We start from the raw sequence: 138,087 nt of genomic DNA on the forward strand, positions 1-138,087 counted from the left end.
ATATTTATAACCTTTATATTCAGGTTACAATAGGAAAAGTTATAGAAGTCAAAACTAGATTTATGGTTTGTGCTGTAATCCATTTTTATTGTGAAAATATATAAAATTCATGAATTCTTTAACTATGTTTTGGAATTCACTTATTGTTCCTGTCAGTGGGAGTCATAAACAAGACATCACTTTCACAGGTGTGGAAATTTCAGTCTATACGCTCCAATTGGTTGTGACATGATTTCATATCTTACTGGAGGTGCCGTTTTCTGTATTGCTACATTGAAAACTCCCAGAGGCTCCGACGGCTCATCCAGAATCAGCAGGTCTTTATTGCGCTTTGTTTGAGCAAATCAAAAGTTCAGTCACTGTATCGCCGTGGCTCCTCCAGAGGTTTAATGTTATTTCTTCTTCCTGTACGAATATTACATGCATCGCCTCACAGCCTGAGATGCGTTTGTCTCTGTGTAGCTCTACTGTAGACGGTTATTCTTTTCTGAGATTTATAACCAGATGATATCAAGGGTCCACAGAGGGCTCTTACTTATGACCGATATGTTGCTAGACTATATATATTGCACTGTGACTCACTTTGGGAGGCCTGCAGTGATGATTTGGGTCAAATTTTCACCACCTAAATGATGAGCTCACTGAAGATCATCGAATCAGATCAGCTGGTGTTATTATGGACATTTTTTCACTGTGACAGAAGTGATTGCAGACAGCAGAAGATCACTTGAACCAAAACTGGTCCGTTTTGAATTTAAGTGTTTTTTATTATTTCAAATGATATTTTGCGCGTTTTCAACATTTTGAATGAATAGAAGAAACAGCAAAAGAAAGATCAACTTCTCACAGAAGCATACAAATAAAAACACTCATAATGTTTTTCACTGATTCTTCTGGAGGTGAAACGTTGACTTGATTTGCTATCTTTGAACAACCCTGAGGAAGTAATTCCTGCTGTGAAAAAAGCTCTTTTCAAGAAAATTTTATTCTGTAGAATTAAAACTAAAAAGGTGCGAAAACAATGTGATCTAGGCCTAATGGTGTGTAAATAGCCCTTAGTAAATGTTTAATGAACAGACTTGGTCACAGAGAGGAATGCTAATCACCTGTAGCATTCAATCTGCATGTATGCTAATCAATGTATTGACATTATTAACTATTTTACCTGTATTAATGCATGTGAAAGGAAAAAAAAAAAGTTTTTGGCTGCATCAATACATTTGTAATTGTTAATTATGAGTATTTAAATTCTATTATTTATTATATTTATTTTCAGTGTCTTCACATTTTGGTCTTCTATCCCACAGGATTCCACCCAACGTGCGGGACATTGTGTACTGCACAGGTGTTTCTCTGATGGATGAGGACGTGTGGGAGTTTATCTGGATGAAGTTTCACTCCTCTACAGCCATCTCTGAGAAGAAGGTTCTTCTGGAGGCTTTGACCTGCAGTGACAACATCTTCCTGCTCAACAGGTCAGTCAGTATTCTTAAACTTCATTAAGAACGAAGCAAAGAAATTCAAATAAAAAGCTACTGTATGACACATTGATCAATCAGTCTTAGCTGAAATTTTTGGCTTCTTTTTAGCTTGGAATCTCAGTACCGTCCACCAACCTCTTCATTCACTTTTTCATGATTTTGAGGGTTTTTTGCCATTTTATTGATAGCAGGAAGTGTCTGGAGGTCTCTGTATGGCACATCTGACTATAACTCACTAGTTAGTTTGCAGTCTACTGTACATCATGAATCCCATTCAATCCATTTCTCCACATCATGTCAATCACACAAGCAGAGCTGCACTCACTCCTCTGATGGGGCAGTAAAGACAATGGCTGCCGTAGGAGCTTTTCCCACAAGTCTCCATGGTGTCTTAAATCCTCTCCCAACTCAATAGCAGGATGAGAACGGTGACGGATTACACCCCGTCCAGAGTAGACGAGGATCTTAGAGCCCACACATATTCTGAAGTAGATTCACTGCCGGTTCGACATCTCCATTTATTCTGTTGCATTTGGTTGTTGTTTTATGGATGCACTGAGAGAAAGAAACATTCCCATATAAAGAGACCCAGCATGACCCCTCTCTGCAGTGAGTGTTCAGCACTCAACAGGCTGATTCCTGTGGGACGGCTTCAGTGTGAGTCTGTTGAGAGGGATGTGGTTTGCCTCACTAGAGGAAGAAGATAAATAGCACCACACTTAGTAAGCACACATCTCAGTGCTCTACATCCATGCATTTTCATCTTCTTGTTTAGATACTATTCATCACATTACAGTCAACAAGGAACATTTTTGTTTTTTCTATAAATAAAAAAATTCACAAAATCAATGAGCTTTTTTTCTCACTCTCAGTGATCCATGGCTCGGCTGTCATACATGCCCCTAGTATGTATGCTGTCATACATACTAGGGGCAATCGTGGTCTAATGGTTAGAGAGTTAGACTCGTAACCCAAAGGTTTGCGGGTTTGAGTCTCAGATCTGGCAGGGATTGTCGGTGGGGGGAGTGAATGTGGGCTCTCATCACCCTCAATACCACTACTGAGGTGCCCTTGAGCATGGCACCGAACCCCCACTGCTCCGGGTGTGTGTTCACTGTATTTATCCCATCCAAAGTGCGCACACACACAGCAGAGCACAAATTCACGCCATTTTCACTTTCACTTACACACAATACAGACACAACATCTAAAAGTCATGCAGCTGAATCATGAATACAATATCATCTTCACCTCCATAATTCCCTACAGAACAAAATCTTGGAAGGTCATCCTGCTTCTGATGGTGGCTTGTTAAATAGCACTGTATGTGTTTCTGGACATTTTGAACATTCCCTTCAACCAATCAGATTGCAGAGTTATTTGCTTTCTTAGTGACTGAAGCAGATCAATTATTGCCATTAACTGGATCAAGCTTTTATGGTGTTTAATAAGTTGGAATAACAGCCAGTGAGCTGCTAGAACATCTTGGCTGGTAGTTCTAAAACACATCTTGGAATCATTACCAGTGGGTTTCCATCCAAAGTTGCGAATTTTTAACTTGTGTGCAAAATTGTAATATCGCATAAACATTTGTGAATAAGCAATGTTTCCATCCAACAAGTAAAAGAGGAACAAAATCGTCACTTCCTGATAAACAGGCACTAAATATCACTAAGAAAAGAAGGAAAAGCCAATCATTTTCTTATATAATAAATTACTTGCGTCTCAGAGCGAGCAGACAAAACAAAATAAATGCGGTCATTGCTTTCAGAGATGGATACCTGCTGTTTGGGAACGCAGTTTTGTAAGAGAGTTCTGGGAGGCAATTATACAGATATACTTTGACGATAGACTTTGCTCAGGCATTTCAAAATTACCATAACAACATGTCAGATGCTGTGCAACGAGATCAGTCCTTTATGTCGTCCCATCGCGCAACGTCACATGACTTTTTGACGCGCATGCAGGAATTTGTTTCGTAAATCTGTTTCCATCTCCCATTATTCGCATTAACTCTTTTTCACACAAGTCAAAAACCACCTCAAGCAAGCGTAAAAACGTTTTTGCAACTTAAGGGAATTTGTTTTCGAAATTTGTCGTTTCTGATGCGATCCTTCAAAATGTGCATAAAAACAGGGTGATGGAAACCTAGCTATTGACTACCTTTACTTTTTTGAGAAATATGCAAAGAAAAGGCCAATAAAGCTTTCTCCCAACAACACAACACTGAATATTAGTAAATGATATGGCGTGCAGTAGTGATGTGGTGGTGTTGAAAGTGTCAGACATCACTGTTAGAAAAACACAGGCGCTAACAATACTCACATGCTAATTAGAAACTGGCACCTAGTGCTACAATGCATAGCATTAGCGTGATGTGATAGCCACATCGATGTGTTAAGAAACTGTAACTGAATTTATATCAGCTCAAAGAAAAAAAGAAAAAAAAAACTGCAGCTGTTGACTGTCCTCTGAGAGTTTTTAACACTGTTGAATGAATTCCCATGAAATGATTTTTTTAGTCATCTCTGTTCAATGTGTATGTAGCACCTTATGAATCATTGCTGCCTAGGGGGATTTGGTGTTGCTTTATATACTTCAAATATCCCTCATTCATTATGAGATTTGTTTTTGTGTCAGATAATGAAGATCTAATTATGAATCTGGCTTCTGAAATAAATGATGTCTGTTCAGGAAGTTTCATATACCTTCCTCTTTCAATCTCATATCTGTGGCATGTTGTTCATAACACCCCATAATTATCTCTCGATGTGTGTATAAATGAACAGGAACCCGCTCCTTACCAGCCCTAATATGCCCAATTGGATTTGTATTGGCATATCAATGCCTTTATTCCTGTCTACATGAACAGTGTGACTTCAGAAAGATCAGGCACTGTTCAACAGCACCATCGTGATTCAAAGGAGCAAATGTCTGAGTACTTTCCTCAAATAAGGTCTCAAAGGAGTGATTCTTTAAACCCTGATTAAATCTAATCCAGTCTAAATTACACAGTTAATAATGATTCTCCTTTGAAAAGCCATTTAAGTATAAAACTACACAATCCATCAGGTATCTGCCTGTATTTGAAGTGATGCTGATGTTGATTCATTCAGAGCCCCCCAGGAACCCAAAGACTGGGAAAATTTGAAATTTTTCATGACTGCAACATTCAGGTGTCTACCTTTGCTCTAGTGTCTGACGTAAAAGAGTGGAGAAGACCTATAGAAGCAGTTCATTGATTTCAGCCACACTTGAATTTCACACAGCATGCACAAGCAAAGTCCCCCATCCCAGATGAGCTGTGCGTGCGTGTGTGTGTGTGTGTGTGTGTGTGTGTGTGTGTGTGTGTGTGTGTGTGTGTGTGTTTGTGATATTTAATCTACCTCAGAGAAAACTGCCCTGTGTTTGGAGTGAAGTATGGGGTGTATGGAGTCTGTGTTTAGTATTGATTTCTATGGCATGAAATGAATTGCATGTCCCTCCTCCATGTATTTACTTCTTTCGTTGATGTATGTTGTGATCAAATGGGCCGAAAATAATGCCTCTCCACTACTGGAATGTGTGTGTGTGTGTGTGTGTGTGTGTGTGCGTGTGTGTTTTAGCTCTTCTGCTCTGACTGCTAACCTACAGATGTTCCTGCAGCCTTAGAGACTGAAATCTCAGTAAAAGGAGAAAAAAAAAATCACCACTGTAATAATTTTCTGTTCATTCATCACACTGGAAATGTAATTTCAGGTGCTTTGCCTTGTAGGACACATTATTCCATGCTGCTCTGACTTTATACCATGTTGCGGTCAATGTAGTAGTTAGCCTTCACATATAGAAAATATACATACTGTGCACACTGTACATTCTATATACTGAAGACAATAGTATGCTAGTATGCTAATCTGAACATGCTAAAGTTTATGGTGGCATTATCAGTCACAAACAAAACAAAATGGCAAGCTATGCTGACAACATCTGACATTTTCACACTGTCACAATTATACCTGCTAGAAATCACTTAGATAAATCAGAAATCTGAATTTTTATGTGTGAACTTTTAAAAAAAGGATTTGAGAATGAGCTCAGCAAAAGAACTCCTCTGAAAACTTGTTCGCACTTGTCCTTAGAGGAAGCTGGAGATGTCACGTTTGCGAGCTGTGAAGCTGCTGTCCGCACACAGATGTGAGTTTTGTCACAATGGCAAAAATCTCCAGGGTGTTAGTCAAAAAAAAGGTGCTACAAGTGACTCAGTGACGCATGAAGTCAAAAGCCCAGAAGAGCGGTTGAACTAAAATAAGAGACCAAAGAACAGAGTGGCAATTACCCCACATGTTTTTGCAAATTGAATCTTGTGCACCATGGCGGCGTCTTTATGTGAAACATCTAATTTTCTATTTCTTCCTTTTTCATCTACTTGACATTTCGCACCAATTTGAAGCGAATGGGTCTATCTGCATTTGATTTGGGCTTTTTAGGTTAATTACTTTTTGAAGATGCTGACTCATAGTCTTGAAAACATATTTGAATAATTGTTTCGCAAGGCCTGTCAGTGGCTGTCTTTGCTGAAAACGGCGAAGAATAATGTGTTTTGTATTTCTGATTTACTGAAGCTTAAAACTAGCATAGGATGACAAACTAACAAAACCTATTTATTTCTGATGTCCACAGGCTCCTGAATCTGTCCCTCACCTCTGACCTGGTGCCGGATCAGGACGTGATTGATGTCATCATACATGTGGGCCGCAATCCGCTTGGAAGACATTTAGCGTGGAGATATTTCCGCGAGAAGTGGGACATATTGAATTCCAGGTGAATGTGGCTTTATTCATCTCTGTTTATCAGTGATTTTAACCTCTCTCTCAGTCCCTGATATGAATTTCACATTCGCACTCTCATAAGATATTTATTGGTGAATGCTATTTTATGTCTTCCCAGCAGGCACCAGACGTCCATGTAACGTCAGGTTGACGTTGGACATGACGTCGGACAGACATTGCATTTTGCTTGAAAATGAAAATCGGGTTTGAAAATCAATTTGACGTTTACTTAATGTTGGATTTTGGTTGCACAACCTAAAAACAACAAAATCTCAACGTCAGCTGACGTCGGTATTGGACATCAATTTAACATTGACATTAGACATTGAATTTACGTTGAATTCTGGTGACCCAATGTCGCAACCGAAATTTAACCAAATATCAATGACGTTGTGTGCCTGTTGTGTGCCTGCTGGGTTGTTTGTGTTTGGAGGACCGATAGCATTGTGGGAAATATCTGTTGGTGTTTGTTTGCTTCTGGGCTCATTAGAGCAGTGCTCCAGTGTTTTTAATAACAGTGTCTCTCATTGGCAGGTATGGAGAGGCCTTATTTATGAACTCAAAATTAATCAGCGGCGTGACAGAGTTTCTCAACACTGAGGCCGAGTTGAATGAGGTGAGGCTGAACTTTTACATCATCCTGAGGCTTGTACACCTCTAATCAAACTAAAACTTATTGACGAATCTTGACAAAACATTAATACTTAGAAACAAGCTTTGGTCAGCAAGTTATTGAGATGGAGAAAATGAGCAAAAGTAAACTCTGAAGACTGCAAAAATGTGCTCTTGGACTCATTTCTCTGGGTTATTTCCTCATTGTAGCTGCTTAACCTTATTACAGGAAATGGAACGTATATTCACTTATTCAAATTCATTCAGCTTCAGTCCCAGAGGACACAGACTGCTGATGCTTCTCACTGCAGCGCAGCACTTTCTCATCCAGCTGACTTTGCCTTCCACAATTTAACATTCATACAGAGATAATACGAACCCCCTCAGTGTTTTCTTAAACAGAGCATTAGCATACTGTCATTGACAATCAGCTGCTACCAGAGCACTTCATCCACAGATTCATGAACAATCAGCGCTATGTTTAACGCTGTTGGTTTGAAACGAGCGTTTTATTTTCTTTGAAAAGTTTCTATGAATAAACAGCAATTTTGTAATAGTTCAGGAGCAAAAGAGCAGCTTTAATCCTGAATCCCTGAGCATGTTCATTAGTTCTCATGACCTCAGGAATTGGGAATTGTCTTCGTAACATGTTATTTGGTAAATTGAGATTTTAGATTAGATTTGTATGCCCTTAATTGATATTAGAGTCTAGCTGTTTTGTTTTTTGACAGGCAGTGTCGTTTGCTCTCAGAAAAACAAAAACACAGATAATTCTGTTTACTTCCAATGATTCCCACACCTCATTATCAAAAACATCATTGTTATCTGCTAAATTACATGTCAGGCATTTTCATGTAAATGCATTGTATATTCTGATGCTGTGTCACTGATGAAGGTGCCACTTACACGCATAAACACACAAACTCTCTACATCTGATATATCAGTCACAAAACAATGACAGTGTTAATGATAATGTTAATCATTTCTGTCATTTATCTTTTCCTCAGCTGAAAGAGTTCATCCTGACCAGCGGGGGAGAGTCAGCACCTGCATTCGCTCGAGCCGTTGAGATCGTTCAAGCTAATGTAAAATGGCACGTCCTGTTCCAGCAACAGTTCTACCGGTGGCTGCAGAAAGCTCTTGATGGTTAGCCTCTATTAGCATGGAAATCCTATTAGACATTTCCAGGCCAGAGGCGTGAGGACACTTACGTGAAATTAAAAATAAAACATTTACGGACTCTGAGAAATTGGAGCAAAATTGAACTTCTGCTTCTCTGCTGTTTATGAAACAACCAAGCACTGACAGACCAAGATGAATTCGCAGAGAACAGCGCCGCCCTCTTGGCCAGCCCAGTCACTGCACAAAAGACAATTTAAGGTGGAGGAAAAGGACAACTTGTAGAAAATTCATTGAAGAAATTGCATCACTCAATATAGTAACTGATGGAATGAAATTTGCACTTTTGATTTAACAAGAACCAATTAAGTTTCATTTTACACTAGAGCATACATGTGGATTGGCTTGATTGGACTGCTAAATCATTTTTAACGTGATTTGATCCTCTTTTTATCCAAATTTTATTCATATGAAATATAAATTATTTTTAAAACATAATCTTGACAAGTAGTTTTTGAAAATGCCCGTCTTTCCCTGATTCAGTCAAATTTAGGAGCTGTTCATGTAATTTTATTAACTACAAAAGAGAGAAAATGTCTATGAAGGGACTTTGTCTACACTCTGCATTCCCTCCCCAAAGACTGCTGCTGTTCTGAAATGGAACAGAAACGCTTTTCAAAGTTTAAATTTCAGTGATAAGCTGCTCTTTGCTTTCCTTGCACAATCACACCATTTTATTGATTTATATTTTGTACGATATCAAATGAGGCCATATCTACCTTCATCAATCAGTTAAATAAAGGTAACTGCAGGTCATGAGAGGATCAAGAACAGGCCATTGTCATTTGTCTGTTATCATGGACAAACACATGCAGGCTTGTCTGATTATGGGTCGATATTTATTAAGGAATTCTTAAAGGTGCCTATCTCTGTTGTCTTGGGTCAGTAGTGTATTGAAGATGGAGATTCTATAATATTGACACATGATAATTATATAACTTGAAGGTTATGCATATACATGTATGCTGGTTTATGTGTATATATTTATACAACGTTAAATAACATGGGTCAATGATGTGGCTTTTTTGTGTTTGTTTCAAGTTTTTTGGGAATTAAAGGGATAGTTCATCCAAAAATGAAAATTCTGTCATCATTTACTCACCCTTATGTTGTCCCATGCGCCTTTTATCTTTGGAATTAAAAAGAGATTTTTATTTTTATTTTTTAAATATATTTTCTTATGATTTTTGTCTTATAAAGAGGCACGATTGCTTTATGATAAACAGATTAATTTAAGTTTTTATTCCCATTTAACCATTGACCAACACAAATAAAGCTCATTAGTATGGTTGAAGCTCAACTGTGTGCTTGACGTGCAAGAACAAACCTCAGTGAATTTCATCCATCAAGAAAGCAAATGATGAAATATTTTTATTTTTTATTTTTTGGATGAACTATCACTTTAAGTTATTTAAAAGTACTGTATATTGATGCAGTTTACACAGACAATGGCCTAAATGCTGAACTTCTGTGATGAAAGTGTGCAAATTCGGAATTAAAATGAATTTTGAAATTTTTTGTGAATATTAAAATAAAACCTGTCAAGGTGGTGTAACCATTAAAAGATGTATTTTATTTTTAAATATTTTACATGATTATGTATAATTATTTCTTTTTAATTATATAGTATAATTATTTATTCTTAGTTTTTTAAAGAAGCCAATATTAATATTTGAAAATGTTTGTTCAAATTCAAATCACTGTGGTATAACCAGCATAGAGCATTTTAGTCAAATTTGACCTTTTTATGATGTGACAAAGGTTGTCAGATGTCAAATGGTATAACCTGAAATTATTTGGAATTAATGATGATGTCCATATTTCATTTATTTACTTATTTTGATAACATTATATATATATATATATATATATATATATATATATATATTTTTTTTTTTTTTATTACCTGGTGGTTGCACCACTTTACATTTTTATTAAATATATGTTAACATAGACCCTTATAATCGATCCATATTTTTTTTTTTCTACTCTTGTGCAGATACATACTTATTACAAAGTAGTGTTCACCGTTTACATTTTTTAGATATGTTGACCTTCATCTTCTCAAGTTAATTTGTGTCTGTTTATTTGTTTTGTATACGTTGCAGGCATACAATGTAAAAATGAAGAGCTTAAAATATACGAGTTATCAGTGCCTTTTCTACCTCACTATCCTTTTCCAATTAGAAAGACTGGCAGTGCCTTAAATAAACCTGTCGTAAAAATTCCCATGATTTGGTGTCTGATTTTTCAAACAAGTCAGACGTAGCAGGTTTGAAATGTTTCAAGCTTACATAAAAGCAGCTGGAGCCACAGGTGTCGACACAGTAAGATGAAGTGTTCAGTGTTATGCAGACTCTGCTCTGACGGTTACTACAAAAGTCACTACAAAAAGTATAACGAGTGACAGAAAAAAGGTTGACACAGTAAACCAAATAAAATGGTTCTATTGTGCACTGTGGATGTCAAAATAATTCTGCAAATGTCTATTCTTTCTCAGGATGAGGAGTCCACCTTATCAGTCAGTTTTGTAGAGCATTCAGAGAACAACATAAGAACATTATTGCACCTAAAAAGATCTATCCAACTTGAAATCATTCATGGCAGATCTAAAATGAAAATCCATACTTATGGTCTAAAAAAAAAAAAAAACCCAGACAAATCTGAAATTAAGTTTTTGTTTCAAGCAATATGGAGTGTATAGTGGTTCTGTCTGAAAGGAAAATCTACCAGTCATTGGCTGATTGAATCAGTCCTTCACAGTGTCTGCAAAGCTGGACGGCGACAAGAATTGCTTGAAAACATGAGTACCTTTGTACTCTTTCTACCTTTCCATCATGCTGCTGAAGTACTGATAAGTCCTGTCTGTCCTCCTTCATTCATCTTTGCCTCCAGGCCACATGCTCACGTTTCCATCTTGTGGCTGCTGTCCGTGGTTCTGAATGACCTCCTTTACTGGACTGATAAATAACAGCGAACACCATTCTTGCCTTAACACACCCAGTGGCTCTCAAAACAGTCATAATATGCACCTAAGACTAGCATAACCATAATCTGTAAATAAAGCATTTTTTTTAAACAATTTTTATAATGTTGCAGTCAAAAATAGCTTCATTAGCAGCTCACAGCTGAAAATAATCTTGTGCCCCACAACAACAAAGTTTTAATTTATCAGTTGTCCGGTGTGGTTTTCCACAAAATAGTGTGAAACAAGCCTGTACATACATACATACATACATACATACAGACAGACAGACAGACGCTTACAATTATTATGCCAGTATGTATAATAAAATGGAAATTTGGACCATAGACCTTATTTAGTAGCTTGTATAAATACAATACTGTACTTGTAGACCTATAGCTATATACAGGTGCTAAAGAAAGGCACTAAAATGAACACTGAAGCCAGAAGAGCAGCCCAGCAGCATTACTGTGACTGGAGAATTTGTTCTGATCCATAAGGCAACATCAAGAACCATGACAAAAATTCCAGAACATCCCTTCAAGGCAATTTTTACGCCATATAAACCTCATCCTTACGCTTTCAAAGGGTTGTGAAATGATGTATTTCTTTTAAGGATTACTAAAGTTTGGCGGCGGCTCAAAGATAAAATTGAAACAGGGAACTGGAGAAATCACAAAAATACATACAGTGGGTGCGGAAAGTATTCAGACCCCCTTAAATTTTTCACTCTTTGTTATATTGCAGCCATTTGCTAAAATCATTTGTTCATTTTTTTTTTCCTCATTAATGTACACACAGCACCCCATATTGACAGAAAAACACAGAATTGTTGACATTTTTGCAGATTTATTAAAAAAGAAAAACTGAAATATTCAAAGTATTCAGACCCTTTGCTCAGTATTTAATAGAAGCACCATTTTGATCTAATACAGCCATGAGTCTTTTTGGGAAAGATGCAACAAGTTTTTCACTCCTGGATTTGGGGATCCTCTGCCATTCCTCCTTGCAGATCCTCTTCAGTTCTGTCAGGTTGGATGGTAAACGTTGGTGGACAGCCATTTTTAGGTCTCTCCAGAGATGCTCAATTGGGTTTAAGTCAGGGCTCTGGCTGGGCCATTCAAGAACAGTCACGGAGTTGTTTTGAAGCCACTCCTTCGTTATTTTAGCTGTGTGCTTAGGGTCATTGTCTTGTTGGAAGGTAAACCTTCGGCCCAGTCTGAGGTCCTGAGCACTCTGGAGAAGGTTTTCGTCCAGGATATCCCTGTACTTGGCCGCATTCTTCTTTCCCTCGATTGCAACCAGTCGTCCTGCAGCTGAAAAACACCCCCACAGCATGATGCTGCCACCACCATGCTTCACTGTTGGGACTGTATTGGACAGGTGATGAGCAGTGCCTGGTTTTCTCCACACATACCGTTTAGAATTAAGGCCAAAAAGTTCTATCTTGGTCTCATCAGACCAGAGAATCTTATTTCTCACCATCTTGGAGTCCTCCATGCGGGCTTTCATGTGTCTTGCACTGAGGAGAGGCTTCCGTCGGGCCACTCTGCCATAAAGCCCCGACTGGTGGAGGGCTGCAGTGATGGTTGACTTTCTACAACTTTCTCCCATCTCCCGACTGCATCTCTGGAGCTCAGCCACAGTGATCTTTGGGTTCTTCTTTACCTCTCTCACCAAGGCTCTTCTCCCCCGATAGCTCAGTTTGGCCGGACAGGCCAGCTCTAGGAAGGGTTCTGGTCGTCCCAGACGTCTTCCATTTAAGGATTATGGAGGCCACTGTGCTCTTAGGAACCTTTTTGTAACCTTGGCCAGATCTGTGCCTTGCCACGATTCTGTCTCTGAGCTCTTCAGGCAGTTCCTTTGACCTCATGATTCTCATTTGCTCTGACATGCACTGTAAGCAGTAAGGTCTTATATAGACAGGTGTGTGGCTTTCCTAATCAAGTCCAATCAGTATAATTAAACACAGCTGGACTCAAATGAAGGTGTAGAACCATCTCAAGGATGATCAGAAGAAATGGACAGCACCTGAGTTAAATATATGAGTGTCACAGCAAAGGGTCTGAATACTTAGGACCATGTGATATTTCAGTTTTTCTTTTTTAATAAATCTGCAAAAATGTCAAATATTCTGTGTTTTTCTGTCAATATGGGGTGCTGTGTGTACATTAATGAGGAAAAAAAATGAACAAATTATTTTAGCAAATGGCTGCAATATAACAAAGAGTGAAAAATTTAAGGGGGTCTGAATACTTTCCGTACCCACTGTAGTTTCATCCCTCACTATTACCAGAATACTTCAGCAGGTGTCAGTACTATGCCTTCTCGCAGTCCTGGAGTGGTTCCTTGGCAGAGAGTGGAAAACGGATGCGAGCTGCGCGACGTGACGAGTTACCGATGTAAACGCTTTGCGATACTTCTAAGAAGAAAGACAAAGTTTGGAACATTGCCTTTTACATAGACTATATAATTGTATCATTGAAGGTATCATTTCTGATTGTGTTATATTCCCACTATCTTTACTATCTCAAATGGAACATGTGACTGGAGGCCATTTATTATTTTTCTTTCTTTCTTTCTTTTCTGGATATGAAGGCAAAGTCAACAAAATGAAAACACATTAGTCATTCTTTATCAGCAAAGTAAAGATGTTTTCCCAGGCATTTGGTTCGCTCTGGGCTCTAATGTGGCATCACTGCCAAGTACACTAATATTGTCCCTCCAATCTTCCATTTTGGAAAAGTGCTGCAAGACACTGACAACAGATCAAAACAACAATACATGCCAAATGCTGATGGGATAGAGAGAAAGAGGGTGAAATTGAGAAAACCATTCATTCCACTATCATTTTATCATCTCAACATGAATTATTGATGCTCAGTGTTTTAGTCAGAATGGCCACCATTATAATCATGTATCAGCTCACATTCAAAAATATGAGAAATGAAATTAGAAATTGAATAATTTTTTTTTCTTCTTCTGTTGTTCACTATTTTGTGAAAAAGTGGTGCTTCTGTAGCAAAAGAACAGAGAGTTCACAGAAAGCCAGTTTCATCTTACCTTTTCAAAAAGATGGAAACGTTTGCATAAATTTGCAGTTTTGTTCTTCTCGCTCACACGGCCACACATACTTAGTATACATGCAAATCTCTTGCGTTTTCACAATATCAAACAATAGCTTTGCTAATGATCAATCAAAGTAAATCTATTGTGTATCACTCAACCGTTATGTTGATTACAAAGGAGGACTGCAATGTATTTGGGGAAAAGAGTCCTTTTACATCAAATCTTAATGAATTCAAAGCATTTGACAAGTTTGGAAGAGGAAATGGCTTTGATGTTTCAGTTTAATGAATCAAAGGGAAAAATAAAGAAACAGTGGGTTGACTGAACATCTTAGGGGAAAAGCAACGTTCAATCTGTCATTGTGTACCCTGAGCTCTGATATTGCGTGTTAAACTCACAGCGGACATCTCATCTGAACAAATCTCAGCAGAAACTGTGTTCACAGGGCAAGAATATTCTTTTCCACCCACATTTCTGTTGTTTAATTTTGTTCTGGAGAATGTTGCTTCAGAGTGAGTGTACTGAGGTAAAGGTAAAATTAATTTAAGTTAGATTAAATGACATTTCTAAAATTGTATAAATGTACATTTTAAAATTGAATGCAATTACAATTAATACATTTAAAAATTAATTAAGTCATTCAAATTATTTATTTATATCAATTCACAAAATTTGGTAACACTTTAGAATAGGGAACGCATATTCACTATTAACTACGACTTTTCCCTGAATAAATTCCTAATTTGCTGCTTATTAATAGTTAGTAAGGTTGTTACTAACTATTAAGTTGTTAAGTTTAGGTATTGGGTAGGATTAGGGATGTAGAATAAGGTCACATAGAATAAGGCATTAATATGTGCTTAATTTGTACTAATATATGGCTAATATTCTAGTAATATGCATGCTAAGCAACTAGTTAAGAGACCCTAAAATAAAGTGTTACCAAAAATTCTATAATCATCTACTCACCCCTCACCCTCCAAACCCAAATCACTTAGTTTCTTCTTGTGGAACACAAAAGGAGATGTTTTGAAGAAAGCTCATGCTACTCTAAGGACAAAAAAAAAAAAAAGAGTGAACTATTAGGTTGTGTGTTTGGAAGTCAATACAATACACCATATTATTGAAGAAAGATAGGTTAAGATAGTATTTCACACAGATTTTAGAGGTTTATTCAAACAAAAGACACGAGAGACATGAATATGTATCTATAAATCATTATTACATATTTAAAACTTGAATGATCCCATTTTAATAACTACTTGCCGAAATAACCGCCCAGAAGTTCTGCCCTTTACTTAAAACGTGTCTGAAATGGAGACAAATCTAATCTCCATAACAACATAGTGACCTTACTGCGAGTTTGTCTTTCAAAAGCTCCATTACTCTTATCAATGCTCCATTCAGTGTTTTCATTTCCTATTATGATTTTAAAATATTTGCTGAGGAGGATTTAATTACGCCTCACTGAACAGTATCTGAACGCTTTGATTTGATAAATCACACCACAATTTCTCACAGAGAGATGTTTTACTAGATATTTAACTTTTTTAACTCCAGTCAGTAACTGTGAAAAGATAAGTAAAGGGTTTGATATGGTAAGGTGAGACACAAAATACTTGATGTGATCACACTCATTTCTCTTCTTGGTAAACAACCCAGTGCTCCTGTGTGAATTTCCTGTGAGAGCAGCCCTCCTTTTGAAGATGCGAGCGGATATTGGATTAACAATGTAATCAATATCTAATTACCTTTATCAGAAGGCCTGGGGTTTTGATAGTTGGTTCAGTGGGGGCAAGATACACTATTTAACATTTAACAGTTAGAACATCACCTGCTGTTCTTGCTTCCTTCTCATTAGCACTGTTTTCACACTTAGTGAGCTCTCTTGTTGCTTACTGTCTAAATGGGTAGCTGCCATCTAAACCAACATCCTAAATGATTCTTAACTTAAATGACAGTGACTCTACATAGTAGCCACATGTAGACCACCCCACCATCAAATAAAAATGATACTGACATACAGACTTAATCATAGAACCTTGGTGGGTAGTATTGAATTTAAAATGTAAAGATTTTGAATTTGTATTTAAAAACATAAGTTTAGATTTCTCTCCATTTAAGACAAGTTTTGCATCCCGTGATATATTTATTAATATATAAAATTAAAAAGTGGCCCAGGGACTGATCCCTGTGGTACACCTTTAATTACATGAATAAAATTACTTTTAAGGCTGCAGTAATGGTGCTATTAAAAACTGGACTAAAAATCAGATAAAATATATTTTGTGGAAAGAAACTGTTTCAGTTGTTTACAAGACATTTTAGAACCTTGGCTAAAATAGATGAATTGTAGATTCCAGCCTACCTTTGGGAAAAAGTACACTTCAACTCAGGGTTTCTCAACTCTGGCCCTCAAGGTCTACATTCATGCAGAGTTTAGCTTCAACCCTAATCAAAAACACCTGAATAAGCTAATCAAGGTCTTTGAGATTACTAGAAAGTAGCAGGCAGGTAAGTTTGATCAAAGTTGGGGTTAAACTCTGCAGCAAAGCCACACACACACACTTAGATACAATTTGACATTTTACAAAATGTAAAAAATCAGTCAACAAACAAGCTAAGGAGACCAGCTTATGTTGATGCCAGACTTATTTTTGTCCTTAGAAAGCTGCCTACATAGGCAGGTCAGGTTTTATAACAAGGCAATTATCTCACAGCTCCTTCTAATAACACATGGTCCTTGCAACCACTGTAAAAAAGTACTTGCTGACCTAACATGACTGCAAGAGAGTATAATATAGAGAGCTGGGGTAGAGAATTGAACTTGGCTGCTGTTCTGGTTAAAGGGCTTCTTCCCTGCCATCTGCTGTCTGTTTTCTTACAACAAATTCCACTCTTGAGCCAGTTTCTCTTCACCCACTGATAGCTGCACCTTTGTCCTATCTGTCTCAGGCCGCATCCTCTTTCAGTTCTTCTTTCTCTCCATTTAATTTGGTCTTTGTTACTATAAATCATCTCCCATGTCTACTTCTCCAACTTGGACTAAAACAGAGCATCAGCAGAGGAGATTACACTCAGCCATATGGATTAAGGTGAGGCTTCAAAGAGGGTTAGATAATGTATATCTCCGTCCTATAGATCTCTGACCCCTGATCAATGCCATCTCAGCTCTACAGTCACATAATCACCTTACAGATGAATGAGACCGATCTGAGGTCTGTCTGACGACTCTCAGACAGAGTATCTGTTGCTTTCCGAGGACGTACCATAAGGGACCAGTGTAGCTGACAACCATTGATCACCTGCATCGCTCCAGAGGGAGAGAAATGAGAACAATGTCCCAGTGAAATGTCTTTGGTGATGGAGCATGGATGCTGAGATGATGTGAAGGTTGCTCCAAAGAGTAGACATCAAGATTTCATGCCTTATATGGCATTTTGGTGAGTATCAAAAAAAGAAAAAGCAAAGCATGTAATTTGAAGATAAGGCAACAGGATTAGTGAGACAGAACAAGGCAGGACAAGGCTTAGCAGGACTGGACACAAGGGGTACATTCAATGACAAACTGGCACAGCACACTGGGAAAATAAATAGGAGAGCAAACAAGGAGGGTAACGAGGGAGGACAGGTGAAGAAGATGAACCACACTGTAACCGATTTCTGTAATTTGAACAGTATTTTACTGTATTATGTACAGTAAGATACTGTAAAATGTATATACAGTATTTTACTGTAAACTGCAAAGGATTGTGGGAAAATGTATGGTCACTACAGTAAACTTACAGTAGTGAACTTGCCCGCGAAAAACTGATCAATGGCAAGGGAGATTTATTTTGTTTGCTGTTTGGTGGAAGCAGCGGTAAAAGGACAAAAGAGACACTTTGCACTGTTAACTAGACAAAAAGGTTAGTAGGCATATATTATTTCTGTTTTATGCAAAACGGAGATATTTTAAGATGTTTTAACTTATTAACAGCAAACTAACATCCATCGTGTCGTTTTTCATGTCGGAGTTGAGGCCTTTTTTTCTGACTGACGGCCGGATTAACGCCGCCATAACGGTGATAACATCGACTGGTGAGTAAATTAAGGTCACCTATATTAGCCAAAATAAACCTTATTAAACCGAGAAACACGTTTGTAGGTTTGGCTGCCCTTTAATGCAAGTTAGTTCATCTGGCGAGTCGTTACTTAACCTTAACAACGAACTAACGTGAAATAATGTTACTGAGGTAAAGTGAGTAGGCAACACCACTGTTTCAATTCAGTTGAGATTTTAAACAGTATTTTCAAGTAATTCTTTTGTTTGTTCTTTTCAAATTTCTAGTCTAGATTTCGTCGACAACGTCGGAGGTGTATTTTGGCGCCTCTTCTTGTGACTGGCATAGTTTCGATGATAACATCAACTGGTAAGTTAATAATGTCAGTTAGCCGAAGTTAACGAACACAGAGAAGCATAATATCTTCTGTAACGTTACACTGCCTCTTTATCGCAAGTGCAATTCTTTTCAAATACTATTTAAGTTAGAAACGTGTGTACCAATGTTGTATGTACTTTAGAGACCCCAGCTAACAAATTTATGTTCTGAGAACGTTTTTGTAACGTTCTGTTTTGGTTGTGGGAACGTTATTTGGAATGTTCCAAAAATGTGGAAATGTCCAGTTTGTTTAACGTTGCTAGAACGTTATTTGATGGTTAGCATAACGTTCCTACAACGTTCTTGCAACCTAAATTTCACTAAAAATATAACGTTCTATGAACGTTTATTTGGAACATTCAAAGAACGTTAAAATGTCCAGTTTGCTTAACGTTCCTACAACGTTATTTTATGGTTGGCATAACGTTCCTGCAACGTTCTTGCAACCTACATTTCATTTAAAAATATAACGTTCTATGAACGTTTATTTGGAACATTCCAAGAACGTTAAAATGTCCAGTTTGCTTAACGTTCCTACGTTATTTTTTTGTTAGCATAACGTTCCTACAACGTTCTTGCAACCTAAATTTCACAAAAAATATAACGTTCTATGAACGTTTATTTGGAACATTCCAAGAACGTTAAAATGTCCAGTTTGCTTAACGTTCCTACAATGTTATTTTTTTGTTAGCATAATGTTCCTACGTTCTTGCAACCTAAATTTAACTAAAAATATAACGTTCTATGAACGTTTATTTGGAACATTCAAAGAACGTTAAAATGTCCAGTTTGCTTAACGTTCCTGGAGCGTTATTTTATGGTTGGCATAACGTTCCTGCAACCTACATTTCATTTAAAAATATAACGTTCTATGAACGTTTATTTGGAACATTCCAAAAACGTTAAAATGTCCAGTTTGCTTAACGTTGCTAGAACGTTATTTTATGGTTAGCATAACTTTCCTGCAATGTTCTTGCAACCTAATTTTCATTAAAAATATAATGTTCTATTAACGTTTATTTGGAACATTCCAAGAACGTCAAAATGTCCAGTTTGCCTAACGTTGCTAGAACATTATTTTATGGTTAGCATAATGTTCCTACAACTTTATTTCCACCTACATTTTCTTAAAAACACAACACCCTAAAAACATTTATTTGGAACATTACAAAGTTTAGTTTAATAAAATGTTATTTTAAGATTAGCAGTATTGCAACATTCGCTTTCAACATCATTTTTATTAACACAACCTTCCAGATACGAGCAAGTATATAATTACATGTGCATTTCAACAGGTATCTGAATTATTAAAGATAATCACTTTCAAAAAGTTAATTAACACATTAAACAAATTGGTGAAATTTGCATATCATGTAAAATAATAATAATAATAATATGTAGTTTAATATTTATGACAATGAACTATAACTTCACAGCTAAATATAAACTATGAAATTAACATTTAATAATTGAGAACTTCTATATGAATTTGAGTGTGGGGTGTGGGTGCTGAAAAACTGTGGTCCATGTCCCGTCTCCACGCTCCATCTATAAAGTAAACAGATTGGCTGATGTTACAAAGTGATATTACAAAATGCCTATAAAATAATTAGTGTGGCTATGCCAAAAAAATTATTAGGATCTGTGCTGCGAGTTCTACAAATATTACATTACTCAAGAGTCAAAGGTAGTTTCATTTGACTTGGCATATGTTACTTTCAATGACAAGCTTCTAGCAGCATTAAGAAAAACGTCTTCTGAAGCATCATTAGATTAAGAAAAATATAAACATTCAAATAATACATTTTCATCGTGTCACTTCCGAAAAACAATTTTTAGGTCAACATAAATTGACCTAATTTATTCATCTTGATAGGTATACACATGCACACTACTGGAAATACATCATAATAGGGTAGTTAAGTCAACTGCAATTTCCATTTTATACCAATTTGAAACAGGAAAAATCCCTTCAAATATAGTTAACATTTAGAAGTCATCAATAAAGTTATTAAATGGCAAAAGTTGCCTTGTTACATGTTATTAGCTGATAAACTGTTACATGAACTCAGTTAAGGAAGGAAACTCAGAGATAAAACAGGTAAGATTAATAGGTTCTAGTAGGTGTTTCTGGGTAGGGATGCTAGCATTGACCCATTAACTGACAGTAAGAATTTTCGCTATTAACACATCAGTTAAATTGTTAAGGAATAATTTGTAATGTTTTCCTTTAAAAAAAAAATGCTGCATGGATTAAAAAAACTGCATTGTCAAAATGGCATTGAGGGCAAAAAAACAAGTTACACTCAAGTTGTTAGTTAATCCTTTAAATTTTACAGGTATTCAGAAACAAGATAAATAGCAGAAGGTATAAGTAGCTTTTTTTATTATGTGTCAAAGCCTAAACTATAAACTTTTAGAAGCTTGAAAATAAAGACTTCCAATGGAAAGACAAAAATGATGAATGAAAATCAAAAATAAAAACATTTGTTTGAAGATGAATGAAATTCATTCAAAATGAATTTGGAACAACATGAGGGTGAGCAAACCATGACAGATTATTATTATTTTTTTAACTATGCTGATCTCAGTTAAAATTTTTAAATGTTGCCAAGTAAATATAAAGTTGTCCTGACATGTGTCCTACCTTGTGTATCTTGAAACAATCTGCAGAGACTACTTTTCAGATAGTAGTAGATCTGCCAGGATCATAACTTGAATGGCTGATGCCATTATTGTCCCTGAAGACAAAACACAAAATTAGAGAAATTTAACTCACAATTAAGCAACATTTATGGACAGCTTATTTTTATGAATCATAAGACAATTTTAACCACTACAAACTTAGCATTAGCAATTACCTGACATCTTTATAAGAAAACAAAGCAACTTTAGGATAAGGGAAAGTAGAAGTTTTTTTCCCCCATCTATATTAGTTAAGTATATAAATGTATAACTATAATCAGAACTTAAGACTTCACTGGTATTTTTCTGAAGCAACACAAAATACCAAAAGACTTTGACGGAATGATAGACAAACTGAAATTTAAGATGTTATTCACTCTGCCAATTCAGTCTGCATCAAATTGGTGGCACACTACATTACATCAAACATGACTGGTCTTTAGATGTCATTCTTGTGGGATGTTAGTTTGTTATTTTTCATCTGTATTGTGTAACGTTATTCACAATTTGATCTTTAGGTTTAAATTTCAATCTAATATTCACAAAACAAAAGTATACTATTGCTTCAGAAGACTTAACATTTGTGCTGCTGGTCATTTCTGGTCATCATTACATCTGCATTAATAGCAATTCATCAAACTATAAAAACTGAAGAACGATGAATTTAAATAACTGTTTATAAGGTGACAAATTACATCTTGTACAACACTAAAGCCCATCAATTTGTTTAATGTGAATTCTACTTACTTTATTTTAGGCTCATATTAGTATCAGCCGTCTTGTTGCAAATGACATCACACCACCCCTCGCTGCCTTTGCTCTGAAAAGATTGATTTCAAAAGCATGACAACAATTTGTTAGTATGAATTTTAAGAAAGACAGTGAGGAGCAAATAACAGTGTAAAATGTTAACTAAAGTTAACAAAACAGTCATTATAAATGCTCCTCAGCCCCTTTGTTCACTGCGTTCGGCGGATTTAGTAAACTTGATCAGCATCACATGGATATTCTAGATGAAACTGACAAAGCGGATAATAATGATTAACTAAAAGTTTAAAGCAATACAGAGAAAATGTATTTGCTTTACCTTGCTTGAGAACTGTGGCGAGTGACGGTTACAGATGACGACATCCTGTCAGCTGTCTCTCCAGTTTAAAAATACAATTCGCGGGACTCGTTTGTCTGTGTCCAGCTGTGAGAAACCACACACACACACACACACACACACACACACACACCTTAATTTATCACTGACAAACTGTTGTGTATAACACTGCATATTTAACACTTGCCGTTGATAACTTTGATGTGGTTGTCCTTGCTTCTTTGCTAGCTAACATTACAATGATAACTGAGCTGGTTAATCTTCAGATAAAATTGACAAAACACAAAATAACGTTCAAAAGTGCTTTAAATAGGAATAAAAAAGTGAATGCTTACCTGTTATTTTCCGTGACGGCGTCGCGAGCCGTCCAGCTGTGATCCAGTGACTGTGAGCTGTGGGGAGGGGCGGATGTGACTGACTGAAAATGCGCGCGGTTTTGAAAAACACCCGGATAATATTTTGTCTCGAGTAAAATTAATTTCTTTAAAAGGATTGATCTATGCTTAATATGAAACAGATTGATGTATTTATTGTATTATCTTTAGTTATGAAGGCTATTTAATTAATATTGAAAGAGATAAAGCAAACGTGATTTCTAGAAAAACAATGTTAGAAATCATGAATTAAGCAAATTTTTCTTTAAAATATTTTGTGGTCAGCCATTTAGACATAATAACCATATGGTAGATTAAATTAATTTATACTTATTTAGATTGAGTTCCCTTAACCTAATTAGATTTTGAGTTCACATCACATATATATTGAGTTGAAATAACTTTTTTGTTAAATTAACTAATTTAATTTAGCAAATGCCACTGATTTACAGTGTATGCCATTTCACTATAGGCCTATGACTTCAAAAAGTTATAAAAGATATATAATTAATAATGATAAAGTATATAATTATAAAAGATTCAGTGACTTTGCCACATCCTAATCGAGGTTGTAGTTTCATATTTAAATACATTTTATTTTTCTATCATATTCTGTTCTATTCTTGTTTTATATAGCCTATAAGTTTTTTTTTTTTTTCTAAAGATGTTTCTCCCAACAATATGGTAATGTTAATAAAGTAGCCTGAAATCATAAGGACATGAATACTGTTCTCAGAATGTTTTGATAACAACATAATAACATTTAGCAATTAATTATTAATTTAGAAATTATATTACATTACAATAACGTTCTAAGAATGTTGTTCTAAAAATGTTTTCTCTCAACATTATGAGAACGTTCATTAAGTACAAATAACGTCCTAAAGACGTTCCAAGAACGCTGATTTTAGAATGTTTTCTATCAACATTATGAGAATGTTCATTAAGTACAAATAACGTCCTAAAGACGTTCCAAGAACGTTGTTCTAAGAACGTTTTCTATCAGAGTTATAAGAACATTCATCAAGTACAAATGACGTCCTAAAGACGTTCCAAGAATGTTGTTCTAAGAACGTTTTCTATCAGAGTTATAAGAACATTCATCAAGTACAAATCACATCCTAAAGACGTTCCAAGAACGTTGTTCTAAGAAAGTTTTCTATCAACGTTACAAGAACGTTCATCAAGTACAAATGACGTCCTAAAGACGTTCCAAGAACGTTGTTCTAAGAACATTTTCTATCAGAATTATAAGAACATTCATCAAGTACAAATAACGTCCTAAAGACGTTCCAAGAACGCTGATTTTAGAACGTTTTCTATCAACATTATGAGAACGTTCATTAAGTACAAATAACGTCCTAAACACGTTCCAAGAACATTGTTCTAAGAATGTTTTCTATCAGAGTTATAAGAACATTCATCAAGTACAAATGACGTCCTAAAGACATTCCAAGAACGTTGTTCTAAGAACGTTTTCTATCAACGTTACAAGAACGTTAACAACGTTATAAGAACGTTCCAAAAACATTATTTTAATAACGTTTTGTACTATCATTAACACAACTTTTAAAGAATGTTAGTGAATGTTCTGGGAACGTTCCCTGTTAGCTGGGACGGTCCCTATTCAGTGAGAGACGTAAAATAAAACCGCGAGCTAACATGAAATACTGAGGAAAACTGAGTTAAGAAATACCACTGTAAAGTACATATTTTGTATTTTATTTTCAAGTTTGTGATCTTGTGGTCATGTCGTCTGCATCGGAGGAGTATTGGAGTCTTTTCCTGTGATTGTCGTCGTAACAGCAGGTGAGCTTTCATCTGTTACTAAAGTAGCCAAATTAGCCACGGGCTGCTCTCCACTAACTTACTTTATAAGAGAGGAACGGGCTAGCAATATATTAATATAGTAAGTTTTGCTTATAAATATAAAAAATGTGGTAACAATTTACAATAAGGTTCATTAGTTAACATTAACGTTAGTTAAAAACATTAATGAACAATACTTCTACAGCATTTATTAAGCTTAGCTAATGTTAATTTCAGCATTTACCAATGCATTATTAAAATCACAAGTTGTGTTTGTTAACATCACTTAATGCACTGTGAACTAACATGGAATAAACAACAACTGTATTGTCATTAACTAACATTAACAAAGATTAATAAATAGTGTAATAAATGCATTGTTCATTGTTTGTTAATGTTAGTTAATACATTAACAAATGTATTATATAAATTAATACGTTAACAAATGACACCTTATTGTAAAGTGTTACCAAAAAAGTTAATTTTATTCAAAATGTTACTGTACGGTAGTTTTTTTTCTGATCATAAACTATAGTAAAACTAAAAGGGTGTTGTGACTCTGTCTGTTACAGGAGATTTCTCCAAGCAAAAACAGGATCCTGAATATGAGGGCAGAATCATCGTACAGCCAGCTGTCCGTTTTACAGAAATGCAGAATTAGGTAACCCAAAATACATTTTGTTTTACATTGCATTTACATTCATGCATTTGCCAGATGCTTTTAGCCAAAGCAAGTTATATTGTATTTAATGTAGGGGAGCACGGGACACAACCTAACACTGACTTTATTAGCATGTGTAAATCCACGTGGGGTTCAGAGTATAATTTTTTTTTTATACACTTTAATTTCACACTTGTCTAGTACAAATATGTTGCGTTGTTTCATAATTACAGGTGTATGTTTTTCGTTATTTATCTCAAAAGCATGGAAGTGACAACATAGTAGGTGGGGTACATTGTAACATGTGAGGGGCACGTTGTAACATAACCATATGACAGCTTAAAATATTATCAGAGCTAATTAAAAAATATACAAGACAAACTAAAATATTTTGTTAATAAAATAAAATCATTAACTTTTTCAAATAAAATAATGGCGTTTTTTAAGAATTAAAAATAATTTAATTTTGGAGTTTGACAATGAACACATTGCAACCATGCTTGGGACGGCCCTGATCGCAACACACAGCTACATATACAGTGTAGTTCAAAACAGTGCGCAAATGAAGAAACACATTCAGAAATTCAGAAATGATACACTCCCCTCCCTCTACACACAGCTGTCATAGGACACAGGACACGAGACAAAATGCTTTACATTTCTTGAAATACAATTTCTGAACATTAAACATTGATTCTCAGTCTTTATTCACCTGCTTCTTGTGGTTTCTCATTGAAACTCATAAAAGTAAATGGTGTAAATTGCATTGCTAATGTCATAGAATAGCATAGTTTAATAATAGCTGGGCACATTGTAACACAGTGTTATAACGTTCCCCATCTGTGCAACTGGAATTTAAAACTGGTTAGTGTCTTCTGCTAGTTAGCGAAGCATTATAAAACTATCTAAACTGATAACAGATTGGAGATTAAAATAATAGCATATTTGTCTCATTTTAAATGAGTACTAAAAACTGAGATGACAATTTACTTCAGCCAGAAATGTACTTCTGCTTTGGTAGAATATATATTCAGCGACATCTTCAAAAGATTTTTGAATTTTGGTGCACTTTATTCTCTATATAGTGTTGATATGGCAGTAGTAAATACTGTAAATTTGTATTTGTACAGTATTTGGTTATGCTAGCATGTGTGGAAATATTTAAACCGTGTGTTACAACTTACCCCATGTTAGTTTGTGCCCTGCGCTCCCCTACACATTTTATTAAGTTATTAATTCCCTGGGAATCAAACAGGGGCGGGCGCTAGGGGTGTGTGCGCATCAAGAATGAGTTTTCATGCGCATTAAAATTATTTCTATTGAACCAGCACTTAAACAGCAAAATGCAGCTGCTTCAGGTATCTTTAACTAACTGTAGCCTATAAATTCATAATACCGATATCCCCATCTGACAAAATTAGATTACTGTTACTGTAAAGCAACAAATATAGATTTTTAATCATGGTATTATAAGCACAGATTTTCTAGGACACACACATTTAGAAATGACTAGATTATATGAACAGATAGCATTTAGCATGGTCTGTGGCAGACTTTACTAAGTGTCAGGGCAACAAAATTCAATAAACGAGAAGTTAATATTAAGTGATTTAAATAGTGAAGAAAATATTGTCTTTTTTTCGCAAAAACGGTTCTAAACAAAGCCATGTTGTGTGCAGAGACGCACAACAGTGTTTCATTACTGAAAGAATTTACCTTTTTTGAATGCCTTGAATCAGAGATTCACTGATCCATTCATAAAAACAGTTTCTTTTGTTCCTGAAAGAATCAGCAGTTTTTAATGAATAGATTGAATAAATGACTCAGTGGCTCAGTCATTAAGACAGTGGCTTGCTGCCACCTACTGGTAATTTTAGTCTCATTTTTAAAAGTATCATTCTATTTTTTTTTTTCTATCATTACATATTTTTGTGTTTATATTTAAAACATTAATTTCATAATATTATTTATGCAATTTGTAAGTGCAAATGATAATTAATTACACTTGTCACTTTAAAAAAAAAAAAAAATTAAGCCACTTAGCCAATGTAACTTTTCAGCATAGCCCAGAGACGTTAATTTATGTATCAGAATACACGGGATACAAGTCAAATAAAACAGGCTAAGGCCCGTATATCCACTCACCCTAGAACCGCCCCTGGAATCAAACCCATTAATTCAGCATTCTAGCACTTTGCTCTACTGATTGAGAATGCATTGTAAACAATGGAGCTTTAATAATTTGAATGTGATGGATTATCAACTAATTATGTACCTTCCTTTGTAGGTGCGTTCAGATGTAGTATATAAGGTTTTGTTAACATCAAAGTGCATACAGCACCATGTTTGACAGTTGAGGCAAATTCTGTAAACACTGCTTTGAAAAATAATGCTTTTTTCTTTCTTGTGCTTGCAGGTTCATTCAGATCTTTGTGGCACCAAATGCATTGAAAGTAACAGGTCAGCTGGCATTCTGGAAAGAGGGTGCAAAGAAAAAGGATCTGCCTGAATCCCATCCTGCTGTTTCTCATCGGAGAGCTTGTCAACTTTGACTGTCAAAATTACTGAAATTTAACACAACACAAACTTATTTTTACTGTTACTATTATTTGATTTTTATTAACACTACCAGTCAAAAGTTTTTGAACGGTAAGATTTTTAATGTTTTTAAAGAAGCCTCTTCTGCTCACCAAGCCTGCATTTATTTGATCCAAAGTACAGCAAAAACAGTACAATTCTGAAATATTTTTACTATTTAAAATAAATGTTTTCTATTTGAATATATTTTAAAATGTAATTTATTCCTGTCATCAAAGCTGATTTTTTAACATCATTACTCCAGTCTAGAAATTATTCTAATATTCTGATTTGCTGCTCAAAAAAACTATTATTATTATTATGTTGAAAACAGCTGAATCTAATTTTTTCAGGTTTCCTTGATGAATAGAAAGTTCAGAACAGCATTTATCTGAAATATAAATATTTTGTAACATTATAAATGTCTTTATCCTCAGTTTTGATCAATTTAAACCATCCTTGTTAAATAAAAGTAGTAATTTGTATAATCCCCCCCACCCCCCATTTTGTAATGTTACAAAATCTTTTATTTCAGATCAATGTTGATCTTTGGATCTTTCTATTCATCAAAGAATCCTGAAAAAATTTACTCAACTGTTATGATGATGATGATGATGATGATGATGATAATAATAATAATAATAATAATAATAAATGTTTATCAGTATATTAGAATGATTTCTGAAGGATCATGTGACACTGGAGACTGGAGTAATGATGCTGAAAATTTAGCTTTGATCACAGGAATAAATTACATTTTAAAATATATTCAAATAGAAAGCTGTTATTTTAAATAGTAAAAATATTTCACAGTATTACTGCTTTTGCAGTAAATAAATGCAGGCTTGGTGAGCAGAAGAGAATTCTTTAAACTTTTGACTGTTAGTGTACTTACTTGTTTTTGCTTTTTAGTATGTGTATGTTTTGCCATGATACAAAGTGCCCAGGGGACTGTTGTGATGCCCTTTGTTCAGCTAGTTCACCCTAGAGATCAAGACTTGTAATTTGTACTTTTAAAAAGAAAATGTTCAACAATTAAAAATAATATTATCAGAGCTAATTCTCATGAGTTATTGTGATTTTTATGGGGTTGGGGTGGTAAAAATCATGGATTACAGTGCTGTACCACAATTTGATTGTTTTTTGCAGGTAAAAAATGTTTAAACTACATGAAAATAAACACTACAGCACTGATACTGTAAATGAAAATACTGTAAATGAAAATACGGTAATGATACTGTAAATGTAAATACAGTAATAATATTGTAAATGAAAATACAGTAAAGCCATTATTATACTGTAGATGCAATTACAGTAATAATACTGTAACCACTTTTACAGTAATTTACTGTCATCCAGCTGCCAGTAAAATACTGTAAAATTTACAGCAACCTTTTTACAGTGCAATAATTAGGTAACAAGAGGGGTGGGGTCAAGATTAAGGCCGTGTGTCCACCAAATAATTTTTTTTTTTTTTTTTTTGCCCGAGTCTAGCATATTTTTCTGTTTGAACAAACAACAATGGAGACATTACTATTGCTTGTTTACGAGAATTTGTGTCTTTCCCAATGGAATTACAGGACTACCACAATATTGTTATGAAAAATAATGCTTGAAGAAACATTTCCAGTCACACTTTATTTTAAGGTCCAATTCTCGCCATTAACAAAGCATTATCTATAACTTTTGCCTCAACAAACTCCTAATTTGCTGCTTATTAAAGCTGCAGTCCGTAACCTATTTTGGTTAAAAATGATCCGAAATAAATATTTGAGCAAGTACATAACCAGCCAGTGTTCAAAACTATCGCCTTACTTTAGCCCGATTCACAACGGTTAGCTTATAATAATGTTTTCTAATGGTACATGTAGATTTTCGCGGGAAATTCGAGCATGGCACTGCGTCATTACATCACATCTGTAAACATAAAGAAGTTGTCCCAGCTACTAGGCCATCACACATGAGGATCCTGCAGGTGGCAGATCGTTTATAGCCTTTTCTCACAGCAGCTAGAATAATTAAATTTATCATTTTGATGGTGGATTGTAACCCAGAAAGGATTATGTGTTTATGAAACACATGTGAATGAAATTAAATTATATTCCAGTTTTAAATATGCTTCTGATTACAGATAGCCTGGGATTACACAAGATTTGTATTTTAAAGAAAATCAGTTCGAAGGGAGCATAGTTTGCTTTTTGGGTAAAAATCATTTCTTAATATGAAATTTGAATGGCATGACAATTAGATTAGACTGTACAGAAATTGAAATCTACATGGTAATACACGCTATAGGCTACTCATAATCACGCAATGTTGATGTTGTTAACAATAATAATTTGAGAATAAAGTATAACAAAAATAATCATTTGCACGGTTTGGTGTGATATGAGCTAACCAATCTTTAGATTAAATCACCATTGGTAGCGTGATTTATGGTAATGTTTTTTTTCCTCATTTGTTCAGAACAAACGTGGCTGACTTGTTACTTATTTGTTCAGATAGCAATATACGGTGAAAAATTCTTATTTGGGTCATATATTCCAAGACATAGGCTAGAATCTGTGATTGCAAAGTATAGTAAACATCCACACCGGTGCGGTGACTGACAGCCACACATACTCCTCAAAACTTTAGATTCATCTGCGCTGGAGCCGTGCCGACTCACAGCCCACACAAGGAAAATAATTCCGCACACAGCTGCAATTCCAGGTTTTCAAACAGAGATGGCGACAAAGAGGCAAAACTTACGGACTGCAGCTTCAATAGTTAGTAAGGTAGTTGGTTTAGGTATTGGGTATTAATATTCATGCAGAATATGTGATTTATATGTACTTATAAACAGCCAATATGTTAATAATAGGCATGTCAATAAGCAACTACACTCTAAGAAAAAAAGGTTATTTGGGGTTCTATATAGAACCCTAGGGTTCTTTACTCAACTCCAAAGAACCCTTTATGCCAAAAAGGTTCTATATAAGGAGAAAGAACCCTTTTTGGTACAAAAGGGTTCTTTGGGCTGAACCATGCTTTATGTAAGTTTACACATTAGGCTATTTAAAATGATTATACTACATTACATTTGTGTTTTTATTTCCATTTTACTTTGACACGCCTTTATTCTGAAGAAAATAAACTTAAAATGTACATCTGCACTGAATCAACCTATAATTTATACCAACAAACTGATCAGGTATAAATACATGTGTACTCGCAGTGTATAGCAATCTGGACAGTTTTATCCATCTATTAAAAGGTACACGCTAGTCTTCTATTTAATCAGCACACTAACATGGTTGCAGGTTCTTTAGTTATCATGGCATGTAAGATGCTGTGCAGCTCTTTTATTGACGAGCAACATACTCATATGGAGTTTCAGTGTTTCATTTAAAAAGGCTATTCTTGTAACTCATCTATCCAAACAGATACATAAAATGATCTTTGACATAAATGGCAAACAACTTGAATGTGTTGTATCTATGCGCTGATCATTTGTGTCCCGACTGCACAGCGCCGCATTTCAGTCGCGCGCCTCTCGCGAGAGTGATCACATAAAAGCGCGCGAGCGCCGCTGTTTAAACTTCAACGGTTCACGGTGCGCTGAATGCGCTCAGGGCTCGGGACAACGACGATTACATTGGCAAGTGAGAATATTAATTAATTTTAGCTTATTTTAATTAATTTTACATAAACCTTGTCATTTTTAGTTAGCAACCCGTTTCTTTCAAGAAGCTAAAAGAAGAAAGGTGGTTTATCGCTCTTGTCCAGGCCCGCGCAATTCTCCGCCTGGAGGTTTGTCATTTTTAACATTAATCCCTAAAGTATCTTGATAAAACTGTTGTGAATTGATGAATAATGCTGGCGAGAGTTCATGTTATAGCCTAAGGTAATATTTTTTGCCCTTTAGATTGGACCTATACATACACAGGAAAAGATGAAGCAAAATGTCAGTCAAATCACCGTCAGAGTGCCGTTATAAACATGAATTAAAACCAAGAAGAACAAAGAGAGAAGCTGATGGAGATGTTTCCATTTTTTCTGTGGATAACTGTGAGTATTTGTTGTTTGCAGTTATAGTATAGTGAAATATAAATATTTGTTTTGCTGAAGTAATTGTATATTAATCAAAACACACTGTATTTGGTTGTTGTAGATGTTCATCTATCCCAGAGAGCACTGTTAAAGTTTTAGCTCCACCTTATCAGAGCTGAAAAGTGGAAGTCAGAGGAAACATGACCAACCTGCTGCAAAACAATAACACAAAAGGTACATTCATTTTTCCTAGCAGTACCAACTGAAACTCATCAATCAGCTAATCTTAAACTAATCTTTTTTTATTTTTTTATTTTTTCACCTTTTATCATGCAAGTTCTTATGAATGATTGATAAATAAATATTTTGCACTGTCACTGCAGGTCTGGACTCTGGAGTGCAGCATTACTTGTTTGGTCATCTACATTCAGATGAAAACACCACACTTCTCTCTAATTCAAGTAAGTTTTAATGTAATTGTGAGAGATTATTTTCTTTTTCCTGTTGTACTGTACTCTCCATAGGTCTAATAAATGTTTATCTGACTTGTATCCCCATTTTAGGATGTCAAGCCTACTCAACACATCAAAATGGATGTGTCACTGACCTATAACACAGAGATGCCAGAAGTATCTGTTTGCCGTCTACTTTTTGTTCAGTATGGAGCATCCAAAATCCATCACTCAGTTAATTTCAATCATTACTATTTAGCCCTTCCCAGTGCTGAAATTGTCCTGGGTCCTTTGTTTTTATTGTTTAAATGCTTATCTGAATGTAAAATTAATATCTAATGCTTATAAATAAATAAAAAAACAATACTATGGTTAGTCTTTTAGCTCCCTTTTCAGAAACATGTGGTTCACCATTTTTCATGGGTTACAGAACTGGGGAAAGTTGCAGCATACAAAAAAAAGTCAGACTACTTGATTTATAGGATTATAGGAGAATGTGGAGTAAATACTTGACATTTATTTAAGGTAAAGGGTAATGACCTGGTGGTGAGATGCAAAATAAGATTGTCATTAATATACTATTTGATGACAAACTTTTTATATTCTAATTTTACTTATGTATTTAATTTTTTTTAATTATTTGTGCAAGTTAACATTCAATTTTCTAGCAATCAACATATTTGTGACTGACATGTTGGATGGGTGAGTAAGGTGGAGGGGGTTGAAAAAACAATATTTCTAAAATGGAGAGTGCTATTTTAGGTTGACAGGTAAAAATATATATTTTTTAAAAAGTATAAATAAATAAAGAAACATGGATTTATGTTAATCCCTGTAACTGTTGCACTATGAATTGCTGTGTTATATATTTCTTGTCATTGTAAATGCTAATAAAAGTGTCTTAAATGATCACACAACTCATTGATGTCTTATGCTTATAGTTATTTCAGTTTTTCTAGTGATAAAGTAGCTATATGAGCTGTTTAAGTCTCAGTAAAAATGTAATTAAAATAAAACAAAAATTTAATCCCAAAAATGATCCCATGATGGGAACCCCTGAAGGCTTCTATATAGAACCTTTTTTCCTGGCTACAAAGAACCCTAAAGGGTTCTTTTGATTGAACCCTTAAAAAGGGTTCTATATAGAACATTTTAGGGGTTCCAAATACGTAGTGCCTGATAGAACCTTTTAAGGTTCTATATAGAACCTTTTCTTCTAAGAGTGTAGTTAATAGTGAAAATTGGTCCCTATACTAAAGTGTTACCACATTTCCTCACGATGCTTCTACCACATTACTTCTATGGATATTCCATGTCATAGCAACCAAAGCATCTTAACTAAAGAAAACAGTAGGTGCATTTACATGTACACTTTTTTGTCATTCCGATTAAAATCATTCCGATTGAAAGATTCGATGAACTGTTTACATGAGACGTTATCTAATCCGATATGGTGTTTACATGTGCCTGTGCTTTCGATTTTAGGATATGCTAATAGCCTACAGTGACAACAAAAACAAGTCACCAGAGGAAAAAACGCCCATACGTTAATATTTTTAATATCTGTTTGCACTTGCTTAGAATAAACGGTTAATATTTGAATTGCGTTCATTCGAGCGCTCAGTCATATGACCAGAACGCGATCATAGAAATCATACGCCCCTCTGTAATGCAGCTGAGATTAATTGTACTCTGATACTACAAAGTTGTACTGTACTTAAATGGAACAAATACACGATTTCTTACGAAGAGTTGCTGAACAATGAATCAAAGGAGCATTGCTTTATCACAATCGTGTTTCGTACAACATTCATGGCGTGAGCAAGTATAAATTCAAGCAGATCGGAAATTATGAATCTGTCATCTATACAAATACAAAGGCAACTTTTGGTCAAGTTGTTTATTTTCATTGAGCTACTTTCACTATCATCACTGTGTTGTTTCTAAGCTGAAAAGCAGAAAATTGCGCTTCATTTCAGATCTGTTTTTCACTCCGGACATGAGAGCAGATAGTCCGTCACACAGCAAGCGTTCTCCTTTCTAATGTGTTTTTAACTGTATAATGGAAATTTTAACTTTATACCTCCACTATTACCCAGTCTCTACTGTTGTGTCGGTGTCCCCAAATCACAGAATGTACCGTTGCCGACTTCACGTTCACGTTCTGACGACCCGACTTCTGGACGTGATGATGTAGACGCAAAGTAATCGGTTTAAAGTGTTTACATGGCAGGATTTTAATTTTGTTCGGTTTATAGAAAGGTTTATCCCACCCCTCTCAAACCGATTACAATTTCATTCGGTTTGGGCATTTTTATTCCGATTGAGGTGTTTATATGGAGCATTTTCATTCGGATTGGACTTTTAAACCGATTACAGTGCTCCATGTAAACGCACCTACTGTGCCACAGAATCGCTCTCAACACTCACAAGGTGCGTTTACATGGAGCAATCGGTTTAAAAGTCCAATCCGAATGAAAATGCTCCATATAAACACCTCAATCGGAATAAAAATGCTGGTGGGATAAACCTTTCTATAAACCGAACAAAATTAAAATCCTGCCATGTAAACACTTTAAACCGATTACTTTGTGTCTAGGTCATCACGTCCAGAGGTCGGGTCGTCAGAACGTGAACGTGATGATGTCGGCAACGGTACATTCTGTGATTTGGGGACACCGACACTGCAGTAGAGACTGGGTAATAGTGGAGGTATAAAGTTAAAATTTCCATTATACAGTTAAAAACACATTAGAAAGGAGAACGCTTGCTGTGTGACGGACTATCTGCTCTCATGTCCGAAGTGAAAAACAGATCTGAAATGAAGCGCAATTTTCTGCTTTTCAGCTTAGAAACAACACAGTGGTGAAAGTAGCTCAATGAAAATAAACAACTTGACCAAAAGTTGCCTTTGTCATTTGTATTTGTATAGATGACAGATTCATAATTTCCGATCTGCTTGAATTTATACGTGCTCACGCCATGAATGTTGTACGAAACACGATTGTGATAAAGCAATGCTCCTTTGATTCATTGTTCAGCAACTCTTGGTAAGAAATCGTGTATTTGTTCCATTTAAGTACAGTACAACTTTGTAGTATCAGAGTACAATTAATCTCAGCTGCATTACAGAGGGGCGTATGATTTCTATGATCGCGTTCTGGTCATATGACTGAGCGCTCGAATGAACGCAAGGGATTCAAATATTAACCGTTTATTCTAAGCAAGTGCAAAAATATTAACGTAAATATGGGCGTTTTTTCCTCTGGTGACTTGTTTTTGTTGTCACTGTAGGCTATTAGCATATCCTAAAATCGAAAGCACAGGCACATGTAAACACCATATCGGATTAGATAACGTCTCATGTAAACAGTTCATCGAATCTTTCAATCGGAATGATTTTAATCGGAATGACAAAAAAGTGTACATGTAAACGCACCTACAGTTAGGTGTTTTCAGGAGAGTGTCTGGCGTTTTCAGCTGGCTAAAAATGCTTTGGTGGACACACGGCTCAATAGGCAGGAAGCACATGGCACTTAAAAAACAAACAAAGCCATGTTCCTACAGAGAACATGACACAAGAACATGCGCCCAATGAGAACTTGGCCAAGCTGCACAAAACAAGATGACATGAAAGCGCACGGATAATGGAAACACAAGGCGTGTGAAAACGACAACACAAGGGCACAAAACACACAGGACAAGAGCGCATGGTGATGGAATGAACACAAACCCTGAACCCACAATGAGAGACAAAACATGAAGCATGAATGTTCGAATCCCGGCACTAGACTGAAATGAAACTAGAGAATCTAATTCAGAAAACTTTTTTTTTTAAATGTTGCTTTGGGCTTTGTAAAAAGTCCTATATAAATACATTTCAAGTATTAATTTTTTTTTAATAATAATAATAATTTACACATAGAATTATACTTTCTTTTCCGCTTCTTTTTCTTTACAACATTTTATTATTATTATTATTATTAAGGTGTCCTTTGTAAGAGGGTCATTAGAGAGATAGTAGTATGCTTTGTGTCCAAATTTTTGATTTATTGCCCCCTCATAAAGATAAGACCCCCACCCTCCCACCCACCCAAACTGGACACCTGTTTGTCCGCCCCCACCCATCTAAATGAGCATCTGTTTTACTGTCCAGTGATCCTAAGGTATTTATGAATGTTTTGGGAACCGTGTTTTGTGTGGGCCATTGAAGACTATTATGTGTTTAAACTTTAAATTGTGAAACTGTGTTAAACGGGATAAAGGGAAGTTTTATTAGAGTTTTCACGCACACATATCAACAAAAACATCAAACATATACGTAAAATGAGCAACGACTTGCTAGCGTTGTTCTAACGAACTCTAACTAGTTTAAAAACGTTTTAAGTTAAATAAAAGAAGTGTACGTGTTTGTTTATTTAAAACAAACAAAACACCTTAGTTAAAACAATAGCATAACATTACAAGCTAAATAATGTCGACTCATCTTCTAAAACAAAAAGCATACTTTACAACGTTCTATCATTACAGATTAAAAGGTAGCTTTTCTCACAAGTTACAGCAAATAGCTCTGACTTATCTTACCCGTCTTCTAAAACAGAAAAAGCATCAGACACGTTCGTTATGTAAGCTACTCGTCAAAATCTTGTTACAAGTTAGGAAATAAAGAAAGAGAAAAATAACTGCGATGTAAAATAAAGAAAGAAAGAAAAAGAAAAAGAGCAGACTCGTCAGATAACCGCACACTAGCGTCAAAACTCAGAATGCGTTTACGCCGGTGAATCCAGACCACGCCTTCCGCCACCCCTAACAGCGTGAGGAGAGACCGACGCAAAGACTTAAAAGAATTAAAGTAATGTTTTAACATTAGAACGAACGTTATTTTTAATAAATCTTTAGTATTTCTTAATTAATGAAACAATTCGGCACTCATCCTAAAGCTTTTCATTTTAAAATTAGGTTAGTCTAGTTTTGACCTTTTAAACAAACAGTAGGCCTACCTAACCCGCAGGAAATGGTGCTTATTTTATTTACTTTAGTTTAGTTATTTACTCTTCTATTTTTGTCAAGTTTAAGACTTCTGACGTGTTATATAACCCAGACTTTTTCACTTTTAAAAATTTGTTTTTATTTTTTCTTATAAAAATCGCCTCTAAGCCGCAGGAAAAGGTTGTCTGTCTTGTTTTATTTTATTTTAGTAGTGTAATGCCTTTATTTACTCTTGATTTTTGTCAATCTTTAAACTTTCTAGCCTGCTATAACGGTTCAAACGCATACGCGCGCATGTGAGCGGAAACCGGAATGAAAGCAAATATTTCGGACGTCTTTGGATTTTTCAGCCATAATTAGACGCCTAAACTTTTACATTATCGCACGAAATGTAAAGGGACAACGAAATGAGAACTGTGTGTCTGGACGAATGATTAACGAGGCGTCCGTATCAGATCGAGAGAGTTGCTGTAAAACATCTAAAGGTGTTTCTGGAGACGCAACTCATTTGCAATCTAACGAGTTTTGGGGATCTGGCATCGTAAACTTTGGTGTAGCTGTTCATTTATCAAAGGATGTGTCCCCTTTTGAAGTTTTTATATGACACATAGCTGGTTAAGTTAAAAGTTTAGGTATAGTTTAGGAAAAACATACTCAAACATACACAAACAATCCCCTACATTTAAACATGTAAACTTTTATGATGTCTCATACAAACCTTTTAGAAATAAAAACTTTTAGCATCACACAGGGTATCTCTACAAGATGATGAAAAGCAGCATGATTAAACAACAATATAACTATTGTTTTAACAAATAAGTTAAGATTTGTAGTTTTTATATCTCTCAAACCTAACATGAACCTCTAAAGCGAGGATTAGAAGCAGTCAAACGATCCTGTGGTGAATACAGAGAATTTCTTCATGAATTAGACTGAAAATTAATTGTCATAGGTTGTTTACAACAAAAGTAATTCCTAAACAAGGTGCTACAAATCCCTCACAGAATCTTTCTTTCTCACTTTAAAATTGTATTATTTACTGTGGTGTTTAAATGCAGCATATTTATTTTCAAAGTATGATGTTTTATTTTTATTAAAATAAAAACGATTGGTCTATATAGGTTTATTTTACTAAGAATTGATCAAATAATTGACAGAAGTAGTAATTCAAATAACGATAAGTCCAACTTATCAACCCCGCCTGACCTGTCTGACGGTTTGTGACAAATATCTTACTGATACAGTTGTGTTAAGATATTAAGTATGTGTAAAACGTGCAAAGTTCAATATTACTGTTAAAAATAGTATAATAAAACACAAACACTCGCAAAACAAACACACACACACACACACACACACACACACACACTAAAACAAACCTATACAGTTAAACATTTAGACTTGTATGATGTTTCATACGAGACGTTTACAAATAAAAAACTTCACACTGGGTATCTCTACAAGATGATGAAAAGCAGTATGATTAAACAATGATATATATCTTTTGTTTTAACAAATAAGTTTTAGATCTTTCAAACCTAAATCATGATGAGGATCAGAAGTTGTCAAATTAACTTCTGATGAATGCAAGTCAGCTACAGAGATTTTCTTTATGAATTAGAGCTAAATAGACTAAAATTAGTTGTCATAAGGTAGTTTGCAACAAAAGTAATTCCTAAACAAGGTGGTGCAAATGTCTCACAGAATCTTTTTTCACAGTATAATGTTTTATTTTATTAAAATAAAAACAACTGGTCTATATAGGTTTATTTTACTAAGATGTGATCAAATAATTGACAGAGGAAATAATTCAAATAAGCGATAAGTCCAATTTATCAACCCCGCCTGATGTGTCTGACGGTTTGTGACAAATATCTTACTGATACAATTGTGTTAAGATGTTAAGTATGTGTAAAACATGTACAAAGTTCAATATTACTGCTAAAAATAGTTTAATAAACCACAAACACTCACATGAAAACACACACACACACACACACACACACACACACACTAAAACAACCCCTGCAGTTAAACATTTCAACTTTTACGATGTCGTATAAATACACTTTTAGCATCACACAGGGTATCTCTACAAGATGATGGAAAACAGTATGATTAAACAATGATGTAACTTTTGTTTTAACAAATAATTTAAGGTTTTGTAGATTTTAGATCTTTTCACACCTAAAACCGTGATGAGGATCAGAAGCAGTCAAATGATCCTGTGATGAATACAGAGAATTTCTTCATGAATTAGACTAAAATTAGCTGTTGTAAGGTTGTTTGCAACAAAAGTAATTCCTAAACAAGGTGCAACAAATCCCTCACAGAATCTTTCTTTCTCACTTTAAAACGGCATTATTAACCATGCTGTTTAAATGCAACATTTATTTTTTCACACTATAATGTTTTATTTAATTAAAATAAAAACAATTGGCTCTTTATAGTTTTATTTCACTAAGATTTGATCAAATAATAGATATAAGCAACAATCAAATATTTGATAACTCCATCTTATCACCAAAACTGATGTGTCTTACGGTTTGTGATGACATCAGAATCAGAATCAGAACGAGCTTTATCGGTCAGGTATGTTTGCACATACGAGGAATTGTTATAGTTACAGAAGCTCCACAGTGCAACAGAAAGACAACAACAGGACAGGACACAGATAATAAAAGAATAATATACAAATAGACAATGTACAAAATAGCAAAAACACAATATATAATATAGACAAATATGTATGTACAGTTATGATATGTGCAAAATTGAAATGAAACAATAAGCGTGTGTTAAGATGCACGTTACGTATGTGTAAAATGTGTCAAGTTCAATATTACTATTAAAAATAGTTTAAAAGGGTCATTTTAGCTTTCATATAGGATTCACAACCACACTCAGTTGCTTTTTGTGTAACAGAGACCGCCCGGGGCAGATGAAAATAGAATGTATGAAAGACTTTTCTTATTATAATAAGATATTATAATGACAGACTAACAACTTTAGATTGATTAAAACAACTGAGGTTACGCATTTCTCTTGAATATGTATACAGTAACCAGTGAGTACATGAAACATTATTGTATAAATACACATCCTTGTAAATTCAGCATGATTCTATCATATTAATCAATAAAAAAGAACAACCGGTTTGTTGGAAATAATAAAAAAATTAAAATAGTGTTGTGTTTCTAAGTTAGAATGTTTATAGTGTGTAGTAAAATCTTAACTTTAAGCTAAAGCATTTTCTTTCAAACTCTCTCACGCAAGCACATGGCTTTCCCACAAACTCCCAACAACATACATAAGTTTTGTTTTATCATCTAGAAACCCTATAATGGAGTTATGTTTTGCATTATTACAACTATAGATGCCGAAAGAGGACATTAACCTGTTTAACCTGTTTAAAATGTGAACAATATCACTTAAGACTAGTTTGACAAACAAGGGTACGATCATAAAACAAGCCTGGATCCAATTTGAAACATTCTAACAACAAGTACAACCATTGCAGCAAATGTATTCAATCAATCAATCAAACTTTATTACAGACTCAAGGTCCAGATTTAAAAAAGACAGTAGACAGCATATACAACCCATAGCATCTATCACAGACATAAAGAGTTACAAAATACAGCAATACCGGTGTCTCCACAACTTTGACTGATACCGTGTAGTACTAACCCTATATTTGATAAACCCACAATAATCTCATTTTAGAAGCATTAAGCCGACCGATAAAACTATACATAAGATTTCGTAACAGTGTTTTAAAAGTGATTACTCTCGCACTCACAAACATTTCACTTGCACTATGACATCTAGGCCTCCGTAGTAAGATTCTCCTTGCATCATTATAAGCTACTTGCGGCTTTGTAAACTAGATGGTCTGTAGTTACGCCGCAAATGAGTATAAAGTGTTGTACAGTACGCTTTGAAAAGTGACACCTTTACCTCATCTGAACAGAAACTAAACTTACGTAAAGTATGTTCGCCTGCATATACATCATACCTTTCAATATCCTCAGCATCTGTCACGCGTTCAGTGATAAAATGTCCAAGGTATTTTACTTTCGCACACACAGTGAGACTCTTGTTAGACAACTTAAAAACTGGAAAATTTATATTATAACACCGCAGCAAGATAAAACTCTGGACGAACAACTTATCAGACGTTCTACGTATTATTACAAGTCCCTGCTTACCTAGTTTATGATGAAACTAGAAAATATAGACGTGAGCTAACGGGTGTTCAAAATACCGGTCACGTTCAATTAGACGAAGACATGCCGAGGTAGCGAACACAACGAACTCGGGAGGGTCGCGAAGCAAACAGTCTAACACAACACACGTTCTCCAGAATGGTGCTGATGATGGGTTCATAATTTCACGATGAAGACCAACGGGTATTCACCTGCAGCAGGACTGACTGACTTTTTCTTAAGATTTGATTTCAAGAACACACAACCGAATCCTAAAGCTATTTCACGAAATAACACAACAACGGGTGCACCATTTCAACATATACACGTCAAGTCTGTTTTACCATAAGTATATCGTATTCTTTTATATATATATATTTGTTTAGGCTAAATACGTTTTAACAATTATTTTGTTTTACAAAGATGTTAAATTGAACACGTGTAACTAATACCTCATTCAAATGTCACGGTCTTTCAGGCCAACGAACTACAATACCCAGCATACACCTCAGACTACAAACATGGCCGTCGGGGATACATATACCAAAATGGTCATACGCGACAGATCTCTAAATCGTCGGACTTCTAATTATTCGCACGCTCAGATAACCTATATAAAAGACACACGTCCACACTTTTTGTGAAGAATATTAAGTTCTGTGTTGCGATGTTACAAACCCCTTTTGTGAGCTCTGTTAGTGTCATGAAGCCGATTCATTTCCGTGAATCGATTCTTTCCCACAGTTCGGTTCAACGAACCGATTCATCGGATCCTTACGCCATCTCGCAGTTATGTCAGTATACACTTCTTTCCTAACAACTCGGGTCGTTTTATATCAGTGAAACATACAAATAAAGTTAACAGCGTGAAGGCGTCTTTTGTTCATTTAATCTGTTTGTGGTCATGATTTCATTCACCGATCCTTCATGTCGGATACGAGTCAGACCGACCAATATTGAGTAGCCTACACGTAAACGCTGATATGTTCTACATGTCTGAAGTATAAGTGTGTAGAAAGAATAAACCGGTCTTATAAACTCATCGATTTGGCTTAACAACTTTAAAACATAATCTGCATGAACGATAAACCATACACTCTTAAAATCGATAGCACACAAAATATGTGTAAAAGGACCGATAACATAATAAAGTAATGTTTTGGTTCGTGTCTTACACAACTGCGCGTTATAACGGGTTTATTAAGTTTTAATATAAAAGATAATAGTCTGTTAACAATTTAGATGCTTTTATTATGAAATCGCACAAAGAACCGCTGAAATGCGTACTGTTATGGAATTAACTGAAACAATACTACGTGCTCATTTAACCGCTTATTTACGGTATGCTGAATATAAAACTCTTAAACAGGAACATTAAAACATTTCAAACTTGTTAAACACCGCTTCAATACATTCAATACATAAAACATTTATCAAATACTACAAAACAATAGTTAGGTAAACGACTTACAGTTGATGTCATTTTAAGCGAAAGGCGGAATGATTCACGCCTTTTTATTCTGTCCACACCAATGCTTTGACACCTGCGTTTTAGAGGTCTGTCTTTTAGGTCTGACCCAGAAAACGGATGTCGTAATATTTTGTTCTTCTTTTATGAAAACATGCGGCAAGAAGTTTTTACCTCATCTGCATTATACCGACACATTTTAACATGTCGTAAATTCCAATAGTTAGCAAATGCAACTGTTTATTACCGAGATAAGACACATCAGAGTTGCGTTCTATTTAACATTTTCATCTACCTACATGTTTATCGGCGCTACTGTTCTAGGCCTCCTCACACCTTTGTGAGATATAAACCGCAAAGTTTTTCACGGCGTTACGCTTTGAACCCAGAACCGTTTCCAAGAAGTTTCCATGATTTTGTTCACTCTTTCTGTTTGAATTTGTGTACCGCGGTTTCACCATCCTTATCTTATTTTCCCAACCTAATTGTAATTGTTAGGCCTTACGCTTTGTCTCGTTAGCTCCTCTTTGTTCGCATAAGTCAATATTTCTACAATTTGGTTGATTTAATAAAATATTGCGTCTTCATTCGAGACATTTACGTTATATTATTATATCATCCTCGTTTATATCAGATATACAAGATCGTTTCTTATTAAATATTATTAAATTGATAACAACAAACAAAAAAGTATCTTAGGCGTGACCGGCGTTTATGGCTTTCCTGATGACAACCCCGCCCCTGTGCACCACGCAAAGTTGAGGGTGGGTCCGAAAGCTAAAACCAACGACGACCGACCCCCGATAAACTCAGTTACGGCTTCGCTACCAGGTTTGAAAGTGCAGACTGGAGCTACTGTAAGATCTTGTCAAACGTTATCTACATGGATCGACAGAATCAGCTTCAAGAAACCAAATCGCCTGAGCCCGACTCGCTCTGCAATTTTTCTACAAATAACGCTTCGGCGGATCTGAACCATGAACCGGAAATTGAAACTGAAAGCGAAATTCCACAGTGCCGTCATGGATTAAAACAGTCAATCAAGATTCTAGGAAACGGCGACAAAGCTCTATATTGGTTAGGGGACAAAATGTATCTCTTGGACAGAATTTAATTCTGAAAAAGTCGGCTGACGCCGTGCAAAAGCTAATGGATTGTGACCGGAGTTCTGGCTATGCTGCGGATGAGCAACTGGACTGCGACTGCGGTACGGGGAAAACGTGTTTAGTAAAAGACGTCGTAGACCCCACGTTTAAACTACATTACAGAGGACAAATGATCGACCTGATGCGTAAGATCATCGCGGTGGAGTGCGATCCAAATCACGATTGTACAGAAGATACCAAACGCGAAACAACCCTCAAGAACGAAATGAAAATTGTAAGAAGGCTGAAATATCCATGGCCTGATTTGACTAGCATGTTTCTCACCGGCAGGGGGCCGGTCTGTCTAATTACCAGAAAAATTTTGGATGTGATGTCTGAATGTGATGATGAGATGGACATTAACGAGGTTCTCTGTCTGTGTACGTCCGTGACAGATCTATGCGTGTTGTTGGCTGTAAAAAATTGTGATTCTATGACGTGCGAAATTGTTGCATCACTGGTTGATTTTATATTTGAGCAAAACATGTTTGTCTGCAGAGATTTCTTTTTCTGGCTAGACCACCGGTTTAATGTCGTTACTACCGTTTGTTTGTAAATTTGATAATTTTCTTCACTCAGTGTATGAATGCATATTCATCAATATATTGTTGAAATAAAAGGTTGACTCAACTAACTCGTTATTCTGTTCTCTGACTTCATAAAAACGTCTTTATTAAAAATATTTAAATGTAACGATTTACGCGGTACAGATATCAAGTTTTTTGTTTGTTGTTATCAATTTAATAATATTTAATAAGAAACGATCTTGTATATCTGATATAAACTGGGATGATATAATAATATAACGTAAATGTCTCGAATGAAGACGCAATATTTTATTAAATCAACCAAATTCGTAGAAATATTGACTTATGCGAACAAAGAGGAGCTAACGAGACAAAGCGTAAGGCCTAACAATTACAATTAGGTTGGGAAAATAAGATAAGGATGGTGAAACCGGTACACAAATTCAAACAGAAAGAGTGAACAAAATCATGGAAACTTCTTGGAAACGGTTCTGGGTTCAAAGCGTAACGCCGTGAAAAACTTTATGGTTTATATCTCACAAAGGTGTGAGGAGGCCTAGAACAGTAGCGCCGATAAACATGTAGGTAGATGAAAATGTTAAATAGAACGCAACTCTGATGTGTCTTATCTCGGTAATAAACAGTTGCATTTGCTAACTATTGGAATTTACGACATGTTAAAATGTGTCGGTATAATGCAGATGAGGTAAAAACTTCTTGCCGCATGTTTTCATAAAAGAAGAACAAAATATTACGACATCCGTTTTCTGGGTCAGACCTAAAAGACAGACCTCTAAAACGCAGGTGTCAAAGCATTGGTGTGGACAGAATAAAAAAGACGTGAATCATTCCGCCTTTCGCTTAAAATGACATCAACTGTAAGTCGTTTACCTAACTATTGTTTTGTAGTATTTGATAAATGTTTTATGTATTGAATGTATTGAAGCGGGTGTTTAACAAGTTTGAAATGTTTTAATGTTCCTGTTTAAGAGTTTTATATTCAGCATACCGTAAATAAGCGGTTAAATGAGCACGTAGTATTGTTTCAGTTAATTCCATAACAGTACGTACTTCAGCGGTTCTTTGTGCGATTTCATAATAAAAGCATCTAAATTGTTAACAGACTATTATCTTTTATATTAAAACTTAATAAACCCGTTAAGTAACGCGCAGTTGTGTAAGACACGAACCAAAACATTACTTTATTATGTTATCGGTCCTTTTACACATATTTTGTGTGCTATCGATTTTAAGAGTGTATGGTTTATCGTTCATGCAGATTATGTTTTAAAGTTGTTAAGCCAAATCGATGAGTTTATAAGACCGGTTTATTCTTTCTACACACTTATACTTCAGACATGTAGAACATATCAGCGTTTACGTGTAGGCTACTCAATATTGGTCGGTCTGACTCGTATCCGACATGAAGGATCGGTGAATGAAATCATGACCACAAACAGATTAAATGAACAAAAGACGCCTTCACGCTGTTAACTTTATTTGTATGTTTCACTGATATAAAACGACCCCGAGTTGTTAGGAAAGAAGTGTATACTGACATAACTGCGAGATGGCGTAAGGATCCGATGAATCGGTTCGTTGAACCGAACTGTGGGAAAGAATCGATTCACGGAAATGAATCGGCTTCGCGACACTAACAGAGCTCACAAAAAGGGGTTTGTAACATCGCAACACAGAACTTAATATTCTTCACAAAAAAGTGTGGACGTGTGTCTTTTTATATAGGTTATCTGAGCGTGCGAATAATTAGAAGTCCGACGATTTAGAGATCTGTCGCGTATGACCATTTTGGTATATGTATCCCCGACGGCCATGTTTGTAGTCTGAGGTGTATGCTGGGTATTGTAGTTCGTTGGCCTGAAAGACCGTGACATTTGAATGAGGTATTAGTTACACGTGTTCAATTTAACATCTTTGTAAAAACAAAAATAATTGTTAAAACGTATTTAGCCTAAACAAATATATATATATAAAAGAATACGATATACTTATGGTAAAACAGACTTGACGTGTATATGTTGAAATGGTGCACCCGTTGTTGTGTTATTTCGTGAAATAGCTTTAGGATTCGGTTGTGTGTTCTTGAAATCAAATCTTAAGAAAAAGTCAGTCAGTCCTGCTGCAGGTGAATACCCCGTTGGTCTTCATCGTGAAATTATGAACCCATCATCAGCACCATTCTGGAGAACGTGTGTTGTGTTAGACTGTTTGCTTCGCGACCCTCCCCCGAGTTCGTTGTGTTCGCTACCTCGGCATGTCTTCGTCTAATTGAACGTGACCGGTATTTTGAACACCCGTTAGCTCACGTCTATATTTTCTAGTTTCATCATAAACTAGGTAAGCAGGGACTTGTAATAATACGTAGAACGTCTGATAAGTTGTTCGTCCAGAGTTTTATCTTGCTGCGGTGTTATAATATAAATTTTCCAGTTTTTAAGTTGTCTAACAAGAGTCTCACTGTGTGTGCGAAAGTAAAATACCTTGGACATTTTATCACTGAACGCGTGACAGATGCTGAGGATATTGAAAGGTATGATGTATATGCAGGCGAACATACTTTACGTAAGTTTAGTTTCTGTTCAGATGAGGTAAAGGTGTCACTTTTCAAAGCGTACTGTACAACACTTTATACTCATTTGCGGCGTAACTACAGACCATCTAGTTTACAAAGCCGCAAGTAGCTTATAATGATGCAAGGAGAATCTTACTACGGAGGCCTAGATGTCATAGTGCAAGTGAAATGTTTGTGAGTGCGAGAGTAATCACTTTTAAAACACTGTTACGAAATCTTATGTATAGTTTTATCGGTCGGCTTAATGCTTCTAAAATGAGATTATTGTGGGTTTATCAAATATAGGGGTTAGTACTACACGGTATCAGTCAAAGTTGTGGAGACACCGGTATTGCTGTATTTTGTAACTCTTTATGTCTGTGATAGATGCTATGGGTTGTATATGCTGTCTACTGTCTTTTTTAAATCTGGACCTTGAGTCTGTAATAAAGTTTGATTGATTGATTGAATACATTTGCTGCAATGGTTGTACTTGTTGTTAGAATGTTTCAAATTGGATCCAGGCTTGTTTTATGATCGTACCCTTGTTTGTCAAACTAGTCTTAAGTGATATTGTTCACATTTTAAACAGGTTAAACAGGTTAATGTCCTCTTTCGGCATCTATAGTTGTAATAATGCAAAACATAACTCCATTATAGGGTTTCTAGATGATAAAACAAAACTTATGTATGTTGTTGGGAGTTTGTGGGAAAGCCATGTGCTTGCGTGAGAGAGTTTGAAAGAAAATGCTTTAGCTTAAAGTTAAGATTTTACTACACACTATAAACATTCTAACTTAGAAACACAACACTATTTTAATTTTTTTATTATTTCCAACAAACCGGTTGTTCTTTTTTATTGATTAATATGATAGAATCATGCTGAATTTACAAGGATGTGTATTTATACAATAATGTTTCATGTACTCACTGGTTACTGTATACATATTCAAGAGAAATGCGTAACCTCAGTTGTTTTAATCAATCTAAAGTTGTTAGTCTGTCATTATAATATCTTATTATAATAAGAAAAGTCTTTCATACATTCTATTTTCATCTGCCCCGGGGCGGTCTCTGTTACACAAAAAGCAACTGAGTGTGGTTGTGAATCCTATATGAAAGCTAAAATGACCCTTTTAAACTATTTTTAATAGTAATATTGAACTTGACACATTTTACACATACGTAACGTGCATCTTAACACACGCTTATTGTTTCATTTCAATTTTGCACATATCATAACTGTACATACATATTTGTCTATATTATATATTGTGTTTTTGCTATTTTGTACATTGTCTATTTGTATATTATTCTTTTATTATCTGTGTCCTGTCCTGTTGTTGTCTTTCTGTTGCACTGTGGAGCTTCTGTAACTATAACAATTCCTCGTATGTGCAAACATACCTGACCGATAAAGCTCGTTCTGATTCTGATTCTGATGTCATCACAAACCGTAAGACACATCAGTTTTGGTGATAAGATGGAGTTATCAAATATTTGATTGTTGCTTATATCTATTATTTGATCAAATCTTAGTGAAATAAAACTATAAAGAGCCAATTGTTTTTATTTTAATTAAATAAAACATTATAGTGTGAAAAAATAAATGTTGCATTTAAACAGCATGGTTAATAATGCCGTTTTTAAAGTGAGAAAGAAAGATTCTGTGAGGGATTTGTTGCATCTTGTTTAGGAATTACTTTTGTTGCAAACAACCTTACAACAGCTAATTTTAGTCTAATTCATGAAGAAATTCTCTGTATTCATCACAGGATCATTTGACTGCTTCTGATCCTCATCACGGTTTTAGGTGTGAAAAGATCTAAAATCTACAAAACCTTAAATTATTTGTTAAAACAAAAGTTACATCATTGTTTAATCATACTGTTTTCCATCATCTTGTAGAGATACCCTGTGTGATGCTAAAAGTGTATTTATACGACATCGTAAAAGTTGAAATGTTTAACTGCAGGGGTTGTTTTAGTGTGTGTGTGTGTGTGTGTGTGTGTGTGTGTGTTTTCATGTGAGTGTTTGTGGTTTATTAAACTATTTTTAGCAGTAATATTGAACTTTGTACATGTTTTACACATACTTAACATCTTAACACAATTGTATCAGTAAGATATTTGTCACAAACCGTCAGACACATCAGGCGGGGTTGATAAATTGGACTTATCGCTTATTTGAATTATTTCCTCTGTCAATTATTTGATCACATCTTAGTAAAATAAACCTATATAGACCAGTTGTTTTTATTTTAATAAAATAAAACATTATACTGTGAAAAAGATTCTGTGAGACATTTGCACCACCTTGTTTAGGAATTACTTTTGTTGCAAACTACCTTATGACAACTAATTTTAGTCTATTTAGCTCTAATTCATAAAGAAAATCTCTGTAGCTGACTTGCATTCATCAGAAGTTAATTTGACAACTTCTGATCCTCATCATGATTTAGGTTTGAAAGATCTAAAACTTATTTGTTAAAACAAAAGATATATATCATTGTTTAATCATACTGCTTTTCATCATCTTGTAGAGATACCCAGTGTGAAGTTTTTTATTTGTAAACGTCTCGTATGAAACATCATACAAGTCTAAATGTTTAACTGTATAGGTTTGTTTTAGTGTGTGTGTGTGTGTGTGTGTGTGTGTGTTTGTTTTGCGAGTGTTTGTGTTTTATTATACTATTTTTAACAGTAATATTGAACTTTGCACGTTTTACACATACTTAATATCTTAACACAACTGTATCAGTAAGATATTTGTCACAAACCGTCAGACAGGTCAGGCGGGGGTTGATAAGTTGGACTTATCGTTTATTTGAATTACTACTTCTGTCAATTATTTGATCAATTCTTAGTAAAATAAACCTATATAGACCAATCGTTTTTATTTTAATAAAAATAAAACATCATACTTTGAAAATAAATATGCTGCATTTAAACACCACAGTAAATAATACAATTTTAAAGTGAGAAAGAAAGATTCTGTGAGGGATTTGTAGCACCTTGTTTAGGAATTACTTTTGTTGTAAACAACCTATGACAATTAATTTTCAGTCTAATTCATGAAGAAATTCTCTGTATTCACCACAGGATCGTTTGACTGCTTCTAATCCTCGCTTTAGAGGTTCATGTTAGGTTTGAGAGATATAAAAACTACAAATCTTAACTTATTTGTTAAAACAATAGTTATATTGTTGTTTAATCATGCTGCTTTTCATCATCTTGTAGAGATACCCTGTGTGATGCTAAAAGTTTTTATTTCTAAAAGGTTTGTATGAGACATCATAAAAGTTTACATGTTTAAATGTAGGGGATTGTTTGTGTATGTTTGAGTATGTTTTTCCTAAACTATACCTAAACTTTTAACTTAACCAGCTATGTGTCATATAAAAACTTCAAAAGGGGACACATCCTTTGATAAATGAACAGCTACACCAAAGTTTACGATGCCAGATCCCCAAAACTCGTTAGATTGCAAATGAGTTGCGTCTCCAGAAACACCTTTAGATGTTTTACAGCAACTCTCTCGATCTGATACGGACGCCTCGTTAATCATTCGTCCAGACACACAGTTCTCATTTCGTTGTCCCTTTACATTTCGTGCGATAATGTAAAAAGTTTAGGCGTCTAATTATGGCTGAAAAATCCAAAGACGTCCGAAATATTTGCTTTCATTCCGGTTTCCGCTCACATGCGCGTATGCGTTTGAACCGTTATAGCAGGCTAGAAAGTTTAAAGATTGACAAAAATCAAGAGTAAATAAAGGCATTACACTACTAAAATAAAATAAAACAAGACAGACAACCTTTTCCTGCGGCTTAGAGGCGATTTTTATAAGAAAAAAATAAAAAACAAATTTTTAAAAGTGAAAAAAGTCTGGGTTATATAACACGTCAGAAGTCTTAAACTTGACAAAAATAGAAGAGTAAATAACTAAACTAAAGTAAATAAAATAAGCACCATTTCCTGCGGGTTAGGTAGGCCTACTGTTTGTTTAAAAGGTCAAAACTAGACTAACCTAATTTTAAAATGAAAAGCTTTAGGATGAGTGCCGAATTGTTTCATTAATTAAGAAATACTAAAGATTTATTAAAAATAACGTTCGTTCTAATGTTAAAACATTACTTTAATTCTTTTAAGTCTTTGCGTCGGTCTCTCCTCACGCTGTTAGGGGGTGGCGGAAGGCGTGGTCTGGATTCACCGGCGTAAACGCATTCTGAGTTTTGACGCGCTAGTGTGCGGTTATCTGACGGAGTCTGCTCTTTTTCTTTTTTTCTTTCTTTCTTTATTTTACATCGCAGTTATTTTTTCTCTTTCTTTTATTTCCTAACTTGTAACAAGATTTTGACGAGTAGCTTACATAACGAACGTGTCTGATGCTTTTTCTGTTTTAGAAGACGGGTAAGATAAGTCAGAGCTATTTGCTGTAACTTGTGAGAAAAGCTACCTTTAATCTGTAATGATAGAACGTTGTAAAGTATGCTTTTTGTTTTAGAAGATGAGTCGACATTATTTAGCTTGTAATGTTATGCTATTGTTTTAACTAAGGTGTTTTGTTTGTTTTAAATAAACAAACACGTACACTTCTTTTATTTAACTTAAAACGTTTTTAAACTAGTTAGAGTTCGTTAGAACAACGCTAGCAAGTCGTTGCTCATTTTACGTATATGTTTGATGTTTTTGTTGATATGTGTGCGTGAAAACTCTAATAAAAACTTCCCTTTATCCCGTTTAACACAGTTTCACAATTTAAAGTTTAAACACATAATAGTCTTCAATGGCCCACACAAAAACACGGTTCCCAAAACATTCATAAATACCTTAGGATCACTGGACAGTAAAAACAGATGCTCATTTAGATGGGTGGGGGCGGACAAACAGGTGTCCAGTTTGGGTGGGTGGGAGGGTGGGGGTCTTATCTTTATGAGGGGGCAATAAATCAAAAATTTGGACACAAAGCATACTACTATCTCTCTGTCATTGTTATCAAAATGTCTAAAAATTCCCACCTTAAGGTGCTCTCACATTAGTGAATATTGGCAGCAAAAAAGGTCCATTGTCTATTTTCAATAGCTCAGATTTGTATAAAGCACAGCTCACATGGAAGTCACTTTCAAACCAAGCAACTTTCTGTTGGTCAACAACCAACAGAATCCTGAATTCATCGAAAATTCACCAAACAATGGTAAATGTGACCAGTCCTATGTTGACAGTTTGCCAAAGGCAGCTCACTCGATCTGGGAACACAGGTCACTTATTGTTCATATCATCATTTTACTAACCCTGCATTGGCTTCAATGACAGAAGTTGTCAAGTAAACGCAGTGGAATAGCATTTGATATGAATGCTAAGCTTGCTTAATAATGATTTAAACATACAATGACCTTGACTGACTGTAAACACTCCAAATCCACAACAAATCAGCAGTAAATACTCTAGTGACAAGTACAGGGCTTAACAGTACAGAAGAACTCCATAAACCAGAACACAAACATTGGGAACACATAATCTGACAGCAAACAAAAATGAAGGGTAAAGGGGCGAATGTGTGGTATGGTGTGATGATGCAGTTTTGTCCAAAAAAAAAAAAAAAACCTTCAAAATGAACCGAACAAGCTGGTTTGGGACACTATTAGATATACTGCACATAGAAAACGGTGGTCGCTGGTGCTGCTGTTACCGTTGGCAGATTGCTATTGATTCCTGTGCCACAAGGGGTTTGGCCTTTAAAGATCAAACATATGCCCTCACATCCTGCCCCGCAGCAAATGTAACTGCTTCCTTTGCCAGTCTTTGCCTCTGTCTTGTCCTCTGTGGAGTCTGTAAGTCTTGTACAAGCTTCCCCAGTGTACTGTATATTTCTTTGAACAAGTCAAAACATTTGCATTTTGGTGGCGTCACCACTAGGGAGTTAACTTATATGTGTGCTTGTGACACATCAAAGATTTATTTCTGTTTGAAAGATATTGATTTAGTACAAGCCTATGTTATATAGATCTTTCTGTATGTCAGCAATTACTCTATATTTCTGGACCTTATTCCTGAAACACAAACAGAATGTAAAACCAAAATCATTCATAAAACCATTCTTATGGTAAACGTCACAATCAGTTGAAATTTTACAAATTTGTTCTATATCATGTTATATGGATGAGACTAAAAGGGAGTGTGTGTTTTATATATATATATATATATATATATATATATATATATATATATATATATATATATAAACACAAATGGTGCATATCTACATTGACATTGCTAACCAAAAACTATTGAATTTGCATGAGGCTGCATCCACACCACTAGGTGTCAATATAAAGGTCTGGTCACTGCCATTTCTAGGTAAATTTCAGGGACAATATCTAGTCATTTTAATAGGAGTCCATGCAATTTGGAATCTCTTTTGAGGGGAAAAAATTCCCAAAGCGTATTTTGCATTGGGTTCATGCTTTCTACATGAATTCCTCATGCTGTGAGTCAGAAAGCTATTTGAGTTGAGAGAGGCTTCTGTGTGAGTAAGGATTCATTCATCACTGTACTATTGCCAATGGACAAACAACCTTTTTGCCAGCGAAATTTCACTAATGTGATGGCACCCTAAATCCAAGATGACTTCAGGTCCCACTTTATATTAGGTGGCCTTAACTACTATGTACTTACATTTAAATTAATCATTTGGTGCAATGCACTTATTGTGTAGATACATGTTCTTACATTGTACTTATATTGTTAATAATACCTTTATGTAATTACATCTGTAATTAATTTCTGTAATTACATTTATAATTACACTGTTGACCCATCCCTTACACCTAAACCCACCCTTAATCCTACCCATACCACCAAACCTGTCCCTAACCTTACCCATATCCCACATTAATAGCAGCAAATGTGTTTTGAAATGCAATATGAATACAATAAGTAAATTGTACTTATTTTTTGATGTAAGTACATAGTAGTTAAGGCCACCTAATATAAAGCATGACCTGACTTCAAATGCATCATAACAACACAAACATTGTGAGGAAAATAAAAATTGCATTTTAAATATAAATAATAATTATTTTCTCACATATAAAAAACATGCTGCTTATAACAAAGAAAACGTTGGCAGGGAAAGTAAAAATGAGAATTAGCTGTTCTTTCGGAAGCTCAATGATATGCCAGTTTTTTCCAGAATTTTCCAACATGGTTGAGGGTGTTGACTTTGTAGAAATAATTTTACAAAGTAGATGATACACATGAAGCCTGTGATTTGTGATTTTCTGTGATTTGTCTTGCTGTAAGTAAACTGGAGTGGCAATAAGTTGTTTATTTTCCACACGCTCGCATCTTACTCCCTTCTTTTCTAACACTACAGAAAACAAAGCCCTGTGATAAGACATAATCCATTCCAACTCCCGCCATTGATTTAAATGTGAAAGCGCTCTGATTGTAGGTATTGTGGAAATGGCAAAATATTCATTTGCATTCGCGGCACAAAAAGGATTTATGCTCTCTTGTAGTGCTTTGTTCTGAAATGTCAGCACAATTGGAAAGTTTGCCGTTCTCTGGTAGATTATAATTATTTATTTTTATTCTGAGGCTTTTTGAAGTTTTACAGATCACAGGATTTATTATGTCTCTGAGAGGTGAAACATAGAAGAATGAGTCAACACTCTAACTTAACCATAAACAGACATACAAATGTATCTACAAACAGGGCCGTGTGAAGATATTTTGAAGGTCAGTGGCTCAAACTGAAAAAAAGAGCACCATACTTTTGAATTACAACAGATTAATAGTCATTTACTTCGCTATTAAATTAAGAAAGTTGTATTTATTATTTTAAAGGGACAGATCACTCAAAAATGAAAATTCTGTTATTTACTCACTCTCAAGACATTACAAACCTGCATGTGTTTCTTTCTTCTGCTAAATACAAAATAAGATATTTTGAAGAATGCAGGTAACCAAACAGTTGTCTTTTCCATTGCATTTTTCCATACTGTGGAAGTCAATGGCCACCATCAACTGTTAACAGTTGGATTGTTAGTTTTTCTCTGCAAAAACTGATAAAGACAGAAGAAAAGAGCATGTAAGACTTCTACGCATGACACAGACCCTTGTGATGCTCCTGAGACTAAAATAAGCAGGTGCTCAGAGCAGGAGGTCAAATGGCAGCAAGACTTGTGATGTTCCTCATTTGTAAGTCACTTTGGATAAAAATATATGCTGAATTAATAAATGTAAATGTAAGAGTCTCTTGATGATGCTCTTGATGAAGCTCTTGATGGATGAGGTGATGCCCATGGACCGGGAATCCAGCTATGGAGGAAAACACTGGGGTCTTAATAATAAATTATGTTTTGTTAACAACAACAACAACAAAAAACCTAAGATGAATCTCATTCAGGTGTAGATTATATGCGGTGAGTCCACAGGGAGAATCCTGTGTAAGACGCTCATATAATATTTTCACTTTTACGCTTCATACCAACAGCTAATTGCAAAAATGCATGTGACTGTGAGATATTAGATATTTTCACATTCCATACTCACATGTACTGAAAGTGAGATTCATATAATCACAATAAGGGTGCATTAAACATTTCAATATGGGGAAGTCAATGTCAATTAAACTAACTGGACTACTTTAGAACATCTCAGGTTAGTAGGTACATACAGTTAGATCTGTGCGTAAAATTTTAATAAAGATATTTTCTTTTCTTATTTTCTTCAGCCTCCTAAAGTTTTATTTTCAGGCCAAAAACAAATAAAAAAATAAATCAAATTATGATTGCTGGCTTCATAAGAATTGACAGATACATAGACAAACTTGTTTCCTTCAAATCCACATGGCTTAGGCTCCTCAGGGAACAAATATTTTTGTAATTACAAGATATGTAAAAAATATCTTTTTTTTTTATATATATTTTTTGGGTGGGCTTTTTATGCTTTTATTGGATAGGACAGTTGTAGAGAGCAGACAGGAAAGCATTGGGTGGAGAGAGGGGGCAGGATCGCACTTTGAAATGCACAGTAAATTCAGACCACACTCCCAAACTTTCTTTTATAATACCTGTCTAATTAGTCAGATACCTCCTTTATTATTATATAAGGACTAAAAATAATTTTAAGTTTTAGTTTGTTTTCATTTTCTTTTTGTACAAAGTAGGGTCCCACTTTATATTAGCTGGCCTTAACTACTATGTGCATCAAAAATAAGTACAACGTACTTACTTTGTTCATATTGTATTGCAAAACACTTCTGCTGCTATTGAGGTGGGATACGGGTAAGGTTAGGGACAGGTTTGGTGGTATGGGTGGGTTTAAGGGTGGTTTAAGGCATAAGGGTTGGGTCAATAGTGTAACTATAAGTGTAATTAAAGAAATTAATTACAGATGTAATTACATGCAGGTATTTTTAAAATAAAAGTACAATGTAAAAACATGTATGAACACAAGTGCATTGTACCAAATGAATTCATAGTAGTTAAGGCCACCTAATATAAAGTGGGACCCAAAGTAGTATAGATATAATGTCAGCCATTTATTGGTTATGAGCCACAACATGGAAATATTGCTAGAATCAGCTAGAATTTCAATATTGTGAAGTTTGTAGGAGAAGCAGTGAAAAACTATCAATTCAAGATAATGGACAATTGAGCTACAGTTATATGTATAAGAGGTTCAAAAGCAGATAAATGAGTGGAAATTGAGCTGTTGGTGTCACTTTAGAGTTTGACTGTTACCTAACTAACCAAATACCTTTGATGCTTGGCCCCACAGACAGAAATTTCCTGTAACAGCATAAGCACTGAAGCAGCATAAGCATAGGGTAGCTCTGGATAGAGGTAGCTCTCAATAATAGGCACAGTTAGACCAGGATGCATTACTGTACAAAAGAATTTATTGTAAGCATTAAAATCTCTAAGCAGCTCTGCTCAAAACACAGAGGATATTATCTCTAATTTAGAAACAAAAGAGAGCTTTACGTCAAACACAACATTAAAGGAGAAAAATAAAAAGGCTGGAAATGTATGTTGGATCATTTTGATATTACACAGGCAACTTTATAGTATCTGACTAAAGGGTCTTGCCTGGGGATTTCATTAAATACCCAGCTAGTCGTTTGAAAAGTGGCCTATGTTCCCCAGTTTTATTCCTCGAGAGATCCACACTGCCAACTGGTTACAAGTGACTATTAATGGGCTCTGAAGTCATGAGGGTTGTGCACCATTCAGAACTGAATTGAGAATGCCTTACAAATTGCAGTTCAGTTCTTGAATTTGAACTGAATCTGAATTGAGGTAGCAAAGAGGATGCAGAATTAAAATTATGAGAGCTTTGATGTAGTTTCTAAAAAGAATCACCAGTATAAAGTAACCAAAATAAAAGTGTAAGTGTGATGTACAATTTACCATACTCACAATATATGAGGTATTTCCAGACACATTTATTAACCGTGGAGAATGAAAAATGCTAGAAATTAGTATATTTTATGGTTAGGTATGGCTTCCTATATGTGTCAAATTTATATTATATTATATTATATTATATTATATTATATTATATTATATTATATTATATTATATTATATTATATTATATTATATTATATATTATATTATATTATATTTATTATATTATATTATATTATATTAAAATTCTGTTGCTAATAATATATATTTCACATATACCAGTGCAGAAAAAAAAATATTCACTGAATTAATAAAAATTCCAATTGGAGGCTTTTTGAAATGAGCTTAATATATAATCAATATATTACATTTTTGATGTTAGCCATTTTAATTGTTCTGAAAGTATTGAACTTAATTAGGAAAATAAGTTACTTAAGTTATAATAATCGAGTAAATGTATATTGAGGGAATAAATAGGGATGATTAGTCAAAATTAATTATGTAATGATTCATATTTTGTCGCAAACCTTTTGTCGGTCTAATGAAACTCCTCTAATGTCTTCAAATTTCAAAATTCTGAATTTTGCCCAAGCCTGAAAGTCATACACAGTAGTGATGGACCAATATATCGACCAGGACGACCAACTGTCTGATAATGGCCATTTTTCAGATTAGCTGATTTGATTGGCCAATTAAAATGTGTTAATACTCGCTATGATTGCTGATAGATAAGATGTTAATTTTTTTATTAATTCTGAGTAAATATTGTACCCTTGTCACATTTTAGCAAATTTCTATACATCTGTTTTGCCATCATTACATTTATCATACCTATTATGGTCTTCAGGCATCGTTAAAACAAGATCAATTTACATCAGAAGCAAAACTGCACATACAAATGCTTAAAAAACTAAGGAAACAATCTGAGTAAGAAAAATAAATAGAATTCCAGATATATCCTCTGAAAAGCATTATATTACGCAATTTTTGCTTCAAATGTAAAGTTGTCTTGCTTAACTGATATTTTTTTAACATTCTTAAAACAAATCAAACATACAGAAACCCGCATATTGGTCAACCACTACATCATTTTCAACACTGCACGTTTAACCATTCATGTCCATGTAAAAAAAGATAAAACTATGAAAACCTTTATAATTGGTCTCCATAACAACCATCCATTTCAAAAGCTCACAATATTCACAACAAGATAACATCTCAGCACTGCATTGACCTCCTTCCAGCTTATCAATAAATCATACGTGAAAATATCGATACACTGACTATTTTTCCACTCAAACAAACATACCATATTCAAGGACAAACCCTCCAAAACTGGAGAGCGAAGAGTAACACTATGAGAATGCAAATGATCCAAGACACCTGCGGGTTAAACCATCGCTGCTCCAGCCAGCACCAGCAGAAAACCCTCCAAAAGATTCCCTCTTCTGATGACCATTGAGTACCGTCTATTCATCAAACAATAAACACCATCTGTACAAGAGATAAAATTCAGTCTGCTCCTCTTTATGGCTTTGGAGAGAGAAAAGGCTACATGAATACTTCTCCTCTTTGTCCTCCTCGTACTGTTCCAATCAAAACACTGATTGTCACGTCTTTGTGCTTAATCTAAATTGTGTTTATATATACCGAAGAGCAATCTCTTTGTACCGTCATCTGGTCTTCAAAGCAAATCCGATATTCTCAGGACTCAGAAAAGGTCAAACTTCAGCAAACAGAATGACGGCAAGAAGGAAATGACTTTCATGCAAAATACGAGGGGAAATGGAATGTAAATCGTCTGTCGCTACTGACGTATGCCATCATGCAATTTCCGACGTTGATTCCTTCAGTGTTTTTCAGCCGTTCATTTCATCCTGGTCTGTGAGGGCCTGGTCGTTTCAAAAACAGCAGGGAAATAAAAGCTCAATTTAGCTGATTCTTGTAGTCCAGAATAGTTTTTTTCAATTTTTTTTAATTTCACTTATATCTCCCCACGTCACTGGCCATGAGTTTCCATGCTAATAGAGCGCTCCATGCTTAATGTTGCGTTAACCGTCAGGAGCTTTCCGCAGCCATCGGTAGAACTGTTGCTGGAACAGGACGTGCCATTTTACATTAGCTTGAACGATCTCAACGGCGCGAGCGAACGCAGGTGCTGACTCTCCCCCGCTGGTCAGGATGAACTCTTTCAGCTGAGGAGAGAATAAACAATTTTCATTAACATTATCATTGTATTGTGTCTTGATGTATCAGATCTTGTGTGTTTATTCGTGTAAGTGGCACCTTCATCTCTGACAGTTAAACGGCGTCAGAATATACGATGCATTTACATGCAAATTCCTGACGTGTAATTTAGAAGATAATGATGTTTATGATAATGAGGTATTCATTTGAAGTAAACAGAATTATCAGTGTTGTTGTTTTACTGGAAGAAAAGGACACTTGGGTGTCTGTCAAAAACAAATTCTGACACCAATTAAGGGCATAAAAATCTCATCAAAAATCTCTATTTACTAAATAACACGTTACAAAACCGATTCCCAATTCCTGAGGTCATGAGGACTACATGAATGAACATGCTTGGGGATTCAGGATTAAAGTTGCTCTTTTGCTTTTGCAAAATTGCTGTTTGGTTCATAGAAACTTTTAAAAGAAACTAAAACGCTCATTTCAAACACAGTGTTAACCCTTAAATGCATGAATGTTTCACCAATCATTATTACACATTCGGATATTTAGCGACCCGGACCTACGTATATATCCAGCACAGATGGATCTCTTAACTGCTGCAATAGCAAAAATCTCTCTTGATATTTTAAGAACAATTACAGAAGAATAAAATAAAGCATATTTCGTTACCTTTTGAAACTTAGAGAGGTTCAATTTGAGCTGATGATTTTATCATCACTGTCATCATCAGATCACACTTCCGCAGTACATTCAGCATCTGGCTCATATTCGCGATCTCAAGCGTATTCTCAAAACTATCGTTTTCAATGACTTCAAAACTAATATTTTAATTGCTGGCAGCGTATTCACCACATCCACCATCAAATGATAGTGACATATTTCATTGCACACAGTAATTGCTCTGCATTAAAGCCATTCAAACCAATTAAATTTTGGCTGATTGTATTCTTTTGTTTTATGCCTGCAGCAATTATGAGTGAAACATCATGTTATTGTTGTGTACCAAACAGTGCCACCTCAAGGAATAAAGGTGAATTGCACGTATTGAGTCATCAGATATTTAAATATTGTTGTGCAGGAAAATATACTTACACTATTACATACCTCGGGTCTCTAGCGAACTATACACTTTTTACTAATAAATAATCAGAAAACAGACATTCTTTTATATATATATATATATATATATATATATATATATATTTATTTTATTTTATTTTTTTCTTGCTTATATTGTTTATTATAAATAGATTTAAGAATACTAAAAAAAGTTGATGTCTAATTTTTAAAAATGAAGAAGGGATACGGTAGTCAATGACGTCCCGGGTCGCTAAAGCCCCGAGGTATGCATTTAAGGGTTAAACATAACACTGATTGTTCGTGAATCTGTGGATGAAGTGCTCTGGCAGCAGCTGATTGTCAATGACAGTATGCTAATGCTCTGTTTAAGAAAACACTGAGGGGGTTCGTATTATCTCTGTATGAATGATAAATTGTGGAAGGCGAAGTCAGCTGGATGAGAAAGTGCTGCGCTGCAGTGAGAAGCATCAGCAGTCTGTGTCCTCTGGGACTGAAGCTGAATGAATTTGAATAAGTGAATATACGTTCCATTTCCTGTAATAAGGTTAAGCAGCTACAATGAGGAAATAACTCAACGAAATGGTCCAGAGCACATTTCTAAAGTCTTCAGAGTTTACTTTTGCTCATTTTCTCCATCTCAATAACTTGCTGACCAAAGCTTGTTTGTAAGTATTAATGTTCCATGAAGATTCGTCAATAATTAATTACTGTTTTAGTTTGATTAGAGGTGTACAAGCCTCACCTCATTCAACTCGGCCTCAGTGTTGAGAAACTCTGTCACGCCGCTGATTAATTTTGAGTTCATAAATAAGGCCTCTCCATACCTGCCAATGAGAGACACTGTTATTAAAAACACTGGAGCACTGCTCTAATGAGCCCAGAAGCAAACAAACACCAACAGATATTTCCCACAATGCTCTCGGTCCTCCAAACACAAACAAGACACAAAATAGCATTCACAAATAAATATCTTATGAGAGTGCGAATGTGAAATTCATATCCGGGACTGAGAGGGAGGTTAAAATCACTGATAAACAGAGATGAATAAAGCCACATTCACCTGGAATTCAATATGTCCCACTTCTCGCGGAAATATCTCCACGCTAAATGTCTTCCAAGCGGATTGCGGCCCACATGTATGATGACATCAATCACGTCCTGATCCGGCACCAGGTCAGAGGTGAGGGACAGATTCAGGAGCCTGTGGACATCAGAAATAAATGGGAGATAAACCATAAGTGAGGAATAATTGACAAGGGCCTCTGAATTATTTAAAATGAATTGGTGGTGTGGCCATGATATGGACTTTAAAACTTTTTTAAAGATTTTATACTGAAAAATTAAATTTTTAGCACTTCACAAACACAAGTTGCACTCCAATTCAATCCAATGGAATATTAAACAAATAAAGCGGGTGGAACTTAGCTGAAACAGTTTCAATAAACTGAAAATAAATGATATAATTCATTAGTTGCGCTCTTATGCTTGGAAGAACTTGGTATAAATACAAAACTTGGCTTATTAATGGCTATTTGACTAATATGGCTATTATCATGAACATGATCGTGTCTGTTGTAATTAAGCCTTTCTAATCATTTTTTCTATGCTAGTTTTAAGCTTCAGTAAATCAGAAATACAAAACACATTCTTCTTCGTCGTTTTCAGCAAAGACAGCCACTGACAGGCCTTGCGAAACAATTATTCAAATATGTTTTCAAGACTGTGAGTCAGCATCTTCAAAAAGTAATTAACCTGAAAAGCCCAAATCAAATGCAGATAGACTCATTCGCTTCAAATTGGTGCGAAATGTCAAGTAGATGAAAAAGGAAGAAATAGAAAATGAGATTTTTCACATAAAGAAGCCGCCATGGTGCACAAGATTCAATTTGCAAAAACGTGGGGTAATTGCTTCTCTGTTCTTTGGTCTCTTATTTCAGTTCAACCGCTCTTCTGGGCTTTTGACTTCATGCGTCGCCGAATCACTTTTTTTTGATGAACACCCTGAAGATTTTTGCCACTGTGACAAAGCTCACATCTGTGTGCGGACAGCAGCTTCACAGCTCGCAAACGTGACATCTCCAGCTTCCTCTAAGGACAAGTGCGAAGAAGCTTTCAGGGGAGTTCTTTTGCTGAGCTCATTCTCGAATTCCTTTTTTAAAAGTTCACACGTAGAAATTCTGATTTCGGACTTATGTAACTGATTTCTAGCAGGTATAATTGTGACAATTGTGACTGATAAAGGAAACGTAAAGATTAGCATGTTCAGATTAGCATACTAGCATATTACAGTCTTAAGTATACAGAATGTACACTTGACCTGAATTTAAATTTCCAGTGTGATGAATGAACAGGAAGTGATTACAGTGGTGATATTTTCCCCTTTTACTGAGATTTCAGTCTCTAAGGCTGCAGGAACATCTGTAGCAGTCAGAGCGGAAGTGCAATCAGCTAAAACACACACACATTCCAGTAGTCGATAGGAATTATTTCCGGTCCACTGGATCACAACATACATCATCGAAAGAAGTACAAACATAGAGGAGGGAGATACAATTTACTTCATGGTATAGAAATCAATACTAAACACAGGCTCCATATACCCCATCCTTCAGACTCAGTGATTGAAGCGCATTTAGTAGTTCACTCCAAACACAGGGCAGTTTTCTCTGTGGTAGATTAAATATCACAAACACACACTCTCACACACACGCAGCTCACGCATCTGGGGCGGTGGGCTTTTCTTGTGCATGCTGTGTGAAATTTAAGAGTGTCTGAAATCAATGAACCGCTGCTAGAGGTCTTCTCCACCCTTTTAAAACCGACACTAGGGCAAAGGTGGATGCCTGAATACTGCAAATATTTCAAATATCCTATGTGACTCTAAAACAAATCTCAGTTATGAGAGATATTTTAAAGGGGTCATATGACGTTGCTAAAAAGAACATTATTTCATGTATTTGTAGTAATGCAATGTGTTTATGCAGTTTAAGGTTCAAAAAACACATTATTTTCCACATACTGTACATTATTGTTGCTCCTCTGTGAAACGACAAACAACAAGCACTACTCTACACCGCTCAAAATTTGCGTTTGAATTGTCAGTGGCAAATTCTTTAAATAAGAAAAGGTCAGAAGCGCCAGACTGCCCTTGCAAACTTGGAATTGCCCCACTTCATAGAAACAGCCTTTGGTCATAGCTGGCAGGCTACTCCCAGGTTCAATATGCTCCGTTAAAATATACTCCCTCCGTTAAAATATGCTGCACATACTCTAATATTTGGGCTGAACTGTTCTGGAACAGTGTTGTAAATACAACTTAACCACTGATTTCTAGTTGTGTCCTCTTTTGGAAGCCCAAACAAAGTAGTTTCGCTTTCACAACGAAACACAGCATCTCCAGGACATGGCGCCGGCAGCAGCAACAACACTACAGAGAGAATAATAGTTCTTTCTTTGTGTATACATTTGGGCGGTGTTATGCAAATCTTCCCACACAGTGACGTAGACATGTGGGGGCGTGTTTGAATGAGCCGTTTTAGGTGGGCGTGGTTGAGTCTTAACTTTTATAAAGAATATCTTTATTTATCTTTAGTCTTTGCAACTTCAGGGATCTTATCTATGCACAAACAGCTTGTAACACTCCAAAGAGAAAGGAAAACTTGAAATCGCATCATATGACCCCCTTTAAACATATAAAGCAACACCAAATCCTCTCTAGGCAACAATGACTCATAAGGTGCAACCTGCACATTGAATAGTGACGTACACCTTTATTTAAAGGTTTCATAGAATGCACTGATACAATATTTTAAATTGTTCTCTGATATCTACATAGAATGTATGTGGCTTAGGTAAGGGCAAAAATTCTCCAGAAACGGTTTTACATGTCCATTTACAACCCTAGGATTTCTCCCTAAAATGAAATGGTCTGTTATTACCTTATTTGGAAGGGTCATGAAGAATAATATTGAGCTCTGCTCTGCTCTGATTGGCTGTTTCACAGTGCGGTTCATTTCAGTAGCTCACACAGCAGGAAGGAAACACAGGGAAAATATATATTTCAATACTTTCTCGCACAGTTATATCGTTGGGTAATTATACTGTAAATAAAATGTGGGCATCAGGGAGCAGCTATTACGATCGCTTTTTAGTTTCACTTTCGAGATTCGTGATTGCTCATACTCTGTTTATACTATGGAGCGTCAGTACTTACCACACATTTTACAAGATCAGATGCTTGTCAGTGGTTCTCAGGATCTGTAAATCATTCGCCATCATCCTCAGTCTTCTCTCCTTACTCTGTTTATGTGGTAAGTGAAATCTTATGTACTGCAATGCAACAGGCTACCGCTAGCAAGGAGCTAACCATGTCTCTTTAGTGGCTCGCGTTATTTTATTAGAACGCATTATTTGCTTTCCGTGCCTTTCTGAATACAGACAAAAAATCCATCCCTACACATCGCATCCACTGCACAGCCTGAAACATAACATTTATTTCCATGATCTGCCATTTTCGCTGTTGTCCTCGCTTGTTTCTTCACAATAGCTGCAGAACTTCAGATGATTCGGCTGGCAGATGGCCTAGAACATGGGCGGGTATATGCAAATGTTGGGGGCGTAACTATTAGTGATCCCGACTGTAATGTCACAGTCATTGTTATGTTCTGATTCGCCTATTTTTCAGTGGTCTTTTGCATTCCCGAGATTTACAAAAAAATGAGGAAACAATGGTGTTTGATGCTCACGGTATGTCATTTCCATGTACAGAACTGTTATTATTCAACTATGCAAAGGTAAATACAGTTTTCCATTCTATGGCACCTTTAATGGGGATTCATTAATGAAATGTAAGAATAGAACTGCAGAACTCCAGATATTAACAGCGTTAATAACTCTCAGAGGACAGTCAACAGCTGCAGTTTTTCTTTGAGCTGATAAAAATTCAGTTACAGGTCTTCACACATTGAAGTGGCTATCACATTACACTAATGCCATGCAGTGCCAGCTTCTAATTATCACGCGAGTGTTGCTAACTCCTGTGTTTTTCTAACGATGTCTGGCACTTTTCAACACCACCTCATCACTACTGCACACCACATCATTTGCTAATTTTCAGAATTATGGAAATAACAGTTTTGTGTTGTGGGGAAAAAAGTATTCTTGGCCTTTTCTCAAGCTAGTTTATGTTTTGGAAAATGGTTGTCCACTTTATCCAGATCCAAACTACCTGCCAAGATGATCTAACTCAGGGGTTCTCAACTCTGACCCTTCAAGTCTACTTATCTTTCTTGAGCTTAGCTGCAACTCTAATCAAAAACACTCTGAACAAAGTTAATCAAGTTCATTAAGATTACTATAAAGAGAGGTAGGCGAGTTTGATCAAGGTTGGACCTAAATTCTATAGGACAGTGGACCTTCCAGCTGTAGAACAGTTGACAATCTGGTCTAGCAGCTCAAGCACCTAAATAAGCTTGCACCAGCTAAGGGCTGCCAACCAAAAAAATCAAGGATCACAAGGTGACCAAGATTTTACCAATTAGGATGTTATGCAAATCTTCCCACACGGTGACGTAGACATGTGGGGGCATGTATGAATGAGCCGTTTTAGGTGGGCGTGGTCGAGTCTTTACTTTTATAAAGAATATCTCTTTGGTTTTGAGACTTTAGTCTTTGCAACTTCCAGGGTCCTGGAACAAGATTTTTATCAAAATACACAATCCTAACCAAATTTAATCCTACTGTAACCAAAAACCAGTGTTGTAGTCAAGCTGAGTGAAGGCTAAGATCAGAAAAAGGGTCAAGTCTAAGTAAACACTGAGTCAAAATTCTCCCGAGCCCATGAGAAGAACAAGATATTATGGTCTGGGACTCAAGACTCGATGGTCCAATATCATATTTTATTGGTCTTGGTAATCAAGTCTGAGTCTAAAACCATATTTTCATGGTCTTGGTCTTGTCATGGACTCAGGGGCATTTGGTCTTGGTTTTGATTTAGACTCAAATGTGCTGGTCTCAAGTACAACACTGCCAATAATTACTGCTAAAAAAGGAAGGGTTCATTACATTTTAAGCTTCAATGTCAATCTTAAGCCTATCTCTAACATCTAAACAGAATATGATTGGTTGAAGGAAATCTTGGTCCAGAAACATACAGTATTACTGGACAATCCAACATCAGAAGCAGAATCACCTTCCAAAAGATGGTATTGTAGGAGAATGATGGATTTTGTATTCAAGTTTCAGCTGCATGACTGCAGATGTTTTATCTAGGTGTACTGTGTGTGACAGCCGAGTCATGGATCAGTGAGAGCATGTAAGACTCATTGATTTTACCTTCAAAGAAAGCAATTACCACTATAGAAAAAATGAATAACTTCCTTGCTGATAATATGATGAATAGTATCTTAACATGAAGATGAAAATGCATGGATGTAGAGCACTGAGATGTATGCTTACTAAGTGTGGTGCTATTTATCTTCTTCCTCTAGTGAGGCAAACCACATCCCTCTCAACAGACTCACACTGAAGCCGTCCCACAGGAATCAGCCTGTTGAGTGCTGAACACTCACTGCAGAGAGGGTCATGCTGGGTCTCTTTATATGGGAATGTTTCTTTCTCTCAGTGCATCCATAAAACAACAACCAAATGCAACAGAATAAATGGAGATGTCGAACCCGCAGTGAATCTACTTCAGAATATGTGTGGGCTCTGAGATCCTCGTCTACTCTGGACGGGGTGTAATCCGTCACCGTTCTCATCCTGCTATTGAGTTGGGAGAGGATTTAAGACACCATGGAGACTTGTGGGAAAAGCTCCTACGGCAGCCATTCTCTTTACTGCCCCATCAGAGGAGTGAGTGCAGCTCTGCTTGTGTGATTGACATGATGTGGAGAAAAGGATTGAATGGGATTCATGATGTACAGTAGACTGCAAACTAACTAGCGAGTTATAGTCAGGTGTGCCATACAGAGACCTCTAGATACTTCCTGCTATCAATAAAATAGCAGAAACCCCTCAAAATCATGAAAAAGTGAATGAAGAGGTTGGTGGACGGTACTGAGATTCCAAGCTAAAAAGAAGCTAAAACTTTCAGCTAAGACTGATTGATCAATGTGTCATACAGTAGCTTTTTATTTGAATTTCTTTTCTTTGTTGTTAATGAAGTTTAAGAATACTGACTGACCTGTTGAGCAGGAAGATGTTGTCACTGCAGGTCAAAGCCTCCAGAAGAACCTTCTTCTCAGAGATGGCTGTAGAGGAGTGAAACTTCATCCAGATAAACTCCCACACGTCCTCATCCATCAGAGAAACACCTGTGCAGTACACAATGTCCCGCACGTTGGGTGGAATCCTGTGGGACAGAGTGAAGACACAATGTAAATATTCACAGCTAATCTTAGTATTTAAATACTCGTATTTAACATTTACAACTGCATTGAAGGAGCCAAAATCTTTTTTACTATTTACTATTTTCTTTTTACATAAATACAAAGATCGACTTTTAGAGTCCAGGGAAAATAGTGAAAATGGCGATACACTGATTAGCATATATGCACACTGAATAGTGCATGTGATTAGCATTTCTCACTGTGACTACGTCTGTTAATTTAATGTTTGCAGAGGGTTATATCAGATTCACACGCCGTTAGATTACACTGTGTTCACACATAATTCTCGTTTTGATTTCTGAGAAATTCATTTTCTTGAAGAGAGAATGTTTCACAGCAGGAATTTAAGTCCTCAGGGTTGTTCAAAGATAACAAATCACAAGTCAACCTTTGACCTCCAGAAGAATCAGTGAAAAACATTGTGAGTGCATTTATAGGTGTTTTTATTTGTATGCTTCTGTGAGAAGTTGATCTTTCTTTGGTAACACTTAGTAGTTGCTGGCTGTTTTTCCAGTACTTATAAAGCACATTAATGCCTTATTCTGCATGGCGTTTTGTTTTTCTCTTGTGTTTTAGATCTCTTAACCCTACCCAATACCTAAACATAACTACTGCAACAACTAACTTACTTAGCATCAATAAGCAGAAAATTAGGAGCTTTTTGAGGGAAAACTCTTAGTTAATAGTGAATATGTTTTCCTTAAAGTGTTACATTTCCTATGCTGTTACTTCTTTTCACTCAAAATGTCTGTGTGAAATACCATTTTAAATAAAAAGACACTCTTAGATTCAAAACGGACCACTTTGGTTCAAGTGGTCTTCTGCTGTCTGCAATCACTTCTGTCACAGCAAAAAAATGTCCATAATAACACCAGCTGATCTGATTCGATGATCTTCAGTGAGCTCATCATTTAAGTGGTGAAAATTTGACCCAAATCATCACTGCAGGCCTCCCAAAGTGAGTCACAGTACAATATATATAGTCTAGCAACATATCGGTCATAAGTAAGAGCCCTCTGTGGACCTTTGATATCTTCTGATTATAAATCTCAGAAAAGAATAACCGTCTACAGTAGAGCTACACAGAGACAAACGCATCTCAGGCTGTGAGGCGATGCATGTAATATTCGTACAGGAAGAAGAAATAACATTAAACCTCTGGAGGAGCCACGGTGATACAGTGACTGAACTTTTGATTTGCTCAAACAAAGCGCAATAAAGACCTGCTGATTCTGGATGAGCCGTCGGAGCCTCTGGGAGTTTTCAATGTAGCAATACAGAAAACAGCACCTCCAGTAAGATATGAAATCATGTCACAACCAATTGGAGCGTATAGACTGAAATTTCCACACCTGTGAAAGTGATGTCTTGTTTATGACTGCCACTGACAGGAATGATAAGTGAATTCCAAAACATAGTTAAAGAATAATATTTGTGACATTCCGTTAGCTGCCATGATTCTGGAAACTATTATTTTAAGGTATTTTCAGAAAGAAGATGGGAGACGACATGAGCCATAAATCTAGTTTTTATTTCTGATATTGTAACCTGATTTTAAACTCTTGATTTGCCCTAATATTTGGCTGTGTGGAGGCAACACATTTATAATAGACGGCTGTTATGAGATTTTGTGAAAATTCTATGTTTGTTTTGAAACAATGTACAAAGTTCTTTGAGCATTTTACATTGTGCAAGAGTTTTTTTTTTCAAACAGACTAAAACTGTACTCAAAGGCAGTTTGCCTTAACAGAGGTGTCTGACTTTAATTTCAGTTTTCTTTTTTAGTCTGTGGTATCTTGTTTTTAATTAATAAATGAGGAGGACATGAGGAGGATTAGTCAGCATTTTGTACAGTGATCTGAAGCCTGTCTTTGCAGCTCATAAACGCTGCTGGGTCATTCCTGTGACATTATCATCACCTAAACCATAAAAAGACATAAAGGTCAAACACATTCCTCTTTTATGATGTGCTCATCCCTGAATATCAAACTGAACAGATTCTTTTTATTGTCCCAGTAGGACTGGAGGTCATTTTTGAAGAAAAGGACAGTGAAGGACACATCTGGCTTCTACTGTCATGTAAGAGGCATGATTAAAGGTGCCATAGAATGCATTGATACAATATTTTAAATTGTTCTCTGATATCTACATAGAAGGTATGTGGTTAGGTAAGGGCAAAAATTCTCCAGAAACGGTTTTACATGTCCATTTACAACCCTAGGATTTCTCCCTAGAATTAAATAGTCTGTTATTACCTTATTTGGAAGGGTCATGAATAATAATGTTCAGCTCTGCTCTGATTGGCTGTTTCACAGTGCAGCTCAATGTTGAGCTCTGCTCTGATTGGCTGTTTCACAGTGCAGCTCAATGTTGAGCTCTGCTCTGATTTGCTGTTTCACAGTGCGACTCATTTCAGTAGCTCACAGGAAGGAAACACACGGAAAATTATATTTTTCATTCTATGGCACCTTTAAGAACAGTTATGTCATAATACACAATAATACGAATCAAAAGGATAAGACTAATAATAACATAAAACAGTGGAGAAGAAAGACAGAAATTTCAAGCAGATGAATTTCAGAATTTCTTGCCATCTGTTGACTTTGACAGTCGTACATGAGAAACTAAATCATTTTGAATCAGTTAAAAGTATCTGCTAAATGCCTTAAATGTAAACAATATCTCAAATATGAGTGCTTTCATGAGCTCTAACTCTCTGGCAGTGATTAGACTAACCTGTCCACATGATGATACGTCTAGCAGGAGGGATTGTGTTCAGTACAGAGACTTCCTTTCTGTTCTGACACGATCAGAAACCTCTCACTGGACTCCATGGGGTAATAATTACAGAGCCACTGCCAGAGCAATTGAGTAGTTTCAGGCCAAATGAGTGAAAAATCTTTGACTAGGCAGGTCAAACACTGGCTGAATCCAACTGAGTGTGAATTTCACATGTTGAAAGCAGGAATATTAGGCCAAAAAGCTTATAAATTGAGCTGTCCGCTTTTATTAGTCATGTTAGAGACCTCAGAAGTCATTAAATGCACATTATGTGAAGCCAAGGTCAATATGTACCACATTGGTAACACTTTATTTCGATAGTCCACTTTAGACATTCTACTAACAGTAAGTAACTTTGCAACTACTTGTCAACTAGCAGTCATTAGAGTATTAGTAGACTGTCTGCTTAATAACTTAGAACATTTTATTTTGATGGGTCCACAACATACAACATATTGAATATGAGACTCTTTGCAAGAATATGTCAACTTATTCTACTAACCCTAAACCTACCCTACTGAGAATTAGTTGACATGTAGTTACAAAGTTACTTATAGTTAGCAGAATGTATAAAGTGGACTATCAAAATAAAGTGTAACCAACACATTTTATGTGTAAAAAAGCATCTGTGTGTGTATTTAAGGTCTATCTGTTGATTTCAGGCCATGATATTAAAGAAGCCAGTAAGCTAATTTCCAGTGCGTTTGAGGTTGCCAATATGCAGTTTAGTGTGTGTGTGTGTGTGTGTAGTCTTTCATGTGTTTGCAGGCATGCAGCCAACTATTTGGCTTTAGCACAAAAAATAATTTCCTAAAAAGTGGGCAAACACAATATCTTGTGCAGGGTAAAGGCGTTTCTTCAGAAACACAAACACACACCCACGATCCTGTTTATTCTCCATTATGGTCATTAGTCCCTGCCGGTGGCATGGTGTGTTTGACAGTGTGATACTGCATACATGAATGTGAACATTGCTGTGGGAAGCAGGGAAAACAAATTAGATGAATAAATGTGTGTTGCCATGGACACTTGGAATAAAGCTCCTACTGAATGAATCTTGGCAGGGTTGATGAGTAGAACATATTGATCAGACCTCAAAGTGTCCACACTCCATCCAGCGCTGTGCCTCGATATAATCATAAAAATATAATCTGTGTTTGACCAAATCAAAAAGGACAACTCTGGCTGTCACAGCTGTATTTAGATTTTCTTTTTTTTTTTAGGTACTTTTGCTTAGGTCGAAGAGCAAAAGTTAAACTGACTGTATTCATACAGCAGTGCACAAAAATCACAAAAAAAGGTCAAACAACGTTATTAATATACTATTTTTCAAGGGTCAAAGTCTTTTATATTAAAATGGTATTTTTAAACAAAAAAAACTGTTTTGAATGAGCATTTTCAAGTACACATCACTAAACAAACATTCTGTTAGTAGCAGTTCAATCTGATTCAGTTAAGTGTTAGCTCAGCATTTTGGGCAAATTTAGTGAATCATAGAGCTGTCTGATTTAATCCATGATTTAGACAAACTAATTTCTGAGTTTAACCAATTCGATAAAAAGAACTGCCTGAACTGCCAGCAATTAATTGAAACCTCAAACATCATTATGGATCTTTGAAATATGTTTGTTTTTGTGTCAAGCAAGTGAGGAGAAACACTGGGATTGAATAAAAGCTGTTACGGTACAGTGTGTGGGTGTCACACATTTTCAGGTGAGAAATTTGCTCACCTATTCTTGTTGCTGGAAATCCAGTCTGAAATGAGAGAAACAGCCTGCCGGTGACAGTGTTTGTTTCCAAAACTGCAGGCCAGCATCATCACCTCCCTCTGCAACTCTCTGAGGAGGAAAGAAGGAAGTGCATCAGCAGGAAGTTAAAGATGGAGGAAGGGGAAAATGAAAAATTTAAAACTGTCTACTGAGGTCATTCCCATCTCTGAGGTGGAAAATGTCTGGCTTACACTTTACAATTCAGTGTCCTTACTTAGACTACATATAAGTTTATAACCGTAATATATAATTCAAAAAATATGACATTCAAGACTCACTCGGTCTGATAAGCCGCCTGCATGAAGGAGCCCTCAGGGGAAGTGGCTGGCCAGCCCAACTTGTGATACTTCGGTTCCACCTGTCTTAGAACATAGTCCTAACAAACAAAAAACAAAAGAGAAAGGGAAGCAAAGAAATAATTAAAGCAAAACATAACAAGAAATACAACAAAATGCAAAACCAAACAAAAGTACAAAACAAAAGACAGAAAAATAGTCAGTATGGTTGCCATGTTGAGACGAGGGGCCCGTTATTCATACGTCGCTAACTCAGTTAGCTGGATTTGACTGTTGACAATTTAATTTGATCTTGGATCATTTGGTTCTTTGAAGCTCATCCCGGAGTTGCTGTCATAACAGGTCCGTTAGCTTAAACCTGCTTATTTCATGTAAACAGGATTAGATTGCATCTTTTTAAGCAGAATTGATACTTAAAATATGTACCAGCCGCCCTTACTTTATTACAAGAGTACCATACTGGTCCAGGGACAATAATTTAAACATAATAATAATTAAAAAAATTAATTTGAAAATAATATAATAATGTTGTGTAGTCTATAATAATATAGACATAGCCAGTTTTACTCATCGAAAGATTTATTAGTGATTAAATAATTACTTTATAATTGTATTGGAGTCTTACACACATGCTATAAAGTTAATCTGAGTCGTGCAGTCCTGAGTTTGAGTGGTAACAGATATTATGGGAGTGGCTTGATGGAGCGCAGGAGACGCAGATAACTTCATCTTGACCCATAAGAAACTTTAATTAATGCTGTCACATGACAAATCTGCTTCAAAGATAAAATGAAATGAATTGCTAATTACAACATTGAAATAAAAATGTAAAGCCTGTACAAATACTAGAAATAGTGAATATAAATAATTGGCAATCATGTAAAAAATAAATACAAATAAATTAAGAACAGTGCACTTTTCATTTATTTATTATAATATTTATTTATCTGTTTTAACATTTATGTAGTTTTGTTCGCTTTGCTGTTTCTTCAAAGTTTTTTGTCAGGTGTCTTTTTTTAATTAAATGATGTCTTTACGTTGCTGTCGTGCCGCCAGCCAATCGCTGCAATGCTGATCATGGTTTCGAGTATCGATACATCTGCCCTTTTCAGGGAACACGAGAACGCACAGTAATCTTAGACAACTTAATACAGATATTTTAATCTAATACGCAAATTCATTTGAAGAACCAAATTAGCCAGAGACCAGTTATCACGATTATAAGATCTGGAATCTTTCAAATCATCTCAGATGTAATAAGCGACATACGAAGAACGGACCCCAAGGATTTAAATTATTACAGTTTTTGTTTATTTTTTTGTGTACAGGACAAGTGTGTGTGTGTGTGTTTGTGACAAATGAGTACATAAATTTGTATAATGACAAGGGTATGACATCGGTATTACAAGGAGAAGGTGACTTTTCAGGACATTACCCCACGTCCCCACTTTTAAAAAAAAAGTGTATTGAAAATCTGAAATAGCACAAAGTTTCCTGTAAGGGGTAGGGTTAGGTGTAGGGTTGGTGTAGGGCAATAGCACATACAGTTTGTACAGTATAAAAACCATTACGCCTATGGAATGTCCCCACTTTTTACAAAAACAAATGTGTGTGTGTGTGTGTGTGTGTGTTTTGACTCGCCATACGTTTAAGGGAAATGTCGCAGCAGGTAATGTAATGGCTAATTTAGCATGACTGCTCTCCTTCATGCCCTCTTACTGAGACGAGTGAATGATCACAATTAGACCCTGCTATGCTGCAATTCAATTCTTAGCACACACTTACAAGTGCACATAAACACTTGTAGAGGACATTGTTTTCCATACTGTGGTGGACCTTTAGCTAATCAGGTGCGTTTGTCAAGTTGTTACTGTACAGCAATTGAGTGGCGTATTCTTATTTTGCCAACAAATTAATCTCAGTTTGAACAGGCCAAAATACACTGGCCAGCACACACACACACACACACACACACACACAGAGGGGTTTGGTCTGGCAGGTTGAAACACCTGGTCACATGACTAAAGGCTCCTGACTAATCTGCTCCAGCTGTTTCCTGTCTTGTATTACATCCTAAACATCTGTTCTGTCTCACAGTAAACACAGTGATGGAGAGAAATAGAGAGAAGATGCTATTAAATTCATCACACTCTCACTGCCGACAATAAAGGGGTCGTCCATTACAGAGGAGGGGCAGAAATGACTCAAGCACACCAAGGGATTGTGGGTAGGCGTTTGAGTGAAATTTTGAATAACAGAGTGATAAATGAATATGAAAGCAGGCGGACAGGTAAGACAGGGAAACAGAGAAAGTGTCTGACACATTAGGCTGTGTTTTTAGAATGGAATACTAGAACACTGCATACTGCATAGTATATTTAAAAACATAAAAATGCTCATAGTGCTTTGTTTTCCAATAACATACTTAGTGTATACTGTAAAAACAGTATGAGTAATGAGTAACAGTTTCAATTCTGAAACACAAGCAATGGTGGAGATTTGACACTGTTTTAGTACGTATGAGTTTATAAAATGCTGCAGCAAACAGGCATTGTGTCTGGAAATATTTTGGACTGCTGTTTTGGATGATGACCAGAGGAAGTTTTGAGTTCGATCTGTCTGGCGGTGAGTCGAGTCATCTGAGACGTGCTGCTAGATATCAGCTGTGTCTTTCTTATTGCACTAGTCAAGGTTAAAATACAACAGACAGCAAACTGATTTGAGATCAGACTCACGCTGAACAAGCTGTGGTCTTCAGTGCGGTCAAGGAGTTTGTCCAGCTGGTAAAGAGCTCGACTTGCAGCGTGCCACGGCAGAAACTCAGTCTCCTGAGACAAATATGAGATCATCTGCAGGGGGACATTTTGGGGCAAATACCCCGCTCTAGAGAAAAGAAAGAAAGCATGAGGATTAGACACTAGCAGCTCATTTTAAGCATATTTCCCCTTTGGAGGACACATCGTTAACATTTGATTAAACGAATAATGATGAACAAAATTAACTGTTTGTAGAATAACTGCCAGGCATTGTGCCTTGCGTGGGGAGTCATAATGTGCTGTAAGAAACAAAAAAACAGCTTCTCCTGTACGGCTACAGTCGTGTTCAATTTACATAAATCCATAAAACATAAGATCTCTTCTAAAAGCTTCAAATGTCTTCTCCCTTTTCCCCTGGGCCTTTTTAGAAACGCCTACAAACCTCCCATGAGAGCAGAAAAACAGAGGGGTGGCCAATATCCTTAGACCAAAAAAAAGAAAGACGAGACTTTCCACAAGTCTTTGAATATAAAGAACGTTTGCTGGCGAGCACAGTGTCACTACTACATTATGCAACCACTTAGAAAACCATAGCAAGGCTAGCATTGTCGCTAGCATTGTTTTCAAGTAAATAATTTGTGTGTGCTGTGTTATTTTATGCTTATTAGAGTGCTTTGCTGTTAGCTTGTCAGTTGTGTCTAAGTGCACTTCACGTGAGCAGTGCTAATTTGTGTGCCGCAGTTGCCTTCCAACCCAGGCTCTTTGGAAAAACATTACTGACGCGATCTTATCTTTTTGATGGCTATTTTTAAGCAGTTTGTTTTGTTTTGTGTTTTTTGTTTTGTTCAAGAGCACTAAAATTCCCAAAATTCTAAAATAAAATTGAATGCATTTACCAAGTATCTTTATCTTGCAAAACTGTAGATTGGAGCTTTAGTGCCCTATTTGAACAATCTAAGGTCTGAAGCACATGGCGCAGGTGCACTTAGGTCGTGTCTGAATCCACTTTTGCTAGTTTAACAATGGAAAAAAACGGTCAGTGTGCCAGCAAAATGATAGTACGCTGCTTCTTGTGCATTTCGTGACACTTTCAAAGTGAAATTTACAGTTAAATCTGTGTGAAAAGGAATAAAAGGTTTTAGTGCCACTAGTGATAATTTCAGCTGAAAACAGCAGCGAAATGTATGTATAGTGAGCCTTGGTTGTCTATTTCAGTTTCTCAATTTCATGCAGGGCACATAAGTGCTCCGAATCTGAGGTCAGGCGAAAAAGGAAGTGATCAGACTTGAAAACGGACTCATTAAATTCCCGAGGACAGATTCACCCAACACTCATTTAATTGGGACATTAATCACAGTTACTCACAGACACCCACTGTTACCCAAGGAGGTTTTTAACATTTTCAGGGAAACTGATTTGCATTCACATTAGCAGGAGACAATTGAGGATGTGAAGAACTAAAAACGATTTCCATATCTCCACGAAAAAATTAGCAAATGTGTTTCAAGCAAGGTGAATATAAACCATGTAACTAAGAAGAGTTTTATCTCAAGGCGTTCAAAGAGGTTTGCATCTAGAGCCATGTTCTTTTCCTTTAAACAGCCTGTTATTATATTAGAAAAAGATGGAGAGTTTTCAAATTGCCTTTAATATTTGAAGTTCAAGGATTAATGGGCCTTAAAGTTTTAATATGAAGTCAAATTTTCCCATTATACATGGTAATTGAAAAGTATTGCTCAATAGTATTTAAAAATATTCAGAAAATGAGAACTCAGAAATGCTTTATTTGACTGACATTAGCATTTATGTCAGTCTTACAGCTATATAGATGTTAGGAGTAATTGACTCGAGACTGCTGAATTATTTGCAGTTAATGCAAACCCAAAGCAGTGGCTTTTACACCTCAGGCATATATTCATTTTCAATAATTCAACAGTCTTCAGTCAATAATTCTACGTTTACTGCGATTACCACATGTGCGTGTGCTTATCTCCAAATATTTTCAGCATTTTTGTCTAAAGCATGTGTAAACCACTTGTGTATGGCACTGATTATGCATTTTGTTTAGAAACCAGCGGTTATAGAAAATAAATCAAAACCATTGTGTCAAAAACAAACAGAATAAAGCATTAAACTGTGGTCTAATGAGCAATAATTGTATTAAAATAAACAATTAATCAGCCTATAATGATGCCAAGACACTTGAAACACTGTCATTCTTTCACACTGATTACAAGGAAATATTCAATGTATATTCTCTTGACTGATGTGCACACAAGACATGAAGGATGCCGTTTTCACACTGAGCCAAGAGTTTAATCACATCGCATGTGCATTAATTATGTTTTGTTTCTCTTCAGCGTTTAAAGACACAGTAGCATATAAATCACTGCAATGACTTCACCTGTCAAAACACATTAAATGTGAAGTGAATGATGGCTGGTAGACGACACAAATCACATCTCATTTGGTCACATTGGCCTAGATGGATGGATAAATAGTCCATTCAGTTCCTCCCTTTCATAAAACTTTCCTTTCTTCCTTGTATTTTTGAATTATTCAGCTTTCTTATCGAAGGTCGGAGGGAAAATGTTCATTAAATATAAATGCAACATTATCATAAAACTGTCATGAGGCGTTGAAGTTTCCCTGCTGTTAGTAAGCACAGTAATGAATAAGCTGATCACTTTTGCGCTTCAGGAACGTGCCAGTACACACACACAAGCTCAGAGAAACATGTGCTGCATTGCCTGAAGGCCATTTATCATTGATAATAGCACTCCAGAAGAACAGCAAGGTGAAAATAAGAGTGTGTGGCTCTTTAAAATTGCCTGACATCATTCATTTTCAGTGATGACGAGTGATGTCTGGCAACATGAACATCAGCAACCATTGGAGAATTGAAAGAAACTCTCAAATTCAAATGGATTTTTAATTCATGAGTATATAGAGTAACATAACAGTCTCCTAAATAAATCATTGACTTTCTAAATTGGTCTGTAATTGTAGCTCATTTAGTCAGAGCTTTAGCAGAGCATTTCCTATTAAGAAACTCCATCACTGAGACTCTGAGTCAAATGAGATCTCACTATGTGCATAAAAAATATTGTGTCAAAGGAAAAGAATATGAAAAAGTCGAAAATATGCACCGCTCTTTAATTCGTTCTTGTGTGAGAAATGACAGAATTGTCGACAGGAGTTGTGATGTTTTACAAGCACCACAAACAAACCTTCTGTCTCTATGGCAACAATCTGCTGATGATGCTAATAACAGGTTAGAAACAGATCAGCGTTTCTATGGACGTTCAGAACACAATGTGTTAAGACAAGTAACTGGTGATTGCAATAATGACAGTGAGCTGTTAATAGCAACTGTTAATTGCTCTAATTTAGTTTAGTAGACCTTTAGAACTTAAACTACAAACATAAACTGCTGTTAACAGTAATTTGCTGCAAAAATAAATGAATAAATAAAAAATGGATTGTGTGTTGATGTGACTGTGAATCCCATGTTCACAATATATTTAACACACACACAAAAAAAACTGAGACTCGTGATCTTTGACTCGTGAGTCTAAAACACATTTTCTCCTAAATTCGCATGACCAGCTAATAAAAATAAAATAAAATAATAAAAAGACTTAATTTTATTGCAGATAATGACAACCTTTTTTATTTTGTTACTGTACTACACTGCAACATATAGTAAATAGAACATCTTAACGCTGTTTTTTTTTTCATAAAATCAACATTCAGTAGACTCAAGTACAGTAGATACAATGCACATCTACAAATGTACTAAAATATTAAATATAAAAAGTATAATTACAAATGTACACTACATTATTATATTATATTATATTATAATATAGTTTAATACAGGTTAAAATATCACCAATTTTTGAAATGTTTTGTGAAATTACACAAAACCCTCATAGAGCTGGTGCTCCAGAACATATTAATAAATGCTTTAAAGGTATTTTAACTTTATTTTAAGGCCCAATTCTCACTATTAACTGACTATCAACAACGTTTGCCTTAGTAAACTCTTATGTACTGCTTATTAATAGTTAATAAGATAGATGTTAGGTTTTGGGTATAATTAAGGGATCTAAAATATGGTCATGCAATAAGCCATTAATATGTGCTTTATAAGTACTAATAAACTGCCAATATGCTTGTAATATGCAAAAGCTTCGCACTTAACCCAATTATTATACCCATCAATTAATAATGCACTTGAAATATGATCTTTATTCTTAAACTAGGCTTCACTAACACCAGCTTTCTTCTCCTCAATTGATCCAGTAATTCAAAAATCACAATAAAGGCTGACTGAGCTTTGTGAGGCAGTATTGATCTGTGAGTGACTCCCATGAGCATCGGGGAATTTAGTTATGTAACATCATTGAAGGCAGCAGCGATCATTCAATTTCCTCAGTCATATCAACACTCTTCATCATCCCTGTAATTTACAGAGAAACGAGACATTTTACACATTGTGATTAATAATGATGCTGTGTTTTTAATATGCGGGTTGGCATTTTCACTTCTCAAGTACGTAAGAGCCAATAACCTCCTCCACAGATCTGAGCCCTGAGGTTGAACAAGACATCCTGTTAACATCAGCTCTTATTTATTAGGATTAGCTGTAAACAACAGCAGAGAAAACAATGTGTACAAACCCGACTGAAATCAAACTCAGGAACAAAAGGATTTGCCTTCAGTCCTGTTAAGTTTCAATTATCGAGCTCTTCAGTAAACGAGGCCGAGCCGAATAAACAGGCTAAATGAACATGACGTACCACAACGCAAGGGAACAGGTTTCCATTCTCGGCCCAACGTGACAGCAATAAACACAAGTTTCCCTGCAGGCTTGTCGCCAGTTGACTGAATCGTCATGCTTTGGAAACATCTGTGGCCAAAAACACAATTCTCCACATGCCTGTTAAACCCCTGTCTAGCTCGACGTGAGCCGCACAGCGCCTGCAGATGAGCCTGTCGTTTCAGTTTGATGAACAGCGGTGCTAATGCTAGCAGAGCATCTGGCAGCTTCCTCAGTTAGATTGGTGGAATAATAAAAATTAATGAATTTCGCAATCTGTACAAAGCAGCACCTGAATACACAACATTCAATGTTTAAGAAAGTCAATCTGTGATACTAAAAACACTTTTTCGCTGCTGAGTGATTCTAGCTGCCAGGGATCGAAATTTCCTTCATTAAGCAGAATGAGTAAGAGTTTTTGTATTAAACAGAGAGGACCTTAGGGAGAGCAGTCGTTCCTAAAGGGACTAATGGCAGCTTGGCAGCCTGTGGCACTATACACTCTCAGAGGACGCTCTATCTCTCTCTACCTTTATCGTTCTGTCTCTCCCTCCTCTCACATTAATGGACGTTCATGAGTTTCCAGCTACTGATGAAGCTCTGAAGGATCGACACAATGAGGCAGCAGTGGAAAGGCGGGAACACAGAGGTTTTCCTCACTTTTTATTATCTGCTATCGCAGTAACGGCTCAATAGTCTCAGCACAGGTCTCATCTTGATGAGCTAAAGGGGTTTTCTTCAGTAATGCCTTCAGGGTGAAGGAAAAAAGAGAATTACAGTACAAGAATTGCTTCTGTCAGTAATGAACGTCTTACTGAAGTTGACTGGATCATGGTTTTCTTTACTATTGGGGCAGTCGTAGCCTAATGATTAGAGAGTTGGACTTGTAACCCAAAGGTTGTGGGTTTGAGTCTCAGGTCTGGCAGGAATTGTCGGTGGGGGGAATGAATGTGCTCTCTTCCACCTTCAATACCATGACTGAGGTGCCCTTGAGCAAGGCACCGAACCCCCAACTGCTCCCTGGGCACCACAGTATAAATGACTGTGTGTGTGCACTTAGGATGGGTTAAATGCAGAGCACAAATGTGTAATTACGCAAAACTTAATGCATCATGCAAAGATGAATATCATATCACATTTTGCATACAGCTGATGCATTCCTACAGCTGGTGAATATGACATGATCATGTTAAATGAGATTCATCTGGCATTAGCAGATCAAATATATGAACATTGTCTGGTGATGCTATTTTAATCAGCTTGGAGAGTGTCATGAATGCACAACCATAGTTTTGCAACACTTTGATTTTCATACAGATTTTTTAATCATGATGTAACCTTTTGAAATCCCAGGATTGATTTGCACTGTTCCCTATCAAAAGCTACTCTCGATGTTGCATTTCAATAACGCTGATGAGAACATTCTTTGTTCGACCGGTTGTGAAGCACGTGTGTCAAACATTTCAAGAATTGGCTTAAATAACCTCGATGGGTGACGCCATTGATTACGTGCATTTGACCCAGTCTTAAGAGCATGCGTTTCGACATCGGGATGTCGTCCTCGCTCATCTTAACTATCTGGGATTGAGACTCAATGCCAAGGAAAGCTTTTTCTCTCTTGCCCAGGGGACAATGTATTTAGGGGTTAACAGGATTCTATCATAATGTGGGCACAGCTGTCTCCTACACGTATTGAATCCATTCTGAACAACCTGAAGGATTTCAGGCTAGGCCAGAAAGTTACTGTACATTACTTTCAGAAAGTTCTAGGTCTCATGGCGACTGCATCCACGTGAAACCTTTGGACGTCTTGCACATGAGACCATTACAGTTGTGGCTCACAGCCAGGGGATTTAATCTAAGGGCCAATCCCCAGAGGCATATAAGAGTTACGCGCTAGGGCCTCGTACCCTTTCTATGTGGTTCAGACCCCGGTTTTTGACTTTGGGTCCCGCTCTAGGCACATGTTGTCGTCGCAAGATGTTAACGACAGACGCTTCCCTCACAAGCTGGGGTGTGGTCTTGGATGACCGTCCAGCCCAAGGGATCTGGAGAGGTCATCTTCACGATTGGCACATCAATTACCTCAGAATGATGGCTGTATTTTGGGCCCTGAAATACATCCTCCAGCAGGGGCTACCATGTCCTAGTGCGGGGGGACTGTTGTAGTCACTTACATAGGTCACCAGGGCAGACTGCATCCGTGCCGCCAGAACAGGCTAGCATAGCAGATTCTGCTTTGTATGTGGAACAAGTTCAAGCCCATCAAGGCGATTTACATTCTGGGGCATATGAATGTGGGAGCAGATTCGCTGTCCGAATTTTGGAGCATGATGCTGCTGCCCTCGAGGATGCTGAGTGCAAGCACTGTAATCACTTCGATTAGAGTGCTCCGCTCAAGGCTCGCTTTCTTTCAGGAAGGGGCGAGCCTCTGCGTCCTCGTTGCGATTGTGGGGCTCGTGTGTCGAGCTTGCTGAGAGACGAGGGGCGCGCGAACCACCCCTCTCTCTCACATTCTTCCCGATCGCTCTGCTCCCAGGAGTCCTGGCCAAGGTATGTCAACGAGGGTCTCACCTCTTACAGATAGCGCCCCATTGAACGACCAGAGTGTGGCTCTCAGATCTAATATCCCGCCTTGACAGCTCACTGTGGGTGATTCCGGTCAGGAGAGTTCCTCTATCTCAGGCACAGGGGACAGTATTTCATCCCCGGCCTGAGTTCTGGAACCTTCATCTCTGGCCCCTGAGGGAGACCACAAGAGATGCTGGGTTTCCAGCAGATGTACTACAGACTATTCTGATTGCTAGGACTCCTTCCACTAGAAGACGTTATGCCCTCAGATGGTGCTTTTTCGAAAATTGGTGTATGACACACCATGCAGACCCAGTTCACTGCCAGGTTGTTTCAGTGCTCGAGTTCCTGCAAGAGAAATTGTCCTCAGGCACACATCCTGGTACTTTACAGTCTATGTGGCCGCCATTTCAGCTTGTCGTGTTCTGATTGATGGTGTTTCTGTGGGAAAGCACCCTGTAGTTGCCTGCTTCATTCATGGAGCTCAGCGGTTGAGGCCGCCCACCGGAGCGACAGTCTCTTCGTCGGACTTGGCCTTAGTGCCCAAAGGGTCTGGTTGGGACCCCATTTTGAACCACTAGAGTCAGCACCTGTCCGGTTTCTGACTCTAAAGATGTTTTTTGCTCATGGCTATTACTTCTCTGAAGAGAATTGGGGGTTTGCAGGCTCTGTCAGTCTTGTCATCCTGCTTAGACTTTGCCCCTGGGCCGGCCAAGCTATTTTGCATGCTCACCCTATTATTTTCCGGTCATTCTTGAAGGCTTCTGACCTCCGCCATTCATGACACCGGAGCAAGAAGGACTTCATTTACTGTGTCCAGTACATGCTCTTCAGATTTACATCCACCGCATTAGCCAGTGGCTTAAATCAGAGCAGCTTTTCATATGCTATGGCTGCCACTGGACAAACAATGTCACATCGGGTCAAGCTTCACCTCTAGGAGTTAGGGCCCATTCAACCAGGTGGGTTGCATCCTATGCCAAGGCTCTGGCAAGAGGTGTCCCCTTGCATCAAGTGTGTGGTGTGGCAGGCTGGTCCTCTCTGCACACATTTGTCAGACTCAATAGTTTGGATGTCCATGCTACTCCGGGCTCGCATGTCCTTGAGTCAACATCCCAGAGTCATGGCTGAGACCTCTTCAATGTTTGTGCGCACACACTACACAACCTTGGGGGGTCCAGACACTTCCAGTGTGGCGGCGTTGGTATTCTCGTTCCCATCAGCATTATTGAAACGCAGCATCAAGAGTAGCTTTTGATAGGGAACGTCTCGGGTTACTTGACCGTAAAACCCCTGAAAAAGCAGGAACAAGATGCTGCGCCTCAATGCCGCACTGTAGGCGTGCCTGGACGTCTCTTCAGACAAAGGTTTAACTTGAAGATGTGTACGTCTCACGTCTATTTATAACCTGCAGGTGCATGTAATCAATGACGTCACCCACCGAGGTTATTTAAGCCAATTCTTGGAGTGTTTGACACACGTGCTTCACAAAGGGTCGAACAAAGAATGTTCTCATCAGCGTTATTGAAACGCAGCATCTCGTTCCCGCTTTTTCAGGGAAAAGGGTTACAGTCAAGTAACCCGAGACGTTTTCTGCTGTAACTTTCACTCATTGCAAGCCCCTTTTTTGATGACTGACTGACATCTATGAAAAATCTATAGTATAATCAAAAGCTTTTAGGCAAATCAGGTTTTAGAAATTTAAATAATATTTAATACTTCTTTTTATTTTAAAAAGAAAATGATTTAAATGCAAATGAAAGTAGATATAATGAAATGTCAATAACAATAATTATTATGGAATAAGAAAATTAAATTGTGCAGTTATATGTGGATTTAATTACTTAATTTTGACCACAGTGAAGTTCTTAGAGAATGAAGTGTTTCATTTTGAAACCTGCTTTTATACTCCAAGAGTTTTTCCTCACTGGTAGGTGAACGAGGCCTTGAAATGATGTGACAGTTACTGTGACAATAAAAAGCAGCACACAAATAAAGCTGAATTAGACTGAATAGTCCAGCGGGTCTCTGTGGGGGTGTGAAGGACGTTAAATGGATCTGTAGAGCAGGTTTCAGGCTCTGAATGACTCTGTGTGTAACAAACTTAACCCACCTTGCCAGGTTGAAGACGTCATCAATCAGACCGGCCCTGTTGCCCACAGAGATGATCTGCCGGTGGAGAGCAAGCAGAGACATTTATAATGCAGCAGGAACCATGCAGGAGAGACAGGAGTGAAGAGGAGAATGACGAAAAGGAAGGATCGTGACAGAAAATTGAAAGAAAACTCAAAGGAAATACTCAAAAAGGAAAGATGATGGACTGACAGAGGTGGAAGAAAGTCTACCGTTGGGTTGGTCTTCAGCTGTTGAATGAGAAGTCTCCAGTTGTGAAGGTCGTAGTTCACTCTGAAGTAGCCCGTTTGATTGATGTTGCCCAGCAACCACGTCTCGCCATCCATGTGACCCACTCTGTGCGTCTCTATAAATACACGAGTAAAAACAGAGCATGAAACAAACGTTTAATGACACTTCTGACAGCTCACTGTAGCTCGACTCACATGCATATAAGCAGAAACACACGGCGCTAAATGACATCTAGACATTTACAGACAGATGTGAATATCATTAGATAACAGAAAGTAAAGAAACAAAATGTATTTCTAATGAAATATTACAGAAAATTAAACAAGCTGCTCACTGTGGTTCATATGGACTGATATATTCTGCCTAACAGTGCACTCACAAAGCTTTTTATTCATATCAATGTTTAAAAATTTCACCGCATTTATCATCTTTGGAATTAACTCATAAAAGCAGTCCTGCATGAAAATATACAGACAATGCGTTCAGCATTTCATAATGCACAACATCTGTAATCTAATGTGTTTGCCACGTTCTCATCTTGTAATATTCCAGCCAGACCTTGTGCTTTTTCATGCACTGGTTAAGTGCTTTCGAGCGCTTGTGAACTCAATGCGTTTGAAGTGTTTCGTGATCCAGGGAGCATCCAAGCGTCAGCGGCCAGATTGCAAGAGTCAGGCGGTGAGTTAATGCATATAAATGGGGTCTCTATGTTACAGTCTCTGTTTCTCTGTCTGAGCTGCTGTGGATCTGCATTGTAGCCCTGATGAGGGCTGTTTTTAAAGGAAGGTGAGCTGAAAATGGAGGCTGTTAAATGGTCTCACATTCAGAGGAACTCTTGAGCTCTGAGTCACACGGATCACTCGCAGACCAAATTCAATTCCGGCTCTTGGAATTTGACTCGCTGTGGCTCCATCCGAAGAAAATCCACCTCGTTCTCCCAATGGAGGGGAAAGGAATGGAACAGAATTGAATTTAATGATGGTAGACGTGGAGCTGCTGCATGAATGTGTGACTCAGAGATGAATATTATTTTGAATGTGTTGTAAAAGGACATTTACATAAAAGCACTCTCGAGAACTGAATTAGTCGAATTTAATGAGGAAATCCAATTAAATTTGTACTTTTATCTCTTTTTTTATGTGTCGCTGGTTGATATGACAGCAGTTGTGGACTTCATAGGTCAACACTCTGACATTCAATTACCAGTTCAGATCAAAAATATGCTTCAATTCATCAAAATCCAACAAAAAGTGTATTCAATGTGTTATTACTTTTTATCTTGTGGTTACAATGAATACACATTTAGCATAATTCATACCTGTTTTATTGGAGACCCAGATGATGGTCTCTGTTGATATGTGACTGGAGTTTCCCACTGCGAGTGTCAGCGGTATTTGCCACTGGAAGCTGAGATGAGACAAAGAGAGAAATAACAGCTTCTTTTTGATCTCAGGGTTTAAATGTCACTGCCACAGATCGTACTGTATGAGGCGCATAATCTCACACATATGGACTCCCACGACTTAATGGGATTGTGGGATATATTTGTGCGATCTCTGTCTCGGCACCTACAGGAAAAGTGACAAAATCAGAAATATCAGATGATTGTGATGCTGAAAGAAAGCCCAGCAGTGTCAAAGCTCAAAGAAATCAGCTTTAATTTTTCCCAGAGTGCTTTGCTATCTCTCTATCACACACACAGCTGTGTATCACTCGTCACCCGATCGCTGTCATGTTCTGTGTCGCCACCTCATTTTGACATTGATTCATCTGTGAGTGTGTGCTTTCATGTGTTAGTGTGTGTATGAACATCCCTAGGTATGAGTGCACATCCAGAAAAGGCCTGTCTGACAGCTGCCACAATGGATGGCCGCCCCTCTTAAAGCTGTCAAAATGGCTGACACACAGGTGGACGTGGTCTGCTGTCTGCCAGCGTAAATTACCCCAGACTGACCAACAGCAATAAATACTCTAACATTAACAGATCTAATGCAAGACCGAATCATTTAGACAAGCTCCAAACAACATATTTTAATTTAACTTTAACAATTTTCCCTCTTCCTCAACAAAGCCATTTCACTGACTGAGAAAAGTTTTTATAGGTAGGGAACAACAGGGATCAAGGAGCACCAGGGTAAGAATATGTACGTAAATTTTATAAAAGAATAAAAGTCAATTTTGAACTATTTAATGTATCAAAATAAACATAATATAGTACCACCTTTGTTGAAGTGATAGTAATAAACAAGTATTGACTTTGATATTATGCCAAACATATTACTTTAGTTGAAGTAATTGTATCAGTAATACTGGGGGCCTTTCGTCCCATGCTGGTGAGCCTTTTACCCAAAACAAACTACTTTATGATTTATTTTCCCATGAAATGTATCATTAAATAGAAAGCTGCAATCAATCACTATGGCAGCAGTGAAAAGCACATTTCCCTTAAGGTGTGCCATTATAGCCCCATTTTACTTTATTCAGTGCCTGATAAGAAATGATAGAATAACACATAATGGAGTTTTCATTCTTAATCATGAAAATATGTTAATGAATGTCTTTTAAAATCACATATCACATCATATTACAGCTAAAATGTTTAAAACAATACATCTTTGTTTTCAGTTTGCCTTTGGTTAGCAAGTTAACATCTTGGTTTACCAATAAATGCCTTCGGTTAGCAACCATGCTTACTTAGCATACTGCTAACTGCTAAAGAAAGCTTTGTTCATTAGCTAAATAAATAAGACATTGTGATAAGCAATGTTTTATCTTGAAGCAAAATGCTTAAAAATACGCTGAACACCTTAGCAAACACATAGCAGCACCCTGTAAACCGTCACAGCAGCCTAGCATTGTAGCAGTGAACTTTACACAGGCACGCACCACATTTTCTTCATAAAATGTCAAACTTTAGTCATCTAATATGAGAAGAGCAGCCTGGATTATTTGGTGACATCAGTCTCGGCTGTGGGGAATGGGTTGGATCATCAGGGATTTGTGTTAGTTGGAAAACTGACAGGAATGGACAAAATCCTTTCAGGCTGCTGGTGACTCACCTCAAATCATTCATAAGATGATTTGTATTATTTAATGTGTCTAAATTATGTCTGAATAAGCCGAAATGAGGATTCTGTGTAAAGTGACTGAAACTAGATAATAAATCAATGATGGCAACATTTAATTTCAGCAGAAACAGCTGTAAACAGCAGACTGAAAGTTGACAGTATATTACAAAAGAAACTATAGCACAGTCAGGAAGACATTATGCATAAGATGAAGCAATATGATCCTGCTGGGAAACAGTATTTAAACGCGTATGTGTGTAAGGGCACTATAGAGAGAGATTCTGTGCTAGATGTGTGCTGATAACAATACTTATGAATTCCAGTGATAATAGAAGCATCTGTGTGTGTTCAGATGAAACCACACACTGATACATTTACATAAAACTCTGTTCATCAGTGGGATTGAACAAGAGAAGATAGCAAAAGAAAATTAAAGTTCTCCACAGGCTGGTAATTTAGTGGCTCATGTTTATGTTCATTTATGGAAGCGTCTGTTATCATCATCGTTATTTACATCCCTCAGGAAATTTTGTGTTATGGCCCAGAGCTTTAGCTAAAGAACGAATCTAGACTTCTGTCTCTGCAGCAGACAGGTACAGTCATCTTATTATGTTTATGGAAAGAAGCAATGTTTGTTAGCTGAGGGTCAGTTGCTCTTAATGGAAAAGAATATATGAATAAAAGCAAAAAAACATAAATACAGTATATATATTTGCAATTCCTAAGCCTTTAACATTTTATCACCACTGCAAAAGAGTAACAGCTGCATTGTGTCAAAATTTAAAATTCACTGTGATTAGCAGCATCCTCTCTCTCTTTTCTCATTGGTTGTGAGGTCTCAGTCTCACTGTCTCTCTGTGCGGGTGTGATAATATCTCAGGCTCTCTTTAGGGACGGCTGGCTTTTGCGGTCTGTAATGAGTCACTGGGGGCTTTTGTGGCTCAACATGTGCGATAGATCCTCACAACACTTTTATCCAACACCAGCTGCTCAGAAGAGAGGAAAAAACACAAGTGTATTAATTTGAACCTTCCATGGATTCACACATGCTGGAGTTTGTTTTGAACTTGAGCTGTTGTATTTATTTACAGTATGTTGTATAGACTTGCTTTAGACTTTCAGTCAATCATCCAGCAATGGTTTGAAACCACTGAGACCATGAAGAACTGGACAAAAAAAGATGAAGATGTTCTGCTGGATGGGTTAGAAAAGAAAGACTGGGATTTTATAGATATTGAGGAAATCTACTGACCCTGCAGAGAGCAAGATGCAGCTAAACAAAGAGGTGGTGATGGATTACTGGAACACCAGGGATTCATTCAGTTGAAAAATGTGGAGGTGGTAAAGTCTAATAATTATTTGGGAATTTACTTGAACTGACACATTTACACCTCATATTATTAAAGGTCCCATAACATGCTGCTTTTTGGATGCTTTTATATAGGCCTAAGTGGTCCCTAGTACTGTATCTTAAGTCTGTTTCCCGAAATTCAGCCTTGGTGCAGAATTTCAACCACTACGAGCCAGTCCCACAATGAGCTTTCCTTAGGATGTGCAATTTCTGTGTCTGTAGCTTTAAATGCTAATGAGGAGGAGAGAGGCGGGGCAAGGTGGAGGGTGGGTGTGTGGCCTTAACCAACTTACGCTACCGTGCGCTAATGTTGACAGTGGATGTATCGCAATGGCTCGTAGACACGCAGTCATTCAAGCTTTTCAGTTTGACCCAGAATCTGATCCGGATGGAGAAGCACCGGATGAAGAAGTTACAACTCAGCGGCTACAGCAGGACGTCTCCGAATGGTTAGTTTAAAATATTGTGTCTGGATACGGTACTTTAGTTGGTTTGTTTATGTATGCTGTTACAGTTATTATCATGTAGCTAATGCTAGCCATAGGTTCGGATGATGGAACTAAATAAATACTTCGGTGTTCATTTGTACATCCAAACACTGAGCAACTGTCATGCTTCGCTTGTGTGCAAGCCATGATGTCTCTCGAGGACAAAAATATATTGTGCTCGCCTCGCACGGTAGTAGCTCATTTTCTCATGGGCGGGTAAAGCAGAGAAAGGGGAGGTAACCTTTCCCCATATGACGACATAAAGGGAAGATTCTAGATAGAGAAAATGAAAGCTTAGATGGCCCAAAGGCGAAGCAGGATACCCAGGGCTCGGTTTACACCTATCGCCATTTCTAGCCACTGGGTGACCATAGGCAGGCTAGGGGAACTCCTATTAATGTTAAAAAACCTCATAAAGTGAAATTTTCATGCCATGGGACCTAAGTGATCCAGTCACAAGTGATCAGACTTAAATATAGGTATAAATGGGATCTAATTTCATCACATATTGCATTTGTAGCAAAAGCGCTAACATACCCTGCAAACATGTCCTTGCGGGGCCCATGCTGGCCTTTTGCGGGCACAGTGGGCTTGGGCCAGAACACACCAAACCTAAACAGTCCCAGTGCAGGCTTGCCCAGGCGAGGCCCACAGCTTTGGGCTCACCGCAGGCTTTCTGTGTGAAGGTTTTCTTCCTTACCACTAGGGGTGCTAGGGTGTTTTAGGTTTCCTTAAGTAAAGCCATGTGGTAGAGGGAGTTAGCAATAACAAGTAGCAGTAGCCAGCATGGCTCACCTGCTGAACACACAGTGCTGTGTTCTGTTTGGGAAATGTCATTTCAAGCCCAGTCTAAAGGAGTTTTTTTTTTTTTTTTTCTATTTAAATCCATATTCAAACTGTACCATGATGTGGTAACCTCACCAATAAAGAGTCCTTCTAAAATGCATAAAAATACACTGTCTTAAACTCTTAGCATCAATCCAAACATAGGTCATACATACATGTAACATCTCTGCAAAAACATCAGCAATGTACACTTTTAAAGTTCTTTTCGACGTGAGACCAGTTTGGACTATTTTTGACTGTTCCTGGTTAGGAAGAGTCTGGTGTTTGAGAGCTGTGGTGTGTTTTCATTACAAGAGGTTGGATTATTCATTTCCTATCAGCCAACTTCAGCTATGGACAGAGTTTGGACATTGATGTACTACAGATAAGACTTTTGTGCACATCAACTTTCACATGACGAAATCCTACAATTGTACATTGCTTTCTTCTTTTTTTGTGTACTTACATTTTTGGTTCTATGTAGCTGTATTAACCTGAATTGAATGTTTTCTATTTTGTACTTAATAAATCCATTGTTTTGAAATCCCTTTGACTACTGTACATTTTTGACAATATAGACAGTAGTTATGAGGTGACTGCATCTATTTCAGATGTATAATAACTGTTTTTCCCAAAGGCTTAAGTTATAGTAGCTGAAAAGTATTTAAAGTGAAACAGATGTATTGTTATAGATCAGGGGTGCCAAAGCCTGTTCCTGGAGATCTACCTGATCAAACACACCTGAACCAACTAATTAGGATCTGAAGGTGCCCTTGATAATTACAGACAGGTGTGTTTAATCAGAGTTGGAACTGAACTCTGTAGGAAGGTAGATCTCCAGGACCAGGATTGGGCACCCTTGTTGTAGATCAGTGATACTCAAATCTGGCTTGCGGGATCCACTGGCTCAGCTCCAACCCTGATCAAACTCACCTACCTGTGAATTTCTAATGATCCTGAAGACATTGATTAGCATGCTCAGGTGTGTTTGATTAGGGCTAAACTCTGCAGGAAAGTGGATCTCGTGAGCCAGATTTGGGTATCCCTGTTGTAGATTAATAGTGTGGGCTAAGTGAGGGCTGCCTGTGCAGGGCCAGCGCTAAGGGGCCAACGTTTTGCCAATGAGCAAATTCTCAGTGGCCCTGCACTGGCAGCCCGCTGGGGGCCCTTAGGCTAGCCCTAAGTGGGCCCATAAAGGGCCAGTGCAGGCTTGTTTGCAGGGATGTCTTGAAGCAATCTAAAATCTGTTTTTTTCCTTGTTGTTTTTCAATGTAAACTACACTAAAGAAAATTTACCATTCATTACTTTAAACATTACTTCTGTCTGTTTATCCCTGCTATGAAAGACACTCTAGATCTACAGTCTTTCTACTTTATGCATGTGCCCAGTGGCGTTCAAAATTGAGGCATGTTCACAGTTAATGTTTCATTGAATTTCAGATGTGTATGTGTGTTTTGCACTGTTAACTGTCTAGACATATTCCAGTGATGTCACATGAATGCATTACTGCACTGCATAATGTTTCCAACTCTAAACCATTTAACCATATTGTGAGTGTATATATAGTACTGTATATCTGTTTTGTGTGCTCTGTATTATTGCAGTGATATCAAATTTCTTCTCAAGGATAACTGTATCATCTATCTTGAGCAAGAAAATTTTCTTCACTTTAACACTAGTATGTGACAGTTTTATTGCCAGAATGTTAATGATATTCTTTCACTGTGGGTATCTGATCATCACCATGTGACCCTGAACCTCCAGTCACAAGTTAGACACCAGCCTCAAGCAGATCTACACATACCTGCAAAATAAAACTCTATAAGGCTCAGATCCACCTGTAAAATAATTCACAGGAGTAACTGCACATCCCCATTACAGTCAAGCAGCCTTCGAGGCAAAAATAATTTGTGCCTTCAAGCGTTAATAAGTTGTTTATATTCTCTATAACATCACCTCAGCATAAAACTGTGCTGTGAAAATCCAAATACTCAGGTAACATATGAGTGCAAAGGTGTTAATGAAGGAACGATTCAGCTTCAGACTTTTTAATAAGCACAGGATCTGAAAACTCTCTTAGGTGCGCCAAATGGTCCTTTGATGATTTCAGGTGAGGTGTGCTGAAGTACAGTGTCACCATTTTAGATATAAACTCATATCAACTTTCTACCTTCTAACTTAATACTGAGCTTTTATAAATAAGACGGAAACTGCCCTGAATAAATGTAAGTTTTATAAGCTAACTGCTAATATGCTAACAAGCTGATTAGCAATCTGCTTCGCTGTAGCTGTGAGCTCTGTGAAAATTTCAAACAAATGTTTAGCATTAAATACAAATGAATAAATATCTATACAACACGCTTTGTAGTAAAATGTTTAACATATAATCTATTTTTAGAATGCTAGCATGCTAGGCTTCACCTGTATACTAGCATAACATGTTTTCATTCTTTTTTACAAAGGATGAGCCAAAATGAATTACTGTAATAATAATTAACAGACCAAAGATGATATCAGTACAGGGGTTAAATTGGGCCAGGGCCGTCCGGGGCTGAACCCCGGCACACAACTCAGATGAATTTCCTCGTACATTTTCAACATTATAGGCTATAGTTTTAAACACTTTACTCATTCTTATTAATTCAAGCAATGATGCCACGCAGGTGTTTTTATATGTATCTCTGAAAGGAACCAAGTGTCTTCAAAAATTCTGATTGCATTTTAACTTTATCTGATAAAGTAGCGTTCATGAGCGCAGTGCTGCTTTGTTTAAAGCTATTTCTGGGGAAACCGTTTTATGTTTGACATTCCAAAAGCCCCTCCTACTGGAAGAAAATGCAATTGGATTTGCAATGAGCCTGTCTGCTGTTTTCCCCCCATCCACCCATATAACTCTGTTTTAAATTGATATAATAATTTATACTTCTGACTCATCTCTTTTCTTATATGAGGTTTATCTTTATATATACACATATATATATATATGTGTGTGTGTGTGTGTGTGTGTGTGTGTGTGTGTGTATACATATACTGTATATACAGGTGCATCTCAATAAATTAGAATACTTCATAAGACCAATAAAAAAAAAAAAAAGCATGAAGGTGATCAGTTGGTGGCACTGCTGATGTGGTATGGAAGCCCAGGTTTCTTTGACAGTGGCCTTCAGCTCATCTGCATTTTTTGGTCTCGTTTATCATTTTCCTCTTGACAATACCCCATAGATTCTCTATGGGGTTCAGGTCTGGTGAGTTTGCTGGCCAGTGAAGCACACCAACACCACGGTCATTTAACCAACTTTTGGTGCTTTTGGCAGTGTGGGCAGGTGCCAAATCCTGCTGGAAAATTAAATCAGCCTCTTTAAAAAGCTGATCAGCAGAAGGAAGCATGAAGTGCTCCAAAATTTCTTGGTAAACGGGTGCAGTGACTTTGGTTTTCAAAAAACACAATGGACCAACACCAGCAGATGACATTGCACCCCAAGTCATCACAGACTGTGGAAACTTGAAACACTGGACTTTAAGCAACTTGGGCTATGAGCTTCTCCACCCTTCCTCCAGACTCTAGGACCTTGGTTTCCAAATGAAATACAAAACTTGCTCTCATCTGAAAAGAGGACTTTGGACCACTGGGCAACAGTCCAGTTCTTCTTCTCCTTAGCCCAGGTAAGACGCCTCTGATGTTGTCTATGGTTCAGGAGTGGCTTAACAAGAGGAATACGACAACTGTAGCCAAATTCCTTGACACGTCTGTGTGTGGTGGCTCTTGTTGCCTTGATTCCTTGTGAAGTTCACCCAAATTCTTGAATCGATTTTGCTTGACAAGCCTCATAAGGCTGCGGTTCTCTCGGTTGGTTGTGCATCTTTTTCTTCCACACTTTTTCCTTCCACTCAACTTTCTGTTAACATGCTTGGATACAGCACTCTGTGAACAGCCAGCTTCTTTGGCAATGAATGTTTGTGGCTTACCCTCCTTGTGAAGGGTGTCAATGATTGTCTTCTGGACAACTGTCAAATCAGCAGTCTTCCCCATGATTGTGTAGCCTAGTAAACCAATCTGAGAGACCATTTTGAAGGCTCAGGAAACCTTTGCAGGTGTTTTGAGTTGATTAGCTGATTGGCATGTCACCATATTCTAATTTGTTGAGATTGGTGGGGTATTGTTAAAATGTGAGCCAAAATCATCACAATTAAAAGAACCAAAGACTTAAACTACTTCAGTTTGTGTGCATTGAATTTATTTAATACACGAGTTTCACAATTTGAGTTGAATTACTGAAATAAATGAACTTTTCCACGACATATGAAATCCTATAATGCAACTGTTATAAAATCATGTTTTTTTCAGTCATTTTACAGTTTAATATATTACTATAGACACTGCCCTACCCTGCTCATATGGTATTATTTTTTTATTTTTAAATAAATTTTTTCAGGTCTTAAAAATCTTAAATTTGATTTAAAAACCTGCAGACAGATGTAGCTTTGCACACTGCCAGCATCTAGAATGATTTTGATCAGCATTTAGTGTTCATAACAGAGGGCTCTTTCAACTTATAGTTTACAGTTTGTCAATTGATATAAGATTTTTTAGGCTTTGCATACACACGTGCACCCCTCAAAAGCCTGAAACCACAGAGCCCCCCCACATAACAAATCCCAATTTAACCCCTGAGTACAGCTGAAGTTGTATTTAACCCAAAAAGATTTATTTAATGCACATTTATAAGAGGAATTGGATTAGCATAGCCTAAGTGTGTGGCTCTTTGCTAGCTGGATTATGAAGCTGCTTTAACAGAATATCAAAGTGCAGCAAAAACAGCATGTGTTTCGAGTAAAATGGTGTGAAATAAATGTCCTTTTCTGTGGTTTTCTGTGGAGTTTGGACCTCAGTCGGACTGTGGACCCTTTATGAACTGTAATGAGACAGCAGTGGACATGAAACACACTGAAGGAGTGTGAAATACATTCAAACTGACCTTTTGTTGCTGCCAATGTTTCTGTCAGCACATTTTACTAGGCTGGCTTAAAGCCTCAAGTGAGGTGTTACACTGCATTTACAAAGGTGCCAAATCCCCCTGCATTCTGGCAGGTTGTCTGGTACTCAGCTGAAAACCCGCCTGAGGGGCAAAGCAGGAAAGAGACGCCCCCTACTCGCAACACGGCTTTGCTATTGATTCTTGGAGCAGTTCTGCTTCTGAACGCCTCTGCAGAAGACCGTCACACTCAGGAAACACGTTCATGTAGGAGGAGACGTTTAAAGGAAGGTGGCTGTGTCTGCTCTGAACAAATGAACTCCGGAAAGAGGCGAACATACAGATTTCTACCTGTATGTTTCATATTTATGACACCAAATGACTTGATGTGGAGAGTTAGCCAAGCTGTGTAAAAGCAAGGTGCCTTTGATTATCTCCAGATGATAAATCATATGATTTTGTGATGACAGAAATTATGCTTTAGTCTAACCAGTATTAGTATTCTCTCCTATTTCTAAGTAGTAGATTGAATTTTAACCACCTTTAGTCAAAAAGCCACAATAAAAATATTACAAATAGATTATATGCTATGAGCTTAGGAGCTCATGTTCTGAAATTGCAGGTGTTTGGCACTGATATTGTTCTCAACTTAAGAAACTTTGTCACTATCTAAATGGCAATATTGCCTAACAACACACTCAGACTGACAGTACAGCATTAAAATTCAATTCTTGACTCAATTCTTGTGCTGCTAACAGTGTCTGATCCAAAACAAAAGGAGGATTTCTAAAACGGATCAGAGGCAGTATTGAATTATTCATCTCACTCTAACAAAGAATTAAACTAATCTATCTGCCAGTGACACACGCAGTTTTCCGTGACGACGCAGATGGGTGCCAAACAGCATGTGGCGGTGACGGGTTAGCATGGGTCGCTAATAATAAATGAAATGCTCAGTTAATAGCAGCTTGATAGCTTGTGTGTGTGAACATGCTGTGAGATATAATTCATAGAAATAGAACTGTGTTATTCCTTACTGTCCTGCTAAAAACATCTTGAACCAGCCTAAGATAGTTTGCTGGTTTTAACTGAATGACCAGTGAAAACCAGCAAACCATTTTAGGCTGGTTAAAGCTGATTTTTTTCTTAGCAGGAGCAATAAAGGCAGACATCTAAAGGTATGCTAAGCAGTAAACTGTTCACATTCCTCGGATAAACGAGGAAATCCTTTGGGTCTTCATGCTGTTGTGGGGCACTAGGCTAGTCTTTAGCTGTCTGTCTGTGCTTATAATCTCCAGATGGTCTATTCTTCTGTATTTCTTCCAAAATAACTTAATGTTTAATCTCATTTTTGATTAAAATGGTTTCTTCTCTTCAGCTGCAGAACTACTGTAGAATATTTTTTTCTCTCTGAGCTTGATCTGATCACAGGAAACTATCAGTGAATTCTGGGAGGAGAATCACTGACTGTGGGCTTTTTACATTATTCAGCATTGCAGTATTTGGCAAACGAACAGGCCTCTGCTCCATATATTATAGTGGATCTTCTGCAACGATGTATGAGCTCATGGAGAATCAGTCAAGAGGTCAGCTGACTGATGGTGTTTCATTTTCATGTAACAACCTGTCACGACTGACATATGGCAGACTACCTTTTGTTGAACAGCTCAGGATTCTGGATCTTGGCGTCAGTGTCATAGACGAAGTGCTCTTGGGAGATGGTGACACTGTTGTCAAGACTGTCGTTCTTGCTGATGGTGACGACAGGGTAACCCATCTGCAGCGTCCAGCGGTCCATGACCTGCGTGATGTTGATGTCCTTTCCCTCCCGTTGCATGGCCTGTGATACAAAATATATAAAAATACATCATACATATGCAGATTACCAGTGTTAAAGGTGCCAAGCAAATAGATAGTGTCTGAAAGTGTAAGTGGATTGAATTATGTTGGCTTATGTTAGTTATGTCGGTTATGGTGGGTGGTGCTAAAAGCTTGAAAATAATGTACTACTTATGCTAAACCTAACTGATAGTGTTGACAAAAGCAAACGTTAAAAAAAAAAAAACAGATTTGTTGAAACAACCATGCGACACAGGACTCGTAATTGAGCAAGCCACATCACAACTGCAGCGCTGTACCAGGTGAGCTACCGAGCAAGTTTACTATGCAAGAAAAGTGACACATATTGTATGGAGCTGGTTATGTGATACAAATGTATTAGTTTACAAATCATGCACTACGGTAAAAGTGTTTTAAGGTCTTAACATAGTATTGGGCAAGTCTTTATTTGATAACCCATCCCTAATCATAATTTGTGTGAAAAGGAATTAAAACCACTAGTGTTCATTTCAGTTGGAAACTGCAGTGAATTGTAAATGTAGGTAGAGGTACGATTTTCCAATGAGCCTAAGGTGAAATAAGAACCCATTCAGGACTTTTAATTAAAAACTGTTAGTGAATAGAAAGGTGATTAAACTTCACCGTTCTCTTAAACCGCATAGGCAGAACCATCACAAGGCAATTTCCAGTTATCTAATCTCTCTATACAAGAGCAATGCTTGTAAAAGAGCAGAATTAGATTTATGACTCTGATTTCTTCAGAGGAAGCTGCTCCTCCTATTTTAAAGAAGTAAAACATAAAATTGGATCTCACGGCTCATTAATGAGGAAAGCTCGTAATGTGACTGAGATTTGTCCCTGAGGGAAATATACTGCCTACACAGTTCCTCCTTATTCTTTGAAAATGCTATATAAATGGCTCAGCACGGTGGACAACTGGCAGTTTTCTGTATGAATTGTTTTCAAAAGCTGTCTGTATGTATGAGGAACATTTTAATGTTTTATGTAGTTTCATCTACTTTTCAATGCAGTACTCAAAAATAATGGTAGAGTAGGTGACTGGTCACTGGAAACACATTTAGAAAGTATTCAAAATATAATTTAAGAAAAAAAAAGAAGCTGCAGTCTTTAGCATCTTTGTTAGCATGCATGTAAAGTCAGTATTTTGAGATTTCAGTCTTAATGCAGCTGGCAGTGAGTCATTGACTTCTCAGACATTTTCCATCATTTCATTTCACCGCATTTTAAAGACGTGCAGCATTTCATGTTTACCAGGGTCAATTGGTAGTTTCTTTAAAAATTGGTTGTAAACCGGTGGAGATTTACAATGTTTCTGCAGCAGCACAGAGTCAGTGCTGTGGAGACCCGTGGGATTGGAAGGGGAATGTGGTGGCAGAAACAAAAGTGCTCTGTCAGGCTCTCTTGCATTCTGCAAACATCGACTTGACTAGATCAGTTGAGCATCTGCACTTCCCTTCTCCAGTGTAACTGGGAAACTCTAGCTTATAACAGATGCTTCTGACCATTATGAGTATTAAAATCTGAGACTGACCAAGCTTGCATGAGATGACTCAGCTATTACGGAGAACACCAAATGAGACCAGACGACTTCTCACAGCTGTCAATGACTCATGGTTTGTTTACCGTGCGAATACAGAAGAGGCTCTGCAGAGGCTGATGATGGCAGCTGATGTTCCTACATTATGAATCATTTTCTATAGGACAGCTTTCAGAAAGCTACTGTACCTTTGCCCTGGCGGATATAATTAAAGGAAGTGAAGGCCGGTCCGGCGATGGGTCGTGAGCTTGACAAAGGGCTTTGTGGGAGCTAAGCACTGCCAGATTATTGCAGCAAATTGGATTTCATGAATAGCTAATGAACACAGCGCATATCAGTATTCATTAGATGATGGCCTGTCATGGACTGTTAATGTAGCTAAATTCTTCAGCGCCTGGCAAATACGGCCACTGAGAGGATATGGAGGTCCAGGTCTGGCCCTTTCAAATAAATTCACCTTTAAATCAATTCTGTTTTGAAAGAGAAAATGAAGAAGCGGCGCCCATCAGCCGGCATTTGGGAGAGTGATGTGAATGACAAAACACTTCATACGACGTTGATAGCTGCTAAATGTCCTGCTGTTCCATTACAAAGTATAATAACTTTGAGATTACGCTTGAAAGTAATATCATTAAAGTCATGACACTTTGTGAGATGAGTGAGAGGGGACTTGCTGAGAGTCCTCTGGTTTTAAAAGTGCATCTTTGAGCTGATGACTTGAACTCTGTGCTTAACTTCACTGTGATTATAGCTGTTGGCTACGACCGTTTACTTCACAGGTGCAGTTCCTCTCACTCCTACTTTTAGTGTCTTAAGCTTTTTTCATGTGCCTCTTAAAAACCTCAAATCTTACATATTAGATAGCGATGGTTTTAAATTAAGTCTGTATTGTTTATATTATTTATAATTATTCATAATTTAAACAGGATTTTTTATTTAAATTAGGAATTTTGCATTAGCATTGCGGCATTTGTTGTTTCGGTAACTAAACTGAAGGAATTATGGGAAAGGCACATAGTTGCTTAACCCGCTATGGTATTTCAAAAAGACAGAGAAACTGAATCAGCAGATCAGTGTTTCTGTCAGGAGGGGGGCACTCTTGCCAAACCTAATAAGAACCTAATTTTGAGGCCTGAGTGAAGCATCTAAATAGGTCAACTTTCCGTCAGCAGAAGACTGGGTTATTCTTGGCTACACCTGAGCTGAAGGGCAGATGTTTAATTTGAGAGACTCATCAGGCTTGTCAGCAATTATGTGACACTTCACTAATCGGGTCTGATAAGATTCAACTAATTTATAAGTTAATTAAAATCACCAGAATCATCAGAAGCAGCAAGCCTTCATTTTCAGTATCTGTGAACATTTGCATGTAGCAGGTTGATTTCTGGATCAATATGTGACCTTTCCCTGCAGAAAATGTTTCCATTCTAAGTGAAACCTCAAGTGTAAAAGCGAGACTATCAAACACAACCCAGCCTCCATATCAAACTCTTTCCCATGTGGCATTTCCATAAAACCTTTATGTGTTGATGTGAGTAGGTGGTGTATTGGCATAAATTTGATGATGTGCAGTTATATAATGGCCTCTGACCTATATGCAGTGCGTGAATCTCTGAACACCTGCCTTCAGGAGATGCACTGGGTGAATTAAAGTAGGTTGAACACACACAATTTCACTCGCTGCTCAACACTGACTAACCCAAGCGCTGATTTCTGCTCGTGGATGAAGGTCTCACACCCAGAAGATACGTAAAATCTTACCTCGGAGAATTTGTTCCACAAATCATCTCTCGCCGCGTTTCCATACATATGTGTCATCAAGTAATCCTGCAAACAGACAGAGACCGAGATCAATATTGGAAGAGAAATAAATTGCACTTGGATAGGAACGGTGAACTTGGGAAACCAATAAGCCCAAACAATAACATTACTAATCCTCTCAATTCAAGCTGAACATATGCAAATTAGCAGCAGATGTTTGGGTGTCATTGGCTGTGAGTTCAAGGAGGACCATAAGGAGGCCAATTAGAGGCTGATTATGTTGTTCGAGTCAATGCTGCATCAGCATGTCACTGAATGAGGAACATACAAATCAGCAACATGATTTCTTTCAAGACATAAAAGATGGTCAAATCGTTTACATTAAAATAAACACAAGAGAAAACATTAGATTTATCCCATGTAGTATATAATAATCATATTCATACACCATACAGTAGTTGTACTTACACGTCACTCCAAGGTACTTGCCATGTACGGCTTATCTGTTATTACCATAGTACACAACCAAAAAGCCTGGTAAATTTAGTAAACATACTTTTTAAGTGAACATTTATTCATAAGTAACAAGTAATTATAATTGAGTTTTGTGAAGAAAGGAAACACCTTACACTCAGCAAGGTGCATAATAAAAGTACCTCGACATCAAACAGAGACAAATCTGCATAGAAAAGTGGATGTAATATCTGTATTGTGTTGTATTATTGAAGCCAAGACACCGGTGGGTGTTCATTTCACTGCTAACAGACTTTAATCTGTTAAACGCCAAACGCTACATTATCAGTGTGTCTGTTCTGCCCTGCAGTCTCAGTGATACAGGTGGTGGGTGACATGAATCTGTTCCTGGAGAGCACATTTACATGCATCTGATAAGAACATCTGGTGGGAAGCCTTTTGCCTGCTGTATACAAGATTCCTCGATAACTCTTGAGTGACCGTGAGCGATAAACCCGTCAACTGTAATCCGCTTCCTGTTGCTGGAGTCAAAAGAACATGCTGACAAAAAACGGCATGTTCTCTGCTAATACTGGTGGATGTCTTCTGTAGAACACAAATGAAGATATTCTGCAGAATGTCCATGCTGCTCTTTTCAACACACCAAAAACATAGGCTATATTAATGTATTTAAACTCTTCTTAAGTCATAAGCTATCTTTGTGTGATAAACAGACCAAAAGGGCAGTTTTTCACAGTTTTAAACAGCAATACCAGTACTCACTACCATTACTGCAGACACACTTCACTGGCTCTTAAAGAGGGGTGGATTTTAAGTGAATAACATAAAAAGAAAGGATGAGAAAATCATGGCAGGGTTATTTTTCAGCCTTTGCTTCATGAATCGAATCAAAACTGGCACTTATTGAAACGTGAACAGGCATCATGCTGAGAGGTCTGAGCAAATTACATTGGGATCCTGAAAGCGTGACCCAGTCCAACTGGCCTTCATCTCTCTACATGCTCTGCTGAACTCTCTGAGATTCTGGGATTTGAGTCTGGAGCAGAACCAGAATAATGTTACCATCCTGATTAATCTGTTTTAAACCAGAGCAATTGCTCTTCTTCTCTCTCTCCTCCATCAATAGAGTTATTGCCCTGAGGCGAAGTGACCATGTGGTCCAATCTCCCTCTGATAGGGCCGTCACAGTGTGTTGTCATTATTTTGACACTAATGAGTTCTGCTGACTTCCCAAAACAAGAAATATATATATATATATATATATATATATATATATATATACATACAGGTGCTGGTCATATAATTAGAATATCATCAAAAAGTTTATTTATTTCACTAATTCCATTCAAAAAGTGAAACTTGTATATTATATTCATTCATTACACACAGACTGATATATTTCAAATGTGTATTTCTTTAATTTGGATGATTAGAGCTTACAGCTCATGAAAGTCAAAAATCAGTATCTCAAAATATTAGAATATTACTTAAGACCAATACAAAGAAAGGATTTTTAGAAATCTTGGCCAACTGAAAAGTATGAAAATGAAAAGTATGAGCATGTACAGCACTCAATACTTAGTCGGGGCTCCTTTTGCCTGAATTACTGCAACAATGCGGCGTGGCATGGAGTCGATCAGTCTGTGGCACTGCTCAGGTGTTATGAGAGCCCAGGTTGCTCTGATAGTGGCCTTCAGCTCATCTGCATTGTTGGGTCTGGTGTCTCTCATCTTCACAGATTCTCTGTGGGGTTCAGGTCAGGCGAGTTTGCTGACCAATCAAGCACAGTAACACTTTGGTCATTGAACCAGCTTTTGGTACCTTTGGCAGTGTGGGCAGGTGCCAAGTCCTGCTGGAAAATGAAATCAGCATTTCCATAAAGCTTGTCAACAGAAGGAAGCATGAAGTGCTCTAAAATCTCCTGGTAAATGGCTGCGTTGACTGTGGACTTCAGAAAACACAGTGGACCAACACCAGCAGATGACATGACAGCCCAAATCATCACTGACTCTGGAAACTTCACACTGGACTTCAAGCAACATGGATTCTTTGCCTCTCCAGTCTTCCTTCAGACTCTGGGACCTTGATTTCCAAATGAAATGTAAAATTTACTTTCATCTGAAAAGAGGACTTTGGACCACTGAGCAACAGTCCAGTTCTTTTTCTCCACAGCACAGGTAAGATGCTTCTGACGTTGTCTCTGGTTCAAAAGTGGCTTGGTAGCCTTTTTCCTGAAGACGTCTGAGCGTGGTGATTCTTGATGCACTGCCTCCAGCTTCAGTTCTCTCCTTGTGAAGCTATCCTAAGTGTTTGAATCAGCTTTGCTTGACTGTATTCTCAAGCTTGCGGTCATCCCTGTTGCTTGTGCACCTTTTCCTACCCAAATTCTTCCTTCCAGTCAACTTTGCATTTAATATGCTTTGATACAGCACTCTGTAAACAGCCACACCTTTCAGTAATGACCTTCTGTGACTTACCCTCTTTGTGGAGGGTGTCAATGTTCGTCTTCTGGATCATTGCCAAGTCAGCAGTCTTCCCCATTATTGTGGTTTCAAAGAACAAGAGATACCCAGAATTTATACTGTAGGGATGGTCATTTATTCAAACTCAAATGTAAATATTCTAATATTTTGAGATACTGATTTTTGACTTTCATGAGCTGTAAGATCTAATCATCAAAATTAAAAGAAATAAACATTTGAAATATATCAGTCTGTGTGTAATGAATGAATATAATATACAAGTTTCACTTTTTGAATGGAATTAGTGAAATAAATCAACTTTTTGATGATATTCTAATTATATGACCAGCACCTGTATATATATGTGTGTGTACAGTATCTGCTCTATAATGAGTCATAAATTGTATATTTATCCACTGTCTAGTCTCTTTCAGCGGATCTAAATGCTGAGAGAATTTGAATGTTGCAGTAAGAAATACCCCTTCTGCTAATTTGCATACATTTGCATAGCAGCAAGGGAGCACCCAGAGCCATTTTATGTTGGTGTTGACATTTTCCAGTCTGCTTGGCATAAAATTGTGTATTTTAATGACTGTGTTGTTGCCGACTACTGTTTAGTGACCAAAAGCTCTTACAGAGAGACACACGTGGACAGCAAAATCATATGCCTTAACAGCTGTCTGCATACTGAAAACATCATATGTGTAACGGGGCTGACGAGACGTGAGACGTGCGGATCCAAGTGCAAGCTTTTATTTACAGGCATGGTCATAAATACAGGCAGGGTCGAGCAATCGCAAACAGGTATGGCAGGGACAAGACAAAGAGTAATCCTAGGGCAAGCGAAGGTCGACGATGGGTGAACAGTATCCAAAAGGGCAAGGCAGAGAGATAATCCAGGTACACAGGCTATAATCCAGGCAAGGGAATAAACAGAGTCCGAACAGTGAGACAGGGGTAAATACAGGGAAACAGACTAGAAAATAACAAATGTTCCGTAAAGCAGCTGACACTAGGGGGAGTGAAAAACGCAGGACAATACAGGAACGGAACAGAAACACGGAATGGCACGGAAAGGGTTAATCCAGGCAAGACTAGGATAACTAACATGGGCTCCATAGAGTAGCTATCGCTAGGAGAGGGATAAGTGCATACAATACTCGGCAGCGAGGGAAAGAAAGTCCAGGGTTTGAATAGAGTGTGTGATTAGTGATGCTGTGTGATCAGTGCCTACAGCTGTGTGTGCAATCAGTGCAATGAATGATGGGAAATGGAGTCCAGTGTGAATGATGGTGTGCGAGTCAATGTGGTGACCTCTGGTGGAGGGTGAATGGAAGTTCACAGACCGGATTCGTGACAATATGGTGCATACAAAAATGTTACTTTTATTAAATTTTATTGGAGGCCATATTTAATTACAATTACACAACATTTTTTGGTCCCACTTTATATTAGGTGGCCTTAACTACTATGTACTTACATTTAAATTAATTATTTGGTACAATGCACTTATTGTGTACATACATGTTTTTACATTGTACTTATATTTTTAAAAATACCTATATGTAGTTACATCTGTAATTAATTTCTGTAATTATCTTTATAATTACACTGTTGACCCATCCCTTACTCCTTAACCCACCCTTAAACCTACCCATACCACCAAACCTGTCCCTAACCTTACCCGTATCCCACCTCAAAGCAGCAAAACTGTTTTGCAATACAATATGAACACAATAAGTACATTGTACTTATTTTTTGATGTTAAGTACATAGTAGTTAAGGCCACCTAATATAAAGTGTGACCCATTTTATTTAATCTTTTATGACTCCTTTTCAATGTTTCAATGCATCCGTGGGCTATTTTTAGTCAAACTAACAAATTTTGGAAAAGCATTGATGTCAGGAGCGTACTTGTGATTCTGAGAAGTCTGTCTAGATAGATAGCTTGGAACAGATCTAAAGATTCACTACATACCTCAACAGATTCCAGTGGGATGGTTGTGTGTGTAATTAATTTACTCTAATTAGCTATGGCTAGTTACTCCTCTGACACTCTCCAGGACAGAATAATATCCTGAAAGTTCCTTCATCAGATATTATAACCATATTCGGTTTTGGTTTCTGATTCTGCAAAGCCAAATTATATACATAGGCAGACAAAAGATTGATCGCTTTCGATATGTAAATCCCCCGGAGCTAAAACAGGAGTATTCAGCGAGAGCCTTCACCACAACAGTCAAAGCAGATCATAAATAATTCATTATTCATGCAACTAAATGAGTTCCCTCAAAAGTAATACAAGAAGAAATATGTCTACAATTTTCTTGCATATGAAAGTAATTTTGAGGCAATAGAGGTAGATTGTTTGGTGAGGTGCTGTGTTTACCTATTCTTCCCATCAATCACACAGAGACAGACAGAGATACTGAAAGTTCCCATGAGAGAGAGACAGAAAACAGTAATAATGAGGAATAACAGCCGAGCCAGCGGGGCTGCTGGGAGAAGAAGATGAAGATGGGAAAAGGTATCTTCTCTATGTTCCAGAATGTTGTGGAATTGAATCGAGGAGTATCTGGCTATTTCATCTGTGTTCAGAACGAATTATTTAGCCCACAACATCCGCGGGGAATCTCACAGACTGCCATTCTCCAAGTCAGGAACCCACTGAGAGCAGACAAACAGGACTATGAAGCACCGAATCCAGGGAAGAAGTTTCCTGCAGTTCAAAATCACAACCAGAGGATGAAGATGGACTGTAACACGCTGAAGTTTATTTCTCCAGGGCAGGAACATACTTGTCCTCTGCTATTCATAGGTCAAGCATTTTACATTTCCAGCCGGAATGAATATTTCCTACATCCCATAATACGATCCATCTGAAAGTGGTTTTAAAAGCGATGGGCAGTGTGTGTAAATGAGACACGAGCGCTTCATCACTCCAGTCAGCTGTAAGAGCCCCAGAAGCCATTCAGACTTCATTTATGACTCCCTCTATTCTTTTATAAGAGACATTCATCCACCTGCGTCAGCAGCCCATCCACCATTTACCAGTGAAGACGCTCTCATCCTCACAGAGAGAGAGAGAGAGAGAGAGAGACAGATGGGTAATTCACAACTGTCTGCCGCTTCAATTATGCAGAGACACGAGGAGGAGAAGAGATGCCACACAGAGCAAAAGACAGACACTGAGAGAATAAAATGAGCCTCAGTGAACAGACAAAGATAGACAGCAGACGAGAAAGAAGAGCTGGATTACTGGCAGATGTGTGAATTTGTTTCTCCTCCTAAATACTCAGCCTTTCAGATCTAGAGCAGTTTAGGAGTTCATAATACACTATATTGCGCATTAAGGAAGAAAGGAAGAAATGTGATTCTTACAAAAAAAATAGTAAAATAAAACTAAATAATAAATGAAAGAATGAATAAACGAATGCAATTTTATTAAACATTTTCAGTGAGAAAGAGAAAGAGAAACAAATATAAATAAATAATAAAAACCTGCTTAATTTAGGAATTAACACCACATTTAAGAATTTAAAGATGAATGAATGAATAAGAGCATGATAAGATATAATAATCTTAAGAATACTGCAGAATAATACAAGAATATAACTAGATAATCAACAATAATAAAATGTAATAATAACATTTGTTTCTGCTGTTTACAGATTAAGCACAATTACTTTGTTTCATTAAAAAAAAGAATTATTATAATAAACAAGAAAAAAATTAAAATACTTAAACAAGATTCAGACAGAACTGCACATTATCTTGCTGTTGCATTAAAAAGTAAATCTATGTTGCTAATAATACCACGTTTACTATAGTATATACTGCACAAAACCAAACATATTAACCAGTTAAAGATAAATGGACACATACTGTATATGTGCATTAGACACATCAGTCTGGTATGCGCAAATGTTACATCTGTAAATGAAGCATTAAATGTGTTGCTCTGCAGAAAACATGACCTGATTGTGCTTCCAAACACTAAAAGCAACATAAAACCACAATAACAAAAATAACCCAGAAAACAACTCTGAAACTGCCAGATTTTTTACAGCATCTCAGGCATAAAGAAAGAAAATGAGAAGTTATGGATGTTTTGAAACGTGATTTATGTGAAGGTGAGGAATCTGTATGTGAGTCTTGCACCTCTGAATCTGTGTGAACTCTCACATTAAAGGAGGAGAGATTTTTACCTTTAACTCATTTACATTTATTCTTTTTAAGATTGACTCTCACTGGATTCAAACCTGTTTGTTCATAGCCCAGATCCTTTAACCACATTACAAGATGTAGCTTCATGTAGCAGCCATATGGTGTCCACAAAACTATTAATACTCTCTAATAATACAGGTGCATCTCAATACATTAGAATGTCGTGAAAAAGTTCATTTTTTCATGCAAGTTATTTAAAAAAATGAAACCTTCATATATTTTAGATTCATTGCATGTAAAGTAAAACATTTCAAAAGTTTTTTTTATTTTTTATTTTGATGATTAGAGCTTACAGCTCATGAAAGTCAAAAATCAGTATCTCAAAATATTAGAATATTTACATTTGAGTTTCAATAAATGACCATCCCTACAGTATAAATTCCGGGTATCTCTTGTTCTTTGAAACCACAATAATGGGGAAGACTGCTGACTTGACAATGGTCCAGAAGACGAACATTGACGCCCTCCACAAAGAGGGTAAGTCACAGAGGGTCATTACTGAAAAGTGTGGCTGTTTACGGAGTGCTATATCAAAGCATATTAAATGCAAAGTTGACTGGAAGGAAGAATTTTGGTAGGAAAAGGTGCACAAGCAACAGTGATGACTGCAAGCTTGAGAATACTGTCAAGCAAAGCTGATTCAAACACTTGGGAGAGCTTCACAAGGAGTGGACTGAAGCTGGAGTCAGTGCATCAAGAGTCACCACGCTCAGACGTCTTCAGGAAAAGAGCTACCAAGCCACTTCTGAACCAGAAACATCGTCAGAAGCGTCTTACCTGGGCTGTGGAGAAAAAGAACTGGACTGTTCCTCAGTGCTCCAAAGTCCTCTTTTCAGATGAAAGTAAATTTTGCATTTCATTTGGAAATCAAGGTCCCAGAGTCTGGAGGAAGACTGGAGAGGCACATAATCCATGTTGCTTGAAGTCCAGTGTGAAGTAGAGGTCTGTATTCCCGCGGCTATCCCGTGGGAACCGCGGGACCTGACCAGATTTCTTGCTACGCGGGATTAAATTCCTGAATAAAACGGTTGCGGTCGGTAACTCTGGTGCAATTTGAACGGGAGTGGGCGGTCTAACAATATCCCGTTCCCGACGTCTTTTCAGAACAGCATATCTGCGCTTTATTCAAGCACCGGTACAGCCGGCACTTGCACGCACTGCACGCATGAACCAGTGCTTCGTTTTATTTGCGAGGTCTGTGCACAGCATGTGCATAACGATGCTCAGAGCAGGCTAGCCTACCAGTGGTGAATATACGGCCCGCAGACAGAACAGGCAGGTTATCGATGAGTGACAGAGCAGAATAAAGATGGAGAAATGTGTGGATGTGCTGTCCTTGAAGAACGCTCAACTCGGTTTTGTTTATATTTTGCTTAGCCTATAATTTTAAATGACAGATGTCGAATTTATTTATTTATTTTTCTTCCGCGACACTTTTACTAGGCTACTGTGTTTACAGCAAGATGTTAAACGAATTTATTATTTTGACAAGACGAATAAAATTATAATAGGCCATTTTTGTACAATCTACATTTTTTTTCCCTCTGTGACACTTGTTGCTATTGTGTTGCAAAGGTTAAACAAATTGTATCCTGACAAGACAAATAAAAATAAGGAATACACATTTTTGTACATTTTTATTTTCTCTGTGACACTTTTTTTCCTACTGTGTTGGCAGCAAAATGTTAAACGAATTTTGTGTGTTAAGACACAAAATTCGTTTAACATTTTGCTGTCAATAAAAGACTCTTGACAAGACGAATAAAATAACAAAAACAATTTTGTGCAGACTACATTTTTATTTGTTAGCCTATCTGTCTTTCTTTCAGTAGAGGAAATTTAAATGTGTGATTCTGGAAACAAGATCTAAATTTAGCAGGAACGGTCGGGTCGGGAAGAAAATTATTCAAAGCGGACAGCGGGTGAACAAAGAGTTAATATATCACGGGAGCGGGTGGGTGCGGGATATAACCTCGCGGGCGGGAGCGGGACTTAAAAAACAGTTCCGCGCAGACCTCTAGTGTGAAGTTTCCACAGTCTATGATGATTTGGGCTGCCATGTCATCTGCTGGTGTTGGTCCACTGTGTTTTCTGAAGTCCACAGTCAATGCAGCCATCTACCAGGAAATTTTAGAGCACTTCATGCTTCCTTCTGCTGACAAGCTTTATGGAGATGCTGATTTCATTTTCCAGCAGGACTTGGCACCTTCCCACACTGCCAAAGGTACCAAAAGCTGGTTCAATGACCAAACTGATCACCTCCATGCCACGCCGAATTGAGGCAGTAATTAAAGCAAAAGGAGCCCCTACCAAGTATTGAGTACATATACAGTAAATGAACATACTTTCCAGAAGGCCAACAATTCACTAAAAATGTTTTTTTATTGGTCTGGCCTGTACATGAAGAGTTCTGCTGTTCACTCCAGAGGAGGTATGTCTGCTAGACCGACACAGAATGAGCTTTAGAGAACTTAAAAACACCTCAGCTGGAGCAAATGACCATGTGACTATAAACAAACAGCAAAATACCAGCCGTCTACACAACATCAGATACAGTATGTGTTTTAATGCAGCGGATGTGTTTCACCATTACTGTAAACCGGTTTAACACAGAGAATGATTCTGAAACTTCTGATTGTAGAAGTTTCAGATATTAAATTAATTAAACACGTTTAATCACAACTCTGATTGTGCTGCTTTCACCTCCAGCGTGATGGCAGCGTGTGACACGACAACAAGCTGTTGTATCTCTAAAGATAAGAAACACATGTAAACCGACACGGCTGGATAATCTCCCAAAACATACGAGACGCTCAGAGCAACCTGAGGGGACTTGAGAACTTGAACATTCACTGAGATATTCAAGTGTTAAATGGTGAGATTCATTTGTAACACATTCAGCTCACATTCACAGGATTTAACAAGGATTGAGTTTTTGAAGAAAATAAATTGAGAAGTATTTTAGGTATTATGCCACAATCCTCTTAAAGCTGCATTTATGCAGAATGTATAATTCATAAAGAGAGACTTATAAACATATTCATAACACATTATAAGTAAAACAAACATACATGTTAAATGATCTGTGACCACAAAGAGAGAAGATGAAAGAAAACTATTGACTTACATTGAGGCCTCTCTGGAATAGCGGCTGTCCCATGACGTTAGCCAGCATTCGGATCAGAGCAGCTCCCTGCAGACAAAACACAAAAACACACATTCAGTAAAAGCTCCTCATTTACACCTGCTCTACACAGGAATTTATTCGCAAAATATACATAGTATGAAAGTACAGTAATCCACCTACAATGGAAGTCAATGGGGCATGAAATTACATAGGACTAAAAGGCAAAAATGTTAAGCTTGTATTTTTAAAGCGCTGTAATTTTCTATTTAAATAGCATTTTTGCATACAGTCCACTTCCTCATATTTGTATTTAAATTAAATGTAATTTATTCAGTGTTATTTTAGCATTATGTATATACTATTACAGTATTTTAATAATTCATATTTTGAATTAGTTTTCAGAAGTTTACATTTTAATATTAAAGTTATATTTCTATTTGTTTTTAGATTTTATTTTTCAGTTTAGCTTTAATTTTTAATTTCAGTTTTAGTGTTTTAGTATAATTTCATTTTTTGTTTGTTTTTAAAAATTAAATTCATCATTTAAAATGTATATTTTATTGTATTTTTATTTAATATTTTATTTCGATACTTTTAGTTAGCAATAACAACTCTGAATTGAATTTAATTAAATTAAAATGACATTTTAACATGCTTGTACATTGCAGAACTTGATTCATATTTTATCAAATTTTAAGAAAATAAGTATTCAAGGTTTGTCTAAACAAGAACTCCATGACACTCGTCATGCTGATTTCTGCAGTTTCATAAATTTGTATCTTTTTGACTTTGACTGACTTTGACATGCTCATTTGACAGCATCTAATTCCTCTCTCTCCACATCCCATCCTCTACAGTCTGTGTGATGAGTGTCACTTCCTGTTAGTGCTGAGGACTCATGGGATGTGTTGTGGGAAATCAGAGTCCTTAGAGTGTGAGGAGGAAGTGATGTGGGACGACTGGGTTTCAGGATCACTGCAGTTTGACTGACAGAGTTCATAACACCACAGAGCCTGTAGGGAAACAGGTGGGAGGGGCTTGAGGAAAAGCAAGAGCCAATCAGAATCCGGCATTGCATTGGCTGACAGTTTAAGGGAGAGTTGAAGCAGAAACCCAAATCTTCATTGGATGGAAGATTTTATCTGCGTTTGAACTCTGATAGAGGACAATGATTTTTCTTTACTGCTCTTTGTGCCTTTAATGGCTTTCAGATGTTCAGGATGAGAGGATATATTTGGGCGCTGGAGTTATTTAAAGTATGTTCCAGTAAGAAAGAGATAATTAGATGTCGTCTGGTCTGAGATGAAATGTTTATTGTGCAGCTGAAGTCCCCGGAGGACACAAAACCTCACAATCTTCTCAGCGTAACACTTTCTGTCCTCAACTTACTAAAAAACAAGCTTTTAATTAAACTGTTTTTCTTGTGTATGTGAAAAGGCTTATAACAACGCGACTCCATTTACAATTCACAAAGATAAACTGAGAAGTCTTTAGCTGGGAGAAAAATAACGAGCAAACAGAGGTGTTTACTGGACTCAATAAAAGATTATGTTTAACGGTGAAGTCCTGACATAAATAACTGACTGATTTACACTGACGATACTACTGTTTTACAAAGTCATTGTTTCTCTTCTGCTGGCTGTTTGTAGAAAGTAGAACTGACTGTGGAATTGCACTGAACTTTATTCATGTTCAGTTTTGAGTATAAACCAGTTCATTCAGCTCAGCTTGATATTAAAGGTTTATAATCATTTCCATCATGAAGCTGAAGCTTGTAGGAGCTGATGAGAGATTCTCTTGCCTTCTTATACGCGATCCAGTCAAACACTCTGTCGATGTCTGTGGCTTCAAACACTTCCTGAGAGATCGGATGAGAACTGGCCAAACCGTCCAGTAACATCACCTCATGAAGAACATCAGTCAGAAACCTCTGCTTCTCCTGTGGATGACAGACAGACAGAGACTTTATTCTGTTTTACAGTATCAAACATAACAGTTTCACATAAAATCTTCTGTAAAAATCATGTTGAGCGGCTCTATAAATGAAATTAGAAAGTGGTTATGGGAAAACCCAGCTCATATTTCTCACGACTAAAGCCTTTATATCTGCAGCAACTTCCCACAATCCACAGATATGATGAACATTCACTGCCAACAACATGAGAGCCGACACGACTCACTCGTGAGAGAAACGCCGCTGCTAACACTCAGTGTGTGTGTGTTTGATTTGTGCGGAGGGTCTCAATGTCTCTCTGTTCTGATCAAATGTCTCCCTGTAGGATTCTCTATAAAGACAGGTAGAAGTTTTGGGTCAGATGAAAAAGACCCTCATCATTCACCGTGTCTCTGGATCAGCAGAGAGTCACGATCTCAAATACAGTCGTTCTGGAGCACATGAAGAAGTTACTCTGATACCAGCTTATTCCCTATTTTTAGGAAGTCTGAACTGATTTTTAATTTTTTTTTAAATAATAGAGTCAGAAAATAAACCACAAGGAGGCAGTTAAATAGAAAATTACCATGGTACTATACTGATTTTCTTTGAATAACCTTTGCATATGTAAATATACAAACACAATATATTATACAGAATAACATAATGTTCATGAATGTAAAAATATACTAATAAACTCTTGCTCCAGTTTTGTTGAGCAACTTCTACATCCTAAAATAAACCATAAATGTAATACCACAAGCAATACATTTCAGTCAAATGTGCTTCTCTACTGTTTTCCTGCTACTCATTTGAATGTGGCGGTTTGCCATTTACCGTACATGAAAATGGATGAAATATAAATCACATGAATTATATATGAAAGCATTACACTCCAGGTTCATATCCAGAACATCTTCATAATGGGCTCTCTGGCGAAATCTCTGCACTGACTTATCAAATTCAAAACGACACTAAATTAATATTTTATTATTTTATTATTTTCTCATCTAAGTATTTATTAGAAGTGTGTGACTAAGAGAAAGCCAGCACACTATCAGCTGCTATAAACACAGCTGGCTTTGATACTCTGAATGTTTTATTACACCTTTATTCTCAATCATTATGAATAATTCTTGCCCATTAAAGTTTTGGCTTTGATTAAGAATCCTGTTGAAGACATTAATCCAAGAGAGCAGGATATTTTAATCAAGGGATTTGAGCTCAAACAAACAACGTATGAAAGTGAATCAAGAAACAAATGTTCATGAAATCATTCATAGTTTTATGTCAATATGATAAGGCATCTTCTATTAACCCAGTGAATCCAGGTTACTGGTAATGTGATCAAAGCTCAATCATAATCTCATATTCTGATGTTCTGCTAAAAGCAGATTAATGAAATGACATGAGACAAAAACAGACTCACATAGAAAGTCAAAAGTCAACAAATCAAAACAGAGAATATTTATCAAACTTAGTCACAAACTAAGATTAATGTGTGGTTGTTCGGTGGCTTTTTGCCATATTTATAAATAACGTTGTTTGTTAGCCGGAACTGAAATAAATGATTTCATTCTTAGCATCTAAATTAGCAAAAGGCAGCAGCTAATGAAGGATAAAATTTCCTACAACAAAATCATCACAAACCATTCACCTTTAGATATCTCGGTCACCTTAAAAAACAAAACTGCAATATGCTTAATGAACTACAGCAATAATTTATCCCTCATATTTAACTTCAGAAAGAAGATCTTGGAGAAAGTAGAGACTTGTAGAGAAATCAGTATCCTAATTTCTCAAGCTATTTATATCATCACTTAAGTGGACTTGTAGAAGAGAACACCATGTGACAGCTGTCCTTATTATTTAGACTAATATGAGCCTCAAAGATTAATGTACATACACTACCGTTCAAAACTTCAGGATCAGTAAGGTTCTTAATGAAGAAGTTTCTTATGCTCTTATTATGTATATTCATGGAATCGATAGCAAATGAGGCCTTCATGTAAATTTACAACATTATGGTGAATGTGAATACAGCAAAACAGACAGCGAGAGAGAGAGAGAGAAAGAGAACAGCTGGTGATTTTATGCGAGTCATGTAATGTGCTCTATAAAATGAGAAGAGCTTCCATCTGGCCCATATGTGCTCTCAACAAGTTGTTTACGTCCAATGATACTTCATTTAGATCCTGCTTATTAGTGTCTCAACATCATCACCTGCTGTAGATGCACCTGAAGTTTCACACTGATCAACCGCTTTAAGGCCAGAGACAGCAGTGCTGCCTGGCATCCTGGTCAGCAGCTTTGGAGCAGTGCTTTATGGGTAACCAAACCTCTCTAAAAGCATCTCTAGCATGATGGATGTGAGAAAGTGGAGGAAACCCAACAGTCCAGTAGTTATGAGCAGGCGAAGGAACCTATAGGCTGTTTTAATGATCTATTACAGGTCCGTGTCAAATCCATTTCTAACATTTTCTCTGTGCACTTGTGAGTTTTCAGTTCTGGTTTCAACTCCTTCCTCTTAAAACATGTATATTTCATCCATATTTTGGCAGGAAAATGCTTACAGTCATCCTATCAGTGTACTGAAGTGTTTCCATCAAAACCCAATAGCTCCCTGAAATGACGTTCCCTAAATGGTCTCTCTGCTTGGCTGGTGCCCCATAACCAAGGTGGCTTGGAGCAGAGAGGTATGAAATACTGGGACAGATGGATGGGAAGGTCATTATACGAATGTGAATGTGCATGAATGAGCTGAATGCACACATACAGGTGCATCTCAATAAATTAGAATGTCGTGGAAAAGTTCATTTATTTCAGTAATTCAACTCAAATTGTGAAACTCGTGTATTAAATAAATTCAGTGCACACAGACTGTGAAGTCTTTGGTTCTTTTAATTGTGATGAAAGAACCAGATTAGCAGAATTTGGTTCTGCCCCTCCCATCTCAACAAATTAGAATACTTCATAAGACCAATAAAAACAAAATAGTGAATTGTTGCACTCAGTACTTGGTAGGGGCTCCTTTTGCTTTAATTACTGCCTCAATTTGGCGTGGCATGGAGGTGATCAGTTTGTGGCACTGCTGAGGTGGTATGGAAGCCCAGGTTTCTTTGACAGTGGCCTTCAGCTCATCTGCATTTTTTGGTCTCTTGTTTCTCATTTTCCTCTTGACAATACCCCATAGATTCTCTCCAAATCCTGCTGGAAAATCAAATCAGCATCTTTAAAAAGCTGGTCAGCAGAAGGAAGCATGAAGTGCTCCAAAATTTCTTGGTAAATGTGTGCAGTGACTGTGGTTTTCAAAAAACACAATGGACCAACACCAGCAGATGAAGTTGCACCCAAAATCATCACAGACTGTGGAAACTTAACACTGGACTTCAAGCAACTTGGGCTATGAGCTTGTCTGTGGTTCAGGAGAGGACAACTGTAGCCAAATTCCTTGACACGTCTGTGTGTGGTGGCTCTTGATGCCTTGACCCCAGCCTCAGTCCATTCCTTGCGAAGTTCACCTAAATTCTTGAATCGATTTTACTTGACAATCCTCATAAGGCTGTGGTTCTCTCGGTTGGTTGTGCATCTTTTTTTTCCCAGACTTTTTCCTACCACTCAAGTTTCTGTTAACATGCTTGGATACAGCACTCTGTGAACAGCCAGCTTCTTTGGCAATGAATGTTTGTGGCTTACCCTCCTTGTGAAGGGTGTCAATGATTGTCTTCTGGTCAGATCAGCAGTCTTCCCCATGATTGTGTAGCCTAGTGAACCAAACTGAGAGACCATTTTGAAGGCTCAGGAAACCTTTGCAGGTGTTTTAAATTGATTAGTTGATTGGCATGTCACATATTCTAATTTGTTGAGATAGTGAATTGGTGGGGTTTTGTTAAATGTGAGCCAAAATCATCACAATTAAAATAACCAAAGACTTAAACTACTTCAGTCTGTGTGCATTGAATTTATTTAATACACAAGTTTTACAATTTGAGTTGAATTACTGAAATAAATGAACTTTTCCATGACATTCTAATTTATTGAGATGCACCTGTATATTAAAATAACAACAATTAGTAAACTTTTGGTGTTTAGCAAAAGATTAGCTTGAGACTACCTTTAGCACTTAGTATACACTACTGTATGTCCAGTCTAAACCACACATCAGGTCTGAATCATGGTCAACAACTCACAACAATCTTCCAACAAGCTCATGATAAAATTGCACACAGTCAGTGAATCATATTGACCAGAAGATCCAAACAGATTTTATTAGCACGGCTGCTATTTCAAAATGTCATAAACAGAGAAAAATGAGGTTGTGTTTTGTTGTGCTGATAACATGTGTACTTATTTCAGTTATGAGTGAAGCCTCAAGTGCATCACAATAGCTGCTTTACAGGCCACTAAAGCTGGACTGGAATAGCATTATGCTAATTGCTAACAACATTATGTTCAAGCAAAAGCAGCTCTAGAGGGAGAACTGTTTGTCCTTGTATTATTTCATCAGGTTGGTTTTTCTTTAACAAACCTGAAAGTGGATTTTATTAAGAAATGTGAGAGATATGTAGACACTGAGCAGGTAACAAACAAGAAAATGTGTTGTGTGTAGCATCATAATGTATGTTATATGCTACAATAATTAAATTGACAGTCATCGATATACACTTAACATATACATCCAGATCCTAATGTAGAAAAATGCCTTCATAAGCACTGCAGGATGGTAACTGTGAGATATATGGGAACTCTGGGAGCTTTTTTTAGAGGAAGAAGGTGGAAGTCCTGTTCTCGCTGTGACTCTGTACTCCAGAAATTCCCATGAAAGATTAATAATGTTCAGATATAGTGACTGCACAGAGAAACCATGGAATGTGTTTGACTTCCTCCTGCACAAACACTCCTGGATGTGTTTATCATCCTATAATACAGGAATATCATGAGATGAAGGTTTGGACACACCTGGTCTGGTGAAGCAATCTCATAATTCTTGGCGGTTAAACAACCATTGAGAGAATCACTGAACCTGTGACTCCTGTGAGACGGATGTGCATTGTGAATTGAAGCCACGCTTTGTCTTTCTCTGAACATGAACCCATCTGGATGTAGAAAATGGATGTGGATGACTCATTAGACCATGAGACTTTTACATTGCACTTTATTTATAGAGATTCAGATTTTGTGCTCTTGTTTATGTGTGGCTGTGTGCTGGCCTTGAATTCAAGTGTGACTGCTTTGGCACAAATTCCAGCTCTGTGAAGCTCTGCAGTAAATTAGCAGTTTTCGTTCAGACGATCTCAAACACGCTGTTTAGAATGCATCAGTTTATCAGTCACACTATTATTTCACAGCTCTCCTTTGATAATTGATTAAACATCTGGAGACAGCTACTTATAGACTAAAGTTTCATTACAACACAAAAAAAATACAATGGTATAAGTACTGGTTGCTCTGACAATGAGGCAGGGCTGAAATAAATGAATGTGTTAACAGAGCTCAATGCAAATGGATATGATTCTGTCTGCACATGAAGTCCAACTGACATTTACAAAAACTTAGAATAGTGACTGCAGACTGTGAGATCTCTTATGGAAGGAACAAACAATATTAGCTTTTATTAGAGTGATGATACTGGTCATGCTGACTGAGTGACACTGACCAGGCAGAAGCGACTGGAACACTGTGATACAATTATATTCTGACAGTTGTCAGACCCAACACTGAAAAAAAAAAAAAAAAACACTGAACAGAGCAGCTCAACCCACAGAAAGGTTTATATCTGAGTTTATATCTGTTCAGAAACAATTGAAATAGCATCCTGTTCTTTTATTTAACATTGAACAAGAAGTAAATGTCCATAAAATGTGGAATTTCTTGGTTTTGGGAAACTGTGTTCAACATTTAACAGGTAATATTGAGCAATCAGTGTATCTATTGCACTCAAATGAACTGTGAAAGGATTGTTGTTTTCTGCTAAGCTGAATTTTGGCACAAAAATAAATGCGCAAGATAATGAGAACAATGTGTGAACATCATTGAAGAATCACTCTCGTTTTAAGGCATTCACACATCTGAATAGCATGAAAACCATCAAAACTCTCTCTATATAGTGTGTGAGTATGTGTATATGAGACAAATCTTTTGTGTCACATCACATCAGTTTAAAGTGATGGATGATTCATTGAATGAAGTGAACCGAATACTATAGTGCTCGCTTCTGCGCAACAACTCACCATCTTCCACTTTGGAAAGAGGAAATCAGTCCCAATGTACTCGAAATAATGAGCGAATCCCTCCTTCAGCCAAACGTCTTCCCACCAAACTGGTGTGACTAGATCCCCAAACCACTAGAAGAGAAGAAATGAACAATCAATCATCCAAAGAGAAAAAAACAGAGTGGCCATTACAAAGATAGATTTCATGTTCACTGGCGAAGACTAACAACAAACTTTTGTTGTTTTGTACAAGAAAAGTGTTTATGGGTATACTGAAACCAAACTTTATTTGGACAAAACATTCAATTTAGAGAAAAGAAATACATTACAATTCACCCTCCTACTCATCCAATATCTGCAAAAGCATATTACATCTAGTGGCAAACAAGTCCAATACAGCATAAAAAATACCTTGTGCTCTTTAGAAGTAGAAGTCCAAATAAACCTTTCTAATAAACAGATGCACTCTGGTTCAACAGAAAAGTTGTTCACAAAAGGCTTCACAGAACATTGAACCCGGCGGAGCTTCTGAACTATGATTAATAGTGGCTTAAACAATCAATTTCCGATAGTTTCACAATTAAAGCACATTTTTCTGTTTTGCAGCCTTCATACCTGGGCACTTCGCCAAGGACACCGCAAATGAACAGAACAGAGAAAAATAAGGATTCGATTATGAAACATCCCATCTGGAAGGTATGAAGAATCCAAATGACCCCTACCATTGTGTGCAGATGACAGTGTGCAAAACAGGGCTATTGAATGGAAAAGATGCAACATTGCAGTACTAAATGGACTACATATTTTCCAGACTCTGAGGCCCGTCAAGCAGATGTGCTACTGAACGCCGGATCTCATTGTTGAAGCACACAAACCTCTGTAGGAGTCAGGCCTCTTTCATCTGAACACAACATCATTACAGCAGCTCAAAGCGCCTGACGGGACGCTCATCTGTGACTCAGACACATGGACTGATAGCGTGGAGAGAGACAGCTGGTGTTCTGCTCTCAGAGGAACCTTCTGCTAGTCACACATCAAGTGGTTTCCCATAGGTTTACTGACTTTTTCTGCCCTCTTGTGATTTATCAGATGTTCTGACGCTAATGACAGTGAACCAGGAAAGTGAGTCACATCACGTCATTTATTGTGTTTAAAAAGACTGAGCTTTGCAGAGCAAATGGATTGGTATAGTGAAATCTTGAAGAACACAAGACACAGATAGTTCAACAACACTAGTGTCAGGGTCCTGCCCTGACAGTCATGCCTGCTCTGTCTTTGTTTAACGTGTCTTTGTTTGTCTTGTGTCTGAGCACATGGCTTTGTCTTTGCTTTTGTTGGCCATGTGCTTCTCTTGCCCTGCATCCTTGATTCCAGTTACCCCGCCCCCTTGTTTAGTCCTAGTCTAGTCCTCGTTTACTTGATTGTGTCCACCTGATCCTCATGTGCTCTGCTCCTTTGTATTGTGCCTCTTTCCCCTCATGTCTTTGCTGGTTTGTTGCGTTAGTTCCTTGTGTGTAAGAGCATTCCTTGTCAGTCGACTAATCATATTAGTAGTGCTACATCTTACTCTCTTTGTCAGTCTTGTTTTGCATTTAGCTCTCTTGAAGTTTAGTAGGGTTTATTTTGCTCTTGTCTACTTTATTTTTGCTCGTTTTCTCTAGCCTTTAGTTTGCCTTTTGCTTCATTCTTTTGTTTTATTAGCTCTCTGCAGTTTGAATTTGTTTTTCTGTTCTTTTCTTTCTAGTCATAGTGTGTAGTCAATGTCTTATTTTACTGCTGCTTGTTCTCTCTTGTGGTGTTTGTTCCTGTTCTGTGTCCTGATTCCCCTTGGCTGCTGTTCTCGAGACATGGCTATCTGACTAGACTAGTTTCACTACAGCTCAATGTATCAAGCCCTGGTTGCTCAAGCTGCTGTCTGATCTCCAGTGTTTTCATTATCTGGTGCTACTCTATCTCCTTTGTTCTCCAGCCAAACTTTGTCCAGGTCTGACTTTGGCCATCCTCATGTTCTCCAGCAGACTGCCCTTTCCTACTGTTTGGACTCTCACATCAGCCTTGTTAATCCTAGTCTTGTCAATAAACCTCACTCCCTTGATCATTCTGCATCTGGGTCTCTCTCTAGTAAACTGCTGTGACAAATCCTTGACAAGCTAGAATGTCAATGAATGGTACGAGCCGTGAGACCCTCACTCAATTATGTCTTCAACAGCGTCTCTGAGATGAAAGCTAAACTGAGGGATTCTGCAACCCTCCTCCTTCATTAACTGGTACTCTGGAGGAAGTCGTGCAGGGAAGAGTTCATGCTGTACCTCTATACTGCAGCATGTACAGGACGTTTGAAAAAGGAGAAAACCACCAATGGCATCATTATAAAACAACCTTAAGTTGTATTATATATTATTGACATGAAGTCTTCAAACAAACTCAAAGTCTTGCACTTATAGTAAATGCCTGAATAATTGAGTTTAAATGTCCTTCATTGACATTTAACAAGGAGGTTCAGACAAGGTCTGTCTGGTTTATGACTGCAGGGCAAAGGTTATTGCCTTCTCAACTGGAAAACTGCAGGAAAGAAGTCCTTAGGTTGTATTTTAGCACACGCTCAAATATTATACGGTTCACAGACTCAAACCTCCCACGCAAGCACCATGTTATAAAATCCCTTAAAAAAAGAAGTGTATAAGTAAAGTTTGTGTATATTTTGCTAGTGTACTTTGTAGTAAGCATAGTAATATCAATGTACTAGTAGTACTGTACAGTTGTAAGTGACTAAATTGGCCATATTTTAATTTATAAAAGTATAATTTTAAGTACAATTTAAATATTAAAATGTTTATTATAAACATATTCATTAAAAATGGCAAAGTATGTATAAAAATGAATATTTCAGACACTAAGTATTTCTTGTGCTTATTACAGAATTTCATTTTTGGCTTAGCAACATGCTAACATCAAACTCTAATGGAATGAACAATGAGAATCAAATTTGTCATGTACTTTACATTAACTGAGTTAATGCCTATACTGCCTATTAAATCAGTCTTATATGAGGCTCAATTTCAATGAAGATTCTTCCTTAAGAAGGCAGCTGCCTTTATAGACAACAGATATCAAGGCAGCTCACTAGGTTGTGGAACAGAGCCATCATCACACTTCCTGTTTGTGCTAATAAAACAAATGTGACTGTTTATCCTGAATCTCAGCAAACCTGAACTAAATTAACTAGAATTGGAAACGGCTCAAAATCACAATAAGAAAATTTAAAACCCTCTTTTGAGTGACAAAGTTTATTTATTTGTCAGTATTCAGAGTGAGAGTGTGAAATCCCCAATTTCATATGTGTTTACAGACGCTGTCTTCTATAAATGAGGAGAGAATATAACACCAGCCAACAGACGTGAGTCATTTAGTCAAGACTCAGTTCCACTGACAGACTCAGACATTTATCCTCATCTTTAATGTGTAACTTATATTAATGTCTAATGTTTTGAGATGTATGTGACGTTTAAGAACTGAAGCCTCACTTTCCTATCATATTCAAAACCAGAGGGCAGAATGTCACCTCTCCAATCGGTGGAAAATAAGAAAACTCAACATCAGCTGCATCAGCCTCTAATAGGCTCATGTTATTGGCTGAATAACTGCATATGAAGGGCTGTGGCAGCATCTTTAATCTGAGAGGGCGAAATGAGATGAGAATTTAACCGTGATTGAGAGTCTGTGGCATATAAACCTTATCACTGGCAGGGGCAAATCTACTAACAATCCGCTGCTACAGTATCTGACATTAAAATGAGCCAGTATAGAGACAGAGGTGGTCCTGAGCCCCAGCGAGCCAAAGGATAAACTTATACAATAAAAAACAGAGTCTGTCGTCCACTAATCAATTTCTCTGCAGGCAGTCGGAGCGAGCAACGAGATACAAATGTGATTTATCAGACGCCGGCACTTTGCCACCAGCTCGAGTTATTAGAGTACAGACAGACCTTTTAATATATGACTGAATAAGTGCTGGATGAGGATTCACAATGAAGGTGTCAATCAATATGACAGGTGAGCACAAGCTCCGCCCACTCTGACGCTCTGAGCTCGGCTGAGTTAATCTACTCTGGAAAACAATTAGCCGTGTGATATTTAACTCTATATGACAATGATTCCTATGAGAATGAAGCAGAGAAACGGTTTGAATAGAAAAATGGCGTCTTAATTAAAAACATAAAGATGAGCAGAAGCTCTAGAGAGCTGCGACACAAAAGAGTGAAACAGCCTGCGGTGGAATTCAAAACGCGTGACGGCTAATCTCTGACTTTTACTCTCTCTCTGTTTCTTTTTCTCTCACACACACACTTACTTGTGTTTGATGTTTATTTGAACTGTTTCGATGTTTAACTTATATCCTAAGTTAGCATCAACACACTTATTTTACGTTTTGTCACTATGTTTTATTTGAATCCGTACATTAGCACATTTTCGTAAAATCTGCCAAGGTTTACAGATGTCGGGTTACATGCATATATTTTTATTTTTTTTTTTCTAAAAATTGTATGTTTACGAATGAATCACATCATACAAATTCATTAAAAAAAAAACACCACTTCGTAAAATTAATACATTTTACTCATAAGATCAGGTTGGTTAACATACTTGCATTTGCAGTGTGTTAGAATACAAGATTCATTACAACACATTAAATGTGTACTGCGATCTCAAACACTTAAATGAGATAGAGCTGTAACTACTCAACTGTCTACGTTTATTCTACGGTATGTATTTTTAAAGCACAAACACTAGATTTCAGATTTACAGTATGCTGTGCACATCATATGTAAACATGAATTCAGTGTGGACGTTAATGTAATGCAGGACAGTATTGGACATATTTCAGTTTTCTGCCTGTAAACAGCATCACTGGTCAATATTATAGTTCCAGCCTCCGCTGCTGCTTCTTTTCAATTATTCCTGATCATAAAACAAGGGTTTATATGCAGAGAATAGTCTGATCTGGGATACCCTCTTGAATTTCAGCTCTAAAAATATCAAATATGCAAATATATCACTGCTGTTTCTGAAATAATATCATGATTTCATGCTCCCTGTGAGAGTGTTTTACTGTATAAGGTTCAGAGTGAGTTCAGACGGAGCTGTATTATCTGTGCAGAAATGAGCGATGAGGGGATTGTCTTCCTTTATTTCCTTCTCCCTAAAAATATAACAAAAAGAAAACAAACGAGAAAAGAAAAGAAGAAAGAACTGCAGGCATGCTGTTTCATCCAGCTCATTGAGCTTTTATCAAAGCAACGACATCTAGAACACAATGCAGAGCTGAGATTCAGCAGCACATGAGGAAGACTATTCAAGAGATGAATCCAGAACAATACTGGAGAGCGGAGAACATCTCCAACACGCTCATAAATAATCCACCATAACAAAAGAACACTACAATCCAAGGTTCTCAGCAGCATAAGAGCTGCAAACAAAAGCCGGTGGAAAATGAGCATATGCAATGAATAATTCCACCATTTCCTTTACAATTCATGATGATGATGCATTTGTGGGCTTAAAGTCCTTTACTGAACATCATTTCATTGCCAAAAGAAAAAGCTGCTTGTTTGATCTGAGTCTAATAGTCTGCAATGATGCAAAAATACAAAAAAAATAGGTTATTTAACACAAGAAAGACAAGCGAAACACTCCAGAGAGAGAGAAAAACAGTGAGAAAGTAAGAGGGATAAAGGAATTAAAGCTTTACTTTCACACTCCCAATGGATGTGATGTGTGAAGCTCTTTTTATATGAGCTGTGCAACAAATTCTCAAGATGTCCAATTACATCTGCCGCTGTTCTGCCCTTTAATTTAACACCTGACCATCTTCACACTCTCTTTTACTCTGACTCCTGAAGATTTTCTCTTTCTGCTTTTTTCCCTATGTCTTCCGGAATTAGAAGATGAAAACAGATTCAAAAGGTGATTAATTTGATATAATACGCTTAACGTTTCTTAGAGGACACCAGTAAACAGCACTGACATTCTGAGTTGAGGAAGAAGACTTTTAATGGTTTGATTAGCATAATCATTAGGATTCTTAAACTTTAGGGCATAATTGAATAATTATTTCAGTAATCGATTTATCTGCATATTAGTATTTTATTTTAAACTGGAATAAAATCTGGGACAGACACAGTCAGTACCTATTAAATCACATGTCAATCCCTTTATAGTTAGTACCTTCATAAAAAATACCATTGCTTGCCTTACATGTAGAATTTTAAACCTAAATTCGCCGAATTTATTTATTTACTTGAATTACCTAATTTACCTGTAAAGTTTGGCGGAGATTCAGTTGCTTTCAGGAGTCTTTATGTGAATTCAAAATACTCGTTGGAAATTCTAACTTTTACGAACAAGGATATAAACTTTAAATGTAAGTTATGCGAGTAAGCAAGCAGCTTACACTTAAAGGGATAGTTCACCCAAAAATGAAAATTCTGTCATCAATTACTCACCCTCATGTTGTTTCAAACCTGTAAGACCTTCGTTCATCTTCGGAACACAAATTAAAGGGGTGGTTTACTGCGATTTTCACTTTTTTCATTTTAAATAGTGTGTAATGTTGCTGTTGGTGCATGAACAGTATCTGCAAAGTTGCTGCGCTGAAAGTTCAACGTAAGCGGAGATATCGTCTTTTAAAAATTAGGAAGTTTAATGCCTACAAAAACGACTCATATGGGACTACAACGAGATACTTCCCAGGTTGCATACGTAACAAACCCATAAATTTGCATCAACCCCTCCCTCCGGAACATGCCAAAGAGGGGGCAAGGCCATGTTCTGCGGCTTTGTCGAAGAGGAAGAGTTATAGTGGAGAGTTGTAGCCATGCCGTCGAAACGGTGTTATTTTCACCCAGCTGTCAGGTCTTCTGTGTTCGGGCTTCCTACGGATGCTGTAGTTCGTCAACAATGGTTAAAATTTATGTTTGATTATGTTCCTGACAATTACAATCCTAATTTAGCTCTCTGTGCTGCGCATTTTATGGAAGACAGCTTCCAGAATCTACACGAGTTCAATGCCGGATTCACACAGAAACATGGAGCAGTGGAAACACTAAAACATGGAGCAGTTCCAACTTTAAAACCAGAGGCAGCAGTTGTTGGGCCACAACCTGTAAGTAAGATTTAATAATTTTAAATGTATTTACATGTATAATTTCAGACGTAATGTTTTAGTTTTATCAAGGTCGTAAACAAATGCCAACGCTGGCTTTAGTAGCCAGTTAGTTAAATGCTATTTCGTGTGTCTAAGACAAAAGCGTACAAACATTTTGGACCCGAATTTGTAATTATGTACTAATTTTGTAAATGTATTTTCCATGTATACTTTATGACATAATTTTTCGATTTGATCAAGAACGTAAACACAAGCCAATGCTGTTTGGTTATAGTAGCCAGTTAGTTCGATGCTATTTTGTGTGTATAAGACAAACGTGTACAAACTTCAAAAAATTATATGTAATCACAACAGCAAACTTCCATTCAGAAACGTTTTGTAAGAGCCGTGCTTGCAGAAGTTCTGCTTGACTCTCTTCATTACCGCTTTCTGGGTCTTATTTACATTTGACCGGAGCACATGCAACTGTCGCCCGTAAAGGTAATGGGCGTGAAGTTTCCGGACAATGTGCAGTACGCAGTTTAGCCAATCACAACACACCGGCCCAACTAACCAATCTGAGCCCATTGCCTGTTTCTGAGGGAGTGGTTTCATAGAATCAGGAAGTCAACCGGTCGTTAAAATGACAGAGGAGAAAGAAGCTTACAATAAAGGTGAAATATATGAAAAATTAGGCGTTTTTTAACAAACGAAACACGAAGACATGTTATATTGCACAGAAATAGCAAAGAAAAAAAGCAGTAAACCACCCCTTTAAGATATTTTTGAAGGATTCCGAGAACTCTCTGACCCTCCATAGGCAGCAAGGATCCTTACATGATCAAGGTCCAAAAAACATAGTAAGGACATAGTGGGGCCCTTGAATATATTCGTAAGTAATTAATGACAGAATTTTATTTTTTGGGTGAACCCTTTAAATAAATGCATACATACAGTACATACATACTTATAACAATTTGGCATACTTTTTTTCTGTTGATTTAAGGATTGAAAAAAAATAAAAAATACACCACAAAAACAACCTTTCACAAATCGACATTTGTGTAAATAAAACTGACTTATAGTTAAAACATTATTATCCAAAAACTTAACCTCTTTAAGGCCTGATTCATGTTGTGCATCTCAAATGGAGGTGCAGAAAAGATATCAGAAAAGTGACTGATCCATTTATATGATTGGAATAAATTGATTATTTATACATTTGATAATGCTTCCCTGCCTATATGCACAGTATAAACCAGCAAGTTGATGTTGTACTGTGACTGTTAATTGATCTGAAACTACACAGCAGCTCATATTACTCCAGTAAATGTGTTTTACCTGATGGCAGATCTCGTGCACCACCACCATGGTGAGCTCCATCTGATAGGAGAAGGAGGAGACGTCAGGATCCAACAAGATCTTCTGCTCCACGAAAACACTCAGGCCCCAGTTCTCCATGGCTGCATACGGATGCTTCGGCACTGCCAGCAGATCTGCACACAGTGAGGAAGATCCAAGCTCAATCACTCAATCAATCAAGTACAACAAACGCCAGTTCAATCAAACCAAACACTTTCCAAATATCGTGACACCACTGCATATGAATCATCTTGTTCATTTGTAAATGATGTTTTAAAACAGACAAATGTTCTTCTGTACTACATAACTGTGGATCATAGAACAAGAGCTCTAATCCAGATATCATCTGATGTGGATTAGCTTTTAATCAAATGCATTTACCATCTAATTGCTATAATCAAAGATCATTGAATTTTAAACCCAAAACCAGACACAGCAAAGCAACAAGACACGCAGCTCCATAATCATATTTCCCTCCAAACATATTTAAAATAGCTCCTTCACTCAATTCAGTGTATCAGTGACTCAGCAGACGGCGAATCAGCTGTTTAAACGCCTCCACCGCCATCAACCCGTCTCAGGAACCATTCATATGCCAATGAGAACAGAAGCAGTTAAACCTCTGGCACTGTTTAATCCACATCTTATAATCAGCCACAGAGGAAGAGGAACTGTTGAAAGCCGTAACATGATTATCTGCTGGGCTGTAGTGTGTGTGTGTGTGTGTGTGTCTTATTTGCATGTTTCATGAATTGGGCTGGAAGCAGCTGCAGAGTGTTGGAAGGAAGCTGCAATCGTCATGGCGACTGATAAAGCTGCAAGGCTGCACGGAGGAAAAAAAAAAAAGCTGCATTAAAAGTGAGCAGCAGTCAGACGCTTCACTGATAATTACGAGCCCCCATTAGGATAGCACATTCACACATGATTAATATTTCACTTTTACGCAGAAATGATGGAGTGACGAGCTCTTTCAAGAGGTAAAGAACAATGAAAACACCAACACAAAGGTGAATGACTGAAAGAGCTGCTCTGTTAAATGACTTCAGTAAGTAAATCAGAATCAGACAGCGTAGGATTATTGGCCCTTTTTAACGTTCTTTATGGATGAGGGACTTGATGCTCTTTTAATTGGGCTTTTACACAGACTCATTGCAATTACACGACTGATGCTCTTGAAGAGAGAGACAAAAGTAGTTGTACTTCAACTCAACCATCTTTTGTCCCTAATTTCAAGATACAAAACCAGACCAAGACTAAACACCTCAAAGCCCAGATCCAGATCAGTATGTTAATATGATAATCCTTTAGTATATATTTAGGTACTTTAACAGTAGCCTACTTTTTGAAAGGGAAACAGACAGACATATGTTGATTACTGCAATGTTGCATGATTCAATTACTCACTCATATGTGATTAATTCCTGAATCAGTGTTTTAAATTTGTTTGAATGAATGATTCAATGACTCATTCATACTCATTCTGAATGAATCGGTGATTTGGAACGAATCAGTCGAGTGAATCAATCTCACACATACTGACACCTACAGACACAACCCGCAAGAGTCTGAAAAGTCCTAACACTGATTATGGACACTGGGCTTATGATGTATTGTGATGTCTCCCATCTATTCAGATTTGGAGACCAAAACTGTTACAAATATAGTACATATGTGACCCTGGCCCACAAAACCAGTCATAAGGGTCAATTTTTTTGAAATTGAGATTTATACATCATATGAAAGCTGACTAAATAAGCTTTCCATTGATGTATGGTTAGCATTGTTAGGATAGGGTGATATTTGGCCGAGATGGGTTTGAGAGTGCAAAAAAGATCATCTTTAAAGTTGTGCAAATTAAGTCCTTAGCAATGCATATTAATCAAAAATTAAGTTTTGATATATTTACGCTAGAAAATCTTCATGGAACATGATCTTTACTTAATATCCTAATGATTATTGGCATAAAATAAAAATCGATCATTTTGACCCATACAATGTATTTTGGCTATTGCTACAAATATACCAGTGCGACTTAAAGAGTGGTTTTGCGGTCCAGGGTCACATATATGAATATGGTAATCATTTTGTACAATGGTATATATAAAAGTACCACCATATTACATACTATAATTGTATCCTAGTATATCCACAGTCCTTCTATTTTTTTGGAAATTGGATAGTTTCTATCGTCTGCTGCTGTAAACTAAGCTATTATAAGTTGCAATACCTGTAGTTGATATGTAAAGCGCCCCTCTTTTGGTTTGAACAGGTTCATTTTGACAGTGCTGTAACATTGCAGAAATCATGATGATGCAAAGATGGAGAAATTCCACCTCTCTCTGTCATTCACTCGTTCACATCTGCTATTAAAAGAGGCTGAAGGAATCCATAAGGGGAAGATGAAGGGACAAAACAGAGGGGGTGTGTAGACCAGGGCATGGTGAATGGCAGGAGACGCAGTAACAAGAGTGTCTGGCAAAACAGCAAGATCAAAATAAATAAACAGCTTCAAGTGTTTTCAAAGAGCAGAACCTCCACTAGCTCCACTAAAGCAATTATTCATCACGTTTCTCACGCCTCAGTCTGTTTCACACAAACTCACAAACACACAGCCTGAGGTCTAGTTCTGAGCATTCAGGTCTATCTGGAGGTCTGCGTTACCTACGCTGCTCTTTGAGGCTGTTTTAGGGCAAGCAGTCCTGGGTCGACACAGGAAGTATGGCAGAAGAAGGCAGGAGGAAGTAAACATGATGCTTTTCTCTCAGCAGGGTTCAGTTTGTCAGCACAGACGCATTTAACGTTCACTTCATAGAATAGAAAATAATATTTGCATCTCTACATTTTGCTTCTCTTATGTGTTTCCTTCTATTCATCTGTCTGTGTCTATCTATCTATGTGTCTGGCTGCAATTTGGTGTTTACGTTTTTAGCATTATTGCTAATATGTGTTGCTAGTAAGATTAAGTTGGTTATTTACAGGTTTCATCTCAAAAGAGCTCACAACCAAGTCTTTATGATATTCTTGTTTATAGACATGACTCAGCTCCATCCTTCGATGTTCTGTAAGTGTCGTTTTCACCAGATGAAAGTAGTAAGTTTGATAGTTTAGAAATGCAATTGCACACATCTCCTCAACAAGACATTATTTGAGGCACCATTCATGTACAAGTATTTCAGGAAGAGATACGCGCTTTGATTAAATACTTAGTTTGTTCAGTTTAAGGGCAGAAATTACCACCATATTTGACAGAATCTGTGTTCACACAACACCTTGTTAACACATATCACCTTCAAGTGCAGTTCTCCCCACAGGCGAAGACATTTCCAATTATTATATACTGTAGTTATTGGACACACATCGCCTGATGTTGTTATGACTCACTATGATTACACTGTATTTGTCTCAGAGGAAACAGAGCTCTGATAGGAAGAAACGCTGAACCACAAACCACTGAAAAGGCTTAATGAAGTTTCTTCATTAGATTACTACACTTAATGATCATCAAGGCATCTGTGTTTGAAGTAGTTGTCCATGAACATGCGCAGCGCTAGTTCTTTTGATGCTAGTTCTGCGTGTGAGGGCATGTAAGGGCCGTTCATTAGCAACCTGCTTATTCACCCTCAATGCACTAAAAATACACTGTGAGAAATGGAAAGATACATGAATCTGTTTACTCTGTTTACCCTGGTATACTTAATCTGCTGCAGTACAGACAAGTTCAATGAGGAATTATGACCATTAAACTGAAATATAATGCTATTGCTAACTTCACCTTATATAATTATTATTATTCACTGCACTATATACATAGATTTCTAATGATCACACTCTGCATCACTAGAAAAGACTCCAGCTTCAACATCAGACTTTGGTTTAGGAATAAATCTTATAGCAAGAGTTACGGCTCACAGAATAGCATCACTCATATAGAATCACTTGTATTAAAGCAGTTGAAAGTTGATCTCAACAGCCCAGAAACAGCGACAATAACAAACTTTCAATCCAGCATTAGCAAAGTCAATGCTTTCTAGGCTTCACACACACTTCAGCTGTTAATGCTGTGAGCTCTGTCTTGTTTCTTCTGTTTAATAGCTCAGATAAGAGTTAGAACCAGCCTATCTTCAGTGCTGGACTCTTGAAGTGTGAGTCTGTTTAGCCTGTTGATGTGATGAAGGTCTGACAGAGCAGCTGTTCACTTTCACACACTCTATCATCATATACATCTAGTTTCACCTTCAGCTGTATTACTGGATTACAGTATCGACAGAACATTCATCAAAGGATTAAACCGATTAGGAAATAGATGTACATGAAAAACAGAGTATACCGAGTGTGTGAAGTGTGTTTCTCTTGTTATTTGACATTTAGATGTTTCAATTCTGTCTCGTAGTGAAATTCCCACAGATCCATCCTTTGATTTTCCAGAAGTTCCAGCTTTCAGCTGTGGTTTTCACATCCGTGCTTGATTACAATACAATTACATTTTGTTAGTAGCCTATTTCTGACTGTAATAAAAACACTTGTCAAGTCTTGTCAGTGTTCTCAGCAGGACATTCTATTGGTTTAGCCCCACCCACAGTGAAATCTCATTGGTCCAAAATCATAATCCACACCACTGTATATTAACAGGATAGTTCACCCAAAAATGATTTTGTCATAATTTACTCAAGAGTAAAGTTGATTTCAAATAAGTTGTTTTAAACCTGTATGAGCTTCTTTCTTCTGTTGAACACAAAAGAAGATATTTTGAAGAATGTGGTTAACCAAACAGTTGACGATAGCTATTGATTTCCATCAATGGATTGCATCAACTGTTTGGTTACCAACATTCAATTAATATTTAGGGCTGCAAAATATTTTGTGAAAAGTTGTTAAATAATGCAAGGTGATAATTAAATTTAAAGTGAATAAAATCAGTTTAAATTATATTTAAATCAGGGCTGTCAAAAGATAAATTTGTATCTAATTAATTACATGATGCACCAATTAATCTAAGAAATAGCTTAATTCAACATATAATTTATTACACATAAGGCTTTTATTACACATTTATTATACATTTAAAGCTACAATGCCTTCACAACATTGTTTTCAGAAACGGCATCTGAATTGGCATTTAGTTATATTTACAAAGAATTGGTCAAATTCAAACTCTTGCTCGTGTGAGGTTTCTAAACTATATCATATGAATGACAAAATTTCATAAAGGTGCATTTTTTGAACACTAGTTTGTTGCTGATGAGACATGCTGGTTTGTAGCGCAAACAGTTTTACCATTAACTGCACTGTGATAAACCATTGTTTTACTGTAGCATCAATGTTTAAAAAAAAAAAAAAATCAAATACATCCAGTTCTTTGCCAAGCTTGGTAATATATAGTTCAACTTGAAAGCTTAACATCAAAGCCATCCAGGTAAACAAAACACCTGAAACAGAGTCTGAGTTTACTGCTTTGACTCTCTCTTGTTGTCTTTTTTGCATATATTATGGAGCCCTTTGTCAGGACACAGAATTGTGTTTTATTCGTCAGTGGTGCTGGTGTGAATCCGGTCTGAATTTAGAGCAGGTTCAGAGAGTTTCATCAGCAGGTGATCAAAAGGACTTTCATGTTGAGATGTTCTGTTTCTAGTGGTTTCTACCCAACTATATCATGAAGGCTTGATGTGAAATGTTTCCAGACCTTAAAGTCTCTCACCTGGATATTAATTATCAAAATTATCTTCCCAATTTGCACTGATTTTTCCTTAGATGTCTCTGCATGTGGAGACTCAGTTTGCAGCTTGGTAATTGGTGCAGTTTTGTTGGCTAATTGGGCCACAAATTTCACCTCAGTATGAAGCTGTTTGACTGAATCACACTGCTGGATGAATTGTTACAGACCTAAAATTACTGTTTTTATTTCAAACACATGAAATATGTACCAAAATGTGTTTTAATAACTTCCTGATTAAATCATGATGAGGATTAGGTGGATTTGTTGTGTTGATCTCAGTTTGTGCTTCCTAGATTCACCTTGACTCCATATTTCTCACATATTCTTTTTTATTCTTACTTTGTGCACCCAGTTCAAACAGCACTGAATTTTATATCCCAATGCAGCGTAGAGAAGTCAATACAGGGTCACAACTCCTGCTTGTCAGTTTCTTCGTCTTCAGAGACACTCAAACTTCACAGAAACCAACAAAAATTATATTTTGAAATCGTCTGAAATAATGAACAGCAGAATGTTAACCCTCATTTAACACTGACCTTTATTAAGCTCAGGAATACATGAGGCTAAATATGAGGAGAGAGGGATGAATTTGAGTCTCTGTAAGTGTGTTCATGGTAAAGTGGAGAGACTCGTTCTCGGTCCACAGCACCCTTGACGCCCTGCGGTCTGCTCTCACATCTGAGCGCTTAACACAGGCAGCGGGGCAGAAGAGAGCGGCCCTTCATGGAGCTGCAGTGGTGCCTGAGGAGAAAAGCCTCCAGAGAGGGTCAAACAGATGCTCTCAGCTCATCTCATTATCACACAGTTCACTCCACCTCTCCACGAAGCTTTGTGCTCGCCTCACACATTCACTAACGACTTTTTCCCTCTGTTATCTCAAACTATCAGAACTGCATTTCAGCACTTGCTCCTTTCAACAAGATGACTGCATTACTGGAAAGTGTTCATTAATACTGACCTCCAATAAACCATTTGACAGCTTTAATACTCAGGATTAGTTTTCTGAAAATGGTTTGGGATCAGTCTAAAGCAATAGTATAATAAAATTTTATGGTTCAGTGTTGCTCGTTCATAGCTTGAGTCTTAATGAAGCACTTAGCTATGTTTTAATTAGGCTAGTCTCAGAAAATCCATTAGGAGACCTATAAGTAGATTGCAAAAGAGACAATGCTGATATGAAATAAGAGTATGGAACTGTGAAATATTTTATTTTTTTTTTTTTTTTTCTAAATGAACTTTGTGTGGGTTTTGTTGCTAGTTTTTTTGGTAGGTTTCTCTAAAACAAATCTAATTTTATATATTAAAACTTAGTAGAATTATTCATGTTAGTTAAAGCTTCTTAAAATCATTTCATGTTTAATTTATGTCAGTGAGTTTAAAGTTTAAATTGCTAAATGTTTGTTTAAGTTTTCATTCTTAATTTTCTGTAAGGATTTGTCTTCTCACAGCGACATAATGTCTTGTGCATTTCATAACCCTTTTTCATTTAGCGGCCGTATCATTCCCAGACTTGACATCTGTAAACGTTCTTCTAACACATTCCCAGTCTCTCTCTTCTCACAACCTCCATCAAACCCGCAGCGTTCCCGTTCTTAACCTGATAACACAATCAATCGCAATTTCAGCCAGTGTGAGCCACTATAAGCGCTATTACAGCTCCAGCTGGAGCGTCCCGCTAGTATCAGCTCTCTCTAATGATGTCTGCGGCCCATTCTGCTCATCCACAAATCACAGCTGCTGAAATGGAGAGAAGTCTTTAGAGGCGAGAGGCAATAACAGTGAGAAGTGGTCAAATTCAGGTGCTCGCTACAAATCAGAGCCGCACCGGAGCAGAACGAAGGGACACAAACATTTTTTTTTTTTCTGGGTTCCCATGAGAAGTACTCCGGACCGGGTGGAATTATTATGACACAGATCAGTGAGCCACAGACATTGTCCTGAAACACTCCAGCGGTTTTCTGCTCTCCATTTGCTATTCGTCTTTATCAGTAATTGGAAGAGGAGGAAAGGCGAAGCTGCTTGTTATTTGAATTTTTTGTCTCTCTGCTGACACCGGGAGCTGCACTGATGTAGGGATGGAAAGTGTACAAGAGGCAGAAATAGAAAAATATTCAAAGCTGTGAACTTGCACTTGAATGTGTGTGACTGAAATTATCAGCAGAGACTGCTGGGAAGACAGCATATTTACTAAAGCGCAGAGGGACAGCTGAACAGAAAGGAAAAGAGCTCAGAAAATTCCCTCAGTTGTAGTAAACTATTAAACTGCATCGTAAGGCGCTTTCACAGCAGCGTCTTCACACCAAAACAAACAATGTGCTACAGGAAACATATTGTAGGGATAATTAATAGTTGCTTTTCTTTTGGTACTTCCTGAAAATGTCCATGAAAAACAATGTTTGGCTTTGTCAAAAACCTGAAATGGAACGGAAACCATGTTAGTTTAAAACACGAGTTGAAGCAACATATTGTTTGTTTGACTGCTTCTTTTGTCTTTTCCTCATGGCACAGCAGGTTCCTTTCTTCTTTTATTCCTGCCAAACTTGGTCTTGAGCCTAATTGAGCCTAAAACATTCATAAACCCTAAGCACTCCCTCAACAAAATAAATGTAGCAAATGTAGAGGAGAACAGGTTAGCATTGTTATTTTGTTATTTTGCTCTAAACATTCATTTAGAAACTCAAACCAAGTTTTCTGACCACCATGAGACATGATACAACTAGATTTTTAATTTTCAATAAAAATGAGTGATGTTTGCTTGAGTAAAATGTGATGCTATGATGCTAATATGCTGTGAATAGATGCTATAAAGCGTTAGCCTACTACATGCTTTTGCTAAGGTGTTTTGAGTGGATGCTAGGTGGTTGCTAGTATTTTGTTATGCTTTGCTAAAGTGTTTTGAGAGTCTGTTAGCATTTTGCAACTGTATGCAGTAGCTTAGCAAACAGCACTATTAAACCCAGTAAAACTCTCATGTTTGTTTTGAGTGTAAGAGGAGATTTCTGAGGATTTCAACACCCTAAAATTTGGCACTTGGCCAAATCAACACATACACCTCATTAGCACTCAGTGGGTAACTAGTGGCTCCCTCCAAAGTTTCCATCCTAACCTCACTGTTGACCTTTGTCTAAATGTCAGGGCTGATATTAGAGGAAACAACACACAACAACTACAGCAGCATATAATAAGGCTTGTTTATTCAGGAGAATCTGGGTTCAGATTTGTTTCTGGGAATTATTGCTGGTTCAACTTCACATTTAATCCTGCTGAAAGTCAAGTCAGATGTTGGCCATGTAACCTACACAGCGTGAGCATCAACAGCCATCGAGTCTAATGTCTGCTGGTGCTTCTCCAGTCAAGAGCAGGTCTGAGATCAGATCCATCATTATAGAGACTCTCAAACCCAAAACACTTCAGTACCAACAAACACTCCACTTTGAGAGCTGAATTACAGAGATTAAAGAGTCTTCATCTCATTAAGTGAACTCTATTTTAAATACATAAATTAAAATTTCCTTATGTTAAACTATTTAATATGAAAAAATAAGATCATTGACAGTAACCTGCTCTTGGAAAAATATTATAGTCTATATCGGAAATTCATCTTTAAATATTAAATTAAAGTGGGCATTTTCAACACTTTTTTAGCACTTTGTTTTTCCCTAAAGCACACTTATAATGTCATAATTTATTACAATTTTACACCCACATTCTGCCCCTTATTTATTTATATAATGTGACGGATCGGTGGCCCTCCCCCTCATCATCATCACCACCCCGTCCCTTATTCGCCGCCCTTCACCAGGCTCCCGACTGGAGTGGGTGGATGAGAGGAGGGGCGTGGGATCAACGTGGGCTGGCGGCGTGTGATGAGGCACAGCTGGACTGAATGAAGCCTCATCACCGCCGCCGTTAAATGCCGAGCGCCTCTCCTCGAGAGACCGGTCTCTTCCCCGTGCATGCACGCTGGTGTCCTCGTGGGTCCAGGAA

The 138,087-nt window shown here is 37.1% G+C and overlaps 2 protein-coding genes and 3 long non-coding RNA genes across 7 annotated transcripts in view; 3 read left to right on the top strand and 2 right to left on the bottom strand.

The window, feature by feature from the left end:
- LOC131538520 (thyrotropin-releasing hormone-degrading ectoenzyme-like) overlaps positions 1–9,666 on the top strand; it is a 44,912-nt gene extending 35,246 nt beyond the window's left edge. Inside the window, exons 6-9 of the mRNA XM_058772387.1 lie at positions 1,308–1,475; positions 6,141–6,281; positions 6,824–6,905; positions 7,910–9,666. Of these exons, the coding sequence (XP_058628370.1) occupies positions 1,308–1,475; positions 6,141–6,281; positions 6,824–6,905; positions 7,910–8,053 (535 nt within the window). The 3' untranslated portion in view covers positions 8,054–9,666. The remainder of the gene's footprint in view (positions 1–1,307; positions 1,476–6,140; positions 6,282–6,823; positions 6,906–7,909) is intronic.
- An 8,267-nt stretch (positions 9,667–17,933) lies between these two features.
- On the top strand, positions 17,934–24,510 carry LOC131539258 (uncharacterized). Its single transcript, XR_009270817.1, has 4 exons — positions 17,934–18,023; positions 18,095–18,195; positions 18,446–18,527; positions 24,433–24,510. It is a non-coding gene; the product is annotated as an uncharacterized LOC131539258 (long non-coding RNA).
- On the bottom strand, positions 19,457–22,726 carry LOC131539257 (uncharacterized). 2 transcript variants are annotated; one of them, XR_009270816.1, is made up of 5 exons: positions 22,662–22,726; positions 22,309–22,413; positions 21,969–22,041; positions 21,184–21,277; positions 19,457–20,084 (listed from the first exon to the last, which is right to left on the bottom strand). It is a non-coding gene; the product is annotated as an uncharacterized LOC131539257 (long non-coding RNA). The 2 variants fall into 2 exon arrangements; XR_009270815.1 differs by having other exon boundaries at positions 22,309–22,712.
- A 6,838-nt stretch (positions 24,511–31,348) lies between the features above and the next one.
- LOC131539488 (uncharacterized) lies at positions 31,349–33,215 on the top strand. The gene is made up of 5 exons (XR_009270884.1): positions 31,349–31,539; positions 31,655–31,797; positions 31,901–32,013; positions 32,163–32,240; positions 32,343–33,215. It is a non-coding gene; the product is annotated as an uncharacterized LOC131539488 (long non-coding RNA).
- Positions 33,216–57,815: 24,600 nt separating this feature from the next.
- On the bottom strand, positions 57,816–121,153 carry LOC131539125 (thyrotropin-releasing hormone-degrading ectoenzyme-like). Of its 2 annotated transcripts, XM_058773463.1 has the most exons (16): positions 120,757–121,153; positions 119,900–120,013; positions 113,538–113,675; positions 111,737–111,802; positions 101,447–101,512; positions 97,941–98,128; positions 86,901–86,989; positions 85,564–85,697; positions 85,332–85,387; positions 75,802–75,949; positions 73,049–73,146; positions 72,732–72,839; positions 68,016–68,183; positions 61,893–62,033; positions 61,575–61,656; positions 57,816–59,754 (listed from the first exon to the last, which is right to left on the bottom strand). In XM_058773463.1, exons 1-16 carry the CDS (start codon positions 120,796–120,798, stop codon positions 59,611–59,613), a joined length of 1,782 nt encoding a protein of 593 aa, XP_058629446.1. In that variant the 5' UTR covers positions 120,799–121,153; the 3' UTR covers positions 57,816–59,610. The 2 variants fall into 2 exon arrangements, with proteins under 2 accessions (XP_058629446.1, XP_058629448.1); XM_058773465.1 differs by lacking the exons at positions 113,538–113,675; positions 119,900–120,013; positions 120,757–121,153 and adding an exon at positions 112,535–112,625.
- Positions 121,154–138,087: the final 16,934 nt, after the last annotated feature.

This window comes from Onychostoma macrolepis, chromosome 04 (assembly GCF_012432095.1).
Source record: "Onychostoma macrolepis isolate SWU-2019 chromosome 04, ASM1243209v1, whole genome shotgun sequence".
In the NCBI taxonomy this organism is placed as follows: Eukaryota; Metazoa; Chordata; class Actinopteri; order Cypriniformes; family Cyprinidae; genus Onychostoma; species Onychostoma macrolepis.

Bases quoted from the DNA above. Each gene is read 5' to 3' on its own strand.
- LOC131539125 (XM_058773463.1), bottom strand. From the start codon at position 120,798: ATGATGTTGTGTTCAGATGAAAGAGGCCTGACTCCTACAGAG. The intron at 120,014-120,756 runs GTTTGTGTGCTT...CTTCTCTTCTAG, and splicing joins GAGGCCTGACTCCTACAGAG to TGGTTTGGGGATCTAGTCAC. The intron at 85,698-86,900 runs GTATGAATTATG...GTGTATTTATAG, and splicing joins CTGGGTCTCCAATAAAACAG to AGACGCACAGAGTGGGTCAC.